At 57.1% G+C, this 124,478-nt stretch overlaps 4 protein-coding genes and 1 long non-coding RNA gene across 32 annotated transcripts; 4 read left to right on the forward strand and 1 right to left on the reverse strand.

Annotated features, from left to right (window-relative positions):
* Nucleotides 1-14,014: 14,014 nt before the first annotated feature.
* COL18A1 (collagen type XVIII alpha 1 chain) lies at nucleotides 14,015-30,380 on the forward strand. Its single transcript, XM_032190106.1, is given in 41 exon segments — nucleotides 14,015-14,624; nucleotides 18,829-19,373; nucleotides 21,251-21,328; nucleotides 21,414-21,473; nucleotides 21,551-21,689; nucleotides 21,771-21,868; nucleotides 21,966-21,992; nucleotides 22,108-22,287; nucleotides 22,398-22,424; nucleotides 22,504-22,566; nucleotides 22,657-22,743; nucleotides 22,861-22,914; nucleotides 22,987-23,136; nucleotides 23,245-23,307; nucleotides 23,460-23,504; nucleotides 23,794-23,934; nucleotides 24,013-24,084; nucleotides 24,180-24,251; nucleotides 24,344-24,406; nucleotides 24,498-24,533; nucleotides 24,602-24,691; nucleotides 24,863-24,892; nucleotides 24,987-25,013; nucleotides 25,350-25,412; nucleotides 25,493-25,567; nucleotides 25,650-25,685; nucleotides 25,791-25,844; nucleotides 25,998-26,072; nucleotides 26,286-26,357; nucleotides 26,507-26,549; nucleotides 26,651-26,713; nucleotides 26,791-26,834; nucleotides 26,922-27,035; nucleotides 27,173-27,317; nucleotides 27,394-27,467; nucleotides 27,557-27,685; nucleotides 27,776-27,811; nucleotides 27,898-28,167; nucleotides 28,252-28,449; nucleotides 28,585-28,700; nucleotides 28,955-30,380. Coding segments are annotated over 41 exon segments (4,563 nt in total). The 5' UTR covers nucleotides 14,015-14,029; the 3' UTR covers nucleotides 29,169-30,380.
* SLC19A1 (solute carrier family 19 member 1) lies at nucleotides 30,178-35,339 on the reverse strand. 4 transcript variants are annotated; one of them, XM_032190101.1, is made up of 6 exons: nucleotides 35,310-35,339; nucleotides 32,923-33,322; nucleotides 31,699-32,449; nucleotides 31,289-31,481; nucleotides 31,042-31,183; nucleotides 30,178-30,951 (listed from the first exon to the last, which is right to left on the reverse strand). In XM_032190101.1, the coding sequence occupies exons 2-6, from the start codon at nucleotides 33,145-33,147 to the stop codon at nucleotides 30,787-30,789; spliced, it is 1,476 nt and encodes a 491-aa protein (XP_032045992.1). In that variant the 5' UTR covers nucleotides 33,148-33,322; nucleotides 35,310-35,339; the 3' UTR covers nucleotides 30,178-30,786. The 4 variants fall into 4 exon arrangements, with proteins under 4 accessions (XP_032045992.1, XP_032045994.1, XP_032045995.1 ...); XM_032190103.1 differs by lacking the exon at nucleotides 35,310-35,339 and adding an exon at nucleotides 34,508-34,535; XM_032190104.1 differs by lacking the exon at nucleotides 35,310-35,339 and adding an exon at nucleotides 34,294-34,398.
* Nucleotides 35,340-37,035: 1,696 nt separating this feature from the next.
* Nucleotides 37,036-43,274, forward strand: LOC116490486. The gene is made up of 3 exons (XR_004253387.1): nucleotides 37,036-37,129; nucleotides 38,740-38,813; nucleotides 43,216-43,274. It is a non-coding gene; the product is annotated as an uncharacterized LOC116490486 (long non-coding RNA).
* Nucleotides 43,271-82,469, forward strand: PCBP3 (poly(rC) binding protein 3). 25 transcript variants are annotated; one of them, XM_032189650.1, is made up of 15 exons: nucleotides 43,272-43,295; nucleotides 43,970-44,074; nucleotides 58,533-58,604; nucleotides 58,710-58,733; nucleotides 59,486-59,518; nucleotides 60,202-60,318; nucleotides 60,653-60,784; nucleotides 61,093-61,242; nucleotides 63,824-63,967; nucleotides 66,299-66,340; nucleotides 68,972-69,050; nucleotides 69,728-69,787; nucleotides 72,370-72,422; nucleotides 74,906-75,075; nucleotides 82,275-82,394. In XM_032189650.1, exons 2-15 carry the CDS (start codon nucleotides 44,000-44,002, stop codon nucleotides 82,318-82,320), a joined length of 1,197 nt encoding a protein of 398 aa, XP_032045541.1. In that variant the 5' UTR covers nucleotides 43,272-43,295; nucleotides 43,970-43,999; the 3' UTR covers nucleotides 82,321-82,394. The 25 variants fall into 25 exon arrangements, with proteins under 25 accessions (XP_032045547.1, XP_032045544.1, XP_032045541.1 ...); XM_032189657.1 differs by having other exon boundaries at nucleotides 43,275-43,295; nucleotides 63,824-63,898; XM_032189658.1 differs by having other exon boundaries at nucleotides 43,275-43,295; nucleotides 63,824-63,898; nucleotides 68,975-69,050.
* A 5,681-nt stretch (nucleotides 82,470-88,150) lies between these two features.
* COL6A1 (collagen type VI alpha 1 chain) lies at nucleotides 88,151-108,182 on the forward strand. Its single transcript, XM_032189897.1, has 34 exons — nucleotides 88,151-88,366; nucleotides 89,048-89,177; nucleotides 89,984-90,184; nucleotides 90,429-90,588; nucleotides 90,772-90,894; nucleotides 90,986-91,006; nucleotides 91,155-91,175; nucleotides 91,267-91,311; nucleotides 91,557-91,610; nucleotides 92,558-92,602; nucleotides 92,701-92,727; nucleotides 93,064-93,090; nucleotides 93,195-93,239; nucleotides 93,440-93,493; nucleotides 93,790-93,852; nucleotides 94,394-94,456; nucleotides 94,577-94,666; nucleotides 94,787-94,849; nucleotides 96,008-96,070; nucleotides 98,391-98,453; nucleotides 98,663-98,725; nucleotides 99,215-99,265; nucleotides 99,350-99,385; nucleotides 99,807-99,869; nucleotides 100,366-100,431; nucleotides 100,802-100,837; nucleotides 101,452-101,488; nucleotides 101,952-101,960; nucleotides 102,797-102,930; nucleotides 103,833-103,942; nucleotides 104,225-104,408; nucleotides 104,610-104,784; nucleotides 105,319-105,348; nucleotides 106,122-108,182. Exons 1-34 carry the CDS (start codon nucleotides 88,261-88,263, stop codon nucleotides 106,730-106,732), a joined length of 3,069 nt encoding a protein of 1,022 aa, XP_032045788.1. The 5' UTR covers nucleotides 88,151-88,260; the 3' UTR covers nucleotides 106,733-108,182.
* Nucleotides 108,183-124,478: the final 16,296 nt, after the last annotated feature.

Below are 124,478 nucleotides of genomic sequence, written 5' to 3' on the forward strand. Positions count from 1 at the left end.
TTCGAAAGAGCTGCCTCCCTGGCAGCGGCCCCCCCACCCCACCCCCGGCAGGCAGCGTTTGTTTGCCTGGGAAAAGATGAGCCTCGTTAGCTGTCCGTCGCGGCTTTCAGACTTTAAAGCACAGCAGGAGGACGTTTTATGATGGGAAACTGCTTGGGTGTCAGGCCGGCTGCAGCGGGGTGCGTTGCGTGGGGGTCTGCCCGGGGGGAGATGTCCCCGTGGTGGTGGAGAGCGGGGACTGGGGGGCCTGCCGCCAGGAGAGGAGGGCAGGTGGTGTGCCTAAACCCCTCCTGTGTTTCGGGAGGATCATTTTCTTCCAAGCACCTTGCCCCCGGGACTCTCCTCTTGCTCGCTGCATGTCCCCCAGGCCCTCACGGTGACCCCTCCGAGCACCCTGCAGTGAGCGAAGCAGCAGCGCCGCGGCTCAGGGCTGCCACGTGTTGCCTTTTGTGCGGCTCAGGTGCTGGGGCAACGCCGAGCTGCCTCTACCTGGAAGAAAGGCAGCCAGCTGCAGGAGCAGGGAGCGGTAAATCACTCAGCATCCGAGCGGGAAAGCGTAAATGTAACAGCCCCGGCCGCCTGAAATCCTCCTGCTCCCAAACAAAAGGCAGCCGCGGTGCCTGCTCCTCGCCCCCACGCTGGGGTCACGCTGGCTGTGGGACAAGGCACGGCGACAGCGTGCACCCCTGGGTTTACCCTGCGAGATCCAAGCCGTGGTTTAGACTAAACACTGCCTCTGCCATCGGTGAATCACTGCTAGATCCCCTGGAAGTTTCCAGGGTTTGGATTTCAGAAGCCTGCAGCCGCGGGGCACCGAAATGCCGCGGAAGACAAAGCAAGGTGTGGCAGGCCGTTTTTTTTTTTTTTTTTTAATTTTATTTTTTAATTTTCCTGGGGATTACCCTGCCCTCCGCCCGGCTGGGGCTGCAGGGAGCAGAAAGCTGGGGCGAGGGCAGGAGGCGAAGCAGGAGGCGGCTGCAGGGAGGCGAGGCGCTGGGCAGCGGGGTGCCCTGCCGGGGGCTGCTGCTCCCCACGGCCAGGCGAAGGCAGAGCACCAGGGGAAGCCGGGGGGGACCCCCGAGCCCCCCACTCCCCGATGCAGCCGGGGGGCCGCTGGGGCAGCGCAGGGGGGCGCCAGGAAGGGGCTGGATGCGCGGGGTCGCGCTGCGGGGACCCTGCCCCGCACGCTGCGCCCCACGGGGGACGCTCCATCGCCGTGCCCCCCACGACCCACCAGCGGCCACCGGGGCCCGGTACCGGGGGCTGGGGGCGGGCTGAGCCCTCGGCAGCCCCAGCTCCGCCCCGCTCCGCCCCCGGGCCGAGCCGAGCCGAGCGGGGCCGCGCCGAGCCGCGCACAGGCGGCGGGCAGCGGGCACCATGCGCCCACGGTGAGCTCCGGGGAGGGGATGGGGGTGCCGGGGGGGGGTCCCGCGGAGGGGCCGTGGGTAACCCCTGGGTCACCCCTGGGTGTCTGCTTCCCCCGCAGGTGTCCCCCGCGGTGGCTGCCGCTGCTCGGGCTCTTTGTCCTGCTGCTCCCCGCCGCTTCCCAGGAGCCCGGTAACGTGTGCGGGGAGCGCGCCGGGGTGGTGGTGGTGGTGGTGGTGGTGGTGGTGGGGAGCTGGGGAGGGTGCCCGGAGCCCTCCCCGTGGGGCGCGCTCCCCGTCGGAGATGGAGAAGGGAATGGGGCGCCGAGGCAGCTCTCCAGCCCTGCTTTCCCCACGGGGCACCAGCCGGTCACGGTGAACTTTTCCTCCCCAGTGGGGCAGCTTCCCTCCTGCCTGCCCCCTCCTCCCGTTGCAGCCGGTCCCTGGAGCATGCGGCGGGTGGAGAGAGGCTGACAAAGGGAGCCCCTGACCCTGCCTGTGGCCCGGGGACCTCCCCGGTGCGGTGCAGGTGGCCTGGGTGCCCCCCAAGAACTCCCTGCTGTTGGGGATGTGTGAGCATCCCGATCCAGGGCTGCTGCTGCGTGGTTTTGCCTCCCCGCAGGGCTTTGTCCTGGGGGCAAAGCTGGCTCGTCCAGGTGAAGGCAGAGAGCTGGGGTGTTTCCTGGTTCGTTGGTGCTCAGCTGGGCTCCTGGAGCTGGTAAAACGCACCTGGGGGCGCTGGGCTTGCCCGCGTGCTGTTTGCAGAAGCAGCTGAATGGCTGTGAGCAGCGAGCCGAAACCGGGCAAAGGTGGCTCTTTGGGAAGGTTTGTGCCCCCTGTTGAGCGTTGCCACCCCTCCAGCAGGCTAAGCAGCGTTGCTGATGCCCTCCTCTTTCATCTCCCCGCCAGGCTGGGCGAGAGCCATTGGTAGGAGGCTGCCCAGGGACGAGCGGGCTGGAAGTCAGACAGGTACTGGGCTGTGAAATCGCTGGATTATTTGCTGGAGCACGGCCGTGTGCCATCTAGGAACTGCTGCCTCTGCTTCCAGCTGCGGCGAGCTCTGCCCTGCTCGGGTCGTGCTGCAGGAGCGCGGGGAGAGCCGGGGAGCCTGGCAGGGCAGCGGGGATGCCCAGCGCTCCCGGAGCCCGTCTGGGAGCACTTGGAGAAGTTCCTCAAGCGCCCCGGGCTGCGTTTCTGGTGCCGCTTTCTGGGGCGTGGGCGCCTGCCGTAGGCTCCCTGGGGACCCCGGGAACAAAAAGCTCCTCTTGGAGGTCTCCAGAGAGGCAGAATTATTCCGCCGTGAAATCAACTATTTTAAGTCCCTGGAGAACGTCCAACGTGGCCGGGCTGAGCCGGAGGGCCCAGGACTGTTTTAACAGTGGTTACTCAGAGCACAAACGGCTGCTCGCGCCCTGCCCACCCCTCGCCGGCGCCCTGGCTCCTGGCATGGGGCTGGCTGGGGCTGTGAGCGAGCCAAGGCCACGTCCCCCTCCCCGAGTCCCCCCCCAGTGGTGCTGCAGCTCAGCGGGTGCACGGCGGGGCTGGACACCCCCAGGCCTGTGTCCCGGCACCGGGCAGTGCCCGTTTCACCCAGCTGACTTGGCCACCTCCCAAGGAGGCTGCGGATCGGGTTTTAAAGAATTCGAAAGCAGCTTGGTCTGTTTTTTTTTTTTTTTTTCTCCCTTTTTTTTTTTTGTTCCCTTTGGTTCAATGTCCAAGGACTGCAGGGCCTGTTCTGCCAGCCCTCCTTTGTGATGGGCTCCTCGGGAATGTTTGCTCCGAAGGCCGTCCTGGCACGGAGATAACCTTTCTGTTTATCTGCCTTCCTTGCAAATTTGGGGGCTTAACTGCCTGGAGCTTGGCTTGGCTTTTATCAGCAGCTCTACCGCATCCCTCAGCGTGACACATGGCCCTGCAGGGGGCTGGGGTGGGGATGCCACCACCAGAATGGGTTGGGGCTGCCCGTGAGCGAACACGTGGCGAGGGCTGGCACTGGGTCAGACGCTGGGATGGGTCAGCAGGGTGAGAGAAACTCACGCTGGGTTTCTCTGCCTCAGTTCTACAGCTGGGATGAGCCAGGACATCCAGGTCTTGGGGTTGGTGGCAGCGAGAAGCCCTCGCTGCGACCGCAGACAGCACCTGGGAGGCTGAGCTGCCTCCTCGGCTGGCAGCACAGCAGGTGTCGGAGCTGCACTGCCAGCACAGAGCCTCGGTCTTGGTTTTATTTCCATTCCTCAGTGCCTCGTTGGTCTCCACGGCTCGGATGCCTCGCGAGCACGAGCCTTCAAAGATAAAGCAGGTGCTGCGCAAAGAGATTTATGGCCTGTGACATAACTGCTTTGGCATCAGCTCATGGGGATTTCTGACAGGTGGATCTGAGCTTTCGCAAACATTATTTTAGGAATTCCTTCCCCCGGGGGGAACGTGCCATGGGCAGCGCCCGCGGGCACTGATTTACCTTGGGGAGAAGTTGAGCACCTGAGGCAAGGTGCTGCAGTGAGCAGGGCTTTCTCCCTTCCTGGAGCTGATGGGGACGCCGGGGGTCTGGGACCTGCTGTGGGCAGCACCAAGGCCGCTGGGACGGGGCTGATCGGCGGGGGAGGATGCTGCTGTGCTCGGGGGATGCCGCGGGCTCTTCCCTCCGTATCAGCTGGCAGGGGTTTTGTTTGCCAAGCCTTATCTCTCCGCCGTGGGAGCCGGTGGGGGGGGAGGGAGGGAGAGAGGGAGAGCCTGCGGGCTGCAGCCAAGCCTGGGGACGTCTGTCCTGGGGGCTGTGTGTCTGTCCGGCCGCTGGAGCGGCACACTGTACTGGGTCTGGCGACCTGGTGTCCCTGTGCTGTCACCACCCGATTTCTTCCCCCCCCCTCTCTGCCCAGGCTGCTGGCAGGGCTGCAGAGAGCGGCTGCCAGACTGGACGGCCCCAGTGTCGTGGCTCAGTTTGTTTTGGGCTGGAAACTCAGTTTAAAAAGAGACGAGCATTTCCACAGAGTGGCTGCACTCCCAGGCAGATTTCTTTGCTTCCGTTGATGCAAGTGACCTTTTCAAGCCCCGATCCTAACTTTCTCTGTGGTTTTGCAGCTCCGTGGCTGGACCCGGTCCACCCGCAGCATCCTTTGCACTGCGCTCCAGCTGGCTTTCAGGTTTCTGCAGCAGGGGGAAGGAGCTGAGCCCTCGTGGCCCTGTAGGGCCGTGGGTGCACCTCCCTGGTGGGACGGAGAGCTGGGCTGATGTGCCCCACGGCTCCTGGAAGGCTCTGTGGTGCCCTCCGAGCCCTGCAGAAGTGGTGTTTGTGCCCTGAATAGCAGCCTCCTTGGCACCGCTTATTATTTATTTTGGTCTCGGCTGCAGTAACCTCTCCTTACAGTTTATTTCGATACCATTTGGGCGTTGTTTAAACAGCGAGTCCGAGCACTTAGAGGAGACAGGCGCGGAGGAGGAGGGATCCGGAGCTGCGCGATCCGTGAGCGCAGAGCCCTGGGAATGATGCTGGGCACCGCGAGGATGTTTGGGACAGCCCGGGAGGCAGGGAGCCATGCAGGGCAATTCCCTGCTTGCACAGCACGGGGCTGGTGGCAGAAGCTCCCGTGGTGCAGGCTCCTTTCCTGCGCTGCTCTGTGCTGTTCGGGAGGACGGTCTGAGCACTGACGTAGCAATCCCGGCGAGTGTGCTGCGCCTCGTCCAAGAGCTCCATAGTTTACCAAGAACAGAATTAATTCTGGCATCTCAGAGCAGAGTTCAAAGCGCTGAAGGAGACGTCTGGGATTAAGTATCGGATGTGTATCAGCAGCCCAGAGGTATGGGATTAATAAAGCATTTTAATGATCCTCCACCGTATCTGATGACATTTGAGGAAGCACTGGGAACGAGCCGCTTCCAAGAGCATCCCCTGCATCCCTTGGCTGCTCACACAGCCTGGGGTCTGCCTGGCACGGGGGAAACAGGGGAAAATCCCAGCTCCTGGCACTTTGGATGGAGGAAGGTGTGTGGTAGCAGCGCGTGTGTGTTTTTGGCGTTCAGCGGAGGGCTTGATTGACCCAGAGAGTCCCTTGCCAAAGACGTAATTGAAGCAAGGAGCTGAGCGGGATTAGGAACTGGTTTGGACGTCTGTGCAGTTCCTGGGGGGCTTCCAGAGCTTGCAGGGACAGGGGGGGCCGTCCCCAGGGACTCGTGGTGCTCCCAGCCCCGAGCAGCACGGCCGCTTGGCAGCAGCATCCCCAGCGCCGGGGCCGCCTCGGCGAGCAACATCTGGCCCGCAGCATCCCGCGTCTGCCGGCCTCCAGCTAACAAGGTTGCTCGTGTGGAATTTTTATTGCTGTTTTTGGCACCGCATCCCGGCTCTTTGCAGGCGGAAATTTGTCATTAGCGAGTTTTATTGTATTTCTGTTTTATTCCCAAGCTCGGCCGGCTGGTTTCTTCCTCCCGGGCCCAGGGGACTGAGGGATGCGGCTGTTCCCCTGACCCCGTCCCCGGGCTGTGGGAGGCTGCTCACACGCAGGAGCAGGCTGGGATGGGAACAGCAGCCAGGGCACCTGGAAACGCAGTCTGCTGGCATAAATCCCCAGTTATTGCTTGCCCCGTGAGCCCGAACGCCCTTGAAGCCATCCCCGATTTTATAATTCAGGAGCAAGCCGCGTGCCTCCCCCTCCGCCAAGCGCCGCAGTCAAACAGATTTTCCTCCCGCTTTCCTCGTTAGGCTGCGGGTTAATTGAGTCGGGGCTTGTTGACTTTGGGATAAACGGCACCTTTTTGATAACCCCAGATAAGCAGGCAAGGTACGGCCGACGGTGCCGTGTTCGGGGCCCTGTACCTGCTCTCTGGGCGAGAGGCCATAGCTCTTCTGTGGCCCTCATGCACCCAGGAGGAACCATCTCTCTGCTCCCGCCTGCTTGCTCCTCTTGTGGGGACCTGGTGGCCACCCAGCCAGACCTGGTGGCCACCACGGCAGCCAGCCAGGGCTGATGTTCGCGGCTCTGTCCCCTCTGAGGGCTCAGCCGAAAGAGTTAAGGCAAACATCCGAGAGGGGCCCCCAAAGGCAGCCCTGGAGGTAATAATCTGCTCTCAGCTCTTTTCTCCCCTCTTCCCCTGCTAATTGTGGCGGGGACGTGTCCCCTCTCATGAAAGGCTCTTTTGTCGACGCGTTGCTGGGCAAACCCCGGGCTTGGCACCCGGCTGCGGGGCCGTGTCCGAGCCTGCTGCAGGTAGCTCCGGGCACAGCACCATCCCTCCTGCCTCCAGCAGCACCTCCAGCAGCCTCCTTCCCCCGGGGCAGCTCCGGGGCCCCAGTTCTTGCCCCGATGCCGCCTGGGGAGCGGAGGGGAAGGTCAGCCGCCGGTCTGGATGCTAATCCCTTGGGAGCGGTATTTCGGGTGTCCTGGCAACAGGATTAGTGCAGCCCGGGAGGAAGGACACCCGCTGGCGGCTGGATGGGCTCTGGATATGTCTCGGCGGTGCTGTTCTGCCCGTGAGGCTCTGGCTGTGCTCTGCAGACCCCCATGCACCCCGTGCCGCGGCTCTGAGGGATGCTGAGGGTGGCTCTGGTGGGGTTTCCGAGTGTTTTATCTATCCACTCTGGCCATGGACACCTGTTTGTGTTTTTTTAAGGCAAAAAACGATAGGAAAAAGAACGTTGAAATGAGGAAAAAAAAAAATCAGTGAAGTATCGTGGTGACGCTGCAAGGGGGGGGGAAAAATGTAGCTGTGCTGATTTATGGCTTTTTTTTTTTTTCACAGGTCACTGCTAGCATTTGTGGAATTGGCCTTGCTGCAGGAAAAACTGGTTTTCAGCATTCCCGTTAGGAAGGAACTCGAGTGGTTGTATAATTAAAATGCAGGGGGAAAAAAATCCCGCAGCAGCTGCTCGTGGTGCTCAGGGCTTGTAGCCGCCTCCCGCGTTTGTCCTCTGCTCGCTCCGTTCTTGGCGGTGGTGCCCTCCCTCCAAAACCAACCCAACCGAGAAAAAATAATCCATTTTTCAACCAGGGCAATTTTAATGCTGGTTCCGAGGCATTTTCCAGGGGTTTTTATCACCTTGGGCAGGTCCCATCCCGAGGGCTGGCCCCGTTGAGGCTGGCACGGGGCACAAGGGGGCAGCTCCCCCAGACCCTAACCGGGTGCGGAGCGGGACCACGCTGCTCCCCGCGGCACCCTCGACCCTCCTGGCCCAAACTTGGGGGTTTTGGGGAGCTGAGCAGGAGGCAGTCCCCGAGAACCCGCGGTATGCAGGGCCGGCGGGGGGATAATTGCCAGTTGTCAGCCGGACAATGGTGGCATTGTGGGGCAGGAGCGGGGCGAAAGGGCCCCGGCTCCAGCGTAATGTTACTTTTCTATTTACGTTGCCATAGTCTGCGCCGAGAAATGGCCCTATTCTCTCTAATCCTCCTCTTCAGGCATGCCTGCTGGTTTGTGCTGTGGGTTTTTTTTTCTTTTTTTTGGTTTGGTTTTAACCCTTGCGGTCCTGGGAAGGCTCGCGGTGACCGCCGGTAGGCTGCAGGGAGGCTCTGCCTCTGCCCCAGTCCCTCCTCCACGGCCACGGCAGAGCAGCGAAGCGGCCACCAGCAAAACCAAGCAGCCTGGGGACCCCTCCTGTCCCAATTTGTGGGTTCGGCTGTGGCTGGCATCAATTTGTCATCGGACAAATTAACTCCAAGGTGTCCAGCCCTGAGATGCACGTAGGCAGCGGGGTGGGTTCAAGGGCCGGGTGGTGCTTTCCCCATCCCCTCACACGGATGCAGCGAAGGCTGCTCCCAGCATCGGAGCCCTTGTAGCTGCCCGAGTCCCGGCTCGCCAGCGGGGCCGTGCCAAGGCCCGGCGTGAAGCGCGGTGACCTTGCTCGGCCGGCAGCCCTGGATGGGACGGGGACACGCCGCCGAGGCGGGACGTCAGAGCTCGGCCGGCTCACGCAGCGGAAACTTTGGAAAGATCAGGAGAAGGATGCCAAAGTCAGCAGCACAGACCGGGTATTGTCTGAGGAGCGCGGAGAGGTGGAAGAGGAGCAGACAGGGAGCCTTGTTCTCCTCCTGGGCTTCGGGAGGCTCCAAGACAAACAAAGCCCCGGCGCTGCAGGGGTCAGTGCAGATACAAGAGGGCAGCCGGGCGATTGGAAGATGGTTGCTGAGGTGCAGAAAAGCCCTCCCCACTCCTTCCTTTTCTTCCCATTGCTTAGCAAAGCAGCGCTTCTCACCACCTGGCCTGGCAGTGGAACGGGGAGGCTTGCTGGCTGCCTGACGGGGCTTGGCTTTCCTTCCTGCGGGCCGAGCGGGGCAGCCAGCCCTGGGAAGCGTGGTTGGTTAGCTCTCGGGCAGGTTTTCCTCTCCGTGGGGCTGCAGCAGTTATTGCCTGGGGCTGCGTGGTCCAGCTGGCACCCGGCTGGTGTCGGAGGCAGGAGGATGCTGCGTGGCCCTGCGGTGTGCCGCTCTGTTGTAGCTCTGCGCGTGGCATCATTTGGCAGCTCCTGGTTTTTGCGTGTCCAACCCGCTTGTGTGCAAAAAAAAGGGTCTCAGCTGTGCTGCTGTTCTCCTCTGCACCGAAGCCCTGAAAACAGCTGGGGACGGGGAGCTTGAGGCTTTCGTTTGGCATCCTTTGGCGCTGCTCCCTCTGCGACATCGGAGACGGCATCTCGGCACGGTGCCCGGGGTGCCCTTGTGGGTGCCTTAGAGATGCGCTCTCAGGATTCATGTCCTGACACCTCAGGCTTCGTTTCCTTCATGTCTGCGTGATGCTGGAAGGCTTTGTCTGAGCTCCGGGGCACCCACGGGCACGCAGCTCCCACCTGCATGGCTCTTCCTCTGCGTCTCAGCTTTGCTTTCTGCGCACTGCAACGGCATCGAGTCAGCTCGCGAGCCCCTGCCCTCCTCTCCCCTCCGCAGAGGTCTCCCTGCTCTGTATTTCCAGGTAAAAACGTGCCTGGGAGCAGTGCTGGGTGGGAAATGAAACCCCCATCACCGAGACGCTTTCCTGGGGGGGGGTCATGAGCCCTGCCGACCGCTGGAGCCCCCCAGCTGCTGGTGCTGGGGCAGGAATGCCAGGAACGCGATCACGATTTGAGGCTTCCCGGGAGGTCGGGCGGAGGAGCTGTGACCTCCTGGCCGTGCCGTGGGGAGGGGGATGCTGCGTGCCCCCCGCCGGGGCATGGTGGAGTGGATGCCGGCCGCTGGTGGTGAAGTGGATGAGGGCAGTGCTGGGTTCGAGGCGGTTTGGGGCCCGGGTGGCTCCGCAGCTCCCCTCCTCCAGGGAGCAATTTGTCTGCAAGGTGATGTATTGCCACGGGGGAGCGGGGCACATTCCTTCCCTCGCCTCCTCTGCCTTATCTCCCGGCTGTCGGGCGGCCCGGGGTGATGGGAAGCAGAGCTGGTGCCCCCCCGTCCTGCACCCCGCTGGCTGGTGGATAAACCAGGGTGTGGGGGGGGAAAGGGAGCTGGCCCCGCATCACCGCCCACCCCTCGGACCAGGGCTCCTGCTCTTGGCTGGAGGGTAACAAGTTACAAGGCAAAAATGTGGTGGTTTCGGTGAGACCTGACCCATCCCGTGCTGCTCCCCGGGGGCTGGGACCCGCTGGGATTTTATTTTTAGGCTTGTCAAGAGGATGGCAGACAGATTGTTTGCTCTGCGGCGGCCCCGCCGTCGGAGCTCGCTGTGCCCGCTGCCACAGCCCGGGTATTTCCCACGAGGGCTGACAAATTAAAAATACTCCTTCCATGAGTGTCCCCGGTGCCCCCGTGAGCTGGCTGGGGTCACGGCAGGAGGCGCAGGATGCCAGGGCCAGGCTCGGGGCACTTTGGGTCCGCCTCATGTTGGAGGTGTGCGGGTGCCCTGCTTGGGGTGAGTCCCGGTGCCGCAGCGCGCCGGGGCTGCCGGCCTGCTGACACCGAGGAGTTTTGTTCTCCCCTGGATGATTTGATGGCTCCTTCAGGCAGTTGTGACATTTTAATGGTTTATCTTATCAAGGAATTCGCTGGGAGGAAGTTTCTGTCTCTCCATGAGTAAATGTTTAGGAACGCTGCGGTCCCGGGGGCTCGACGGTGTGGCGTGGCCGCGTGGGGAGGCCGCTCCTCCTGAAATGTGCCCCCGAAGCCACCCCCTGCGTCACCGCCACGGCACCCTGCTGGCTGCTGTCACGCAGGATGCCTTGGGGGCTGCACTTGCATCCGTGCAGCACCCCTTTCCGCCCCAAAAATCACCACTGCACCAAGTTTGTTGGGACGGGGTGGGAGAGAAGGATTCTGCCTGTGCGCGTCTCAGGGGGATTTGGGCATCACGGGGAGCCACGCGGTGATTCTGTGGGTTTTGGATGCTCCTTGAGTGGCTTTGTGCTTGGTTTCGTCCCAAAGCCAGCCCCAGGTCCCTAGCGGGGGATGCCGGGGGTGTGCGCGTCCCGGCCCCTGGCACAGCTGTGTCCTGCCGTCCGTCCGTCCGTCCGTCCCTCCGCATGGGAGGTCAGCGGGATGTGGCAATATCCTCGGGCCTCTCGCGCGTGTGTCCCCGTGAGTGCCTTTTAACTGCTGTTTGTGTTTGCGGATGAGGAAGAGATTAAACTGCCAAACATCGATAGGGTTTAAAGATACCATCTGCCTCTGACAGTTGCCGAATTTTTTCTGCTTGGTGCCTGAGTGCTCCCGCCCCCAGCGCTCCCCCTGGGCCGGCGCTGGGGTTTCGTCCCTTCCCCGGCAGGCAGACGGGGCAGCACCGCCGTGTGCCCCTATTTCCAGACCCTATCCGGGGTATTTAGGGCCGTGCAGGGTGCTTTGTCATGGTTAGCTGGCCCAACTGTTTGGCAGCCACAGTTTTTCCAGCCATCTCTGGCTCACCCCGCCGCGTTTTGTGCCCCCTGGAGCTGGGTGCTGGAGCTGGGTGCTTTCTCGTGCCTGGCGTTGGGAGCAGGCAGCGCTGCTGCTGTCGCCTCCCCGTGCTAACCGGGTGGGCTTTCTGCAGGCTAACAAAAGGAGCCCGCTGTAAATAGAGCGAGGGCAGGCTTTGGAAAGGTTGCAGGGCTGTGGTTTGTCGGCACGAGGCAGCTTTGGCATCCCGGGGCTGAGCTGTGCATGGGGTTGTGGAGGGGACGGAGCAGCCTCACGGCCCCATGGGTGCCCCAGCAGCAGGGTGCACACCCTGAAACCATCAAAACGTTTTGCCACTGCAGAAAGGGGGCTGGCGGGGGCTGTTATCCTAAGCCCCTGCACTTACGCATCCCTAGCACGAGCTTGGTGCGTGTGGCAGGGAGGAGGAAGGTAACTCCTCATCCTCCACCAGGAGTGACCCCAGGTGCCCTCCCTGCTGCTCCTGGTGGGGCACGGAGCCGTGCTGCTGCGGGGACAGCTGCTGGAGCATCCCGTAGAGCTTCTCTGGGGGTCCTGGGGGCATTTTCAGCAGGAGACAAAAGCCAGAGAAAGGCCCGGGGAGGGGAGGAAGGAAGCTGCGGGTAAGGGGGGGATCCGGTTGCCCCACCAGCTCCGCCCAGGCTTGCTCTGCTAGGAATGCCGATGGCCTTCAGTCCTTGGGGGGCTCGTCCTGCCCCAGCTGCGGGGTTGGAGCTGCAGCTGGAGGGCTGGGGGGAGCCTCCAAGCTCTGCTCGGACCTGGGGCTCCCTCTGCTGTCTGTCCATCCGCCTGTCCGTCCATCCATCCGTCCGTCTGCGCCGCTCGCCGCGCTCAGCTTGTGGTGGGGAGCGGCCGGTGCGATGCTGCGGGGACCTGCTGGGTGTCCCCATGTCCCCAGCAGCCACCCAGACCCGCAGGATGGGGGCTGCTGAGCTCCCCGTCCCGTCCCAAAACCCTCCAGGGCGAGAGCTCAAAGAGCGATGGCAGGAGGCACCAACAAGCCCCGTGTGCTGCAGCAAAAGCAAATATTTTCCCGGCTGGGTCCCCTGTCCCCTGCCACAACCCTGGGGCTCCCCTGGTGCCCTGTGGGTGCTGCAAACCCGCTGGCTCAGCCCCGAACGCGGTTACTGGTTAACCACGGGTGAGGAACTGCAGGATGGAAACCCGGGGGCCGGGCTCTCCGGCTTTTCTTCCCCTGTGCACGCTGCGTCCCTGCTCCCAGCCCCAGGATCCACGCTGCGGCTGCGCGCTCGGTGCACCCCGGCACGGGGCCGCCCCCCGCCAGCCCCAAAATGCCCCCGGCGGAGGCGAGGCAGCTTGCTGGGGCTTGTGGTGCTCCTGCCTGGCCTTCTGACGGCTGCACATCATCTCCAGAGAGTTGCTCCTGCCCCCTGCTTTGGGGGAGAGGCCGTGGGAAATGGAGCCCGCATCCCCCCTGCGCGGGGCGGCGTGCGCGGTGCATTCCTCGGCTGCGCCCGCGCCCTGTCAACAACCCCTTTGTGGCAAAACTGAATCCCTCCATTGTCGAGGAGCCTACAAGGGCTGTTTCTCTGATTCCGGGGCTTTTCCTCGCCGACCGCCTCTGCGTTGGGCCCTTGTGAAGCCGGGGCAGAAAGGCTGCTGAGCCTGGCGTTTCCACACGTCCCTCCCGCAAGGGTGGGCAGCGCCCGGCATCCCCCGGCCCTGAGTCACCAGCGTGAGAAAGGGATTTGGGCTGTGTCCAGGGCACAGCTCTGCTGTCCATCTGTCCATCTGGGCGGCCAGGAACGAGCCCGTCACGGCTGTCCCCCACCACAGTGCCCTCTCCCTGTGGGGGCGCATGGCCTCGTCCCGGGGTGGAGCGGCCCCGGGAGGCGCAGCGGGGCCCTGTCCTGTCGGGACACGACGAGGCAGGCAGAGCTGGCGGGAGCTGCAGGGAGCTCCCTCCCCACCCCCTGCAGGATGGGGGCACGCGGAAACCTGGGCGTAAAGGCAAAAAATGCAGGCAAAAAATGCGTGACATCGGTTGCAGGCTGCTCCGCAGCGGGGGAGAGCTGCTCCACAAAGCGCTCGTGGAACAACAGCAGCGCTGGGGGCAAGCGTGTTAGTGCGGCGTGGTTCCCCTGCCAGCTGGCACTTTCATGGGAAAACTCGCCCGTGTCGCCCCAAAATGTCGCGTGGGAAGCGTGACGTGGAGCTAACAGGCATCTGAGCCTCATCTGCAGGCTTTTTGCAGCACCTCCTGGTCGTGGAGGGCTCGGGGACGCGCGGGGCGGCCGTGTCCCCAGCTGGCTCCGACGCCGAGCTGCTCGGCGCAGGCTTTCGCAACCGGCTTCGGCAAAACCCCAGCACTGCAGGCTACAATTGCTCACACGTCCTGGCTTCGAGACGGGGCTGGCGCACAGTGCTGGGGGGGAGCTGCTCTCCCCCGGCGCCCTGCTCGCTCGCTGTCCCGCTGTAGCACCTGGGGGGTCCTGGCAGCGAAACCGATCCGGGAAAGCTGGTCTCGAAAGCACTTGCTGCTCCGGGGACTTGTTGCGTTTCCATCCAGTGGAAATGTGGATTTTTTTATTATTTTTTTTCCTCCTCCTTGCTTTGGGTGGGAAGGAGTTAACGGCGGGGAGCAGCAGCAGCTGGCTGATGCGGGGCAGGGAGCGCAAGGAGCTGGCACCCACTGCTGGCTGGGCTCCCGGCTCCCCGCCGTGTCCGGGGGCTCAGGTGGGTCCCCGGCCCGGCCTCGTGCCCCCGGGGGGGACGTGCCCACTGCCAGGGAGGCTGGCGTTTGGCAGAGGAGGGCTTGGCGTGGCCAGCAGCACGGCCACTCCTCCTCCTGCTCCGGTTTGAAGGCTCGGCAGCGCTGGGGAGGAGAGAGCGATGCGAGCACTGCGGGCGCCTCACCGGGGCTGAGCTCCTGCCTCTGCCCTCCTCTCCTTCCCCCAGCCCCTCTGTTTCTCTCCGGGAAGTGGCCGGGCTCCATTTCCCTTCCCCATGGCTCCACTCCGCCTGGGGCTGTTGCTGCTGCTGGCTTCCTGCTGCTTCTCCTCCTCCGAGGCGCAGCTCCTGGACTGGATCTGGGGCAGCTCAAAAACCACAGGAACCCCTGTGGCACCCAGCGCTGCACCCACCGCCTCCCGGCTGGCAGAGCCATCACCCACCCCGGGGACGGCAGCACAGAGGCAAGACCCTGCAGCGGGGGACCCTACGGCCACCACGCAGCAGCACCAGGAGCAGGACACCAGCACGGCAGCGCCCACGGGCCAGGAGAGTGCGGAGGGCACGGAGCAGTGGGACAGGAGCTCTGCGGGCACCGCGGCGCCGACGAGCGTGGCTTGGACGGCCGCTCCCCCCAGCAGCACGCCCCCCGCCCAGCTCCCCGCAGGGACGGGGCTCCCCGAAGCGACGCAGCCGCCCCGGCAGCAGCCCGAGGGGACGGGGGTGTCCCCGCAGAAGCCGGCGGCCGCCCGCCCAGGTAGTGCTCCTTTCCCTTTCCCACCAGGTGGCGGTGAGCCCAGGAGAGACGGAGCAGCGCCCACGCCACGTGCTGCGGACCGCGCCGGCACATGGGCACGCGGGGGACCCTCGGCGGCCCCCGGGCTGTCCTCTGCCGCTCCAAGTGCTTCCCTGCTGGGCAGCAGGGACCCCGAGCACGGCAGCAGCCAAGGCACTGGTAGCAGGGGGCTGGCACTGGCCGGTGCAGCCGGGAGCCGGAGCCCTTCTGCGCCCCACCAGAGGGCAGCTGGCGGCGTGGATTCTCGTCCTGCTGACGCCGCCGGCGCTCCCCGCTTTGATTTACTAACCTCCACCCTGCAGCTCGCTGGTGCTGGCGGCGAGGGTCTGGCTTCCACCTTTCCCGGACTGATGGCGGCGGCCGGGCGCTGCCTGCCCTTCCCGGCCAAGCTGCCCTTCTGCACCGTGCTGGGCACCGACCGCGTCAGATTGCCGAATTATCTCAGCCACGGCAGCGAGGCGGAAATTCGGGCTGCTTTGCATGAGTGGGAGGGGCTGCTTGAGTCTCGGTGCCACCGCTACTTGGAGTGGTTCCTCTGCTTGCTCCTGGTCCCCGGGTGTAGCGCCTCTGTCCCCGTAACCCCCCCGCCGTGCCAGGGCTTCTGCGAGGCCGTCAGAGACCTGTGCTGGATGCACTCTGCCGGCGGGCGCCTGCCTCTGCCTTGTGACTCTCTCCCCGAGGAGGACGGAGGCTTTTCTTGTGTCTTTATTAATGTGTCTGCAGGTAATGTGGCTGGGCGGTCTCTGTCTGTCTGTCTGTCCCCCCCAAGCCCCTCTGGGCCAGGCAGGGACGCAACTGCCTCGTCCCTGGGGAGGCTGCGCAGAGCCCTGGCCAAAACCTCCTTGCGCCCAGCCTCGGCTTTTCCAGCTCTTGGGTGGTGGCTCCTTTTGCAAAGCTGAGCATCCCTGCCCTGTCCCCGGGCTGGTCTCCACGCGGGGGGCTGCGGAGCTCACCGTGGGGGCTTCAAGGTGACCTGGAGAAGGGGGCACCAGGGCATTGCTCCCGGCATGGGGCCGGGGCTGTGACCCCGCGTGCACACCTTGGCGTGCGTGCCCCGCTCTCCTGCAGCTGCCCCAGCACCTTCGCTTTGGGGTTAATGATTTACCCACGGCTAATGTTTGATCCCCCCCTGCTCAGGAGGCACGAGAGGTGCTTTGCATCCCATTTTCACTACAGAGTGGTTTCGAGCTGTGTGTAACTTGGCCGCGAGCTCAGGCCTCCTCCTGCTGGGGGGAGAAGCCAAGGGTGGCAGCTTGGGGCTGCTCACGGGGGGCTCGGAAGCAGAAGGGGTCGGTCGGAGATGAAAGCCTCCCCTAACACCCCTCACAGCGCTGCTGAATGAGGCTGTGTTCCCAGCCAGACCCCCGTGCCCCGGGGTGATGTCCAGGGGCGGCCGAGGCGGAGGGGTCTGGGCACAAGGGGCGCCCACATGGCCGTGGTGGCTCCCCGGGCTGTCAAAGCGGCTCTGTCTGCGGGATGCCACGCGATGGGGGAGCAGGGATGGAGGCGGCGCAGGCGGAGAGCGGCTCAAAGCATCCCTGGGGCCCTTCCAAGGGCAACGGGAGCCAAAGCTTGGTCACCGTAGCCCGAGGCATCCCTGTGTGATCCCGTGCCAGCGCCACCACCAGCTGCAGCGGCGTCTGGCAGCCTTTGGCACCCAGCTGGGCCATGGGACAGGCATGTGGCCGGCTCCGCAGCCCGCCCTGGGTGCTGGCAGTCCTCCACGGGACGGAGGGAGCAGCGTTTGGGCTCTCCAGGAACCGCTCTGGAAAAGGCAGGCGGGTTTGGGGTTGAGGTGGAGCGGGGTCCCGAGGGCACCAGCCCGCGGGCAGGGTCACGGCGCCGTGTCTGGCTTCTGGCTGCAGCACTTCCCGCGGCCGGGGCGAGCACAATGTCTCATTGTGGGCAGCAGTGCCGGGGAGCCCCGTGCCGAGGCTGGGGGGCGAGTGCCATCCCGCTGTCCCCTCAGCCAAGTGGCACCTTTGGAGAGGAGGGGGGAATCCCAGAGATGGCTGAAATACCAAGGGGAACACGCTTGAAAGTTGCCTCGCTGACAAAAGCCTCTTTCAGCCTTTTCCCCCTCCACCCACCTCGAGCCCCAGGGCAGAGGCTGGGCTGTCTGCATGGCGAAATGGCAGCACCGGCTCCTACAGCCCTGCAGACCCCCGGGAGGAAGCTCTGATTTCCTCTTAGCTTAAAGCTCTTCCGAATTTGGCTTCCTCCAGCCCGCGATAAGCACAGTCCCTGCGTCCTGGCGGCATCTCTCGGCGCCGGGGCTGCTCTGTGTGCCCCCAGGGGTGGCCAGCGCCACGGGAGCAGCTTTCCTTGGGCCTGCTTGAGTAGACAAACTCGAGGGTGGCTGGGGTTGGCAGAGAGAAAACACCCCCCTGCCTCGAAAAGGGGGCGTTTCTCATCTCCCTCCAGCAGGGCCAGTCAGCCCTGGCGTCCTGGCTTGGCAGCCACGGGAGGCTGGGGATGCTCCGCTTGCACAGGTGCCCCCAGGCTTTGGAAGAGAAACCCAGGTATTCATCTCCTCCCACCATCCCAAAGGACACGTTTCCCTTCCAGGCTGGGCAGGGCTGGCTGATTTCTTTCCTTTCCTTTTTCTTTTTTTTTTTTTTTTTAGTATCTTTTTATTTTTTCAAAGAGCTCTGGAGGAAAATACTTGGCTCCGGAGTGGGGTGGGGGTTCCCAGCCTCCCATGCACATCTCTGACACAATATCCCCTGCCTGTGCTCAGCACAGGGAAGGAGAGGGGCACTGAGTTGCCTCAGCTTATTGCAGAGACCCCTCGTGTCCCTGGCTCGAGAAGGGGACAAAATCCCCGTCCTGGCTGGCAGCTTGGAGCCGGGTGCCGTGCCGCAGCCCTCGGCCATTTTGGAGCGCGGGTGGCCGCCGTGGTAGCGGCAAGCCCGAAACGGGGCCGTGCACCTGGGAGCAGCTGTCAGCTTTCTCTCCCTCCTGGGAAATCTGGAGTTAAACCTCACCGGAGCATCGAGTTGGCACCGGCCCGAGAGGTTGACATAGGAGGGGAGGAATCCAGCGCCCGTTGTGTGGGCGATGAGGATGTGCGCGCTGCCAAAACAACAGGAGAGCTCGCATCCCGAGGGCTGGCCCGCGCCGCCAGATGTTCAGCTGCGCCTGGTAGGAGAGACCGTCCTGACCAGAAGTCCCCAAAGTGCCTTGAGAAAACGAGCCGGGGCAGGAGGCGAGCTGGAAATTGAGATCAGCTGGGAAGCCGGCGGGGTGCGCGGCGGCCCGGCCGCTTTCCCAGGCGGTGCGAGGGGAGGGCCGGGAGCGTTCCCAGCCGCGGTGACCCTGCAGGGACGGGGCCGTGTGGGGGTGGCCGTGACCCTGGAGCAGGCACGGGCATGCGTGGGCACGGGCATGTGGCCGCACGTGCAGGGTCGCTTTGATTTTATCGGACCTGAGGGATGCCGTGCGGCCGGAGAGCCAGCAGCGGGGAATGGGGCACGTTTTGGGAGCTGCGCCCTGATGGTGCTGGGGGAGCAGCTTGAGGAGAGCTGCTGCATCCAGTTTGCAGCTCTGGGGTGCACAGGAAGATGCCAGCTCGCTCCCTGCTCCCCAGAACCCCCCCTGCTCTGTTACGATGCCAGTCCCGGTCCGTGGGTTGGTCCGTACGGATGTGCTGCCCATGCCCTGGCACCACCCCATCCAGGGATAAGGTTGTCCATCCGGACAACGATTCCTCTCCCTCCCTCGGGAAGATCCCTGCTTGCTCTGGGAAGCTGAATCCATCCAGAGAATGGGGCCAGGAGCCAGGGTTAGCTGCTGGGGAAAGCATCAAAACCTTCCTCTGGAGACAGCGAGTGTTGGGGTCATCTCCGCAAGGCAGAAGCGAAGTAGCAACTAATTGGAAAGGGCACGAAATATCCTGAAAGTTCACTGGCGAGTTTCCTTCTGGCCAGACGGGACTTTTAGGTTCAGCAGCTGCGATGCAAAGCGGAGCCTGCGTGTCCCTTTCCTCCCTCATCTCCATCGGGCTGCGGGGCAGCAGCCCCGTGGGAGCGCGCTGCCGCCGCGGGGAGGAGCGGGTGGCCCCGTGAGGTGTCCCCAAAGGCGCTGGGGACGGGGGGGGGGACCTGCTAAGGGTGCGTGTCCTCGCTGTGCTGGTTGTCACCGTGCCCTCTCCCTCCTCCCGCAGAGAACCTGAGCGCCGAGGTCAGCCTGCTGGAGCTGATCGGAGACCCCCCGCCGGAGGAGATCCTCAAAATCTACGGCCCCGACAACAACCCCGGCTATGTCTTCGGACCCAACGCCAACACGGGCCAGGTGGCTCGCTACCACCTGCCCAGCCCCTTCTACCGGGACTTCTCTCTCCTCTTCCACATCCAGCCCACCACCCCCCGGGCTGGCGTCCTCTTTGCCGTCACGGACTCCTCGCAGAGCATCATCTACGTGGGCGTCAAGCTCTCGGACCTGCAGGCGGGCAAGCAGCGGATCATCTTCTACTACACGGAGCCGGGCTCGCCGAGCTCCTACGCGGCCGCCACCTTCACCGTGCCCACGCTGCTCAACCAGTGGACCCGCTTCGCCATCAGCGTGGAGGAGGACGAGGTCGTCCTCTACCTGGACTGCGAGGAGTACGAGCGGGTGCGCTTCGAGCGCTCCCCGGATGAGATGGAGCTGGAGCAAGGCTCCGGGCTCTTCGTTGCTCAAGCTGGGGGGGCTGACCCCGATAAATACCAGGTAAGGAGGCCTTGGGTCACCCCAACCCGCAGCTGCCAGGGAGGAGGGTGGCTGGATGTGACGCCAGCCAACTGGATCCCAAGGCAGAAGGCGATGGGGCCGCGCCGTGGCATCCACCGCACCCCATGGCTTTTCCAGCAGCACGCAGAGTCTCTTTGAGCCTCCACTTGGCTAAAAATACCCGTCTGCTTCAGTGCCTGCTGTCTGGGCTGGTGAAATGGTCTCTCTGAGCTGGAAATGCCTGGGCTGGAGCATATCTTTGCTGGCCGGCTCTGGGCGGTATCTGCAGGAAGAGGTCTGAGAGCCAGGAGGGAAGGCGATAGCTCGGGCTGCGATTTGAGCACAGCTTGCGTGTGAGATAAGATTTGCAGAAAGTGTGGGGAAAATGCCTCTGACGTGGAAATCCCCCACTGCTCTTGGGGGGAGGAAAGCTGAGCACTGCGCTCCTGAGCTCAACCAGTGCCTTGGCCCACGACTGGCACCGCCAGGGCCTCGGAGCCATTAGACCGTGTCGGGCAGGGAGGCTGTGGAAAGGTCCCCGGGCAGGGCTTAATCATTGATGGGCTGGGGACCAGTGGCTCGAGACGGCCCCCGAGGGGTCTCTGGAGCAACCTCCTGCTCTTAAACCTGCCATGAGGGCCAAGCCATGGCCATGGAGGAAATCACCTCCGAGCTGGAGGAGGGTTTGGAGGATTTGGGAGGTGGCTGTGGAAGAAAAACCCAGAGCAGGGCGCACTCGTGCCTTCCTAGCAGGTGATGTCTCTGCCTCGGGGAGGAGGCAGCCTGCAGAGCAGCCCCCTGCCAGCCACGAGGAAGGGGAGGCTGAGACCTGCCAGCCCCCGGGGTGTCCGCGGGGCATCTGACTGCCTCATGACGCCCAGCCCACGCTCCTGCAGCCACCAGGGCCGAAAAAATCCTGCAGATGGAGGGCTTGGCCGCAGCGGGATGCCAGAGAAGAGGCCAGCCTGGAGCTTTTGGCATGGTGCAGGCTCAGTGCTGCTGCTGGGTGGGGAGGAAAGGCTTGGGACACAGCCGGGCAGCCCCGGGGAGAGCTCAGAGCCCAGACGGGCGGTGTTGGCTTGGGGGCTGGCTCTGGTTCCCTGTGTTTTTATTTATAGATAGATGCACCGCGACTGCCCTGTGGTTCTTGTTTTCTCCAACACCCCGTGCTTCCTGAGTGTGCCTCTGTCCCAGACACGGCACGCTGTGCTTGCCAGCGAGCCCCACTGTTATTTTAGGTGTCTCGCCCGGAGACGAGGCACTGCTCCTCTCCGACCTCGCCTCCCAGCACGGCCCCTGGCAGGGCGATTTCTTCCCTGCTGGGCTGGGAGCATCCCCACGTCCCGTCCCAGCAGCGGGGACCTGGGCTTAGCCCACGCGCCCTCCTGGCTCCAGATGGGGATGCTGCCCCTCTGGTGGCACGGGTAGCTCAGCTCTGGGGGCTTTTCTGGAGGTGACGTCTTTAGGGAGGGGTTTGTTGTATGAATAAGGGGTCTGAATGCACACAACTCTTCCAAAACCCAAATAAATGGGAAGGAAGTGGGGATTAGCCTAAGAAATACAAAATCAGACAGTGGCGGACAGGGGCTGGCCGTCATCCCTGGGGTGGAGAGTGCTCCGGCGATGGGGAAGCGAGGAGCACATCCAAAAAGCTCCCTGTAAAAGCCTCGCTGTCCAGCTGCCCGGAGCCCGGCCGTGACCTCCCGGTGCTGCAGCCTGCAGAGGGCTTTTTCCCATGGATCGGAGCCCACAGCAGGGAGCTGGGGCTGGGGTCAAGGTCCTACAGCCGGTGTGTCCCCCCCCAAGCTTTGGGGACACGATGCGGGGTGGTGGCAGGGCAGCAGGACCCCATGTCAGCCCGCACCGGTGTCTTGCAGGGTGTGATCGCTGACCTGAAGCTCCGAGGGGACCCGCGGGCGGCCGAGCACCAGTGCGAGGAGGAGGACGACGTTGAGGTGAGCCTTGGGTGGCCAAAACCCTCGGGGGACCCCACCCCATCCGTCAGGCTGAATCTCTCTGTCTCTCCCCGGGCACACGCAGGCATCTGGAGATTTTGGCAGCGGGGCAGAGGACAGGCGCCAGCCCTCGGGGAAGGACGGGGTGAGTTGGTGTTGCGCTCGGTGGCCGCGTGCTGGCTGGCAAGGCTCAAAGCTGGTGTCCCCTCGTCGCCGGCACAGGGTGTCCCGGGGCTGGTGGATGCTGTCCCCGTCACCTCCCCACCCGTGGCAGCGGACAGCGGGTCAGGAAGGAGTTCGGGCTCCCCACAGCAGGCGGAGAGGACCAGAGCGGAGGAGAGGCTGCGGGTGCCTGCGGGAGGTAACGCTGGGACACAGGAGGGTGGCTGTCCCCGGGGGTGTCAGCACCCAGAGCGTCCAGGTCCCTCTCCTGTGTCCGCAGGCCCCAAAGGAGAAAAAGGGGAGAAGGGCGAGCGTGGCCTGAAAGGGGACTCGGGGACCGGTGGCGTCTTGGGGACGGGCAGCACCAAGGGGGAGAAGGTGGGTGACAGAGGTGCCGCTGGGGGCTGCCTCTCCCGCTGGCTCGCAGCCGCCTGTCCACGTGTGACACCCACCCCTCTCCGTTTCTGTCCCACAGGGGCAAAAAGGTGAACTGGGCATCAAGGTGAGCAGCACCAGGGGAGCTGGGCAGTGCCGCAGGGCGAAGCTGTGCCCTGTGGGGGGGAGCAGAGGGGCCGTGCTGCTGGGCACGGGCGGACGCCTTTCCCTCTGCTCCCCAGGGCAGCGCTGGCTTTGGCTATCCCGGCTCCAAGGGCCAGAAAGGCGAGCCCGGAGAGCCCGGCCCCCCCTCGCGGCACGGCGACGGCGCAGTGCTGGAGCCGGTCACCGGCCCCCCCGGCCCCTCCGGCCCCCCGGGGCTGCCGGGGAAGGAAGGGGCCCCCGGCAGGGACGGCGAGCCCGTGAGTTGAGCCCCCAGCTCTGGCAGCCCCTCTCCTGGGGGCAGCGATGGGGCTGCTCCCCCTTTTTTCCCCTGCACACCCCGCTGACCTCTCCCCTTTGCCATCCCTAGGGTGATCCCGGCGAGGACGGCAAACCCGTAAGTAGGGGGGGCAGAGGGGTGCTGCAGGGGATGGCCGCCCCTGCACCTCGCCCACCCTCTGTGCCCCCCTTTGCAGGGCGTGATGGGGCCCCAGGGGTTCCCCGGGACCCCAGGAGAGCCCGGGATGAAGGGGGAGAAGGTGAGTGACCGTGTGGGTGCTGTGACCGTGCCCGTGGTGTAGCGGGTGGCCAGGCTGTGCTTGCAAACCACGCTCTCTCCTCCATCCCAGGGTGACCCCGGTGTGGGACCAAGGGGCCCCCCAGGACTGCCAGGTCCCCCCGGACCACCGGGACCCTCCTCCAAGCAGGACAGGCTGGTAGGTGCTTTGGGGACATGGGACGGCTATAGGGCACGGTGTGGGGATGCCTTGGGGCAGCAGCCCTGCTCTGCTGGGCACCCCGATCCCAGTGTTTCCCCGGCTCTTCTCCCCCAGACGTTCATCGACATGGAGGGCTCCGGGTTTGGCGGCGACCTGGAGACCGTGCGGGTGAGTGCGGGGCCCCTCCTCGGGGCAGGGGGCAAGGGACACCTTCAGCCATCGTCCCTCTTTCTCTTGCAGGGCCCACGAGGGCCACCCGGTCCTCCAGGGCCCCCTGGCGTGCCCGGCTTGCCAGGGGAGCCAGGACGGTTTGGGATGAACAGCACAGACCTGCCAGGACCACCGGGGCTGCCCGGCAGGGATGGGGTCCCGGGGACCCCGGGGCCGGAGGTAGGTGTGGGGTGGCCAAGGGGGAGCCGTGCCCGGTGGCCATAGCTCCGTGCCTGCCGGCACCACGGCGTTCCCCCACCCTGAAACCACCTCCTGGGCATCTTGCAGGGTCCTCAGGGTCCTCCTGGAAAAGACGGGATGCCAGGGCCACCGGGGCCCAAAGGAGAGCGGGTGAGTGTCCCCCACCCCGTGCACCCCGGGTGTCTCCGCTCCGTCCCCTGGCGCATCTCCGGAGGCCCCGGCTCCCTCCAGACCCAGCAAGCCCTGAGCTGGGGATCACCAACTCGCTCCCCTTCATCCCCTCTCCTCCTCCTCCTCCCCAGGGTGACGTGGGTGACCTCGGCCTCCCCGGAGCACCAGGACCCAAGGTACCGTGCCCGGGGCTGGCTCCTCTCGGGGGGGTCCCTTTGCAGGGGTGCCATGCTGGGGGCAGCCCCTGCGCAGACGGGGGGGGGCCGCGGGCACGTGGGGTCTTCTCGGAGCAGAACAGAGCAGGGGGGGGAAAAAAAGGCAAAAAAGCATTTCTGATTTTAGACGAGCCTCTGGTGGCCACCATGCACATTGCACGGGGACCTGGGCTGCCAGGCTGAGGGATGGCTGCGTGGGGAGGGCTCTGCGGGCTCCCACCCACACCCTCCTCTTCTTTCCCCTTCGCAGGGCAGCAAGGGGGACACGGGGCCAGCCGGCGCCCCAGGAGAGATGGGGTTAGCCGGCCTCCCCGGGCCCATCGGACCCCGAGGGCCGCCAGGCCCCCCTGGCCCACCGGGGCCACCGGGGCCGGCGTACGAGGCTGGATTCGTAAGTGCCAGCAGCGTTTTGGGGGAAAGGGGTGGGAGGAGGGGGACAGGCACGGCTCAGCCCCTTCTCCTGCCCCAGGCCGACATGGAGGGCTCGGGGCTGCCGCTCGCCGCCGGCTCCCCTGGGCCACGGGGACCTGATGGACCTCAGGTAATTTGGGGCCGTGGTGCCCCTTCCCTCCCCTCCGACCCCGCCGGGTGCTGTGCGCTCACGTCCCCTTGTCCCCTCGTCCGTGTGTCCTGCAGGGCGTGCCAGGACTGCCGGGGATCAAGGGGGAGGTCGGCAGCCCCGGGCAGCCCGGTGTGCCGGGACCCAAGGTAGGAGCGGGATGCCTTAGGGGGGGATATTTGGGGGCACCAGGGGGGAGCTGTGCCTGCATCTCGCCCTGTCCCCATGCTCCTCCTTCCAGGGGGACGCTGGCGTGCCCGGCGTGGACGGCCGCCCCGGCCTGGAGGGCTTCCCCGGACCGCAGGTAGCAGCGTGCCCACCGCACACAGGGGACACTGGTGCTGCTCCCAGCCCCGTCCCCATCACTGCTCACCCCCGCTCCCTTCCCCTTGCAGGGACCCAAAGGTGACAGAGGCAGCCCGGGTGAGAAGGTAGGTGCGGGTATGGTGCCGTGGGGCCGCCGGGGGGCAGCCGGCACGCTGACCCCGCTGTCTTCCAGGGCGAGCGAGGCCAAGATGCAGTGGGGCTGCCCGGCCCCCCCGGCCCGCCTGGGCCCCCCGGACAGGTCGTCTACGTCTCGGGTGAAGATGTAAGTCATTCCCACTCCTGGGGGGAGATAACACTATTAGGAAGGGGCTTACCCAGCATGAATTGTGCAGAAAAAAAACGGGGGGACCTCTGCTGCAGCTCAGCCCCTGCTGCAGGCTGGGCTGCAGAGCAAAGGTCTCATTAAAAACCTCATTTTAACTGTTTTTTCCAGAGGTCTTTGGCGGCTGTGCCGGGCCCAGAGGTAGGTAGCCCACCTCCCTGCTGCCCGTGGTGCTGGCAGGGCTGCGTGGCTGCAGAGCTGCTGCCTCTTCTCACCTCTGTCCGTCCCCCCGCAGGGCAGACCGGGGCACGCCGGCTTCCCGGTGAGTTGGGGGGACCCCGGAGCCAGCGGCGGGGCAGCCCCCGGGGGCCAGCTGGGGCTGGGGGCAGGCGTCCAGGGGAGAGGTTGGGGAAGCACCTGCCCAACTCGCCCCTCGGGGAATAGGGCAGATGGATGGGGAACCCTCAGTGAGGAGAGAAGCCGAGAGCCAAAATTCGTGCGAGCTCGAGGGCGCTGTGAGGGACTGATGGCTGGCAGCCTGCTGGCCAGCCCTCCTCGCCAGGGAGAGATGCTCCTTGTTCCCAAACTCTGGTTACTGATCCTGCCACGCGTTTTGGGGCTGCTGCTGGTGGCTGATGCCCCCTGCTTCTCCGTGCAGGGCCCGGTGGGACCAAAAGGGGACCAGGGCTCGCCTGGCTTGCAGGGCTCGCCGGGGCTGAAGGTAACGCTTTGCATTCCCCCACCCTTCCTGAGCCCTGGCGTCGGTGCCAGTGCATCCACCCCCAATTGTGCCTCCTGCAGGGAGAGAAGGGAGAGCCCGGCGTCATCATTAGCCCGGACGGGACCATCATTGCTGCGAACGTGAAGGGAGAAAAGGTGGGTGGGGAGAACAGGGGCCAGGCGCACGCGGTGCTGGGTGCCCCGGGTGCAGTGCTAATTCCCCGTCTGCTGTCCACAGGGGGAGCCCGGGCTGCGGGGACCGATGGGCCCGTCTGTAAGTCAGCACCACCATCCTCCTCCTCCTCCTCGTGCCCCGTGGGGAGGGAAGGGGCTGCTCCCGTGGCTCTGACCGCCCCTGTCCTCTCTCCTCTCGCTCCAGGGCCCCCACGGACGAGCAGGGCTGAAGGGAGAAATCGGCTTTCCGGGCAGACCCGTAAGACCCGCTCCTGGTTTCGGTTGTCCCCTGCTCCCCAGCACGTCTGCGGGGGGTGGTGGGCTCGGGAGGAAGCGCCTCAAGGGCAGGGGCACCAGTGACCCCGGGATGGGGACAGGGACAGGGACAGGGCTGACGTGTGCTCATCCACAGGGGCGTCCCGGCATGAACGGGCTGAAGGGTGAGAAGGGCGACCCGGCGGACATCAGCGGCGTGCTGGGCCTGCGGGTGAGCGCGCCTGGCCTGGCACAGGGGCTGTGGGGAGGGGACAGGGGACCAAAAAGAGGCTGGCTGGGGGGGGCTGCGTCCCTCCAGCTGTGGGCTCACGCATGGCAGAGCCTGCTGGGTGCCGCGGGGCACAGCCACAGCCCTGTGTGGGGACGTGTCGCACCGCCTGCTTTGCACTGGTGACACCCTGATGTGTCTTCTCTCCTCCCCCAGGGTCCCCCCGGCCCCCCAGGTCCCCCCGGCCCTCCCGGCCCTCCTGGCAGCATCGTGTACGACAGCAACAACGTGAGTAGTGCCACCGTGACCTGACGGCGGGGGCCGGCTCACCGTGCCGTGGGCTCGGCGCTCGCCACCCCCTTCCCGTTGTCCCACAGAGGGGACACGCTGGCGGGGAGGTGGCCGTCCCCGCAGCGTCTTGCTCTGCATCCCCGCAGGCTTTCAGCGACGCCAGCCGCCCTGCGCTGCCGGCCTTCCCGGGTAAGGGGGTGTCCTCACCCCAGCACCTCCCAGCGGGCTGGGGACCCCAGCAAGGCGTCCCGCTGGCCTCTGAGGCGGCATCGCCCTTCTGCTCTCCGCAGGTTTCCACCAGTTCCCAGGGCAAAAGGGAGAAAAAGGAGACGTGGGTGCCCCGGGGCCCCCAGGTGAGTGACACAGCCCCCCGGGCAGAGGGGTGGCGGGCAGCTCGTGCCCACACCGCCCCTGCTCTCTGTCTCCCCAGGCCAGTTCCCCTACGACCTGAGCCACTTCGGTGCCAGCCTGCGGGTAAGGCCTTCTCCCCGTGCCCACTGCTGGGGTCCCAACCATTTGGGGCTCCCCAGCCGCTCGTCCTAAGGACACTCTGTCCCGCAGGGTGACAAGGGGGAGGCAGGTCCCAAGGGCGAGAAGGGCGAGCCGGGTGGCACCGCTCTGTATGGCCCCAGCGTCATGGGGCCGCCAGGGCCACAGGGCTACCCGGGCCTGCCGGTGAGTACCCCACATCCCACCTGCACCGTGCTGGGAAGTGCCCCATGGTACAGGGCACAGCGAGGCTCTGGGCACTGCGCTGTGGGGGCGGCACCCCTGCCTGCTTTGCTTTAGGGACGCCCTCTCGCACCACCTAGGGTCCCAAGGGGGACAGCATCGTTGGGCCACCAGGGCCTCCTGGACCGCAGGGACCCCCCGGCATCGGATACGAGGGGCGGCAGGGCCCTCCTGGCCCTCCCGGCCCCCCCGGGCCGCCCTCCTTCCCAGGCCCCCACAGACCAGGTGAGCACCTGCCCCGTGCCCCTACCCACATGCTGGGATGGGGCATCCCATCCCCACCTCACCTTTTCCCCCCCAGCTATCAGCATCCCCGGCCCCCCCGGCCCACCGGGGCCCCCCGGCCCGCCGGGCAGCAGTGGGACATCCCTGGGGGTGAGTGTGGGCTCTTTTTGGGGCGGGTGGCGGCACGCAGGGGCTGAGCCCTCCGAGCCATCTGAGCGCCCGGCGCGCTGTGCCCGCAGCTGCGCGCCCTGCCCACCTACCAGGCCATGCTGAGCGCCGCGCACGAGCTGCCCGAGGGGGGGCTGGTTTTCCTGGCCGACCGGCAGGAGCTCTACGTCCGCCTGCGGGGGGGCTTCCGCAGGGTGCTGGTGAGTCAGGGGGGACCGGCTGGCACCGTGCTCGGGGGGGTGCCGCCGTGGCATGGGGCGGCTGCGCGCTCACGTGCCGTGTCCTTGCAGCTGGAGGAGCACACCCTGGTCCCCAGCTCGGCGCTGGTGAGTCCCCCGTCCCTGTCCCCACCACATCCCCGGTGCTGGGATCTGGGGGCAGCACAGCCCCTGAGCTCTCCTCCCTCCCCCAGGACAACGAGGTGTACGACAAGCCGCCCAGCATCCACTACGGGGGGTCCCCGCACCCTCTCCAGCCCCGCGGGCCCCTGCACCCCCTGCGCAACCACAGCCCGCCGCCCACCGCCCGGCCGTGGCGCGGGGACGAGGTGGTGGCCAACCAGCACCGCCTGCCCCAGCCGCCCCTGCTGCAGCAGCACGAGCTCCTCAACAGCTACTACGTCCAGCGCCGCCCGGAGCCGGCCCCCGTGGCCGCCCACGTGCACCAGGATTTCCAGCCTGCTGTGAGTGCCCCGGGTTGAGGCTGGGAGGGAGCTGAGGGGACTGGATGTGGTGTCCCTCATGCCGGTTTTGTCCCCCTTTGGCAGCTGCACCTCGTGGCCCTCAACACGCCGCTGAGCGGCGGCATGCGCGGCATCCGCGGCGCCGACTTCCAGTGCTTCCAGCAGGCCCGGCAGGTGGGGCTGGCCGGCACCTTCCGCGCCTTCCTCTCCTCCCGCCTGCAGGACCTCTACAGCATCGTGCGCAGGGCCGACCGTGCCACTGTGCCCATCGTTAACCTGCGGGTACGGCCCCCACCCCTTCCCCGAGCCCCTCGCCACACCCCCAGTGCCATGTCCACCCTGCCTGGCACCACGGAGAGTCCCAGCATGGGGCTGCGGGGGTCCCGGGATGGGCTGACCCCCATTTCTGCCCCCCAGGACGAGGTGCTCTTCAGTAACTGGGAGGCTCTCTTCACCGGCAGCGAGGCCCCGCTGCGGGCTGACGCCCGCATCCTCTCCTTCGATGGCCGGGACGTCCTGCGGGATTCGGCGTGGTGAGTGCAGGGACGGGGCTGCTGGTGGTATGGGATGCAGCCACGACCCACTGCAGGCAGGGAGGCAGAGAGGGGAATGGTTCAGAGCAGGCACTGGGTACCGCATGCTGCATCCCTCTGCGCCCACCCCTGGGCACTGGGCACCCTGGGCCACGTCCCACTGCGTCCACCTCCACGGGGACCGGCTGGGGACATGGCTCTGAGGCTGGGGAGCAGCTCCTGCTGCAGCAGCCTCACCCCTCTCTGCCTTCCAGGCCGCAGAAAAGCGTCTGGCACGGCTCGGACGCCAAGGGCCGGCGCTTGCCCGAGAGCTACTGCGAGGCGTGGCGGACGGAGGAGCGCGGCACCAGCGGGCAGGCCTCCTCGCTGAGCTCGGGCAAGCTCCTGGAGCAGGCGGCCAGCAGCTGCCAGCACGCCTTCATCGTCCTCTGCATCGAGAACAGCTTCATGACCGCTGCCAAAAAATGACCCCGCTCGCCGAGGGCTGCACGCCTGCCTCCCCGGGGAGGGGCTGCTCCCCGCCACGCTCCTGCCTTCGCCCCGCTGGGTTCCTTCTCCCCCCAGACCTAAAGCCAAAGAGACGCTCGCCTCCGTCCCTGCTGATCAGGGCAGCCGTGGGCTGGCAGCCTTCCTCCTCTTCCTCCTCTCGCAAACACCACTTCTCTTCTAACCCCGTGTGTTTAACCACTGCAGCTGTATCCTTGTGCCGCCCGCCCGCTGCCCCTCCCTGCTCAGATGCTCTTTTTGGGGAGGCTGGGTGCGGGGGGGACATGCTGTAGGGAGGTTTTTAGGAGATGCCGTGCTGTGTGCCTTGCTGGGAAGCCTGGCTCCGTCCTCCCCAGGAGCTGTGGCATCTCCTGCCAGCCCGAGGACCCCAGATGTCCCCTCCCCAGGTGAGTAGCTGTCCCCTGGCGGCGGTGCGGCTCCCCAGCGGCTCTTCTCCTGCAGTCTCCGTCCTCCCCCGGTAAGCTCCTTCCCAGGCAGCCCCGCACCTCATCATCCTCACCTCTGTCCCCCATTCCTCACTGAGCACGAGGTGAACCCTGGGGGTCTGGTCCCCGATATCTACCCCAAAGCTCCCCACCCTTACTGCCACCCCTGCACAGGGCCAGGGTCCCATCCCCTCCACGCGCCCTTGGGACCCCCGGCTGCGCCCGTGCCCCTGCCCTGGGTCCTTCCAGCTTTCGGCACAGGTCAGCAGGGACCGGGGGGGCTCACGGGGCAACGGGGCAGCCCCAAAGCCGGGGCAGGAGCGGGGCAGCCCGGCGTGCCCGTGGCATGTGTTTACATGCGTTTGCGTGTGTGTGCGTGTTGACCACATGTGGTACCGAGGCCAAACACCGCGAGCACCCGCCAGGCCACCGGCCTTGCACCCGGGGGGGCTGCGGCGGAGCAAAGCCAAGTTTGCATTGGTGTGGGCAAATCCAAGGTGCTAAAAAAAAAAAACAGAAAGAAAGGAAAAAAAAAAAAAAAAAGATAAATCTGTAACTAGCTTTTTATTATTGTATGGAAATTATTACCATAAAAGCTGTGCGAGTCACACGGCCTCTATTTCTTACAGTCTACTGTATTTTGTGTAATTAATGCAATTTAAAGCCTGTGGATCTTTATATTTTTGTCCGTTGTGTCCCATAAACCATTTTCTAAAGGCACTGAATAAAGAAATGTTATCCTCTTGTAGCCTGGCTCCACACAGCTCTGCAGGACGTTGGGGAGCTGGTGCCCGGGCCCCCCTGGACCCCCGCCGCTCCCCTCGCGTGGTACCTGGTGGTGCTGCCGCGGGCACCCTGCCTCCACTCTGGTCATGTTTGGGGCCACGTCAGCCTCCAAAAGGGGTGGGAAGAGCAAGCCTCGGGGCTGGCTGCTGGCTCTGCGCCATGCTAGCGTCCTCCTCCGCACCCCACGGAGCAGCTGGGGCAGAAGGTGGGTCCCTGCATCCTCAGGACCACCAGCACACGCTGCTGGTGGTGGTGGTGACCGAGCCCTGACCCGCTGCCAGGGCCAGGCGCCGTGCCAAGGGAGCCCGTCTGTCCGTCTGTCTGTCCATCCAGCTCTCCGTCCGTCCTGCCCGGCTGGGTGCCGACGCTCAGGCTTCCGTGGCGTCTGCCTCCGGGCTCTTCTCCCGCACCGCAGCCGTGGCGGGGACCGGCTCCGGTGGCTGCGTGCGGCGGCTGTGCCGGACACCCACGCCGATGGCCACCATCAGGTAGGCTGCTGCCAGCAGCATGAAGTAGCCGAAGTACACGTAGAACTGCAAGAGAGCGGCGCCTGCAGCGAGCCCTGCGCCTCCTGCGCCCCTCCTCCCCCCGCCACGGGACCCCTGCCCTCCTCGGCGCCTTACCTGGGGATGCACGGAGAGGCCCAGGCCCCTCTTGTCGGCCACGATGATGGTGATGATGGTCTTCAGCACGGTGCCAAAGAAGGTGTTGACCCCGAAGACGAGCGCGCAGAGCTCTTTGGAAAGGGAGGTAGCAATCTGGAAACTGGGAGATGGGGAGGGCGGTGAGCGCCGGCCCAGCCGCCGGTGGGGGGTGGCAGCCCCCCACGCACCCCAAAAGCCTCCCAGGAGGGGTCGGGGTAGCACACACATGGCGATGGGCACCAGGAACTGGTAGGAGCCACGGAAGAGGACGTAGGCGGCGTAGCACAGCCAGATGTTGCTGGTGGTGTTCATGAGCATCAGCAGCCCCGCCTGGACGGCCGTCACCAACCCGATCACCAGCGCCGACCACAGCGCCCAGCGGATCTTCACGTGGCCAGCCACGAAGGAGGCGATGGCCCCTGTTTTGGGGGGGGGACACGCACAGGGGACACCGTGAACTCCCACCCCACAGGGCGCTGCTCCTGCATCGTGCCCTCAAGCCTCCTCCCGGGTACTGCACCGCGTGAAGCAGCGTTACGACCGCCTTCCCCAGGGCGTGCAGCAGGATGGGGGGGCTCCCACCTCACCCCACCCCACCCCACCCCAAGCCGCAGTATCCCCGAGAGGACAGCCTACCCAGCAGCGTGGAGGCGGCGTCCACCCCGCCGTTGTACACCCGGCGGTTGTCCCTGGCCGGGTAGATCTCGTTCCAGAGGATCTGCACGTAGTACAGCACCAGGTAGTAGCCGGCCGAGTTGAAGACCCACCAGCAGGACCAGAGCTGGATCTGGGACTGCTTGGCCAGGGCGCACACCTCCCGCAGCATGCGGCACAGCACCATGTCCCTCCAGCCCCCCGCCGTCCCCTCGCTGTCCCCCCCAGCCATCTTATCCAGCTCGGTGGGCGCAGCAGCCCCGTTGCAAGCCCCCTCGGGCCGGTTGAAGAAGAGGCTGCGCTTGGGCCGCTCCAGGAAGAGGGTGAGGAGGAGGCCGAAGGTGACGAAGCCCAGCGAGACGTAGTTGAGGGTGAGGAAGGGGACGCTGCCCAGCGTGACGCAGAGCTGCCCCAGCACCGAGCTGGTGAAGACGCCCAGGAGGACGGCGGTGCGCGAGTAGCTGGCCATGCGCTGGTAGCGGGACGGGGCGACGAGGGAGAAGATGTAGGAGGAGTAGGCGATGCGGGCGGCCATGGTGACGCCGTAGAAGAACTCCATCAGCTGCATGGCCAGCACCGAGGTGCCCAGCACCAGCAGCAGCCAGATGGAGATGTGGCTCAGGCTCTGCAGCACCAGCACCGGCTTGTAGCGCAGGTAGTCGGTCAGCAGGAAGATGGGCACCAGCACCGCCACGTACGAGTAGCTCAGCACCGGCGTGATCTCGTTGGTCACCTGCGGCGCGCGGAGGGAGGCCGAGTGTGGGGCTGGGGCTCCTCCTCGGGAGGAATTTGGCCCCTGTGCGCTCGGCCAGGCCCCCTGCTGCAGCAGGAACACGGCGTTCCCACGGCAGCTGGGAGTGGGGCCAGCACTGCGAGGCGGGGGGGATCCCTGCCTAACCCCCTCGCTGCCAGAGACCCCGGAGCTGCCTCCTCCCTGCCCGTGCACCTCGGGGTCCCCCCCGCTCCCAGCTGGCACGGTGAGGGGACACCCAGCCCAGCAGTGCCTCGTCTCCTGCCCTGCCAAGCTCCTTGCACCCCAAAAGCGCTTTCCAGGTGTGCCGGGGGCAGAGCAGCCACCCAGCTCTGCTCCATCACGGGGCTGAGAGCTGCCGTGGGATGGCTTCAGCACCCCGCTCAGACGTGGGGATGCTCTGGCTGGCCCCTGGCCGAAAAGGGGTGCGACAGGGGGGGAGAAGCACAACCCACCTCCTCCCGCGTGAAGTTCTGGTCGGGCCCCAGCAGGTAGGGGGTGATGAAGCTCTCCCCAGGCCGGATCTGCGTCATGAAGCCGTAGAAGCAGAGGTAGAAGACCTGCAGCTTCCAGCGCTGGTCCGGCGCCGTCTCCGAGGGCGGCTTCTTGCCCTCATCCTGCTTGGGCATGGTGCTGGTGGCGCGGCGGTGGGACGGCAGCTCCGGCCCCGGCCCCGTCATCTAGGCGGGCGCTGCCGCTCCGGGCTGCTCCTCTGCGGCCACGGGCACCCCTCGGCACATGGAAGGACACACCGCTGCGGCGTCTGGGGAGAGAGCAGCCTTTGGCACGGGATGCAACCCCTCCGGAGCAGCAAGGCAAATAAATACCGCTACCTTCTCTCCCCGGGAGACGTTCCTGCAACAACAGGAGCCCGCAGAGATCAGAAAAAAGGCTTTATTATTGCAGAAGGAGGCCCCCCCCCGGTTCGGGCGGCGTTTTCAAAGCACACATAAAGATCTGACGGATGCACGCGCCGCGCTGCCCATCCTCCCCCACCCTCACCACCGCCCTTCCCTCCTGTTTTGAAGCCACGGGGGGGTTGCCCCCTCCCCACAGCAATGCTGCCCTTTGGGATGAGCTGCTCAGGATGTTTTCCCAGGGGCTGGGGAGGGCGAGACGGCCGAGCACCAGGCTCAGGGGCACAGAACAGGCAGTGCCAGCCCCAGCCCAGCACAAAATTAGGTGAGTTAACGTGTGCCCAGCGTGGGACTGGCTGTGCTGCTGGGGCTTTCGGGGCACCAGAGGCAGGCGATGCTCAGGCCACGCATGGCAGCGGCCAGGGCCAAGCGAGAAGTGCCCCGGGGCCATCACGAGGTTCACGGTCTGATGGAGGATTAAACGCTCAGATCCCTGAACCTGGCAGCGGGAAGGCAGGAGGCCCGATTAGCGGTCACGGGATGGGGCAGGGGGAGGCAGGGCCCTGGATCAGCGTTCAACCTGTTGGAGAGCACGTCCAGGAGCTGCCCCCAACGAGCCCACTCGTTCCACCCCATGCGGCCCCACAGCTCCCCACTCCCCTCCTCTAACACCCCTGACCCCAAAATGCCCTTTCCCTGCCTGCTTTTGTCTGCCTAGGCGGTGGGATTTTGCTACCTATTCATCCTCACCGAGAACACCCGTGGTTCCCTTCCTTCCGGCCTTTCAAACCCGAACGAGGGAGGGGATGCGCAAAACCCAAAGAGGAGAGGGGCCCGCAGGCTCCCAGCCCCTTCCTCGCCCCCGCAGCAGACGCCGTGCCCCACGCCCCGGTGCCCTCCCCGGCAGCACGCGGCGAGCAATAAAACCCACGGGCGTGAATCCACGCCGCCAGACCAAGGTCTACAAACCCGATGACCCATGGATTGTGGAACGACCCGTCGTGGTTGCTCAAACGCCCCGTCCCCAAATGCCTGTGGGTCCGCAGCACGTCCCAGCCCGTGCCAGCCCCGATGGGGAGGTCGGCACCGGGACTCGCCCGTCGGCCGCGTTCCCGTGGGGTTGCTGTGCCGGTGACTCAGCACCGTGCCCAGACCCCTCGCTGTGCCAGCAGCCCCCACCTACCTCTCACACAGGCGTATGCGGAGCCAGGGGGAGGGCGTGGATCCGAAGCAGGCGCAGAATTAGGAAAACTAAGCCGGCGGCACGACAAGCCCTCGCCTGCCCCGGCACGCCTGCCATTCCTCGAGGGATCAGCGCCGTTCCCTACGGCCCACCCGGCACCCCGAGCCCAGCGCTCCAGCACCCAGCAGCCAGCAGCCGTGCCACGCTGCGCACAGCAGGACGGGGACGGGCAGGGCAAGGGGCAAGCAGCGAACCCCCCGCAGCGCCCGCCCCGTGTCCCCAGCGCCCGGCCAGCCTGGACTCTGCCCCGGCTCGGGCTCGTCACGGCGCTGGGCTGCGGATGTGGCCAAACACGGTTTCCAGTTGGTGCCCACCCCGGGGGGCTGCTTCCCACCAGGAGCAGGTGCTCCTCGAGGGGGCTGAGCTCTGTCCGGGTGGATGCTGGTCCCCTGGCAGCCGTGTCACTGTCCCCGAGGGGGTGGCAGGACACACGGGGATCCCCAGCCCCGGCTCCATTCCTCCATCCCCCCATCCCCGCGGGATGCCCCCGGCAGCCCCCCGGAGCCCTCCCCAGAGCCAAGCGGTGCCAGGGCCAGCAGGATGCATCGCCTGGTGACCTTGGCCCGGGGACACCCCGGGGGGCACGGTGCGGGGGGACCTGCGCAAGGGGAGAGGGGAAAGCCCCCCAAAAAGCCCCCCGCCCAGGGAATCCCTTTGGGGCGCTCCCTCGGGGCAGGGGAGCTCCTTAGGACGCCGGGGGGGATTTGGGGTGCGCGAGGGCGATGGGGATGCCCGGCCCTACCTGTGGGGCAGCGGGCATGGGGGCGGCGGGGCCGGCCCGCTGCCGCCGGAGCGGGACACGAGGAGGAGGAGGAAGAGGAGGAGGAGGAGGAAAAAGATCTGGGGGTCCCTCGGGAAATGTAGTCGCGCCCCATGTGCGCGGGGGCTCTGGAACTACAAGCCCCAGGGCGCAGAGGGCAGGAGGAAGGGGAGGAGGAGACGAGAGGAAGAGGAGGAGGAAGCAGGAGGGGAGGGCTGCGCATGGCGTGCCGGTAACCCTGCAAACGGGGCTATGCGCAAACCCCAGCCCTGGCAGCATCACCCGGAGGAAGCCAGAAACGGGGCATTTCCCAAATGTTGCCCCGCGCTTTGCCAGCCTGCGGGACAGCTCTGCCTGCCCCCAGGGGCATCACCGGGGTGGGACCCGGCTGTCAGCACAGCAGGGACCGAAACATGTCCCTACACCGGGCCCGGAGGAGAGAACACGCTTAGAAGCGAAGGAGGAGGAGGTGGAGACCCCCAGGAGCAGGACCCGGGGCTGGTGCCCCCCTGTGCCCCCTCTGCGGGGACGCGACGCAGGAGAGAGCCGGGGAGCATCCTCCCGCCCCCTTCCCTCGCAGTTATTCTGCCAGAAGCAAATGCGACCTGACAGGCCTCGGCTGCTCCGCTGAAATATTTATGATGCCCCCGCACCCGCCTGGCAGCACGGAACTGGGCTCCCAGTCTGGGCACTGCTGGTGCTACCCAGCCTGGGGGGCGTGGGGGGGACAGACCCCCTTGTACCCAGGGGCTTCCCATGAGGACGTCCCAGTAACCCCTGCAAAATTCAATTGTCTACTTTTTTTCCCCTTCTTTTCTCAGCCAAACAGAGCCGGGATGTGTTGTTTGGACGGGGACGTGCCGGGTGGGTGCACACCCTACTGGGCAGCCCCCATCCCCTGCCCGTCCTGCAGGCAGGGCTCCGGCTTTGCCACGCTGCTGGGTGGTGGCTTGAAAAGCAGCCCGGGAGAAATTGGGGTGTGCACAGGCTTCACCGGGGAGTTCTTGTTTTACCTCGTCCCTTTGAAAGCGATCAGAGAGGCCTGCTGGGACTGTTGGTTATTTGTAGGGGCCGTTGGTTATCTGTAAGGGCCAGGTCCCTCCCTTGGGTGGCATCCCTGCCCGTGGCAGGGGGTTGGAGTTAGCTGACCTCTAAGGTCCCATCCTACCCGAGCCCTTCCATGATTCTCCTGTGCTGCAGGACCCGGGATCAGGAGCCCCCAGGAGCGCACCCCCTGCACCAGGGGACACACCAGCACCCTGGGGACCCTGGTGGGACCCCCTGCAGCATCGCCCGCGCCCCCCAGCCCCCCAGCCCGGCAGCCAGCTCTCAGCAGCATCCCTCCACCACCCCCAGCTCCCAGGGGAGCGGGGGCACCCCCGGCTCCACCAGCACGGGGCAGCACCCCAGGGAGCGCAGGGCTGGCATCCCCCGCTGCCCTGCCGGGCTGCCGGTGGCGGTCCCCGGGTGGCAGGGAGGGGAGGGCCGGGCATGCAGCGGGCAGGCAGAGCGGCAGGACGGGGGGGGCTCAGCTCGCCGGGGTGGGCAGGGCCTGCGGGGCCGGGCAGGGCGCACCCAGCTCCCGCAGCCGCCGCGCTCGGAGCCAGCCCCGCCGCGCCCGGCGGCCTCCCCCCCCCCCGGCCCCTTCCCCAGCCTCCCTCCCCGCTTCCCCCTGCCCCTCTCCTCCCTTCCCGGCCCCCTCCTGTACCCTGCCCCCGGCAGCCCCCAGCCCTCCCCATCCTCTCCAGAGCCCGCCCGGCCGTCGCTCCATCCGTCTGTCCGTGCGTCCGTCCGGGGGGCAGGTAGGAATTCCTCCCCTTCCCCGGGACTTTGCTCCCCCGGGGGTGCCGGGGCTGGGGGCGGCGGGGTTCCCCGTGGGCAAGGTGCGGGGGCAGCCCCCTGCTTTCTGCCGGGGCGAGGATGCTCTCCCCGGGCAGCAGCGCTCCGGGAAGGTGTCCCCGACCCCCGGCGGGGCCGTGCTACCTCCCGCTCCGCTCGGAGTTTGCTCCCATCCCGTCACGCCACTTGCCTGGGCGAGGGCAGCTCCCAACAAGCCCCAAAGTTCGCTGTCCCCACGCGGGTGCAGGGGGAAGCACGCGTGGGCCCTGCGGGGTGGCGGCGGGGATGCTGTGCTGCTGCTTTTCGGGTGCGCAGCAAAGGCACGTCGGGCCCCCCGCTCTGCATCTCCAAGTGCCTGCCGAGCAAACTCCTTGCCGTACCCACAGCTGGGGGAGAAAGAGGGCCTGGACCCCATTTTTTTTGGAGCACACATCTCTGAGCACCCTAAATCATCGGGCATCCCACCTCCTCCAGTGGCCGCAGCGCTGCGGAGCGTCCCCACCCCGGCACGGATGCTGCATGGCCCCCCGGGAATGGCGCAGAGCCCCGCGGCCCGGGGTCACAGCTCTGGTTGGGGAGAGCCCCGTGGGAGGTGAGGGAGGCACCCCAAATCCCTGTGAGCTAGCCTGGGCTTTCTAGGAGGATGTATTTCCACCTGGGAGGATGCGATGGGGAAACCCCTGCCCGAACTTGTGTCTAAACTGCGGAGGCGCAGCTCTGCCACGCAGTCCCAGGCAGGTGCCAAAAGCAGTGCCAGCATCCTCGGGGTGGGTCAGAAGATGCTCGGCCCTTGCGCTCCGGGTGCAGCCAGGACCCCGTCTTGTTCCCCTGGGCTGTGCAGAGGCCCCAGGTGAGCGTGGGCTCATTTCAGGGCTGAAGCCCACTCCCACCCACCCGCGGCTGAATTAAGACAGCACTTGGAAGTGATTGAGTCAAACGTTTTCCTTAGAAAACAGCAAAACAAAGCACTGCAAAGTGTCTGCCTTATTTTTGGGGTTGTTTCATCCTCGGTCCTAACCTGAAGCCCCCAAGCCAGCCAGACCAGGCTGGGGTTCCTGCACCGCTCTGCTGGGGTCGGGATGCTCAACGCCTCTGTGTGGCTCTGCCCTCTGATTTACCCATCTCTGGCAGTTTCTGGGGGTTTGTCACTGCTCTGCCGGGGCTCCCTGCCACCCGTGGCTGCACGTGTCCCCTCCCCAGGAGGGCGGCCTCGTCCCTGGGGTGCAGACAGCCCTCGTGGTGGTGACCGAGGGTCCTGGAGCCAGCGTCTCACCAGAAGGGGTTAACCCCGGCGCTTGTCTCGGGTGTCCTGCTGCTGGCTGCTTTGCATCAGGGTGCGGTAAAAGCTTTTACGCCTTGGCTGGCTTTCAAGGGCAGAGGCTGGAGGATGACTCACGCTCCCCTGCCGCCAGCCACCACCGAGGAGCAGCAAACCTGTTGTGCTGGCGGGCGCAAGGTGACGGCTCCCTGAAAATGCAGACGCGCCTGGAGGGCCCCCGGGGTGCAAGCAGGGGGCTGTCCCCGGGGGTTTGGGGTGCAGCATCCCTTCAACTCCCCTCCCTGTCGTCCGCAGGGCACGAGGTGCTGCAGACCCAACGCTGCCAGATGCGTCTCCGCGCCGCGCCGTGCTGGGGACCGTCCCCGGGGGTAAGAGGGGAGCAGAGGCACGGGGGAGGCTGGAGTGGAGGCCAGGGCCAGGCCACTCCGTGCCACGAGGCCGGCAGGCATGCCCCTGCCATGGGGACACGGGAAGCGGGGTGATTTATGGCGAGGTCCCTGCTGGTTTCGAGCCCAGGCTCAGCCCGTTGTGCTCCCAAAATGAGGCGAGAGTTTTGGGAAGTGGCCGTGCACGAGGGCGCACGGGCTGAGATCCTAGGCAGGGGGGAAGGACTGAGCTGCTGCTGTCTCCCTGAATGCTGGAAAAGGGATGAATACGCTTGGAAAAGGGATGAATAAACTCGGAAAAGGGATGAATAAGCTCCGGCCAAGGCACAGCCGGGCTGCTCGGTGGTGCTGGGTTGCCATCTAGTGCTGCCACTGAGCCCTACGGAGCAGGGCTGACGTCTGCCTCGGGGATGGTGTCAGAGGAACAGCAGCAGGTCCACGTCGGGGTTGCGCCTCTCTGCGTCTCTCTGGCTTGAAGGGATGTGTCCCAAACCAAAACTCACCTCCCTTTTATGCGTTTTGGGGGAACTGCTCTTGCTCGGCTTTGTGCCAGCATCTGTGCTCAGGAATTCACACAAATTTTTGAGCTTTCAGGGTGAAATAATCCCAGCCGGACACAGCTTCAGTCAGCCTGGTGTTGTCCTGCTCAGGGCGTGAGCTGGACCAGAGACCTCCGGAGATGCTCCCAGCCCAAAGCACCCCACGAGTCCGTCCTTTGTTCAAACACCAAAACAATTCACTGTGTAAAGGCTTTTACATGACAGATAACACAAAGGCAATGTTTTGGGGAGCTGTAGGAAGCAGACCCCGGGGTGTCCCTGAGAAAAGACCCTTCCCTGGGAAGGTGCCGCTGGCTGCTCCGTGGGGCCGTGGTGGCCTTGGCTGCTGCGTGCAATGCACCTGGAGGCAGGCAGGCAGCTTGGGGAGCTGCAGTGCCAAAAGGCAGCAGGCACAATCCTGACATTTATGACATCTGTCAGCTTTGGGGACGATGCTCCTGCTGCAGCTGCTCGGCGTGCTCTGTGGCTCCGGGGGCTGGCTGCCCCTCCAGGGGAGGGCAGCGGGAGGAGGAGGATGCCTTGGGGACGCCCAGCATCAGGAGAGAGATCTTGCAGGACGTGTGGGGCTGTGATGGGAAGGGTGGTGAGCGTGTGGCGAGGTGCAGAGAAACAGCCCCAGAGTCCCTGTTAGCCCAGCCTCAGTCCCCATCTCCCCCAGGACATTTTATTGCAGGTGGGCTCTGCGCTGGGGGTCCCCAAATACGATCCCCCTGTGGATGACCCCAAACAGCCCTGTTTAATGGACCTAACCCCCATCCTCCCACAAAAGAAAGGAAGGATTCTGGATTCCACTGGCTTTGGCCTGAGGAGGGAGGGAAAGGCAAAAAGCTGAGCCTCCCCCTCGTCCACCCGTTTGTCCTCTAAAAGATTAGTTCCCCTGCCCTGGCTTACGGGGATTTGCAGCCGCTCCATCTGCTCAGCCCGGCGGGGCCGCGGGTGCCAGGAGGAGCCTGGTGGCTGTCCCCGCTCTGGGGTTTGCTCCTGGGGTTTTGCAGCACCGCTGCCAATGCAGGGGCTGCAAGCAGCTGCCCTACAAGTGGGGTGGGATGTGGGGCAACGTCCAGGCACCGGGGACAGCACGGCTGCTGGGATGTGGCTGCCAGCCCGACCTCCGCACAGCTCCCTGCAGTCTGTGGGTGCCCCGCGGCTTTTTTTGCCGGTTAGCAGAGAGGGAGGAGAGGCAGAGCCTGGGAGTGAGCCCCCAGAGCTGCTCTTGTGAGCATGTAGAAGGCCACGGGGGTGCTCAAGGGGTGGGGGGCAGCTTCAGGGAGGTGGGTGCCCGCTAAAACCCCCGTGGCCAAGGGGGAAGCAGGTAGGTGGGGGGCAGGCTGTTGGAAAAGCATCATCTGCAGGGGGAGAGAAACGGGCTTTGCAGGCAGACCTGCGGTGCCTGATAGGGCTTTGGGGATAAACTGGGGGGGTTCTGGCTCACGAGTATTTTAGGGACGTGTTTTCTGGAGGTGAAGAGCGAGAGGAGCGACGAGGGGCTCTCCTCTCTCCCGCTCCATCGCTCCCATCTCGTCAGCAGGCACTGGGGAAGGTGGCGGGTAGCAAAGAGGCTGGAGGTAAGCTAGAGGAGAGCTGGTGACAAGCGGGCTGGCTGGATTTATAGGGACTGACTGAACTGGGTTTGTGGAAGCACCGGGGGGCTGGCGGGTGGTGCCGGGGCTTCACCAAGCGCCATCCCGCACCCGAGCTGCTGCGGCACCGCTGCGGTGTGGAGAGCACGGGGGGATGCAGGACGCTGGAGCCTCTGCCCGTGCCCTGACTGCGAGGTGTCAGCCGGGAAGTCTTTTACCTTCACCTCGCCTCCCCAAATGGACAATGTCTCCGCTCATTAGGCACCCACCCAGGGGGCAGATGTCAGCTCGGCTCATGTAGCTCTCGGCTTTTCTCAGCTCGCCGCTGCCGCAGCTCTGACGGCCTCGGAGCGCTCAGCTCCCATCACGTCAGGTGGCGGCCACATCCTGTATCCTCTGCCCACCCTGCCTGCCCCCAGCGGCTCCTCCGCAGGAGCTGCTCACCTTCCTCCCCTCCTAAGGAACGCGGCCTCTGAGGATGCTTCATTAAAAGGCCGGGAAATAATGGGCACCGGCGGCACGCGTGCGCGCGCGGCGCTCGCTTGGTTTTTCCTTGCCGGGCAGCGCCTGGGAGGAGAAGCCATCACTGCAGCCTGCCTGCTGAGGCTGATGCGTCCCGACAGCTTGTTCACTGGGACATTAAAATCATTGCCTCTGTCTGTGTAAAACGCACGGCGAGCCGGGTGATGGGAACACAGGTCAGGGGAGGATTGTTCTCTCCCCTTTGCACCAAGCAGGTCCCACCCGGGCAGGAGCATGGCACAGGTCCCCTCTGACACCAAGTGGGACGTTCCCTTTCTGGGGTGTGTTTCTGGGGAGAGCACCCCAATCCCACCAGTGCATCCCCCCAGTCTTTAACCAGGGGCTTTGGTTTCCCTGGGGGGCTTCAGCAAAGCGAGGGGATGCCTTGGAGCCCCTCTCTGAACCCATGACCCAAAGGCAGGCCAAGTAAAGTGGCACTACAGGCGCAGAGTGCTCACAGGTGAGGACATCAGGCTGATTTTATTCAAGGCATCTGTGCAGGCAGCTTGCACCAGTCATTAAATAGTGGTGCACTGCCCCCTCTTAGGGGTTTGCAGTCTGCAGAAGAGGCAGGCTGGGTGCTGGAACAAGCATCACGGTCACGGTCAGCACAAAAATGTGCCTTGGGCTGGGCAAGGCAGGTGACAGCACACAGCAGTACTTCCCCTCTGCCTCCTTTCCGTACCACAAGGTCAAACCATCTTCAGAGAGTGTTTGGCCACATCTCTGTGATTGCACCGTTCAAGCCCAAGTCTTGCAGGATTTTTGAGCACAGGAATGCGATGGCTGAGGCCTTCAGCACACACAGGTGGCATCAAGCAAGGAAACGGTGCTGCCAAGCTGGTATTGATGGTATCCCAAGGTACTTTCATTTATTTATATTTTTTTCCGGGAGCAATAGGTGTAATTTTGCTGGGATCTGGATGCCTTTGCTGGGCATTTTGCAGAGCCATCCCGGAGAGAGGCTCTGGGAGGTGATGGCGAGGATGGCAGTCAGCAAGCAGAACAAAATGTCACTTGGCTGTGAGCTTGTGATGCTGCCTCCTAATGCAGCCGCTGACTTGCACTGGCCACATCCTGCCGTGGTCAGGGGCTTGCCCTGCCTGGCAGCTGGTGAGCATTTGGGCAGAAGGGCTGTGATGCACGTAACGAGAAGCAGAGCTGCTGGAAAATGGACTGATATTTGATTAGGAAAACTGCTGACAAGCTCCTTAATGAAGCGTTTCCTGGATGCTTAGACTTATCTTGGGCTAAGCTGGGAATCGGGGCCTGGAAGACAAATAAACAGTGCTTTCCTCATGAATTCTCAATAGCCTTTCCCCCAAAATGCCTAAAAGAGATTTCAAGCTTAGGCCATGAATTCTCACTGGGGAAACACCCAACCAAGACCCAAGCAGCAATGATTTTGGGAACGGGCCCCTCTCCATGCACCTAAGCACATGGTGCTGTGGCTGTGGTGTGGGGCTGATAAAAGGGACCAGGTTTGTAACCTCGAGTGAGCATATGAGAGCTGGGGATTTGACCTACATGGCAGCTCAGCCTACAGCAGCAGCCGAGCTTCATTTTTTTCTTCCTTTTCTCAACAGAGGAGCTGGTCACCAGCAAAAAAAAAAATAAATAAAAATCCCGAGGATTCCCCTTTTTGGGGCTGTTTTCCTTCCCCGTGTCGGTGGGGTGTCCTCAGGGGTGCGCGGGGTCCTGAGGTGTCACGCTCTCTTCCAGGTGCTCCCCTGCTGCCCGTGCTGCTGACCCCCAGCCCTCTGCCCCACGGCCCCCTGCCAGCTGCTGCTGCTCCTCCAACGGTGAGTTGCACCCCGACACTGCTGCTGGGAGGGCTTTGCTGGGGGCTTGCACCCGCTGGGAACGCCCAGGCACTGGAGCAGTTTCCATCTGCAAAGCTGTCGGCGCCCTGGTGCGTTCAGAGCAGCCCCGAGCTCCAGAGACAAATAGGGGGCTGCAGCTCGCCTGTCCTGCTGCTCAAAGAGCATTTTGGGCAGTGGAGAGGTTTTCCTGCCCTCTGGCACTCAGCTTATTAACTGCTCGGGCTGCTCGATTGATCGTATTGACGGGTAATGCATGCCCCAGTTAACTTATTGGGAGCAGCAGCGAAAATGAAGCAATAAAAATAACCCTGCGCCCACGTCGCCGGAACGTGTGGGAATGCTTCCCCTGCCTTCGTGGCTTGATTTCTGGATGCAGCAGAGCCCCGACCCCCACAGGGGCACCTGCTGGGGTCCTGCTCCTCCACCCAGCTCTTCTGGTGCCTTCAGGTTGGGGGCTGCTGGGGCAGGAGCTGCCCAAGCAGGCTCTGGGGGCTTTGCTGCCTGCCCCACAAACAACCCCAAGGTGGTGCTCCCAGTGGCAAGAGAAGCCCCCAGCTGGCCCCATGGGGCTGTGTTTTAGCCTGATACCAATTCCCCTTCTCGTTGGGCTGGGGCTGCACCATGCCTGACCTCTCCTGTGCCCGGCCCCACAGGCTCCTGCCGCGGCCCCTGGCTCCTGCTCCATGCTCAGCATGCCCCTGTCTGGCGGACCCGGACCCGCTGAGGAATCGCTCTGGAGCTTGAGGCCAGCCTGCAGGGTAAGGTAAGGCACACTCAGCCCCTTTCTTCACCTCTGTATCATCAGCACATGGAGCCCCTGCCCGGTCCTGTGGCCACAGAGGCTCCCGTCCTGCTGCCTCTACCCCTGCTGCACTTGGCTGCTCGCTTTCTGACACATTGGTCACGCAGCTGAAGGGCTAAGCTGGGAAGAGCAGAGATGGAGTCGTGTTCATCAGCCACTCTGCTTTTGTTACTAAAATAGATCTGCTGTGGCCTGAGGCCGTCATGTTGTCCCAGGCATTGACTATTGCAAATGGATGGCAGGGCAACATTTTCCATTAGTAAAGAGGAGGTCGTGCGTCTCTTGGGGAGAAGATAGCCCCATAAAGCAGAAATCCTCTAGCATCTGACAAACCCACCTCTCTCCTCTCCTTTTCCTGATAAACGTGCCCAGGTCACTAACAGGGATTAGCACACACGCTGCTTTCTGCACGCAAAACCCCGGGAGACATCTGCCAGAACAGCACTGCATATCTGCAAAAAGATGTCAAGTTTGGAATAAGCAGACAAAATGTTAGGAAGATTTCTCAGGGGAGCTGCAGGGGTCCTGCTAAGATGCAGCTGGGGCAGAATTTGCCCAAAAAGGGCTGTCTCTTCTCCACTTGCAGGCATCCCCTGAGCACAGGGAAGGGCTCCCCGCAGTCAACTCCAGGGAAAACCAGGGCACGTCCTCACTGGGCTGCGTGTCCAGCCTGGGACCGAGCCCCCAGACTGTCCTCCCACAAGCTCTCATGGCCCCAGTCTGTCTGGCATGTGCGGTTACCCTCTGGCCTCAGTGAAGACATTTTTCTGCAATAAGTGGCTGTTAAGGCATCATTTGGATGAACATTGTGGCATCCCGCAGCTCCCACCTCCTGCAGGAAGGTCTCCAGCCTTGATTTTCTGCCTTCCCACGCTCCCTGCCAGAAATCCCATCCCCTCTCCCAGGACTGCCACAGCCCCAACCTGGCATCCATGGGCAGGAGAGGAGCCTGGTGCAAGCCAGGAACTGTGGCTTGTTGTTGTTTTTGTTTGTTTGTTTGTTTGTTTGAAGTGTAGCTGCTGAAAAGCACAAAAAGGTGGAACAGTGTTTCATCCTTTAAATTCGGAGGTGCTACCTAATTTCTGGCAACACTGTAGATACTGGGGAAGCCTAAAAGAGGGCTCCTTCCCGGGGGGACCAGTTGGCACTGGGAATTGGCTGCTGTTCCATCCAGCACCTGGGCAGTGTTGGTGCTGGGGCAGAGCTGCCTGGGGGCTGGCAAGGTGCTCCCATGGAGGTGTCCGTGCTGGCAAAGGGAAGAGCTGGCCATGGTGTGGCGTGAGGCTGGCTGATGGCAAATGATTTCCCAGTTTGACCCTTCTGCTCAATCTGAACGTGAAGGTGAATCGGCAGAGCTGACGGCATCGATCCGGGCCGCAGGCGACCAGCGCCATGCCCCATGGAGGGCTCGGCCACCGTCGCGTGGTCCCTCTCGCTTTTTCCCTGCCCTCCCCTTCACGCCTTTCCAAAGCCATCCGTCAGAGCTCGGCACCGTGCTGCTGACCTTGCTGGGAGCCAGGGGCACGGTGTCTGCCATGTCCTGCCCGGCTGCCGTGGATGCAGGAGCCGAGTGGCCACGCCGGGTGCCGGGGAGCAGGTCTCTCGTAGGTGGGGGGAATTTTCTGCTGGGCTGGTGGCCATGTGGCACCTGAGGGTCTGGGTGTTGTAACAAGCAAGCGAGGAATTCATGGTGTTTGGTTTGGTTGCAGAGCAAAATGTGGCTGGAAGCATCTTCACGCTGCTCTTGGAGGAGTCTTCAGATAAAATGCCATATGGACCAGAAAAGTGTGTGCCTTTGACATGCTGGGAAATAAAATGTGAGCATAGCTTGGAAACCCAGAGCTTGCGTTTTCTAATACATAGAAAGCACTTTTCTGGGGGAAGGAAAGATGATGCATCTTCCCTCAGCATCTTCCTTGCTTTAGCCGGGGATTTCCTGCAGCTGAAAACAACAAACCATTTTAATCTAAGTATTGCTTGTTCTGATCTTTTAATCCAGCTTGCTTTCTATCAGCAGAGCAGCCTAAAATCATTTCTCTGCCTGCCTGCCTATTATATAATTATCCAGCAGATTACCCAGGGCCAGATGTGGCTGGGCACTGCTGAGGAGGGTGAGGGGGCCGTGAAGGAGCACTGCGGGGCTAGGTGGGAGGCGAGCTGGCTGCTTTGGGCCCAGGGGTCTGCGTCTCAGTATGCAATAGCAAGGAAGGTTATTCCTTGACTCATGTTGGAGTAAGAGGTCCTGTTGTCTGGCTGGAGAAGTGTGACCCTCTGACCTGGGCAGGATTTCACTCAAAACCCTACTGATCTGATGCCTCAGTCCTCGTGCAGAGCATCGTTCTGGGGAACAGCCATGGCCAAGAACCAGCAGCTGGGTGGGACATGGTGGTGACACCAGGATGGGTTGGAGGTGGTCAGAGCTGTGCTTCCTCACCAGAGCCTGATCTCAGGTGGTTCCTTGAGGAACCTTAGGTCTTATCCGCAGACAATAAGGCCTTGAGCCCCTGGGCAAGAGGGTGATTGGCTTCAGCTACTTTGCAGAAGCAACATGGCTAAAATTCAAGAGTTGATGCCAGAAGTGGGTTCACTCAGGGCCTTCCATTTGTGGTGGTGGTGGACAGTTGTATCATTGGCATAAGAGCATAGATAAAAGGATTTGTCAGGTGGGACTCAGATGCAATCAAATGCAGCTTCTGACTGACCCACACTGTGGGCTTGAGCCAGTAGGAGAAACAACAGTATGTCTTAGGCTCCAGAAATTCCTTTTCTCCTCAAAATGAGTGTCCTGACTCCAGTGGGGTGGTGCAGAAGAACAGCATCTAATTTAAACGTGTGAACCCGAAAACCTAGAGGCAAAAGGAACTCAACATTTCCTGTTCTCCAGTCACCCAGAAGAAAGGAGCAAGCTCCAGTGCTGCTCCATCAGCTCCCAGACAATTTGTGGGGGAGACTTTGAAGTGTTCTTTGAGCCTGGCGTGGCCATGTGGTGGGGGGAGCAGAAGGAGCCCCACCAGGAGCGTGCAGTACTCCATCTACCAGGCACTGAGCCTCTTGGTCCTTCTTCCAAGGCAGCTGTTAGAGCTGACCCTCTGCTTCTGAGGCAGGAGGTGCACTGGCTCTTGGAGTGGGTTGAGGCCACCACGGGTTAGCTGGGAGGGCAGTCGTCAGCCTAGGAAGGGTCAGAAGCAGTGCAGGGGCACGTGGTGGTCTTTTTTTGGCTATGAAATGGTTCTCACACATCCCTTTCCTTGGAGGCTCAGGGAGTGGATGTGCCAGCTGAGATCTGGGGTCTGCAGTCAGGGTTTTGACCTGGTCCTTCCATCACAGCTGGTTGTTTTAATTGCCAGCTGCCAAATGTGTGCAGCTGAACATGCTCCTCCCTCCCACAGGCACCATCCCTGGCCCATACCCTGCCCAAATGGCTCCAAATTTCCTCATTATTCACAGGCAGAGCCCCAGCACCCATCTCGTACCGGAGCTCCTTTCCCCTTCATGTTGAAAGCGCTGCCTGGCTTGTTCTCATCGCCTCGAGGCAACCTGATTTGCTCAGTGGCCTTTAAAAAAAAAAATAAAAGAAAATCAAAGCCCACTGAAACGACAAAAGCATCGGTGGTGGGTGCATCCCCCTCTCCAGCAATCCAAGGGATTTGGGAGAAAATAGGTCACGTGCTCCCCATCCCGTGCCACGTGGTTGCCATCCCAGGGCCAATGAGGTTTGGAGCCCTCTGCGCTGTACAGCAAAAGATCACTGGGATTTTTTTCCCCGTAGCATTTTTCATCCTTTCCAAACGTGAAAAGAGTGGCCATCTGTGCGGACCCGTCACGCGAAATCAGCGCTAAAGCGGCTCTTTGGAGAAGGTAAGAAGATTTAAGAGATTGTGTTGGTGGAAGTCCACCTGCCGTGTGCAACTTTTCCCACAGATGAAAATTAGCGAAGAATCATGAAATGAGGCAGGTACGGAGCTCCAGTATGGCTTAAAAGAGCCTTGAACCCTTAAGAAGGCTCTTAAGCGAATCTCGTAAGCGAATCTCTTGAGTAGAGAAAATTAAACTCCGTGTTGGATGGAGGTGGGACCATGGGAGAAAGGTAGTTAGATTAAGTTAATGACTGCTCCTCCAGTCTCCTCTAAAATATTTGGTTTTGCAGAATTGTCGTTCTTTGTTGCAGAGTGCTCTTTATTTTCGTGAAATTGAATTTCACCTTCATCTTGTGGCTAATGCTAGAAGATGGTATCGCAGGGTAGGGAAGTGCCTGTCTCTGCGCTAACTGGAACCTCCAGCCATCCCTCGCCTGTGTGATTAGCAGTGCGTGCCTTGGGCAGCGTTGGTTATGGGTGTGCGCAGGGTGGGAAAAGCAGAAATCAAATTGGCTTAAAGAAATTGATGCTGGAGTAACATAGATGTTGACTGCGTCTTGGTTTGTCAATGTCATAGCACCTCCAAATCTATTTGATTAAATTTTTACATTTTGGTTCTATTTCCATGATTATTTTTTTCTCCTGAACTGAGGAAATGCACTGAAATTGGATTTGGGAATAGGAACGCCTTTTATAATGAGGCTCGCTCTTTTTCTTTAAATTTTTGTCTTCGGATAACCATTTTACTTATGGTAGCTACGTTTTTGATACCATTGCATTTTTCCTGTTGCATTTTATTTGCTTAAAATATTTCTTTATAAGCATTAAAGTGAGCTATTAGTTTCAAAGGTTATGGAGGACTTAAATGCCGTTGAAATAAATCCCAAAATATCACATCCTTATTATAAAGGGAAAATGTTCTCAAGATGTATTTGTCTTGTAATCTGAGTTTTCTGGGATAATGTAGTTTTAATGTGAACCATATTAGAAAATCTCATTTTATTACTCGGAAGTCACGTCTGGCTTAAAAATAAACCAGAAACAGTGGATGAAGGGCATTGTGCTTAAGTTTCCATACAGTGATTGACCTTTGTTTTGACAGATGCAATGGCAGATGCTAGCCTGCATTTTGATACAGAAACCCAACCCTGGAAAACTGCAGTTTTACATAATATTTGGGGTTTCATTTTTAAGTCCAAAATAATTCAGTAACATTTCTGGAGCTCTTAATCTCAGACTTTTTCCCCCTCTCTTATGGATTAATTTGTATAAACATTTTTATTATTCCCAGATATAAAGGCAAAATTTAAGGTCTTTCTTCCGGAGTAACAAATCTCAGAGATGTTCCCTTAATCCGGCTGAATTAAAGGACATCTCTTTCTGAAGAAAACAATGCTTTTGGAGAAAAAACTTTGCTGATAAAGAACAAGGTTATTTTTTAAGTTGATTTAAGATTATTTTATTATCTGTATCTGCCCTTCAATATGTCTTAAAGAGTTCGCGGGATTTTGGTGAGGAGGACCAGAAAATGTGAACACTGCCGCTATCAGCAGTGCTCTTTGTGTGGATCAGACCTAGCAGACCCTGTCCTCTGCTGCGTGCGGAGATTTGGGGTGGAAGCGGAGGGGTTCTGGGTGCCTGTACAGATAAACAGCACTGACACCTTACAGGAAGCTCCGCCAGGTGGTCACCACCAACAGTTCTCGTCCTGGTGGTCCTCATCTGTCCCATGGTGGAGATGTGGGACCACTATTGAGGCAATGAGATAATTTTTTCCTCCCTTTTGCTTTTTTGCCTCTCACTGAATGCACCCGTCCTAGTGCTTGTAATCATGCACGCGCTCACTTCTGTCTTAATTTATTATTCAGGCTTTGCTAAATGAGTAAATGGTAAGGTGCAGGGCACCAGCCCTGCCACGCCAGGGTCAGGGAGGGACACTTTGGGGACAGGGTGGTCGTGGCCCCCTCCCCAGCAGCCCTGCTCCCCAGCCCAGCCAATGCACCGGCTTCCTCAATGTTTGGACCCGAGGTTACAGAGGACCTAGCACAGGGAGAAGGAGAGAGGAAAACACGGCTCTCCTTGATCGTAATCGAGGCTGAGGTTTAGCTGAAGTGAAAACAGATCGGGAGTGACAGTTTTGGAGCCTGCTGTCAGGGTCTGAGCACGGCGCGGCAGCGATCCACCCCCGGCTGCCCAGGGCCACCCTCCTCCCTTTCCTCCTCCTCCTCCTCCTCACCGGCGAGCGCAGGATGGAGCCGTGCTGCCGGGCTGCATCCACCACAGTCACGGGCACATCTCATGCCCAGGGCTGGTGGCACGGCTGCCGGCTTTGTCGCATGCCAGGGCAGTGCTGGGTGGGCCCCACACTGAGCACAGCCACGTTCTGCAGCCCCGTGCAAATTGGTGCGGGGGAAAGGATGGGTTCGGGTCTGTGCTGCTTCACCAAGGGCAAGGAGAGAGACTGAGGGCTCTCTGCCCACTCCCAAAGAGCATCTCCTTTGGCCACAAGTCCAGTTCCTTGCCCGGAGGCCAGAGCATCTCTGGCCACCATGGAGGACGTGTGTTTGGGTTTGCTGAGAGCCAGCACCATGGAGGAATTGAAGCTCTGGATTCAGCCCTGACCGTGGTCAGTATGGTCAACATAACCAGCTCCCTGCCTGTGTTGAGCTGCTGCCTCCTGCCACCCCGTGTATTGCAGGTCAGTCTGACTGTCCATCCGTCAGCGCCTGGACAGACAGACCCCTTCAGGGCAGCCCTCGCGCTGCAAGCCCTGTCCCTATTTCCAGGGATTAGGGAGAGAAATGGAGCTGGGATGAGATGAGGCAGTAGATTGCTGTGCTTGCAGGATGAAGAGATTTGTGGGCTGCCCCCAGATCAGTAGATTGAAAACGGAGAGAAATTATTGGGATGATGCTGCCAGTGGGATTAAAGCCAGCACGGCCAGCAGGCTGTGGCAGAGGGGAGTGAGGGGGGGCACGGATCAGGGTTGCAGGATGCCTGCTGCTCTGTATGCAGCTGGGAGCTGCGGGGAGATGCTGCATCATCATCTCTCAGAGGATGCACGGGAAGCAGATGCACCCCATCCCCAATTTTCTGGGATTTTCAGCCCAGCACAGTGGGCTGAGATGGAGAGAGGGGGACAGGAGGTCCCCCTCCTTCTTGGTGGCTAGATCCAGAGAAACGCGTGATGGGCTTTACTGCGGCTCTGCAGCAGCGGTGTAGAGAAGGTTTTGTGCTGGTTGAGTCCCTTCATCCCATCCAGCTTCGGACTCAGCTATCCCCTTGAGGCTACGTGCACAGCAGTGGGATGAATGTGCCTCTTGCTTTCTGCCGGTGGCTCCAGAGGTGGTCTCCTCTCAGCTGCCCCCATTTGCCTGGCTGCTGGAGGACAAGCTGTGTGTCCTCCGAGCTCTGCGCAGCACCACGTGTCCTCTCCTGATTTGCAATCACCCATCATAGGCCTACGGCCATGAGTGTCCTCTTTTGAGTGTCCCTTGGCCTTCTCCTGAAAAAAAGGCATGTAGAAGATGGCACACAGGGGACTGCAATTTAATAACCTTGCCCTGCAGTCTTTGGATGGTTGCATTTCCAATGTTGGCTGCTCTGGCATCCTTTGTTGAGGAAGGGGCCCTCCCAGAGCATCGCTGTGGTGTCTGCACTGGGCAGCTCTCCTGCATGGAGAAGGAGTGTGCTTGACTGAAGTGAAGTGTGTCCAAAAGCATTGCCATGAATGCCTGCTTCCTAGCATCGCACTGAACATAACCACTAAAATATGCTGTTCTGGGCTGATTTCTGCTTGATGGAGCATAGGCACGAGACAACTCATTCTCCTTGATTGTGAATGTTGACCATATCATCTGTGGGGCAGTGGGGTCCGGTGCAAGGCCCCTGTGGGATGTGTGTGTTGGAGGGACCCTCCAGGATGGGTCAGGTGGATCAAATTGTGTGGCCACTCTCCACAGACCACTATGTAGCCTGGTAATAGCATCTCCCAGCGTGAGGTGGCATCTCCTTGCTTCCTTTCCTTAGCTGGGGCCAAAAAATAGGCTAAATAAGATGCATTTCTGCAGCATGACTCCCTTCCCAGTGGCTCCATCCATGCACCAGTGCAGACGGCTACCTTCCTTATCGCAGGAGATGTTATTTTCTCAGTGTGTGGGGTCTCAAGCCCACCCAGCACCCAGAAGTCTCACAGGATGCTCTTGGTCACTGGGCAGTAATAAAGCCAGCTGGGTAGTGCAAAGAGCCCTGGCTCATCTCCCCATGGGCTGAAATCTCTGGTGTACTTAACAGTTTAACCTTCACCAGAAGTACTTTTTTTTTTTTTTTTTCCTTCTGGCAAATCATTCCAAAAGCAACTACCAGGGGGAATTAGAAGTGACAGAACTAAAGTGCGTTACTCCCACCCACCCACTTCCCCCAGGCTGACAGAGGGCTTTCATTTTGGTCCAAATGAAATGAATTCATCAAAGACCCATTATCATATCATCTCCCAGCTTGTTGAGATGGTGGTTTCACAGGTTCAAGTCTAGCATTTTGCACAGGGCCGCACTATCAATGAGCCCTGAAACCACTGGGGCGTTCTGTGCTGCACGGACACCTCTGGTAGCCTGCTCCCACTACACTGAATTCCCTTCACTGGTGTGTGTCTGGCCTCTGCTTGCAATGCAGGAGCAGCTCACGTGAGTGAATGGAGCTCCTTTATCTTATAGGTGTCTCTGGATAGATTTAAGTTGCTGTACCTGAGTTATTTTCCCTAAAACTGGTAATTCACTTAAACCTGTAAGTTTTATGTCTTCTGTGGATGCATCCAGGCAAAAAGCAGGTGCTACAGTCCTTCTGGCCTGTCGCATGGGATGAAATTATTGTTTCCTCATTTCATGCACGATTTTCATCCTGGGGTGACTGGCAGGGAAAAGCTGATGCTTCCTTCACTGTCCTTCACACCAAAGGTTACTGTAATGGCATAGGCATTGCAGCCAAACCAGTACTTCTCTTTGGATCAGGCTTGCATCAGAGACCATGGATATTAACTCCAACTAGCATGAGGGGGGCCAGTTCTGCTTTTATGTGTGACTTCACATCCACGCACCACCCGTGCCAGGGTTACACTTCTGTGGGAAGCTGCTGCTGGTGTGTGTTAACTGCTGAGGTCTGGTGGGGCAGGATGAAGCAGATGGTGTCCAGCAGATAAGCAAGGAGTCCTCCTGGATGTCCCTGCCCAGGTTTCCACTGCCCAATGGCAGGAGCTAGGGCTTGGTGCTGCTCTTAGTGGCAGAGACTCACCAGCTTTCCTCACCTGGGACAGGTCTCTGCTGGGATGTGTGTGGTGCTGCATTCATCTTCCTCTTGGTTTACCAATCAGGTCAGAAATCACTCTGAAATGCATGAAATTTAGAGTAAGAATCATTACAAAAGAGAGGTGATGTGAGCATCCCTGGGGCGGGTTTGCACGTTGTACAGACCGTCTCTTCTATTTCCTTCCCAAAAAATGGAGGAGGCAGTTTTCAAGAGTCAAGCTCTGCCACAGGAGCAGGCTCAGCAACACCACCAAAAACATACAGTTTAATGTGGGTTCAGCAGGAGGGAACGCACACGCAGTATAAACAGCCTTGGGGCTGGTCTGAGAGCAGAGAAGTGCCTTTGGTTGGGATGCAGCTGAGCCCACAGCGGGACGGCGGGGCTGGGGCCATGGCCATCACCCAGGGGTGTCTGCACCAGATGGTTCTGGGCTTTGGCTAATGCCAATGTCTAGAGGCAATATCTATCCCTGGAGGGTCACCCGGTGCGAACAGCCAGCCCTGCTCTCTAGAGGGTGAAGGATATGGGGAGCAAGCTGTGCTGGCTTGAAGGGAGGTAGGGAGTGGTTAGGAAATGGAGAGGAGCTCCACAGAGCTACAGCTAGCAAAGAATTCGGCAGCAGGAGCAGGAGTTAGAAAGCAACCAGAGGCACTGAGGCTGCAGGAGAAGCTGTTTGCAGTGATGGTGTGGCACCAAATTGACGGGCAGAGGAGCCAGAAGAGGGCAGGGAGCAGTGGTTGCAGAGGAAGGAACATTTGCTTCACTGCAGTAGCAATTGAGGTAATCGACGTAGAGGTGAGTAAGGCTGGAAGAACCCCGTGGTGCACATGTGCAGGGAGGGGAAGGCAGGTTGTAATTGCTCATCAGCAGCCAACGAGTAACACCGTGGGCTGTGAGAAGGCACACATCGCCTGGAGCAGAGCAGGGGAATGAGAACAGGTGACCAAGAATGAAGTGTCCAGAAATGCCTGCTGTGAGCAGGGAGATTCATCTCCTGTAATGCTTGGTAAGACCAAGGGCAGGTGAGAAGCTGGGAAACTATGGCTGATGTACCAAGCCACAGTGGCAGCATCTTTTTTTTTTCTTCTTTTTTTGGTTAAAATTTTCTAACATAATTTCACTGGAGCTGGTGAGTGGAAGAAACATTAATCAAAATGACTCCTGTTTGTGGAAACTGGCAGCAGCAGTGAATGCAGCTGTACTGCAAACCAATGCCAGTAGCTGATGCATTTCCCTTTGGAGCCTGGGTTCAACTGAGTACTAGACTTTGGTTTTCTCCCACATCAATTTTTATCCTTGCTCCTTCCATCCCCAGTCTGATCCGGCCAGACTGTATTGTCGTCATAATCCCAAATTCGCTGCATCGCGCTGCCCCCAGCTGCTAAAACGCAATGCTGAAAATCACCGGATTAGGTCTTAATGGGAGGATCAAGCTGCAGGGAGATGAGTGGGGAGAAAGCTCCTGCTTAAGCAAGTGGACGAAGTGGACAAGCAGATCTCAGGAAAGCAAGCTAGAAAGCATAAAATGTCAGAAAAACAGCGTATTTCCTGGGCTCCCTTCTGCCTGCTTTTCTCTACAAGTAGGGCTTGGCTTTCAGTTCTCAGGTGTCAGAAAATGCTGCGCTGAGTTTTAGGAAACAGGTATTGAGAATTCAGAGGTTTTTTTAAACATTTCCTCTCTCATGCTGGAAAATGTATTTGAGTTACAGACTTTCTGGCCAAGATGTTAATTCCCAACGTGAAATTTGGCCAGTGCATTGGAAATACGGGCTTTGATGTAGATTATGGTGGTGCGCTGAAGGGCCCTGGGTCTTTAATGCTTGGCGTCCTGTTAGTGGGACTCTTGAAGCACCAAGAGACTGTGAAACACGCTGTATGTTCTTCAGGTTGGCATTGCCTTTGAGCAACCACCAAGATGCTCCAGAGCAGGATCTCCGTGTGGTCCCTGGGCAGGTGGCATCTCCTCCACGTGCAGACCAGTGCCGTGGCCACCCCGTGCTTCGCCTGCATGCATCTGCAAAGGCTCTTGGTCAACGGGGCTCCAAGGCTTTGGAGTTTGGGTGGCAGCCAGGACTGAACAAACCCGTCAGGAAGGGGTGGTTTTCTGGAAGCCATGCAATGGGTGACGGGGATGATAGAGATTTTTTGAGTTTTACTTGGCAGTGCCTGTGAACTTTCCATCCAGACCTTTCATGGAGGGGTTGGGTTGTGCCTGTGGGATGTTTTTGCACCGAATTGTCCTCTCTGTTTGTTTTCAGACAGCTTGAGCAAAACATTGCTCTCCCTCAGAATAAACACCTAGATAAAGCTGGGAAATTTGATCTCTGTAACACTGGTGAGAATATTCCATGATGGACTCTGGAAAAGAAACTCTACCTTATGAATCTGACTTCTGGCAGGACCTGGTCCCAGAGGCACAGAAGTGACTTCAGTGCAGATTACCCGAGCATATTTTCTGTTTGTTCTGTAGTTTTCTCATCTAGCTTGTAAGATGGGTTTGAGAACAGACTTGAAAAAAAGGTGTCTGCTTAGGGCAAGGGTAGTTTTACTTCTTCATAGATCCCTAGAAAAAAAAAAAAAAGAAAAAAGAAAAAAAAGAAACACTGCATCAGGGGGTTTGCAGGTGTTTTCTTTTCCCTGCTCCCTCTTTGCAGTGGTACAAAGAGGGTTACTGCTGGGGAGCACAGGCCATAGCCAGAGCAAGGACCCCTTGACCTGAAAGGCTGGGAGGAGAGCCCCCCACCCCAGCCTTGGCCCTGGGCAGCAGTGCCAGTGGCAGGTCTCCATGGTGGGCCCAGTTTGTGAGAGCCAAATCCACCCCCTCCAACAGGCCGGCTGCTGCTCCTGCACCCCAGGAACAGGGTGCTGCCAGGGGGAGCTGCCCCAGCGCCGGCAGCAGGGGCCAGCTCCCTCTTGGAAGCAGGCTGGAGAATAAATAAAGCCCAGCCCAGGGCTCAACCACCCCCCCATTCTGCTTCACATGCTGTGTCTGTCCTGCAAGGAGGGCTGGGACGTGAAGCAACCATGAAAAAGGTCGTGGTTCTTAATTAATTAAATTAAATAATTACATTAATACACAGCGTTCAGACTTTTCATAATAATTAGATTTTGCTCGATCTTGAAGAACATCTCTATATTTGCTAGGTATATCAGCAAGCATGAAGGCAAGAACACTAAATTAGGCAATTGATCTGACCTCCAAAAAAACTAGCACGGAGAAAAGTGAGATTGTATCAGGGGGGTGGGCAGGAGGCTTCCTGCTGCTTTAGGCTTCCATTTTCATCCTTTTCTTGCTTGGTCACTGGTGCATGGGCTGTTTTTCAGCCAATGAGAATTCCTGATAGGTTAATAAAAATGCCTGGAATTTAGTAGATTTATTTTCAAAACCAAAGGAGGGGCGAAGGATGAGGTTGTTCCGAGTGTCGATGATGTCTTCTCCAAGCCCTCTTCCAAAACGCAGATGGATTTAAAAACCCTTATTTCATTCTGCAATAGGGTCATCCTTTAGAAAAATGTTCAGGGACAGATCAGCGTTGGGTATGTCTTCCATTTTGGGGCCAAACTCTGCTCTTTGGTCTCATGGTGCCATGTCCTTGACCCCCACAGGACTGCACCTACTATGCGCAGGGCTGGGGCTGGGCTCTTTGTCTGCTTCATCCACCAGGCTGCATGTAATGGTGTCCTCGGGGCTTTTGGGTGGAAGGACAAAGAAACAATTTTGAAGAAATTCTGCCATGAACTAGGCAGAGCTTGTTGGCCCTGTGAAGAGGAAGGGTCCTAGGAGATGAGTCTCTTTGGGCTGAGAATACTCTGAAATGCTCAAAATGGCGTTAGGGGGAGATTTTTTTCTCAGCACTTTGTCCATGAAGAATGAATAACGTTGTGGGGACAAGAAGGGGGGACACACGTACACAATAAATGCCTCTGCTTTATTGTTCCCATCATTTCTACTGCGTTTATGAACTCACATATAAAAGACTTACCTTTCACTAGTATGATTAAGAAAAGGCCAATGTAGCTTTCCTGCTCGCTGGAGCATGAAGCGTGTTTAATTTAATAATGCTGATAAATCTTAAAGCCAGGAGCATTTGGCTAACACATGACCCACTTTTTCAATCAATTGGAAACATTTACATAACAGCCAGCTTCGGGGTCCCTCATGTGAGCAAAGGATGGGGAGCAAGGGGCGGCAGACGCAGCAGCAGTAAGTGGCTATGCTGCAGGGCATTTGGTGAAGGCAAAGGGACACGTAAGGGACACTTTTTTGGCCAAATAAGTCCCTGCATGAGCAAAGGAAAATGCCAGATGCTTGTGACAGGGATGAAAAATCTCCCATCTGACATGTACTAAGGGATTAAATAACATGGAGGAGAATTGCTATGAATCTCACAGCATTGCACGTAGGAGGATGCTGGCACTTTCCTCTGACACAGGACCAGTCTCCCCATGCAGTAGGCTGAGGAGACATTTCATGTGCCTGGTCCTTGTGCAGGGATGCCACTGAGGAGCTGTCAGGAAAGGAGAGGGAGGATTTGTTGCCATGCTGTGATTTATTGTCCCCTGCCTCCAAAATTCCAGTGGCATTTTTCCCTCTAGAGGGCAGAGGAGGAAAAGGAGAGAATGTAAAGGGAAAGGAACCTGCCAGTGCCTGGGAAACTGGCAGAGGTTTTGTTAGATACATGAAAGGCATGTGTGGCTGGAAATGACACGTATTCCTCAGACACAGTGCCACCCCACAGACCTGGATGTTAAAAGAGAATTTTGGTAATCAAGGCACCATCGTGGTCCTTTCTTCTCCATGCTCTTGGGATCTGATGGGCGTTTCCCAGTAACTGAAGAGCTGACTTTTACAAAACCCACTGGTCCAGATTTTCTGAGTGTCCATTCATGCTTGGAATGGCGAATTTTGTTTTGCTGGGTTGGTGTCCTGGGTCTTTTAAAGTCCCAAATCTGCAGTCGGTCTTTGGCCAGGCTGCTCCATCGTGGGCCGGGCTGCAGGAGCTACCTGCTCCTGCATCCACAGGCTCAGCTGGGCACAGCTTCATTTTAGGCATCTGGCAATGCCACTTCAGTCACTTGGGTCTTTGATCCTGCCATGGCTTTTGTGTGAAGGTGGTGGCGAAGCTGTGAGGAAGGACAGGCCTGTCTGAGCCATACCCATCCTTCCCCCTCTGCCCCCAGGTGATACGGCTGTGCTGCTGCCTCCTCCTGCGCCGGGGCTCCCCTCCCGCTAACGCCGTCTCCTGTCCCCGGTAGGAAATGGAGTCAAAGGTCTCCGAAGGCGGCCTGAACGTCACCCTCACCATCCGGCTGCTGATGCACGGCAAGGTAACAGCTCCCAGGAGGGGTGGCATCCTGCCTTCCTCTCCTGCCCGGGTTATCTTTACAGCTTGCAGCGTCATTTATGCTGTGTTTGTTGTTTTTCTTTTGTAGGAAGTCGGAAGCATCATTGGAAAGGTAAGGACACGTTTTAAACATGTATTTAGACACTCTCTGAATTACCTGCAGCATTCACTGCCTCTGATGGGGTATATGCCAGTCGCCTCATCCTCTAATGTCCCTTAAACGTTGGGTCAGTGTGAAATGCATTTGTGTGACAGCAACAGCGAGATACCCACAGAGAGGCCAAAGACTGCTCCCCAAAAAAAGCAGCTTGTCTAGTACAACTCCTGGCTGCTTCACTCTGGTGACGAATAGGTGCTTGTCATCATGTTGCTTGGAAATGTAAATGAAATAGATTCATTAAGGAAGGTTAAGAAATTTGATGCAGTTAAATTTTTTTCCTCTGAGGCTTCAAGGCACAATTTATCCTGTGCAGAAAGCTTCATGAGGTGCTCTGCATCGTGGTGCTTGACATGGTGGTTTGTAATGTCCTGGCTATGTGGGATGTCTTTTTGGCCAGTTCCTGAGCTTTTCCTTGCAGTTTTCCTCCTAGAAGGAAACTCAGAAAGGAAAGTGGAAGTTGCAGTTATGCTATTTTGTCTGATTCGTGCTGTACAGACATGGGAGCAGGGCTACGAAGGGGCAGAAGTGCCTGGAGCATCAGCTCTTCAGCCCATCCATCACATGGGGATGGAGGGCCCAGCACCACAGAGCTGCCCAAATATTTGTGCTGCTGTGTATTAGAGAGATGCATGTTCAGAAAGGTTGCTTTGAAGGTGAAAGTCTTGAGTTGCCATGATGACCTGTGTCTCTGCTTCTTGTTTCAGAAAGGAGAGACCGTGAAGAAGATGCGTGAGGAGGTGAGCAGCACGGACCATAAAGTAATTTGTAATGGAGGGATGAGGAGTGGGGAGGGCCAGAGCTGTCCCGAAGGCTCATTGCCCTGTGAGAGACGTGTGGCTGTGACTCCACTTTCAGCCTTCTTGCAAGGACACCCAAGCTGGCTGTCCCCTGAGCTCTTTTGTCCAGCTTTATCCTTCCATACTCAAGCTCCCATCACATTTAATGGAAATTTTCCAGAGCCTGGAGCTTGCTGTCCATGAAACAGTGAAATATAGTCTCTTGTGAGATGCAGTTTGTCCAAGGTCTTTGTGCCTTTAGCTGCCAAAGAGTCACCAGGTCTGTAAGCAGCACTCATCTTTTTACAAGCAGTGATGCCACGAGCCAGGCTTGCCTTGATGGTATGGGTTTGTGTTGCTGTAAAAGACCCAAGGTGGGTGCTCAGAAGCCCTTTCTGAAGGTCAGGGAGAGGCAGGGCTGGAAGCACTGTGTCAGGGGGAGGACTTTCTAAGGTTAGACGGGATGTCTTCAGGTGGTGACCAGGGACCAAGTGAGTCATTACTCCTGGGGCTCTCTGAGTTCCTACGGTTGTGTGCTGAGCAGTGCAGGCAGGGTACAACCCAAAGAAAGGGCCGTGCCTCCAGCACATCCCCCCCAATTTTCCTGGCTGTGGCTGCTCCAGGGCTGCCCTTCTTTTTTGCAGAGCGGGGCAAGAATCAACATCTCGGAGGGAAACTGCCCTGAGCGAATTGTGACCATCACCGGCCCCACCGATGCCATCTTCAAGGCTTTCGCCATGATCGCCTACAAATTCGAGGAGGTGAGAAATGTGAGCCCCTTGCCTCGGGAGGGCAGAGAACAAGGTCCTGCATCCAGCCGTGGTGACCCACTGGGCAAGCAGAGCTCAGGCGTGCCCACTGCTGGGGCCAGCGGTGCAGCTGGGTACCTCCAACCCACGCTGGACTTGCTCAGCTGGTGCACAGCCTGGTCCCAAAGCCTTTCGGCTGGTCCAGGCAGCTCTAAATGGGCAAGAACTGGGATCAGCCTGGGTCTGGGGGACGTGACCCCTCTGGCTCAGAGCGTTTGGGTTGGGCTGGATGGCAGGCATCTGGTTGGGGAACAAGGGCTGATGCGTTGTGCTCTTCCTTCCCAAGGACATAACCAACTCAATGAGCAACAGCACTGCTACCAGTAAACCTCCAGTGACGCTGCGACTGGTCGTGCCAGCTAGTCAGTGCGGCTCGCTGATTGGCAAAGGAGGCTCCAAGATCAAGGAAATCAGGGAGGTAAATCAGACCTGCCTTAGTTCCTGCATGTAACCGCAGCTCCTCGGCGCCCATCTGCAGCCAAGGGGGAATGGGAGCAGCCTTGGAAAAAGGGATCCTCATGCTGGCATCGTGTGCCAGGCACTTCCCAGGATGGTCCAGCTGGCACAGGAGCAGCAGCATGGCTTTTGTCCCTCGGGACTTGCCACATCCCCGCTTGCACAGGGCAGCTGCAGCTCTCTGGGGGCGCGTGGCATCGGAGCTGGAGCTGGCTGCAGGGAGAGGGGTTCAGCATCGGGATTGCTCCTTCTCTCTCTTTCTGTCTCCAGTCCACAGGTGCTCAGGTTCAAGTGGCGGGGGACATGCTGCCCAACTCCACGGAGCGGGCAGTGACAATCTCGGGGACACCCGACGCAATTATCCAGTGTGTCAAACAGATCTGTGTGGTGATGCTGGAGGTACAGTCTGTAACAAAGGGGGTAAAGTATATAGGATAAAACCCGACCAGCACCACAACAGCGCTGCCAGCTGTGGAGCGTGTCCTTGTCACTGTTCACCACGCATTAGCAGACCACTCTCATCTCCTGGTACCTTCGTCTGAAACCCACCCAGTGTGTTTTCCCCACCGTGTTCACATGTTATTTCTAGAGTGCCAAGCTGGAAACCAGTTGGGTGCTCGAAGGAGATGGTTTGTGCCACAGCACCAGCTGGTTTCAGGAGAGAGGGCTGCTGGAGGATACCAGGCAGGCTGGGAGGAGGTGGCCAGCGCATCTCCCACACTGGGCAGCTGAGGGGGTGCAGAGGGAAGGGAGCTGTGGGCACGCCTGCCAGCCTGAGCTCCAGTGAGGCAGAGGGGAGGAGGTAGTGAGGAAGGCTGGTGGAGAGCAGGGACCACAGAGCACATGGCCATGTGGTCAGGGTGCAGTTTTCTGGCAGAAATTCTCCTCAAATACTTTCTGCTGTGGAGCTATGCTGCCATACAGATGGCTTACCGGTGGGACTGACTGCAGCCACGTGCCCCACATCCACGCCTGCAGCCTTGGAGAAGCTCCAGGAGGAGCCCACCGCAGCCACAGCACCGTGACAGCCCCGCTCCCGGTGCCTCCGAGCAGCAGACAGGCACAGGCCATCAGCTTTGCTGGGCATCTCACAGACCCATCATAGCAAGGAGGAGCCTGTTTCAAAGAATGCCAGACTGGTTGAGATGAGGAGGGACCACACCCGCCCCAGCCCTGCTCCAGCAGGGCCACCCCGAGCAGGGTGCCCAGCCCCAGGTCCCGGCGCCTCCTGAAGCTCCCCAAGGAGGAGCCCCCCCAGGCTCTGGGCAGCCTGTGCCAGGGCTGCGGCACCCGCCCAGCACAGCAGTGCTGCCTGGTGCTCAGAGGGAGCCTCCTGGGCTCCAGGCTGTGCCCAGGGCCTCTCAGCCTGGCTCTGGGTCGTGTTTGCTGCTGCAGGAGTTTCACACGAAGACACCAAGGTCTGGCGGAGACAAGGCAATGCCAAACACAGGCAGCTTCAGTTCAAGAGCAGCAATGGCCATGAGCATGTTACCAACCACTGCTGGTACTGATGCTCTCACGGACACGCTGTGCTGTTAGGGGAGCGTGGGTTTAGCTATGCAGTGGCTACAGGTTATTGTGGTAGAGGTGGGCTCAAGGTGATGCTCTCGGAGTGTGTTGTATGGTCTTGGGTGGCTGCTGTTTTCACCAACCAAAAACAAGGGTTGCAGCTCCTCTACCTGGCTCAGCAATGTGAAAGAGAAAAAAAGCATTTTTTTTTTCTTGCAGTCCAAAGTCTGGCAAGTCCCCCAGCTTTAACAGTTTGCAGATATGCTCCTTGTAATGTTTATGTCTTAAGTTATCTTACCACAAGAAATTCTTGCTCATCCCCTCCAAGATTTGTAGTGCGGTAAAAGAAAAAGCAGGTCTGTGGTTATACATGCTGTGCTTTGATCATGCAGCTTTCCTGCAGAATAGGACTGAGTGTGAAGATTTAAATATGATGCTTGGCTACAGATAGATGTACAGAAGAATGTAGAGGAAAATGATAAATTTTCTGCAAGATAGTGTAATTTATATTGCCTTTCCTTACCTATTAGTAGCAACTGAGCCATTTCACATGTGGTAGAATCAGAAAGCTTTGATCTGAAATCTCTCATGATCCCCAGAAATCTCCCAAGGTCTCCTCTGTGGACTGTTAGCTGTGTTTAAGAGTAAACCAACGTCGAGAGAACCGTGGTCAGGAGATTCCACGTGTCGTGCCGAGGTCAGCGTGTGGGCTTCACCTGCTGCCCATACTGATGGGGCACAGGTCTTGATCACGATGACAGCGCTCTGCAGTGCCTGCTGCACAGCCAGCCCGGGCAGTGAGAAACCAAAGCAAGCCCTGAAGCAAGAAACACAAGAGGGGTCGGACAGCATCATCTGGGTGGGATGCTCGGTCCCAGCATGCTCACGAGCCATGCTCACGGTGGCACGCAGCAGCTCCAGGTGTCTCGTGGGGCTGGTCAGGCTGCTGATACAAGCATGGAGTTGGACTCAACAGCCCTCCTGGGTCCCTTCAACTTGAGATGTTCTCACCTGTTCAGACTCAAAGCATGGAGGAGGCTCGTGGCATCCGGAGACAGAAAGCCCAGCCCTCGTGCGCCTGGCATTGCAGTGACACGCCGTGTTTCTCCCCATCTCCCTGCATCTTGAGGGTCGTGGTGGGGGATCTGAGGAGGATGTCGCAGACTGGTGTCAGCCTAGACCAGGAGGCTCGGTCTGTGGAGAGCAGAGCAAAGGCGGGGGACGCAGCAGAGGTCCAGGAAGTGTTTGAGAGTGCTGTGCATCAGCAGGGAACTCCCCAGGGTGTCCTCCTCCTCCCATTTAAATGCCCATTTCCCCCATGTCTTCCTGTACAGAAATGCTGTTTGCCTGGTGCGGGTGTTGCTGGCCGTGGCCCCGGAGGCACGGGGCGGAGGCCCGTGCTCCGTCGGGTGCTTTCTAACTCTCTTTTTGCCGCTGTTTCAGGAAAAGCTGTTCTAATGTTCTCTCTCCCTCTCCTTGTCCCTTTTCCTAGTCCCCACCAAAAGGTGCCACCATTCCCTACCGCCCAAAGCCCGCCTCCACCCCTGTCATTTTTGCAGGTGGTCAGGTAAGAGCCGACCCGCTTGCAGCCTCCACTGCCAACCTCAGCCTTTTACTGCAGCACCAGCCGCTGCCCGTTAGTGCACTCAGGTTTCTTGCCTTCTGACTTGCATGGTGTCATCCCATCCGTGTCACGCCACGGCAGCTGGACCAAAAGCTTTCTGCAGGCATGCTGGGGATGGGGATGGGCCAGAGCATTCTGGCCTCTCCAGTCAAATTAAAGTTTGCAAATCACTCCCAGGTGGGCTGGGCTCCTCCCAGCCTCTCCAGGGCAGCCTCCAGGGAGGGTCATCCCCATTGCTGCCACACGGCTGATCTGGTGCCACCAGCAGGGAACCCACACTGCAAGGACAGGGCTCATCAATGTCCACTGGAGAGTCTGTATTGTGTTGCCTTTGGAGATGTCATGCCATGGTAAACCTGGCTAAATCAGGGCTTGTGGTGGAGATGTGATATTTCTAGCAACCCTTGGAGGTGACAGCAGGTTTCAGTTTGCTCAGTAGCCATCAGCTCCTACGGCACATGTGTGCAATATGTGCCGTAAGTCTACATGCAGCACGTCTTCCTGGTTGCTGATGCATTTCTCAGTTAAGGTAACGAGCATTTAACTTCCTTAAAATGAGTCAGGAATGAGCTTAAATCCTGAAGAGCACCCTCAGGTTGGCCCGTTATCTGACCTGTGTCACCTGGTGCCAGCCATGGTCATCTCCTCCACCTGGCGGCCACCCTTAGTCCAGGAGAGGACTCGAGATGTGCTCGGTGCCTCCAGCCTGCACCCCCTAGCAAGAGAAGTGTGCAAACTGTGTGTGTGTGGCAGCACCAACACATTGTTCACTGATCTCCCTATCTCCAGGCACATCTGGCTCCAGCTCTTTCTGCCTGGCTTGGGACCCCCCAAATTTGCTCCCTCTCCCCCATGCCCAAGTACTCTGAGTGCAGACATTGCAGCACTTTTCTCTGCATGAGCTACAGCTGGTGTGCTCTGAGCAGTGCCATGCAAGCTATTTCATGTCCTCCCCATCTGCAATAAGTAGCAGGAGGGCAAGCCCAAAGCAGCGTGCTGAATTAGCATCTCGTAGTCACTGGGACGGGTCTCGTGTGGCCTGAGCAGCCACCCTGGGAAAGAGCTTTGGGTCCAGCTGCCTGTGAGTGGTATCCTCTGAAAAGGGAGAGTAAGGGGGCAGCGCCTCTCCTGCTGCTGGGGCCTGGTGTCTCACACAGAGGCGATGCTGCAAGAGGCAGCGAGTGCCTCAGGAAGCAGAGCTCTTCCCTGCCCACCCTGGGCGAGCCCCATGCGTCCTCTGAGCCCTGGCAGCTCCTCATGGTTGGGGCTGGAGTGAGACGCTTGAGATGCATCTGCCGAAGATACCTCCCTGCCTTTTAATTCACTGCTTCTAATCAAGTTTTCTAATCAAAACCCAAAGGCCTAAATGAACTGCCAGGAAGCGCTGGGCTTCCCAGAGCCCCTCTGCCCATCACCATGGGAGTGCCGGTGCCATCCCACAGGGAAGCTGGCTCTGCGCACAGGGCTCTGCCTCCCTCCTCCTCTGGGCTTTTGGGGCTCTTCCTGGCACTAAACACTTCATTTTTTGCAAAACAATGCGGATAATTTTCATGAGGTGCAGGGATTATTTTTTTCTTTTTGTCTTTTTCCTGGCTGTCTTTACTCTCCCTTTATAAAGTGCTGTCCATCTCTTACACCATTTCTTTCAGAATTGTATGAATAATGGGTCAACTAGTGGGATGCACCTTGCTAGCTGGTTAAGTCCTAAACATTGGGTGCTCTCGTGGCTCTTACCCACAGCGGTGCTTACTTTCAGGTTGCTTACAAAAGAGGAGGGATTGCTACAAGCAGTGGTAAAACCAGTGAGCAGTCAGCCTAGCCAGCACCCGCGTGGATCTGCGCATTGCCTTCAGCAGAGTGCTGGAGGAGGTGGGGAGATGGAGAACCCGCTGGGAGCAGTGCACCTTGAAATAGGGCGAGGCTCCCTTCACCGGCCTGCTTATTAGGATGCCAAAGTCACGTTTAGGTGCAAAGGGCAGTGGTGAAGCTATTGTGCACCCCTCGCACAGACAGCTCCGACTGATGAGCAGCTTTTGCACAGCGAAGCCTGCCAGAGCCTTGGCTTCCTCCTTGACGCAGACCTGGGACCTTTGAAGATTTGTTTGCTTCTTGTGGAAGAGCCAGACCTCTTCCTCAGGGCTGGCCAGGGGAAGGGGGAACGCTCTTTCCTCCCCCCCTCCAGCCCCAGATCCAGCCTGCATTGCTGGTGGCTGCTGACAGCAGCGTGTGCTCTGCGTGCAAGCAGCATTTGCCCCCCGTCAGACAAGGAGCAAAGCCCAGGGCGGGCAGGGCTTCGCCACCACCTCCTTCCAGCTCTACTAACGTCTTGTTTTTCTCTTGCAGGCCTACACAATTCAGGGACAATACGCTATTCCACACCCGGATGTGAGTTTTACCCTCATTTTTCTTACACCCTTTTATGTCACCTGCATGCTACTGTTAATTCACATAATATTAATATTAGACAATAATATTAATAGCATATTCTCGAAGTAACTGGCAGTGTGTAGTATCTGTAATACCTTCAGGAGCCTTTTAACCTGTTAGCACTAAACTTTATCAATTCTGAGGACTTGGCCTGATGCTAAATTGTTTGCAACGTTCAGTGCTATCCCTTTGTTATGAGACAAAACGCACTCTATGCATTTTGTGCCTCAAAATGATCAAAACTAGCAAGGAAAGGAAAAAAAAAAACAAAAACAAAAACAAACAAACAAAACATTAAGAGTTTCCCTTCCATTCCCTCCTTGTCCTTAAAACATTGGTCATCCAATGGCTTACGGAGGTGTCTCGGTGGGATGGGGAAAAAGTGAGAGCTCTGTCAGTGCATGGTGGGCAGGGACGTGTGCTTTTTGGGGGGAGTCTTCACTTGGGTGACTCAGTGCCAGGGTTGGGTTTTGCTCGTGCCAAAACCCCCTGCTTACAGCCTGCTCTGGTGCCCTGCGTTTGCTGGGGCACGCGTAGGGAAGGGTTGCTGGCACCTCCGCGCGTACAGATAGAAGGTGCAGGTTGGCTGGGCTGGGTCTGACATGGCTCAGTGTTCCTCCAGCTGGCAGCAGAGTTGGGTCTCGAGTTGGTGCAGTGCTTCTGGCACAGCTGGGCAAGAGGCAAGGCAGGCAGGCTCCGTGCACGCGCGCTCCCCTTGGTGTCGGGGAGTGACTTGGCGCTGCTTTTGCTCTGCAGGCTGGGTTTTGTTCACAGGAACGAGGGTTGCACCTGCTCCTAGTGGAGGAGCATGGGTCTTGTCTGGTTTTGATGGAGGGCAGGTTGGCTTTCCACGTGATGCCAGAATACGCATACTTTGAATATCCCCTTGTAACTGTTGCTCAGAAATCCTCTCAATCATGTGCATTTCACTTTATCTTCCAAGCGCAGAAGATAAATACAGATGCATATTGCAAGGGTAGCTCACTATATTCCTTGTCCCAGTTTTCCTTTGCAAACAGCAAGCATTTTCCTTGTTATTATACCCCTCTGTTTGACAGGATTAGAAAACCTAATAGTGAACATAGTGCTTTGAAAATATTTAGGCTTTAATCAGCACTGGAAAAACAGTGTCTGTGCTTTGCTGACTGTTCTCTGCCCTGCTCCCGGCAGATTTGCTGAGACTTGGAAAAAGTCGTGCGTGCAAGGGCCGTGCTCACCATCCTTCCTCTTGTAGCCCTCTCGCGAGGATCTGTCATTTTAAATACTTGCTCTGCAAAGAAACTGCTCTTGACTGTGGTTCCAGGGCATTGCCTTTGCTCTCACAGGTCTCTGTGTTTAGTGGCCCCCTTTTGCAGACCCGTGACAGCATTTCAAATGCCAAAGCTAAAATGTGAGCTCCTGCCTCAATCTTCTCCCTCTGGCAAAACCCACCTGGGTCAGTGGGAGTTTTGCCTCCTGAAGGGCTTCAGCACTGCCCGGGGTACTCACTTGCTAAGCACCACTATCAGCACTTAGAAACATGCTGCTTCGTTTATAGGAAGGATTTGTGTGTCTCTGTCCCAGTAAGGGGAGACGTGACAGGCTCTCCCAGAGCTCCGTGGCACACTCCTCCTCACCCAGTATCAGGAGGGTGGCAAAGATGCAGGAGGTTCCCTGTGGTGTCCTGCCAAGTGGACTCGTTGCAATGAGGAGCTCCACCTGGGTTTAATTTTGCAGAGAATGTGATATTTCTCTAATTAAACAGCAGCAAGTGTGGAAGTGAAACCAGCAAGTGGGAGGTGATGAAGGCTGCTCCCCACTAAAATTGACCTGTTCACCTCCACCTCCTTAGTTTTATTTTGTTTTAAGTTTTGGAGCAGCGAAGCAGAGCACAAAATGTATTCCAGCCAAAATCCCCTATGCAGCCGCTTCCTGGTGGGGCTCAAAAAGATAACCAGCACAACAAGGGATGCAGGGATCTGAAATACCTACTGGCCATGGCTGAAGCCCGCATTTCCCTGTGCTGCTAAGGGCTCGTGCTCGCAGGGCACATCTCCCAGCCAGCATGGAGCCAGATGGTTTGTCCATCTCCTGCGGATGTTCCCCACCAGTAGGGCAGCACCAGAGCGCTGGCTGCTGGGGAGGTGTTCACGGTGCGGCACTGCCAGCGGGGCTCCGTGCTGCTGGCACACGGGCAGTGCCTCCAAGGTGCCCCCTCTGCTCCAAAGCCACGCAGCGGTGAGCAGCAGCTGGCAAAAGCCAGCACGGGAAGGTGGAGGCTGGAAATGCTTTGCACAAAAGCCCCGCCGCTGCTTTAGCAGCTCGTCATGCGGCAAGGGAACCAAAATGTCTGATGAGCTAAGAATGGGCTTCCTGCTGGTATTGTACTTCAGACCCTGACCAAGCACTTCTGCAAAAGATTTGGGCTCTATTGCGTTTTACCCAGGCCAAGTCCTTCTGTTAGTGTTGTTTTTGCCATGTCTCAACATGGCTTCCTGGTTTCTTTTTTTTTTTTTTTTTCCGTTATAATTTTGTTCTTGATTTTTGGTGTGACTTGTTGTACTCTATGACAATAACCTTCTTAGCTCTAATGTCCCTCCTACCCCTCAGCAGTTGACCAAGCTCCACCAGTTGGCTATGCAGCAAACCCCCTTTACTCCCCTTGGACAGACCACCCCCGCTTTCCCTGGTACGTACCCACATGCCCTTTCTAGATATCCTTCTCTTCTTACCTGTAGAGTTTCTCTCTCTTTCTGAACTCATTGTATCTAATGGAAACAAATAGGACCAGTAAAACTGCAATGTCCACAGGGATAGGTTAGCAGGGAGACTAGGTGGAAGTGCAGGGCTTGCAGTCCTCACGGGCACGCTGAGCGCGTAACTGTGCACACCAGCTCTGCTTCCAGCCTTGCTGGCTTTCTGAGCAGCAGGACAAGTGCCAGCACCGCCCTTCCCCACCCGGAGGAGGCAGCATCCCTCGCCGTGTGCCTGTCCGGACCCCTGGGACATCCCCACGGTGCCGGCGGGGGATGCTGCCCTCGTGCCCACGGGATGGAGCAGGGCAGGACGGCACTGGGGAGAGCAGTGGGAAGGCGATGCAGTGACAGGAGGACAGTCAGAGCTGGCGTGGCTCACCAGCCTGGCCTGCAAATCCTGCGCTGTGTCCCGTGGTCAGCTAGGAAGCGGATAGAGCACAGGGGATGGCGATGCTGAAAGCGCCTTCGTTTGCTCAGTGGTCAAGGTGCCGAATGGAAATGCCTTTTTTGACAGTAAATGTTCATCATATTTTGAGCTTCCTAGATGAAGTGACATTGCTTATCTCCTCGAAGGCAAAAGCATTAAATCTGTTTCTTCTTTGCTCTTCAGGAGAAAAGCTGCCCTTACATTCCTCCGAAGAAGCTCAAAATCTGATGGGCCAATCATCAGGTAAAACACAAAGCTACAGGGAAATCAGTAGGCGGCTGTTGAAAAGTACTTCTGAAGTAGGACTGTGCCATTGTTGTGATCCTGGATAAATCGTCTTGTTTGTGGAGAAGTGAGCATGCTTTCTGGTGGGCAGGTAGAGACCAGGCAGCACCGTGCCTGCCATCTCCCTCCGTGCAGCACGCCCGAAGAAAAGCACCTCTAGTTCCTTACCTGGTTTTTGATGTTTGTCTATGGCTGCCATCTCCGTAATGGAAAGACATCAGGGTCCCCGCCCTTATTCTTCCATTTAATTTTGCATAAACCTCGCCCAAAAACAGTAGAAAAAATGCTTGTGGGAATGGAAATAGCATTTTAGCTGTCTCTCAGCCGTTCAAGGAGAGCTGCATTTTTAGTGGAACAGGACCCCAAGGAGACGAAGCGTGGCCATAATCTTGGAAAAATTTCCATTTCAAATGTCCCTGGCAGCTGCACATTCATCCGTATGTGCTGAACATGCTTTTATACCCCGCTGTTGCTCAGGGGGATGATCCAGAGACCTGCAGGCTCGTGAGCGAGGGGAGCCAGACCTCCTGAACATGCCGGGGTGCGCTTCCTGCCTGCCTCGAAAGCATCTGGGGGCATCGCCCAACCGTGAAAGCAAGCATAGGCCATGGAAATAGACCCCACCAGGTGGTAGCAAAAACAGATTTCTTGTTGTCTCTGCGCAGCCTTGTTCTCTGTGTGCCCTACTTTACCCCTTGCAATCACCCATGGCATTAATCCTGACCTGGCCGAACACGGTGATTCCCCATGTTGCATCCAGAGGGGTTAGATGTGCATGTCAGAGGGGAGTATCCCAGTATCCCAAAAGGAGCAATCCCCCAGTAACGGAGAAGGATGTTACGGCTGTGGTGACGCAGGGGTTGATGTGATGCCCCAAAATGCAGCTGGGAGAGGCAGTGGGGGGCTGGGGTGGGAAATAGGTGTGGAGGTGACAGCACATGCGTGGAGGACTCTGAACATCCGTGGAGGGCTCCAGGGAGCAGGCGGAAGGAGTTTTTCCAGGCTGTGGCTTGGGAACTGCTTCTGCAGGAGCACGTGGAAAGGCTTGGCCCTTTCTGCTCGCTCTGTGCATGAGCACTGCAGAGGGAGGATGAGGCACTGGTGAAGTGCCCCTTCCTGTGCTCTGCAGCCAGCGCTGAGCACTGCCTGCTGCGTGAAATGCAGGCAGGAGCTATTTTGTGCAGGCTTTGGCGCCAGCACGGCAGGTAGGGCTGGGCTTGTGTCCCCATCCCCTGCTTTTCCTTGTGTTCCTGACAAGAAATAGGTCCAAGAGACCTCCTGCGAGGGGTCTGGTGTGCAGCCTGCATGCCAAGGCGCAGTGCTCGGGAACGCGCGGCCGCCAGCAGACACCTTCTGGGGCAGGTCCAGTACGCAGGCAGGCATCGGTTCGCACCCACTGGGTGTCAAACCCAAGGCTGTTGTTGCTCTCAGAACTGATCGGAGCCCCTCTTGTGTAGTGCAGAGGGAAGCACAGACTGCAAAACCCGGCAGTGGCTTGCAGTAGATGCTTGGTGCTCCCAGGGGTTCACAAGCCCCTTGGGGCTTTTGTGAGCAGGGACTTAGTGCAGCTGAGTTATTCCACAGCAGCACAGCAGTTCCAGTCTCCTGCTGCTTTTTTTTTTCTCTGCACCCCCTTTATTCCTCCTCTCTTTGCTCAAACACACATTGCAGTCTTTTGGACTCCAGCGCACATTGCTCTTAAAAGTTTATGTTACACAGATAAGGTTTTTCTTGGTAGTTTATGTTATACAGATAAGGTTTTTCTGCTGAGGCTGCAAATTCCTATTAGCTACCAGACAGCTTCTGTCCTACAGATTTGGAATAGGATGTCCCTACTTGAGCAATGAGGTGATTTAATATGGAAACCAGTGGGAAAAGCAGGCTTAAACCCGGCTAGGAGTGCTGTGCCATGCTCTCACGTGGAGCTGCATGTGCGTGATGGTCTGCAGCCTTTCCCACCATGAAGGAGGGAGAAGCTGGGAAGAAACACCCTGCTGCATTCACTCCTTGCTGCTGGCAGTGTGCTTCCACGTGGTTTTGTAGGGAAGCAGGCTCTCCACCGGCATGTTGTTTGCCTTGCACTAAGAGGGACCGTCGGTCCCAAGTCCAGTCAGCATGCGTGTCTTAGCAAGATCTGGCTTAAGCTCAGCATTTCAGCTGCTGGGCTGCTTTCCTAAGAATGATGTGCTCAGGGAGGGCTGGAGGGTGTGTGGAAACCCTGCCTCCAGGGTTTCTTCCTTCTCCCACCCCCGCCAGCCCTCCGGGGGAGGCTGCAGCCTTGTGCTGCGCAGACCTCCCCAGAGCCAGTCTCACATGGGGACCGAGGGTTGAGGGGCACAGGGGAAGGTGGCAGCCCACTCCAGATGAGGCAGGTAGCAACCGTCTCCCTCCTCCTTGTACCAGAGTGTGTGATCCCCTTCCCCTCCCGGCCCCGGAGCAGGATGCAGCCTTTGCAATGTCGACTGCTGCGGGGAAGTGCCAGCAACCCGCTGCTGCGCTGCTGCTGCAAGCTGTAACCATTTTCCCTTGCATATGCCCAGGTCTGGATGCCAGTCCCCCGGCCAGTACTCATGAACTCACCATTCCCAATGATGTAAGTACAGTGGCGATTCCTCTGCCTGTGTGTCTATGTGTATGCACATATATATACATACACGTATATATATGTACTCTACAAATGTATGAGCTCGTTAAATACATTTAGAGATACCCCTTCACCGGGTTCACTCATGCCTTTTGTGCAGCTCCTCAGTCTGGTTGTCTGGGGTCACGAAGCACCTGCTGGTCTCTACCCTCTTGGTGGCTTTCCTAGGGGGAATCCTCCTCAGTGCTCCGTTTTCCTTCCCAAGTGAACTTAGTGCTCACGAAAGATGCCCACTTGACAGCGATCAGCAGCGGAGGGAGCTCCCAAGCCAGCCCCAGTATAACGGCCTGATACACCACTGGCAGGTCTGAGATGTTTCGGATCTGTCCTTTTGAAAGGCAGCGCGTGGCGTTTGGGTTCTGGTGGCAGTCAGCAGTTGGGTCCTGCAAGCGGAGGCATTGCGGTGAGGTGGATATCGGACTCAGACTTTTGTCAGAAGGAGGCTGGAGGTGTCATGGTCACAGAGAGGGGCAAGGAGAGAGGCTGCTCAGGGTGCTTAGATGGGAGGAGGTGGGATGCAGAGCCCTGGCAGACAGCACCCAGACCCAAGGTCTCACTTCTGGAGTGGCCTTGTGGTCTCCATGGGTTGATAGCCAGCCTGTGCCCGAACCAGGAGCAGGGCGAGTGGAGAAACGGCTCCCAGGCTCCATCTCCACTACCGGCACCCTCAGCCCACCCTTCTCGGGGGGTTCTGGATTGGGTCTGGTGCCTGTTTCCTCTTCTTCCTCCTGTTTACCCAGCTTTTGTTGGCCCAGTGAGGAAGCCCCCCTGGGAGACCACCGGGAGTCCTGCAGGTGCTTCTCAGCTTGCAATGGCCATGGCTGGCCAGCCTGGGGGACCTGGCAGCAATGAGGGCATCTTTGGGAGTGTTGGGGGACCCCTCGAAAGGGGTCTCTCCTGCCTTTTAGCGTGTTGAATGACCTGCCACAGGACACAGGAGTACTGGGAGCATTCACTCGCCAAAAACCTGGCTCACATCAGACCTGCGCTATATTAAATGTCACTGCTTGCGTCTTTTTTTCTGCCTGCTGAAAATACCTCCTGTTGTTTTGAAGGCTCTGAAATTTCCACTGTCACCTTCCCTGGAAAGAGAGCACAGGCTTGGGTGTCTTAAAGGAGGTTTTAGCAGTGCAGAGCAGACCGTGGTTGCACTGCAGAGAAAGGAGAGTTCAAGGAAACCCGGTGGTGAAATCCAGCTTGTCACTTCTGTGACTGTCGGGAGAAACTTGAATGCCGTGCAGAGACACTCAGAAGCCTCCGAATAGGTTTGGCTCCTCTTCTTCCCCAAGCAGGCTCCCAGATGTATGTATTTTTGTTCGCTGAAGCACCTCCAGCCTCTTCAAGCCATTTCTGCTCTGCAAGAACCAGGATGGGTGGCTGTTGGGCTGCACGTCGTGCTGCAGCCCCAAAGATAGTTGATACCTTCCCAGTGCTGCAGCGGATGCACATTCGGGTCCTTCAGCCTGCGCTCCAGGCAGGTGAAGGATAAGGTGATGAGATGGACATGGCTGGGACTGGCTCTGGCTTTGTGGAACCAAGAAACCTTCACCGGGGGCTGTCAGTGAAGCTTCCCTTAAGGCTTACAGAGGCACAGCATTGTGCACAACAGCATCGTCATTCCTCTGCTCTTCCTAACCCTCTGCTTTGTTGGGAGCTCTGGTGGCCTAGCAGAGAGAGTTGCAATGAAGAAGTCTACCCAGAAACACGTTGCCATCTGACGTTACGATCTAAGCACCACGTGGGACACAGCACTAAGGCAGCTGTGATCTGACAGCAGGAGGAGTGGCCGTTGGGAGCGGTCTGCACCTCGATGGATAGCGGCAGAAGCCCAGCAGCTGACGAGATGAATGAATATCCTGGGTACAAAATTCTCAGTTGTGACCTTGGAAAGGCGCTCAAATGGCCAAGCAGGACATGCAGAAAGACCTCGTACCTGTGCTGGAAATGTTGCTCACCTTCCTGTGCCTCACCCAGCTGTAGTGGTGTGTAAGGGAACTGTAGTCTGATGTACGAATGGGTGACAGCAAAGATCAAGACACCCTCAGGGACCACTGAGGAAATTCATGCCTCTAAGGAAAACTAATTTTTTCAAGAGGGCAAAAGGCGTTTTTCAGTAAAATTCTCCTTTCCTGCCACAGCCTGGACCCTCCTCCCAGGGCAGTGAGGGAGACGCTGGGGGGCAGCAGGGCAGGACGGGGCGAGCGATGTGAAGCTGTTAGCGGTGAGTGTCTGCAGCTGCTGGGGGGCACCTGGGGCCAGGCTGACCCCAGGGAGCCCCGGGCCGTGTTCAGGCGGGATCTCCTGGTTTCGTGAGCACTGAGGTCACGGTCACTCCAGGGCAGGGCGAGGAAGGCTCCGGCCTCGCGGTCGTGCTCGTGTCCCTGAGCCGCGCTTTACGCCGTCCCCCCCCCCTCCCCGCGCTTTCTTTCTAGCTAATAGGCTGCATAATCGGACGCCAAGGGACCAAAATCAATGAAATTCGGCAGATGTCTGGAGCACAGATCAAAATCGCCAACGCCACGGAAGGGTCATCAGAGCGCCAAATCACCATCACGGGAACCCCTGCCAACATCAGCCTCGCTCAGTACCTCATCAACGCCAGGTGAGACCCGGCGGCGGGGCCGCCCGCCGCCCTCACTTCAGGAGGGTTTTGCTTGTAGCCGGGCAAAATCGCTGTCTTCCCCCCGCCGAGGAGGTTGCACTGGGGCAGGGCATGGAGACGGATCTGGTCTGGTGGCAGGAAGGCGTAACTTGGGACCTTGCCGTGCAACCGGCCCTCTCTCGCTGCCTCCTCAGAGCCTCTCCCGCGTGCTTCCAGGCCTCCAAAAATCCTTCCCTCCCACCGAATGAAGTCAACCAAGCAGTCCAATAAACAGCAGACATGGGAACGGCCTGATCGCGTCCTTTTCGTCTCCCGGCGGCGCGTGCCGGGCTCAGGGATGCTGCAAGCCGGGCCGCGCAGCGCCGGCACCACCATGGGGCCATGGGTGCAGGCGGGTGGGCGAGCGGGCAAGCAGCCCAGGGGGAAGGAGGGGAGGGTGGGGGGTCGTCTCACTGGCTTCACGCTGCAAGGCCGTCCGTCTGTCCGTCCGTCCATCCGTCCGTCCGTCCATCCATCCGTGCCAGCGCTGGCAAGAAGGAAGGGGTGAGGGAGCAGCGGCAAGGTGTGCGCGGTCTCTCCCCCCCTAACCCCCCTGCCTTGCACCCGACCCCCTTCTGCCCCAACCTGCAGCCGTCTCTGCCACCCTGCCCTCCCCACTGCCTGGCCCCACGGCACCTCCCCACCACCTCCCGAGGAAGGAGAGAAAAGAAAACTGAGCGGCTCTGTTACCAGGAAGGGCTGGCCGAGCCACAGGCAGAGATGGAGGGTGGCCCAGCACCGGGGTGGATGGGGCACGGCTCAGCCTCTCCCTTGCTTTGGAAAGGCAGAGCAGGACGGGGGAGCTGGGGCAGCTTGCAGGTGACAGGGCAACGGGGCTGGTGGCAAGGACACTGGGAATGCAGCTTGCCCCCCGTAGGAGGGATGCTGGTAGGGGTGAGACCATGTGCTGGGACATCACCCCTTGTGTGTGGCATCTCTGCCAGGAGCAGGCACTAGCTGGCATCATTGAGGGTCTTCAGGTCCACACTTTAGCCCCCTGCACCCTCTACGGGGACCCCCAAGCCCCATGTGCTCAAGCAACCAGGCATCAGGCTGGTGACCCTCTGCCATAAGCTGTGCCCTACCCGAACCTCCTGAGCACCCCTAGTGGGCCAGATGCAGGTGCTGGAGGAACCCGGTGAGACATCGAGATCTGGGGAAAGAAAACGAGCACATTCCCCCAGTTCAGGATAGATCAGGATAGGTTCAGGACACGGGGAGAGGGGGGATCCATCTGCACAACACCGAGCCTGCAGGTGCATCCTGTGGGACGTAGGCAGGAGGAGCAGCGCTGCCCTGGAGGATCTGCGTTTTCTTTTCTTCTCCGTTTATTAAGCGCTTGTTTTTGTCTTCCCCCCCCCTCTCTCTGCCCCTGTCTATTCTAGGCTGACGTCTGAGGTCACTGGAATGGGCGCACTCTAATTTCCACCCACCATCCTCCACTCCGCACCACCCGACCCTCTCCAGCCAAGGGCACTCCACCCAGCCTGTACAACCTGTACATTTACCGTCTTCCCCTTACCTCCACAGATACTCTTTTCTTTACTAACAGATATATATATATATATATAAATACACACACATATGCACCCACCAGGACGTTTCTTTATGACCTCCTTACTGTGCTCCTGAGACCGCTCCCGAACTCTTTGGTTATGGTCCTTGTTTTCAGCGTACGGTGTTATTACTTCTTCTGCTTTTGGGGATGGGGGGGAGGGGGGTTTCCACTTGTGAGACTCGAGACGACGAGGACGGGTCTCTAGTGTCAGCCTAGCGTAGCTACCTAAGGGTTTGCGTTGAGCCCGGCGGCTCTCGCTGTAACCTATGGCATGGTGACACCACCCAGAGCTGTGCTCACTTTTCCTCCCCGCAGTCCTCCCCCCTCCCCAGTGCTCCCACTCTGCTCGCTTCGCCCCTCCTGGCTCCCCTCTGCCCCCTCTCCCCCCTGCCCTGAGGATAAGGCGTAGTTTTTTACCCCTGTGTTATTTTGGAAGCAGAACGTGCAGGAGCCAAGCCTACGTGCATGCATGGGTTCACGCACAGACGTCTCTCTTTGCAACATGGCAGGGTCCAGACAAGCCATTTTTAATACTCAAGGAAGGGAATCTCCCTCTCTCTCTCTCACACACACACACACACACACACACAACCCCCCCTTTTTTAACTAACGAGCAACTGGAAGCGGGAAGAATTCAGCTGTATGGGATTCACACCCCCAGGGGCCCATGAGAGCACTCTGACAATCCCCACGAGCAACCTTTGGACAATAGCTCAGGAAGCTCTGCGAGCCGGCTGTGTTCGTCAGTGTTTGTGTTCAATAAATGTCTGTGCAGCTCTGCTACCACCGGGCTCCGACTGTTCTTCTTCTGGGCCACCCCACTGCCTCCTCCACACCCTTCTCCATCCTAGCAGCTTGGAGGGAAGGTGGGGTGTATGTGCCAAACCTTTCCTTTATTATAGTTTTATTTTAGGAAAGGTACCGGTTGGCGACAATGCACTTCCTGAGTGATTCTAGGCTTTCTTTTTTTGCCAGGGAGTGTACTTGGCTTGCACGAGGTGTGGTTTTCCCAAATATTAGTATACAGCCTATGGTAGGACAACAAATAGCTCTCACAACCCCCTTGTCTGGACAGATCTGCCATGTCTGTGCCCCAAGCCCTTCCCCTGCCTTCTGCTTCCAGGCTTTGCATCTCTCTCCTGCCTCTCAAGAGAGGAAACAAATATATTTTCCCTCAGCTAACCTATTCCGTACAAAATGTCTGGCACTCATTTTCCCTGTACTCCAACCACTGCAAGACATTTCTGCACCCTAAAACATGGGAAATATATTGCTTTTCCCAGTGAGCCCCAGGACTGGATGCCGTTTCCCTCTGTCCCTCCTGCAGAGCTTCCCCCAGCGCAGGGGCGGTCGTGGCGGGTGCATGTCCCAGTCCCAGCAGTGGCCTGGGGGTAGAGGCAGAAGGAGATGTCCTTGGAGAGGGATGCTTCTCCCTGCCCAGACCTTCCCTGTCAGAAGCCCTGATCCGCCAAAAGTCTGCTCTTTGCTCTGCTACAGGCTGCTTTTTTGTTTTAGCCATCGAGAGAGCAGTAACAATGGAAAAAGCCACCTGAGCAACTCCAGCTGGGAAATGCCAGCCGTCCTGCAAACGAAGCCAAGGGGGGTGTTCTCAAGCCGGGCATGCAGAAAGTGATAAACCCAAGCTGGGGCTCTGCAAAGCAAGGGCTTGTCTGCCAGGGACCTGTCCGTGCTGGAGAGGGGCACAGCCCCATCCACTGCCCCCTGCACATGCAGGCAAGAGAGAGAAAGTGGGAAGGGGGCTGAGCCCTTCCGAGGTTAGTGTGCAAAGAAAACAAAACAAAACAAAACAAAAAACACCACCACAGTAGAAAAAAAAAATTCAAACCAAAAATCCAGTGGTATGTGGGAATCTACCAACTTATCCATCACTGTCTGGGATTGAACGAGGCCTGGAGGGAGAGCTGATTAAGCAATCACTGTAGTACCTGCTGGGAACATGCTGATGACAGCAATGATAGCAACAAAATCACAAGGAACGTGCCAAATTCAGCTTTGACTTCCCTGGTGCAACTCAGAAGGAGATGGCAAGAAGACTGGCAGCTTTCTTTGGAAGAAGCCGCAATGTTTTGCTTTTACTCGTGGTATGTCTTGGTTTTGCATTTAATGTGAGCTAAAAATGCTCCAGCAATGCATCCACAGCCATGTCCCTGGGAGAAATACAAGTACATCTTTAACACAGCAGAGAGTAGTCAAGACAACACGGATGTCACAGTTAATCAACAGAAGAGCTTCAATACGTTGCTTTTCTGTATCAAAGCGATGAATTTTATCCAGAGTGATTCAACATTTTTGGACGTCACTGACTGAGTATTACTCAAACTCTTTGGGAATGGGTTATTTTGTGGGAAAATGGGGTTTTGGCAAGAATTAGTTGGTGCAAAGCCTCAGTCTGCCCCTGTTTGTGGGGTGTGGTGGGGCTGAGGACCACTCTTTGCCCCTTGCACCTCCACTGAAGGTCTCCACTCCCCTCATATCTGTCCCAGGTCACGCTGCCGAAACTGAGTGCTGGGATTATCGCTACGTGCATTTTTTCCTAGGCTGTGTTTAGAGAAAAAAAAAAAAAAAAAAAAAAGGCTTTTTAGCAAAAGTGCTACGTAAGTGGTGTTGAAAAAAAATAGGTTGTTTCCCCTACGGGAAAGTGACTTTCACCGGAGAGACTTTAAATTTAAATGCTCTCATTTAGTTGTAATTCAGGGTGGTTTTTTTTTTTGTTTTGTTTTTGTTTTTGTTTTTTTCTTCTGCTGTTTTGGCTTTTTTCGTTTGTTTGTTTTAAATATGTAATGTGCTCATGCTAGTCACTTTTAATTATGCTAATTTCAGGCTCACGGCCCATCAGAAAGGCTAATTCCCCGCTCGGGGCCGCAGAGGCAGGGTCCCCCGGGGCAGGGCGAGCCCCCGGCCCCCTGTCGCTCCCTCCGCAGTCACTAGATGTCCCCATCGCCCTTCGCAACCCCCTCCCGTCCCCAGCTCCCTCCAAACCCAGCGCCTTGTCCCGCCCTGTGCTGGCCCCGTCCGTCTGTCCATCCCTCCATCCGTCCGTCCGTCCGTCCATGCATTCGATGGGCTGTGCTCGGGGAGTTTTGGGGTACCCTAAACCGGCGAGGAGAGGGTACCCCAAAACCCGAGGCGCGGGCAATGTTTGGGTGTTTCAAGGGGCAATGGTTTTAGACTAAAAAGGGTAGATTCAGGTTACAAATCAGGAAGAAATGATACATTATGTGGGTGGTGAAGCCCTGTCCCAGGCTGCCCCGAGGAGCTGTGGGTGCCCCATCCCTGGCAGTGCCCAAGGCCAGGCTGGGTGGCACTTTGAGTCTGCAGATGCCTTGCAGGAGCCCAGCACCGCGTCCCACTGCAGGGTTGGGTTGTCCCACCAGCATCAAGACCTTCTCGGAGACACCCTGGCCCATTTGGGCACTCGTGCATGGCCAGGCTGGCTACCAGCCCCTGGACCCCTGCCCTCGGTCACACCACACGCTCTGGTTATGCTGCTTGCACCTGGGAAGGAGGGTCCCAGCACAGCCCAGGCTCAGGCTGCAGCTGGCCTGACCCAGCACATTCGATCGTGCTGGGCTGGCGTTTCGCAACAGGAGGATGTTTTCCAGGGAAAGTCCCCGGTGGCCTCAGACCTCTCCAGTGGCAGCTGGCGCCCGTGCAGAGCTTGGGGTGGAAGGATTTGCAGGAAGGTCAGGGTCTGGGTGCAATTCCCCTGCTCCCTTGTTCAACAGCAGAGCTCTGCTGAGAGGGTTATTTTTGCTTCCACTTCAAAAAGAAAAAAAAAAAAAAGAAAAAAAAAAAAAAAAAAAAAAAGGAAAGGAAAGGAAAGAAAAGAAAAGAAGAAGAAAAAAAAAAAAAAAGCAGCTGTGGATCTTAATTCACTGTGCTATGCATCAAGCCTGAGGCCTCCATCTGAAGGGTAACGTGGCAGTGACTTTTAGGAAGTACTGAATGTACCAGATGTGCAACTCCTCCAGATCCAGATGTGCGCCCTCCCCCCCACCTCAGCCCCGCGCAGAGGAACAAGCGGCACCGAATCACTCCGAAAGCATCCCGCAGACTAAACCTAGCCAAGTGCGAAACCCGGATGGCTCAGGATTCCCACACCAGTGTTTACGCAGCACAGCCACAGGGATGTCTCTTCCCAGAAAAAGCCCTGGCGTCGGCTCCCCGCGCGGCGAGCGGACCCAGCTGGGTGAAGCGGGACGGGCCTGGTGCTGGCTCCGTGGCTGCGCTGAGAGCTGATCCCCATGCTGAACCTCGGGCTGTTGCTGATTTAAAACCCACATGCTGTTTCTATAAGGAGCTGCTTTGATCCCGAAAGGGAAAGCCGGGCTGCATATGAGGGCTGGAGCACTTGAAACCCTCCCCGCGTGCTGCGCTGCGTCTCCCTGCAGGCAGCGTCTCAGCGGCGTTGTTTGTTCCTGGAGGACAGCCTGTGTCTGAGAGCATTTGTGTCTGCACCAACAAGCCAGATAGCTGTGGGGGCAGGGATTTGTGCCACTCAGCTCTGAAGCCCCTGTGGGTTTCAGCCCTCCAGATGAGACCTGGGGTGCAGGATGCTCCGGGGGAATGCAGACATCGTGCCCCAAAGGAGTGGGCTGGAGTGCTGGAGCAGCCATCCCTTGCAGCGGTGCCCAAATCCAGGGCTGCGCCAACTGCTGTGGGTCAAAGCGAGATGGAAATCCAACAGGATTTCCAGGGCGAAGGGGAGCAGGGCAGCTTTCACGATGTGCTCACCCAAAATTTTTCGTTCAGTGGGCTGCTGTTTTTTTTGGGGGGATGGGGTGGAGGGGTCCTTCGTGGAAGAGCTCGCAGCCAGATGCTGCTGTGCTCTTGGAGGCTGCCCCGAGCAGTGCCCTGACACAACCCAGGGCTGCTGCAGCAGGAGGTGCTGTGTCCGCCTGGGGACATCTGTGTGGAGCCGTGCACCTGAGCCCCCCGTGGGAGTGCTGCAGGGGAGCACTGCGCTGTCCAAAGCCAGTTAAAATGGCAAACCTTACACCGCTCAAAAAAAATTACAATCCCTGTTTAAAAAAAGAGATTTAGTTGCATGCAAATGCTGCTACTTCTGTCTGAAATAGCTTTATATTCCAGACTGAAATGCCGTGATTTCAAGACATGCAGGACAGCACAGGGCACCTCTAAATGCAGCAATGCACCCGGGCAGCTGGAGGCCACGTGCACGTGGCTCCTTGCGGTGGGGTGTGCGACACTGAGCACAGAACTGATTCTCCTGTGTCCCTGCTTGAGCTCACGGTTTGGCAGCGCCAGCAACGAGCATCAAATGATGTGAAAGATGCGATTGCTGCCTCTTGGGCCGTGGAGAGAGGGGAGATGCTCTGCACGGCGCGTGGCCGGGGAGCGGGGATTTGTGGCAGTGGGGAGAGGTGCGTGTTGGTGCTGCAGCCCCGTGGTGCTGAGCACAGCCCTAGGGGTGCGGGTGTTTTGGCAGGGAGCTGGAGCTGCTCAGGGCGTTGTGTGGAGCTGTGCGTCCATGTAGTGTGGCTGGGGAGGGTCTGGGTGGAGGAGATGGCAGCTTGGGACCTTAGCTGAGCTCTGACCATTTCCTTTGGTTGACCCCCAGCTCTCCAGACCCAGAGACCCACGGGAGGAGCACCTTCCCTGCATGACCGGACACAGCAGCTCGCAGCCAGCACCCACGGCACCCCAGCGGTACCTGCTTCTGCAGACCAGCCTTCCTCCTCCACCCTTCGGGCTCCTGCTGCTTTACAACGCATTTCGTGGCTTTTCTGTGTAAACGCAATAAAAGCTCTTGCTGTCAGACCACAGCGAGCGGGTCCCTCCCGGCCGCCTGGCACGGCTGTGGCATTTTGGCAGGAGGATGCCGTGGGGGCAGTGGGGTTCTGTGGGAGGACCTGCAGCCCCTGGAAGGGTTAAGGTGGAAAGTCATCCCACGCAGCCCGCCAGTCAGCCTCAGCCTGCTGGAAAAAGCAGCTCAGCGCCCTGGCTGCGCTCGGCATCAGGAAACAATCACGCGCAGGAGCCGGGCTGCCAGGAGGGGAAGGGGAGTGGGATGAGGAGAAGGGGGGGGGGGAGTGCCGCGAAGAAAATCCAGAGCCCTCCCAAAAGGCAGCAAAGGCCGGGATTCATTACCCGCCGGGAGATGTGTTTATAGCAAATGTGAGTCAGTGCCCGGGGACGGGCGATTGAGACGGGTGCGTGCTGCCCATCCGGCCCCGCACAATGGCAGCTCTCAAACCCGCCGCCCCGCGCCACGCGCCAGCCCCGGACCTTGGAGCAGCCCCAGCGCTATTTTGGGGCATGCCTCTGCTCCAGGGCGTTCCATTTCTCCACCGAGGGGCCGTGCCAGAGCGCTGCCGCTCCCTGCCTTGCTGGCTGCTGGCCCCAGGGGCCAACCGTGCCCCTTTGGGAAGAGGACACTGCCCATGGGGCGGCTGGCCGGGTCCCCCATGCATTGCCCCAATGCAGTCGGGGTCTCGGCTCCAGCAGGTCCCTGAAACGTGGCCAGCAGAGTCAGCACTGGGGATGGGGAGATGAGGCCAAAATGCCTATTCCGACCTTTTCTTGTGCTTGTGGGTGGGAAGCATTCACCCCTTTTGCTGGGGTCCAGCCCCACAGCACATCCCGCCAGCCCCAGAGATTGCCGCCAGCCTGCAGGTCAGCCCAGGGGTCTCAGTCACTTGCAGCCAGCAGCATGGGGTGCCTGTTCCCAACCCTCCTGCCATCTGAACCCCACAGCATCCCCCTGCCCGGGCTGCCCACCACCAGCGCAGCACCATGCCACCTCCCCGGCCCTCCCAGCCCAAAATGGGTGATCCGGCTGTGGCAAAGCTCCCGGCCCATGGCCACCCTGGGAGGAAAAGCCACCCATGCCAACTTGCAGAAAACCAGGGAACTTCTGTGGTAAGGAGTCAGCTGGTGCCATCCTTAAAACCACATTTATCTGGCCCAAGGTGGGCATTTGCCTAGAAAAACATCACTCTGCACCTGCTCTCCTCCACAGCCCTCTTTATTTTGGATGAGGTGAGACGGGAAAGCCAACACTCGCCAGGGGCTGGTGATGCACACTGCTTGCTCTGCCCGGGGCATCTCTGTGCCTCCTGCTTTGAGCCAGGTTTTGGGGCTCCTGTGGGGGGTGATGGCCCAGCAGGAGGGCAGCAACTGAAGCACGAGGCCCCCAGAGGCACCCCCAGCCCCGTGCTGAGGGCTTGCTCCCTCCAGAGCAGGCTGACAGGAGGGTGAGTGTTTGGGGATTGGAAACAGCCTGCTTAAATTCTGCTGTTCCTCTTAAAAATAATAATTAAAAAAAGGCAGTGAAGATGCTTATCTTTATGACCCGCTGGGATTTCCCTGGCTGCAGTGTGTGCTGGTGGCCTCTGGTCTGCTGTCTGCTCCGTAACCCTCTCCGCTCTGGGCTGGAGCTGCTCAGCCTCCCCCAGAGGCTGCTGCCTTCTTGCCTCGCGTTCGGCATCACTGCAGCCACGGCTGAACAGGGAGCAGGGGAAGCAGGAGTGAGGACAGCAAAATGGTTGGATGTTGCACATTCGCTCTTCGTTGTCTGCGTGAGAGCCAAGGACGATGCTTGGCACCTCGCTGGGATCCAGCCCTGCCAGGAAGGGTAGCTGCCTTGTTTCGCACTTCTAGGAAAAGGCTGCAGGCTGGATGCTGCTCCGCGGTACGGAGAGCTCAGCTGCAAACCCTGCTGCAAGCAAGGCTTGCTCCCAAAGGGCCCAGCCACCCAGTGGGCTGGGGTGAATAAACACCCCAGGAATTCCCAGGAACAGCCTGGGAATGGGCGTGCAGGGACACAGGAGTCGGACAAGGATCCCTGCGGCAGTACGGCATGGGTCAGGCCGGCTCCAAGGGGTGCTGCAATGCGAACCCAGCCCAGGGAGATCACGGGGGGGTCTGGGTGTGTAAGCAAGGGAGAGCTCCGTGCCCCTCAGGGCTGGCTGCCCACGCAGAGGGAAAATGAAACCATGCTTGGGAGCGTGGGGCCACTCAAAAGCAGGCAGCAAGGAAAGCAGGGGTGAGCTGCTGGCTCCCTGGGAGAGGTGAGACGTGAGGCAGGGGGCTCGCACAGCCTCGGTGAGGGCAGGCTCGGTAGCTCTGTGCCTCAGAGGATGGATCCAGCCCTGTGGAAGTGCCCTTGAGGGACAGCAGTCCCTGGGATGGCCCCTGCGGGGACCGCGTGCGGCTGTGCCCGGGGCACGTGGGTGGCTGAGGGGGCCGGAGGCGCGATCCCCTCTCCTCCAGCTCCCACGCTGCGTCCAGCGCCTCCCCTCTTGCTCTTCTCTCTGAAGAAACCCAGCCAAGCTTTCCCGCAGGCTCAGACAGCTATGAGAGAAATATGATTACCAGATGGTTTGTTTTTCCATAGGACCAGAGGCCAGCGTGAGGTAACAGGGAAAAAGTTAACCCGCCCCAAGCCAGCTCGGACGCGGGGCCGTGGCTTTGCTGACGGGGCCGTGCCGTGTTGGCACACCAGGGGTCTGCACAGCGTGGCGATGGGGGGCACTCACACCCCGTGCTGGAATCCCCCCGCTGCCAGCCCCCAGCCCCACGAGATGGCCTGGAAAGCCCGCGGTGGGGATGCTCGCCAACAGGCGTGGGCAGTGGAGGACCTCGGAGAATTCAGGGAAAGGGGAAGGATTCTCAGAGCTGCGTGCCCAAAGGTTGCTGTGCGTGCTGGGTGCCACCGTCCCTGCTGGAAGGGGAGGTCCCAATCCCTGTGCTGGAAGGGAGGGCAGGGTCCCCCAGGCTGGCTCCAGACCATGCTGCGAGGAGCAAAGCCCAGCTGGCAAACGGCACGTGGAGGAGTTCGCCTCGGGTCAGGGGAGGCAGTGGCTCAGGCGGAGGGGGAGCACTGTGCTTGGGCTGTCCCATCCTGTACAGCAAGGAGAAGCTGTAAGGGGTGCTCAGGAGGTGCCACACAGCAGGGGCTGGCTCTTCCCTGACCCTCTCTGCACAGCAGGAGTGTGAGACCCTTCCCGGTGTCACCGTGTGGCTCTGTGCCTGCCAGGAGATGCTGGCAGGGTGGCTTCGCCCTCCAAGGGCTCTGTCACTGCTGGAACCACCGCTGCCACCCTGCTCCCAGGGCTTCTCCTCCTGCAGAGATCCTCTGTGGGAAGCTAAATCACCACGTGTGGAAACACCACAGACCACACGCTTTTCGTCGGGGTTTGTGGTTGGCACCGTGCTCAGCTTGGACCGCAGCTGAGCATAGAGGTGGGACATCGGCACGGGCACAGCTGACCCCTGGGCACGCTGGCTCCTGCAGCCCTGCACCTCCAGGGGCTGGGGTCTTACAGCCACCCGGGGGAGATGCAGCCTGCGACCACCCCATGGTGACCAGAGCAGAGGAAAATCTCTCCCAGCAGACACCACCACCCAAACCCTTAGCACATCCTTTGGGCATTAATGTCCCCATTAGCCAGGGGAAGGTGCCACAGCCAGCTGGGTATCAGTGTGCTTCATGTGGTTGCAGGAGGGGCAATTTCAGCCAATTCTGGCCTCTCCCAGAACTGTGCAAATGGGCAAAGCAGCCCCAGCTGAGGCACATGGAGCTGGTACTCAGCTGTTCCCCACTTTCCAAATGAACCCTTTGGCTATAAGAGCACCAGTGGGGGTGCTGCTAGCTTTTCCTAGGGGGAATTCATGTGAGTCTGCTTTCATATCTCTTTTGGAAAGGGTATTTTACATTTGTTAGCGGGCTTGATTAATGGGAAGAAAAGGTTGTGTGAAGGAAGTATTAGCAGGAAAAAAAAAATAGAGCAGCCTGATTATTTTCTCAGAAGAAGAAGAAAAAAATCCAATTATATTCATTTTTCGCACCCTATTTTGGTCTGGAATGGGACCAAGAGTTTGTGATTTGCTTGCTGTGCTCTCACTGGGCTCTGGCAGCCTGAAACCCAGTTGGGTGGCTTGTCCTATGGACAGGAGTGCTGCTCCATGTGGAGGGGGCATTTTGGAGGGGGCTGCACCACGGGCATGGGTGAGAAGGGTCCCTTTCCTGGGTGGAGAGAGCTGAAGGGCACAGCTCCCCAGCCTCATCTGGAGAAGGGAGCAAAGAGAAACTAGATGTCTTTCACTGGCACGTGTCTGTAGTTTTGGGACGTGACAGCATACTCTTAGGCTCAATGATTGCAACACGCCTTGGGTCAGCTTGCAAGCTGCTGCTCAGCCATCAGCTGGATTCCTGAAAAATTAGCCTGAAGTTTTCCAAGGAAACAGCCGCTCGATGCCCCGGGGACCCCCCTGGCCACTATCCCTGCTTTAGGACTGCGGACCTAGAAAAGGAAAGGGGTTAAAATGCTTCTGAAGTTGGATGCAGATCCAAGCCCATGGCTGGGTCAGGCAGCAGGGGGGTGCATTTGGGACTTTGGGCAGGGCCCCCCCCCCCCGTATCCCCTGGCAGGGTGTGATGGGCTGCAGCTGTGCAGAGCCTTGTGGAGAGGAAAGGGGCTGGGTGGTGCTGGAGGAGGACAGATGAGGTGATGCTGAGGGGAAGGACATGGTCCCAGAGTGGGTCTCCATGTGGTGGGGCAAGAGGAAGAGGATGGCCCTGAACACACGGGCAAAGGGTCCTGGGGAGTGACCTCCAGCACATGCAGGAGCTCCTCTGGAAAGGCTGCCTGGGGGGAGAAGCACACCCCAGATGTGTAAGCAGGAGCGCAAACAGTGCTTTTTGAAAGTCCTTTGTGCACAGATCAGTGGTGCAGGCTGGGTTTGTGCTGGTGACCCTTTGGTGGAGCCTTCCTGTTCCTGAGTGCTTCCACAGGGTGCTCTGGCCCAGATTATGCCCCTCTCTCTGGGTTTCTGTCCACCTTCCAAAGGCAAGGAGCTCCCTTAGCCTGCATAACCTCTTAATTTGCTATTTAATGACAGCTTTTGGTCCCCTCCCGTACCATGGCAGGGTGCAAGTGCCCTGTGGGAGCAGGTTACAGCCAGAGCCAGATATGCCCTACAGCGTTTCACCTGTCTCTCCCCTGTGGCAATTAACACTGCTCTGTGATGAGGTTTTGGCAACAGCAGCTCCTGCAGCAGTGCTGAGAGCAATGCCATCACCCGGGGGGCAGTGTGGGAGGGCACCCATCACCAGGCACCCCGAAGGGCTTCAGCCCCCATCAGCAGAGTACACCTTGGGGGGGTCTCACCTCACCCCTTGGGGTCCTGACTGGGATGAGCTGAAAGCCCTGACAGCCACAGAAGAAAGTGTTTTTTCCCAAACCAAGCCTGGTGCCCCACGGTGGGTCCCCTCCTTAGCAGGGGGATGCTGGTGGGCACCAAGGACCCCCAGCTCCGGCAGCTGGGGAGCGCTCTGAGGAGGACAGAGCACTCTGCAGAGCCCAAAGAGGGGCCAGGAGAAATGTCTGCTCGCTTCTGAGTCACACTGCTGGCAGCTGCTGGTCCCTCCTCCAGCTGCAGAAGTCTCCTCCTCGCACTTGCCCTCCCTCCTGCTCTTCCTTCGCTGGGACCCAAGCGCTGAAACCACCTCTGGAGCCCGGCCTCTCCCGGCTGCCGGTGGCTCCTTGCCTTTCTCTGCCTCCCCCTTGCCCCCAGCTCGATGGGAATCTGAACCCAGCAAGATGAGGCTGCACGACTTGCTCCTCGCGCTGCTGCTGCTGCACGCCTGCCTCCTCCGGGGGGGCTCCTGGGCTCAAGACATCTCCTCCCGGCTCCACAGGGCTCAAGGTAAGCGGGAGCCAAAGTCCCTGGTGCTCCCCCTGGGGTAGTGGAGATGTTTGGGGGCCTCCAGCTTCCCCACAGCCAGCAGATTTTGGAAAGAGTCACGCTCACGGAGCAGGGCAGCCTGTGCCAGGAGAGCACCCACCAGGCGTGCCCACTTGTAGTGTTCACTTTGGGCTGTTTCTCCTCGGCCAGGTGCCATCGGGGAGGGGGGCTTGGGGCAGCTTTGTGCAGGATGTGGGGCTGGGCACTGGCTGCTGAGGCTCGGTTTTAGTTTTGCTCTCCTCCGCGATGATATTTGTGCCGGGACGTGTTGGAAAAGCATTCATTTCTTGTTGTGGTAGTTGCTGTGAGGTCTTGTTTGTTTGCTTGTTTGTTTTGAAATACTTGGTGCAGCCGCTGGTTGTTTTAAACAATAACTAATCCTGGTATTGCATGTTTGAATGCAAATGGGGGGGGGGAAGAATGCACAAACTGACGTTTTCCGGATACGTGCTCATTTGCAGTCCAGCTCAGCATTAATGCCAAAGCAGAAATGCTGAGGAAAAATGACCGTACCCATACATGCATGCTCATGTGTCTCGTGTGGGGTTAGCACAGCTACACCGTGCTCCCAGGGCACGTCCTGCGGGTGTGCTGGGGGGTAGGGAGGGCAATGCCAAACCACACCGCTCTGCCTGCCCCCAGACTGCCCCGTGGACCTGTTCTTCGTCCTGGACACCTCTGAGAGCGTTGCCCTAAGGGTGAAGCCCTTCGGGGACCTCGTGGCCCAAGTGAAAGATTTCACCAACCGCTTCATCGACAAGCTGACCGAGAGGTACCCAGCAGCTGTGGGCTCTCAGGGCTGTGCCAAGCAGAGGGGGCTGGGGATGCTGCAAGTGCTGCAGAGGCAGCAGGGCTGCAGGGGGGGGACGGGGACACCCCAGGGCAGGGGGCTCAGCCCCAGCCCTAGCCCCACCATCAGGTTATTTTGCAGGGCCAGAGCAATTCTCAGAGCCAGGACAATGTGGTCATAGGGCACCCACTGTGCTAAACCTGGCACCCACAGAGCTCACCCCCTTGCAGCCTCTTTGCATCCCCCAGGTGTTGAACACAGTTTTGGGGGCTCCCTGTGGGGTGCCCCATCTCCACCCCTCTGCCCAGCCCTTTGCCTGGCTCCTCACCCACCAGGCTGCTCTCAGCCCACACCCTCGCAGCCACCAGCCCTTGATCTAACCCTGATTTCCCCAGGGTGAGGGCACCTGGGGGTGCACCAAACCCAGAGCAGCAGGGGGCCAGGAAGGGCCTCCCCACATCAGCACCACATGAACAGGAGCCTTGTGCTTGTGCACATCCTATCGATGCAGCCTGGCTCCTAAACGAGGCTTTGTCCTGAGACCCCCTTCAAGCACACAGATGGATGGATGGGGCTTCCCATGCCCCCCAGCATCTCTGTGCCTACCTTGCTGCTCCCTGCAGGGGCAACCCCCTGTGAGCCACCAACCTGCCCATGGTGCCACCAGGCGGTGTGGTGGGCTGGGATGGAGGGGACAGAGATGTTCAGGAGTCCTGGGGAGAGGCCCTCATGGGCAGGGAGAAGATGTCTGAAGGCATGTGTCCCAGTGTCCCCATGTCCCCACGCAGGTACTTTCGCTGCGACCGCTTCCTGGTGTGGAATGCCGGGGCGCTGCACTACAGCGACTCCGTGGTGCTCATCAAGGACCTGACGGCCATGCCCAGCGGCAGGGCCGAGCTGAAGGACAGCGTGTCGGCCATCAGCTACATCGGGAAGGGCACCCACACCGACTGCGCCATAAAGCAGGGCATCGAGCGCCTGCTCATCGGGTACGGCGGCGGGGCTGAGGGTGGTGGCACCGTGGTGGGTGGTGGCTGGGGACGTCCCCGTGCATCCTGTGGAGCTGTCCCCAGCATGGGGGAGGAGGTCACCCGGGCACAAAGCAGGTGCTGGGGTGGCAGGTTGCTATCGGCCTGGCTGTGCTGGGGTGAGGCTCCACCAAATCTGTGGTGGAGGGTGCTCCAGCCCAATCTGTGCAACCCTGCACTGATCCCGGTGTTTAAACCTTTGCAGTGGCTCCCATCTCAAGGAGAATAAATACCTGATCGTGGTGACAGATGGACACCCCTTGGAGGGGTACAAGGAGCCCTGTGGTGGCCTGGATGATGCTGCCAATGAAGCCAAACATTTGGGGATCAAAGTGTTCTCCGTCGCCATCTCTCCCAACCACCTGGTAGGGACCACACAGCAGGGATGCTCCCTGCAGCTGCCCTGGGGATGGGGTCTGGGACAGACAGCGGGCTGGAGGGCTGATGCAGGTCCCCAGGGTGGCCAGTGGACACCTGTCCCCATCATGTACCCTGGGCACATCCTACAGGAGTACCCACAGGTCTTGCTCTGCCCCCCCAACCCCTAGGACCAGCGGCTCAACATCATCGCCACGGACCATGCCTACCGCCGCAACTTCACCGCCACCAGCCTGAAGCCGACCCGGGACCTCGACGTGGAAGAGACCATCAACACCATCATCGACATGATTGTGAGCACCGCCTGTCCCCCCGTCCAGCCTGCCCCCACCGTGGGCCCTCTCCTCCCTCACAACCCCCATTTCTCCACTTTTTGTCTTGCAGAAAGCCAACATGGAGCAGTCGGTGAGTGTTCCCCCGTGTCCCGTGCCCATCCCCATGCAGCCACCCCCAGCCACATGGGGGCTTGGTGGCACTGCTCTGCCCAGCCTTGGGGCTCCCCCTGAGCCCAGCACAGCGCTGCCACTGACTGTTTTCTCCTTCCCTTGGGCAGTGCTGCTCCTTCGAGTGCCAGGTGAGTTTTCTTTTCAGGCCTCCACCCCTTCCCCCTGTGTCCCCACGCTGTGCCTCAGTGGCTCGGTCTAACCCGTGAATCTCTCCCGCAGCCTCCCCGAGGGCTCCCTGGACCTCCCGGCGATCCAGGCCATGAGGTGAGGGGTCAGCCCCCAGACACAGGGGGACGGGCTCCGTGGGGATGCTCGGGGACCAGCGGGACACTTGCCTGCTGGGCAAGGGGGTGCAAACCGCTGTCCCACGCAGCCTCTGCCCTCTGCTCCCTGCACCCATGGGGAACTGCTGCTACTGCCTTCCTGCTCTCCTTGCAGTCCTGCTTCACTCCTGGGGGGGGGATCAGATCACTTTGATCCACTAACTGTATTTCTGTCCTGTATTTCAGGGAGAAAGAGGCAAGCCAGGTCTTCCCGGTCCAAAAGGAGATGCTGGAGAGCCCGTAAGTAAAGGACCGGACTTGGTGGCTCCAGTCAGGGGCTTTTTATTGACTTTCAGGCAGAGCTCTCAGGCACATCCTCACTGGCAGGGTAATGGGGACCTGTACCCGATGCCAGCCCCCAGCTTTGCACTCCCCATCCCCACACCATCCCCAATGCCACACTGGGGTCCCGGCCAGCTGTCCCCGGGGAGATGGTGACACAGGGCCATCCCCTTGCATCGGCCAGGGCTCCCAGTGGGCGGTGTCATGGGCAGCACGGGGCAGCCCCTTCTCCTCTGGCACTACAAGGCCTCCTTGTTCCTCGCCCAAAGCAGCTGCCCCTCCTTCAGGACACCTCTCTGACTCACGGGGTGTACCCCGGGCTCCCTCCTGTGTCCAACAACACAAGCACCGCAGTGTTACGGGGAAACCTCCAGTAAATAAGAAGCTAATAGCATAAGGAAACTATTTTCCTCCTCCTCCTCCCTTTTTTACTAGGTACGTTTATTTTGGGAGATGTTTCTCCCACACACATGAGTGTGCAGTTACTCAGCATGTGCATGCCTGGTTTGGAAACCTCATGGCATGCACGTGTTTTTTCCTTTCCCAAGGATTTTCTGCCCTTCACCTTCATCCCAAATGACGTGGCCCCAAGCACATCGGGAAGGGCTGGGGATGCTGGAGGTGCCAGCAGTTCCCCTCCACCCCTGCAGGCATCCCATGCCACCAGACCAGGCAAAGGAGGAGGAGGTCGGGGGTGAGGGCTGGAGGAGGGGGCAGCATGGCCTCTGGGGCTGAGAAGCCCGTCCCATAAGGGGGTCTTGCCAAGAGGTCTTACAAAATCTTGTTTTAAGTGTTGGTGAGTGTGTATGGGACAAGGTGGGTCTGGCCCTGGGTGGAGAGCCCAGGGGAACTGGCCCCCTTGCTGATGTCTCGTGCCTCCATAACTCCATGTTTCTGTCCTCCAGGGCAGGCCAGGGGACATGGGACCTGTTGGCTACCAAGGAATGAAGGTATGTGGGGCTGCAGGGTGGTGGGCATGGCTTCTGGATGGGCCACGTGCTGTCAGCATCTTCATCCTCTGTTTTTTTCTCTCTTCTTTCATCGCTAGGGTGACAAAGGAAGTCGAGGAGAAAAGGTGAGTGCAGCAAGGACATGGGGGGGCTCAGTGCCCCCCTCCTCATCTGGCTGTGCACTGGGGCTGCCTGGCATTGGGGCTGAGTGTGCACCCATGTCCATGCATCCATGCATCCCCCCTGGAAGCGCCAGTATCCAGCCAAGACAACCGGTTTGAGGCTGATATGACTGTGGGGGGCAGGCAAGCACCATGCCTGTTGGGCACAACGGGGGCACCGGTGGAGTGCGGGGCTGTAGGAACACCCACACCTGGGGCCGAGCCAGCGTGGGGGTGGAAGCGTGGTGAGGGGACAGGTGTGCTCCACGTGGGGTCTGACCTCTCTCCTTCCTTTTGCAGGGATCAAGAGGAGCCAAAGGAGCCAAGGTCAGATTTTGCACTGCTTATTCTTCCCCGTTAATGCTTGCTGTGTTGGGGGGAGGAAGGGTCTTTGCAAATCGCTTCTTCACAGTTTCCTATCTGCATTTTAGGGTGAGAAGGGCAAGCGTGGGATCGATGGCATCGATGGCATGAAGGTAAACGTCCCCTCAGGGCCCCTTGCTCAGCCTGAGGACCCTGGGTTTTGCCCAGACACCTCGAAAACCACTGTGGGGCCCAGGAATGAAGGCAGCTCCCCATATGGGGCTCATCCCCTGCAGCGGTGTCCCTGCCTGGGATGCTCAGGGGCATCCTGCAAGAACCACTGACAGCAGCACTTGTTTTGTCTGTCCCACAGGGAGAAGCTGGATACCCCGGGCTACCTGGCTGCAAAGGCTCTCCTGGATTCGATGTATGTACCCTGCGGGTGCCCCTTGCTTGGAAATACTCGGAAATGCACCTCTGCATGTGCAGCCATCCCTGTGCTCTGCTGTGGTCCAGCAACCACCTTTTCTGCCTTTTTCCTCAGTTCTGCAGCATTTCCCCAAAGCAGCCACTGTCTGACGCAGCCATCCCCCTGTCACGGCGAGCACCTGTACCCCCCATGCTCCCCACCGAGGGGCTGGGGGCCAGGCTCTCTCTGTGCCATTTCCTGCAGGTAGTGCTGCTGGATTCGTTTTCAGTGACGCTGTTCTTTGCTTTCAACAGGGAATTCAAGGCCCACCTGGACCAAAGGGTGATCCTGGTGCTTACGGACCCAAGGGAGGAAAGGTGAGCCCGTGGCACCTAGCCGGGAGGGCCATGGGGCTGCCCTTGCTGTGCCCAGCCGGGTGCGGGAGGAGCGGTGCTGGGCAGGCTCCCACCTTCAAGAAGAAGAAAAATTCCCTTTCTGGAGATAGGGAAAAACCCGTGGGTTTGTCCAGAAGAGGCAGATGCCCAGGTTTAGCCAAGAGAGGCAGTGACGGACCCATTGCTGACCTCCTCATGCTGCTTGGGGGCGAGGCCCTGCTGGAGGATGCTGCCCCTCGCCCTCGGTGAGGCCAGGCTGGCAAGATGTGAGCTGTGCATGGCATACTCTGGGCTGCTCCTGCGGGTGCCTGCGAGCCTGCCACAAGCAGCCTGGAAGTGCTGGGGGGCTGCTCTGAAATGGTGGCTCACACCTGGAGGGGGGCACAGAGGCACCTGCTGGGCTTGGGGCCCTCCGTGAGCTGTGGAGGATAGGGGTGCTCAAGCTTCCTCAGCATGGGGCTGAAACCCACCTGCTGGTACTGATGTGTCCTTGTTCACCCTGTCTTGTTGTGTCCTTGTGAAGGGGGAGCCTGGGGAAGATGGAAAGCCCGGCCGGCAGGGGATCCCCGGCAGCCCTGGAGAGAAGGTCGGTGCAAGGTCCCCACTCCACTCTTGGCCCCAGAGCTGAGCTTGCTCCTGGCCCCGCTGGCACAGGGGGCTTTGCTCCAAAACCCACTGATTTGCCTTGTCTTGCTCGCTCTTGCAGGGTGCTCCTGGCAACAGGGGTGAGCCTGGACCCACAGGGGAGATGGGGGATGAGGGCTCCCCAGGCCAGGACGGTCCTCCTGGAGAGCGGGTGAGCACGGGAAGGGGCTGGGACCTGCCGAGGAGGAGGAGGGCTGGGGCAGGTGATGAAGGTGGGGTTTGCAGGACCAGGAGTGGGTCCTGAACCTGTGTTTCCACCATCTCCTTGCAGGGCAGCAATGGAGAAAGAGGCCCCCCAGGCTCGCCAGGAGACCGCGGTCCACGAGGAGATCCCGTAAGTGCTGCCGGGGGGTGGCTGTGGATGTCTGTGTGAAGAGGGGGGAACCAGGGCAGCCAGGGCTGAAATAGGTGGCCAGTGGCTGCCTGGGCCAGCCTGTGGGCCAGTGGGCAAGCTTGGTGCATGCACCTGCCAGCCTGGTGGGGACCTGATGCCATCCCCAGCAGTTGTCCCTTCATGCTGGTGGCTGAGCAGCAAACAGCCAAAATCCAGAGCGTGCCCAGAGAGCCAAGAGCAGGTGTGGAGCAGCTGATGGAGAGCAAAGCAGCAAGGTGTCCTCAGGGGGTGTGCAGGCACCGGGGACTCAGCAAGGGGGGCACAGGGTACCTGGGTGAGGACAGGACACCCCTGCCAAGGGTGAGCACTGTTGTAGCCGGGGGGGAGTCACTGGGAAAATATTTGTTGTGCCTGCCGGGGCTGAGTCACCCACTGTGAGTGTGGGAAGGATGAGCAGGAGCCCTGAGTGGGACAGGACAGATGGAAAAAAAACATGTGGCAAATGTCAGAGGTGCCACCACTGCGTGGGGCAGCAGGGCCGGGGCTGGCGGCCAGCCCTGCCCTAGCATTGCTGGGAGAAAGGGGACGGGGCTGCTTGGGGTGGGGATGTATGAAGCCAAAGGAGCCAGGAATTGGGAGCCTCCCCTTCCCTGCTTCTGCTCAGGGAACCACGGCAGCATCACTGTGCAGGGCAGATGTGCGTGGGAGATGAAGGCACGCCAGTGTCCTGGAGTTAAATGGTTCAGCAGACGGTGGGCTGCTTCAGTCCAAGTCTTAACTCAAGCACGAGGTTCAGCAACCTAGCCAGAAACGTCTCCACCAGCATCCAGGGCCCTTTGGAAGTTATTTTGTATTTACCGTTTGGCTTAGGCAGATGGGAGCTTCTAGCTTGCAAAGGAGAGCTTTGGGTTGCCGAGATTTCTGCCTCTTTCCTCAGTGTTTTAAGTCAGGTGCGACCTTCCCAGGAAGTTTCTGAACACCTCCCTTCCCAGCGGGGCTGCAGGCAGAGCAGTGCCTTGCACCAAGATGCTTGTCTTGCAGCTCATGCTGCAGAAACACCCACGGCCAGGTTTTCCACTGCTGCCCACCGTGTGCAGGTCCCATCACACCCTACACGTGCCCCTCTCTGTTTCTCATGCCCTCTGTGTGTGTTTTCAGGGAGAGCCTGGGCCACCTGGCGACCAAGGTCGGGAAGGACCCCTCGGACCACCCGGTGACCAGGTAAGGCTCTGCATTAGCCTTCTGGATCCCCTGTGGGAGTGCAGACTGGGCTTAACTGGTGCCGCAGCATCCTGGGGCAAGGTCTCGGCACCTTCCAGGCCAGGCAGCAAAGCCAGCGCAGAGGGGCCGGGATCTCTAAGAGAACGTGAACAGAGCTAGAAAATGGAGACTTGGTTGCTAGGCTGGGGACAGAGAAACCTCTAGGTCATTTCCCAGTTCTGTGGAAACAGATGTCAACACATCTGACAGGCAGATTTGGAAGCTGGCAAGTGTGAGCTGCGGCAGCGCACCAAGTATTCAGGTCTGGGGCCAGATGCTGCTGGCCTTGGCCATGCGAGTTGATAAGGTATCACATGTGAGCAGGGACAGCCCAGCAGGGCCTTCACAGTGTCACCAGCACCCTTCATATCTGCAAACGATCTGTTCCAAAGCCGCTTGCTCCCCAGGTCTGCTCACCTTGAGGTCTAGCCCTCCTGCTCTGGGGTCCGCTTGTCCTTGTGCACCCCAAGAACCCGCTGGCTTTCTGCAGAGCAGAGCTGGCTACCTCCAGCCTAAGAAGGGTGGAAAAAGGTTTTTGACCAACTGTTGAAGAGCCCTGAAGTAGATCTGTAGCATGGGGCTGCTGTTGGGTTCATGCTGTCCCCAGCACGGCAGAGCTGCCTTCGAGCCTGCCTTGTGCTCGTGAAGAGCACTGAACTCACCCAGAATTGCCCAGATCCTTCTGTCCTTAGCCCAACTAAGTTCTTCCACAACCAAAGAGTGCAAGGCAGCACTCAGCTCGGGTGCTGAGGCAGGAGATGGTGCTGGCTGGAAGGCAGCTGCTGGGTGTGTGCATGCCATGGGCTGGCACCAGTGGAGGAGGGAGGCTCATCCCCAGTTTGAGGCAGAAGAAACCAGAGTTCAGGTGAAGATTTTACACAAGCCTGGGTGCCAAAGCGATGTGAGCGTGCTGGGGCACCAGGCTGGGCAAAATCCTGCCTCCAGCCCACTGTCACTGCCAGGGAGGAGGGGAAGGAGGCTGCTACCCGGCCTCCGTGGCAGCAGAGCGGGTGCCTTCCCTAGAACTGAGGCTGCCCCAGCACCCCTCTCACTCCAGGGAGATTGCAAGATTTCAAAAGCAGTTGCAAAGCAAATATGTTGTTTTCCCGTAAACCAAGGAAAAAATATTTTTGCTTGGCCAAATTAAAAATGAATGTGTAATTGGACTTGGGCAAGGGAAGGACTTTGGCAAATGTGAGTGTTTTTCATGCCATGTTATCTGCAAGCTCTGGCTCTCTATAAGGAAATCATTTCACTTGGCAAGGATAAAGGGCTCCCACTAACCTGTGGCCCTGTTTCACCCCCCTTCTGTCTGTGAGAGAAGCTAAAGGTCTGTGCTCTCATCCCTGACCTTCTGGGTGGGTTTGGTGGTCCACCTCCTCCTGGTTGTGGTGCCCATTCCTGCTGCAGTTCTTGTTGCACCCACAAGGAAAGCGATCAGGGAGCTGTTAAAGACTTTCCAACCCTAAGTCCTCTGTCTTCACAAACCCCTACAGGGCTGCAAGGGGTTTGGACTTGTTTGCTACACAGGCCACCTACAGCCAATGCGAGCCAAGTTTGTCTGGGATCCAGCTTTGGCTGGTGTGAATGGTCATGAGCTCCCACCCCTCCTTCCTAGCTTTCCCCCTTTGGGGCTTTTGTGCAGATAAAAGGGTCACATGCCTTTAGGCAGCCTCGTGTTCTGCACTGCACTACGTAATTTTGAAGTCCTCTGCGTGCTGTTCCTTGGAAGAGCAGCGTGAAGAGGAGCAGGAGGGGCAGCTGGATGGGACTTGTGCTTCTTCAGCTTCTGGGTGGTGAGAGACAGTGGCTGCAAAGCTGGGCTGCACTGAATAACGTGCAAAGACAGCATCCTGCTCCCCAAAAACCTCAGCAGTAAGGAACATCTCTTCTGCCTCCACCAGCTGTGGACTGGCCACACACCAGCTCCACATGGGGCTGCTCGGGCACTTGGAGCTGCATGGCTACCCAGCCGTGCCTTGCCATCACTGCCAATCTCCTGGCAAGTAAACCATGCAGAGCACTGAGGACACTGGGCAAAAAATGAGGGGCCTCCCCTGGGCATCTTTTGGCAAAAAAAAAAAAAAAAAAAAATTCTCTCCCTGCCTTCTTTCCTCACACCTCTTGTCTCTGCATGTCTCTGGCCAGCCCTGCAGCTGGTGGACAGGAAGGGGGTGGCAGCTCTCACCCACCACGCTTGGAAATGAGAAGTCCAGCCCTTCCCAGCATGGGCAATGCCAAGGGCAAAGCCCTGTGGTGAGAGCTCTCTGTGTTCTCCTAGGGTGAACCTGGACCACCAGGACCGAAGGGTTACAGGGGAGACGACGGCCCCCGCGGCAATGAGGTCAGTGTTGCTTCATCATCTCATCTTCTCGGGAGGAGGGAATTAAGGGGAAAGCAGGAGATGCTGCCCGTTAGGGCTATCCCCAGCTCTCCCAGGCCTTAGGAACCCTTTGTGGTTACAAAGCTAGGTGCTAGCTTCCTGACAGACACCTCAAGGGATTGCCCAAGGGATGGTGGGCAATGCTTGACTGCTCCTTTTGCTCCTTCCAGGGCCCAAAGGGATTGCCTGGAGCACCTGGGTTGCCTGGAGATCCTGGCCTGATGGGAGAAAGGGTGAGTGGAGTTTGTTTGGGGTGACTGCACGCAGCATGGAAAAGGTCTACAACTGGCTGGTTGCACATAGAATGGTCCTGGTCAGAGAGGAAAGAAATAGCACTCCAACACAGCTAAGATGTGTTCAGAAAAGTTGCAGGCAACTTCCTTTGAACACATGTGGTGCACATCTACAAGTTCAAAGAGCTGTGACTTGGATGTACTTTCCAGCAGTGGCCCTCGTCCTGCCCAGTGTTCCCAGCCTGTGATCATATCCTGTTCTCTGAGAGGCACCGTGTCACCCCCAGAGCTTCTGGGGCTTCCCTTTCTCCCTGCCCCAGCTCGCTCTTCTCCTTTTTCCTTTAAAATAAAGAACAAGACTTAGTCTTCAGGAGATATACTGGCAGTTTGTGTCCCAGTTCCCCCTTCTGCTGTGCTATCCAAGGGGTCTGCTTGTGTGGTGGTTTTACCACTTCACGTTGTCTCAGCTATTTCTCTCTTCCTTCACAGGGGGAGGATGGCCCTCCTGGTAATGGCACGATTGGATTCCCAGGCGCCCCTGTGAGTTTCATGTGCTGCTTTGAAACCACAATACCATTATTTCTGCCTCCCTGACCTAACATACATCCTTTTCTTCATTCCCAGGGGCAGCAAGGAGACAGAGGGGACCCTGGCATTAACGTAAGTGTGATGCTTCCTCCTGCACCTAACAGAGATCATCCTGGCCAGTGTCCTCTGGTGGTTGGCTTGTAGAGCCTCTCCGCCTGCTGCATGGTGAAATGGGCTCCCTGAAACAGCCTGCTCACCCAGAACCTTGTTTATCTTATGTCCATCTATCCCTGCAGTGGATGCTTCCCATGGAAATGTCCTGCCTTGGTGCGCTGGTCATAACACCCAAGGACAGCAGCTGGGGCTGGAAGTAGCTATGACAGTAGATATGACAGTGAATGCCACCTAAGGAGGCCTCTCATTTGATAACACTGAAATTTGATGCTAGAGAGCCTACAGATAGCTCTCTGCCTCCTCCCCAAGCCAGCTCTCACAAGGTCCCTGCACCAATCTGACTGCTTTCCATACAGGAGCTTCTTCTGTTATTTTTCAGGGAACAAAAGGCTACGTTGGCCCTAAAGGTGATGAAGGAGAAGCTGGAGACCCTGGCAACGATGTGAGTAATCTTTATAAAGCTGTATGACTTTTCTATGTGAGCACAGTGTAGGAGTTTGGGGCTGGATCTAGAGCTACCTTGCCTGTGGGTAAGAGCCCATCAGATTTTGTAAGACCGCAAGTGCCCTTTGCTGCTGCGCAGTGTCTGATGGCAAGTGGGGCTCTCTCTAGATGTTCGGTTTGCATCCTACAGCTTATTGCCAGTGAACCTACAGGTCTGTTAGGCTGAGGTGGGTGTCATCTGCACTTGGTGTTGCATGCTTCCAGATAGCGCTGATGTTTGCTTTCTGCTGCACCATTGTCCCATGGAGAGAGATTTTCCTAGTGCCTATCCCAGCCCTCTCAAGTCTTAACTTGCTTGCTTGGGCACAGCATTCTCAGCTAACTTTTCCATGGTAATATTGCTAAGTAGGGTTCAGCAGGCATCTGGAAGGGGAAGGTTCTGGACCTCACCCTGAGACATGAATTTGTGAATTTTGTTTCTGTTTTAAATCCAGAACCTAACCCCTGGCCCCAGGGGCAGCAAAGGAGCGAAAGGCCACAGGGGTCCTGAAGGCCTCCCGGTAAGTAAGCATCCTGGAAGGGCTTGCACTGACTAGCACAGCATATATATGTGGCTGAAGGAGAGTGACTTGCTGTCTCCTCATCACCCATCAGCTGGGTACCCAGGTGCTGGGTACCAGGCACCCATCAGCTGGGTGCTGTGGGGGCAATGCATAGCTGAGCAGACACACCGGGTGTGTGTGCACTGCCCGCAGTGAGGCAGATTGCCTTCTCTGTGAGCAAGCAGACGTACCTGCCCAAAGTTCAGGATTTGGGAAGCCAAGCAATGTTTCCAGCCTCTGCATTGCTTGGCAAGATATTGTTACCTCTCGCTGAAGATAGGACTGCCTGCTCTTGTAAATGCTCTAACTCAATGCTTCTGTTTGACAGGGGCCACCCGGACCTATGGGACCTCCAGGACCAGATGTAAGTAGGACAAGGTTGGGGTACTGCTTGTTTTCTGGGTCAGTGCTTCTGGAGACCACTGCTGGGGAGCCTTGTGCTCCCAGGCAGGGTGGTGGCTGCCCCTGTCACTGTCCTAGTGAGGCTCCCTGGCCAGATTTCCTCCTTTCTGTCACCATTGAGTCCCCTCTGCAGTGCGAAAACTTCCACTCTGACAGGAGTGGGAAGACTGGTATTATTCCCAGTTTGGCCGTTCCTCTTTGCTTTGAGTGCCGTGACATTTGCCCACCAAGCAAGGACATGCTCTGACCATGGTGTCACCAGGACTCAGGTCTCCCCACCTTGTGGTAAGCTCATAACGAGAGCAACCACTACGGATGGAGGAAAGGTCCAGCAAGCTGGGTGGTGAACCAGGACTTTCCATGCAGCTTCTTCTGCATGGGCAGTGTAATGGGTGCACTTCACTGCTGGCAAAGCCTAGCCCTTGTCTGCTCCAAGGGGACTACATCACTAGTTCCCAGACCAGGATCTATTTTGAAGCAACACACAGCAACAGCAGGGGCAGTGGGCAGCAGCACTTGTGGGGCAGGCAGCTGCCCCTGCCAATACACTAAGAGTTTCTTCATCTCTGTTTTCAGGAATGTGAAATCTTGGACATCATCATGAAGATGTGCTGTGAGTATCCCTGTGCTGCTCCCCCTGCCCTGCTTGGCTCCTTGCTGGGTGAGGGGTGGCACCCAAGCACCCCGAGGTCCCCGTGTCCTGCCATGGGGGAGCTGCAGCAGGTCCCAGCCCTCAGCCAGTCATGAAGTGCTGGAACAGCACAGGGTGCTTAGGGGACTGGATGTGAGCTCTACATGCAAACAATTTACTCAGTCCCTCCAGGATTTCTTTAAGTAAGAATACAGCTGTGTGTGTGCAGAAACAGCTCTGCCTTGTGCAGTGGTTTGGGTCAGGCATCATGATCTGGAACAGGAGACAGATCTGGGCATGCCAAACAGGAGGGAAACCTCCACAAACGAGTAGGAGCCTGGATAATCTGTGTTGCAGAAACACAGACCTGCAGTCTGCATTAGTCTATGAAAAATCTTCATCTGCAATGTTTTAATGGTCTCTCTTTCTCTCCCTTCTCCTCTAGCTTGCTGTGGTGAGTGTTACTTGGCAAAGTTGTTCTGCAAATGTTTGCTTGCGCTTCTCCTTGCTTCCTCCTCTCCATTTCCCTTGCCTTTTCCCCTTTCCTTGCCTCGCGCTGTGGAGGGATGGTGGAAGCCCAGGAGGACTGAGCAGGAGGGAGGCAGGGGAAAGCAGTAAGTCCCCCTCCAAAATCAGCTGTGGCTGGTCCTACAGTCATGGAAAATGGCGGTGGAGGTGTCCTGTGCCAGCAAGGCTGCAGGCCGATGCTCTCCACCCTTTCTGCAATGGGGAGGAAAGTCAGTTCAGGGCATGGTGTGCATCCAGCTCTGTTGCTTTCTCCCAAATCCCACGCTGGTCTGCAGAGAAATGTGCCTTTTTTTTTCCATGATACTGTCTGCATGGGTAGGGTTTGCAAGCCAAAAACTTGAAGCAAGGTTCCAGGGTGCGTGATGTCCTTCAGCCACAGGCAAGAGGGGAGAGCAAGCTGAGTCAGCCTCCTCCAGCCCACCAGTGTCACCTCTGTCCTCCTGGGCTGGGCAAGTGGAAGGAGTGAGGAGGCTTCTGAGGAAACGGGTTTTGGAAATAGTTACTGGGCGGTTTATGGGTACTCACAGCTTGGCAGTGTTACGTGTCTTACAACCGGTACTGAGAAAAAGTAAATGGAAAAACTACTAAACTGGCTCTCATCGCTCCTATGCAGCTATTTTGCCACTTGATTTTGCACTGGGTTTTGGTGGGTCCACTCAGGACTAACAGCAGGCATCAGTTTCTTGCTTGGGCGTGCCTCCTTGCTCTGAGAGCAGCTCAGAGAGGAACCACAAGCCCTCCCATGCCTGTGCTTTGCTGCAGAGTGCACATGTGGTCCCGTCGACCTCCTCTTTGTGTTGGATAGCTCAGAGAGCATTGGCCTGCAGAATTTCCAGATTGCCAAGGACTTCATCATCAAAGTCATTGACCGCCTAAGCAAGGATGAGCGCGTGAAGGTGAGGTTTCCTCCGAGCGCTAGGATGCATTTATTTTTCACTGTATTTGGAAAAACAGGGAGATGCCTCCACTCCACAAGAGCCTCCACAAGGCTCAGCTTCAAGCACATAACCAGGGTGGGTCTCAATTCCTCCCAGATTTGTAGGAGGAGTTTGCAGAATTTGTTGTCCCAAAATACATGTGTGTCACCCTCTCCGGGCAGCAAGACTCTGTGGTAGTTATGAATTATTCCTCTGTGCCCTGGAACAGACAGCTCGCTGTTTGCCTAATCAATCAGTTTCTTGGTCTCTTCCTTGTCCTGATGAGCGTTTCAGGTGTCTGGAGTGGATCACACACGAGGTGTTGTAGCCCCCAGGCAGCCTTGCCTGCCCCCAGGGTTTCAATTAAGGTTTCCAGTTAAGTACATTAGTAAAAGGTATCTTTGTAGCCCAGAAGAGTGATCCATAGCACAAGGGCTGTAAATATATGATGACCTGCTCTCGGAGGCTGCTCCCCTATACGTTGTCTTTGGGTGCACGCAGGTCTCTGGCTGGTAAAGAACTAATAAAAAGCCTGAAAGATTAGTGCTGGGCAGAAAAACTACTATTGAAGAAGAAAAACATGTTTGCTTGTTTTTGTTTGCTTGTTGTTTTTGTTTAAGAAAAAATTAAATTCCTAGCCAGCCAGCATAGCCAATGGCTTGTGTTGAGACCACTGAGATGGGAAACCTCTTTTTGGGTCTTGTTTCACTGGGCTGCATCTGCTCCTGTAGGGGCTCCTGTCTGGAATAAGTAGTGCCCCTGAGGAGCAGCAGCAGTGCCCACCGTGAGGACATTGAGCATGAAACTCTCAGAATGTTTCTGATCCCTCCAGGGCCCCTGGAGGTACCTGGCCCTAAATGGCTTCTGTTTCTCTCCAACAGTTTGAGCCCGGGGAGTCCCGAGTGGGCGTTGTGCAGTACAGCCACAACAACACGCAGGAGCTGGTGGCCATGGGGGATGCCAACATAGACAACATCGGGGCACTCAAACAGTGAGTCTGTAGGGTCTTGGCACACCGTGCTCACATCCCATCCTCCATCTTCAGGCCAGCACTGCCTGCAAATGCAAAGATGCTGAATGTTCCAGTGGATGGTGGCTTTGTAGGTTGTGCTGAGGCTAAGGAGCTTGCCAGTTACCTGCCCAAAGCCCTGTGCAGGCAGGATTTTGCCCTGCCTTGCAAGCACATTGGTGTGTCAGCGAGATGCGTGTTCCTAGCTGTCCCCATGATATCCACAGGGTGTGATGGCAGGCTCACTGGTGTCTCTGCTTGCAGGGCAGTCAAGAACCTGAAATGGATAGCTGGGGGCACCCACACGGGAGAAGCCCTGCAGTTCAGCAAGGACAACCTGCTGCGGAGGTTCACCTCCAACAACAATGTGGCCATCGTCATCACGGACGGACGCTCAGACACGCTGCGGGACCGTACCCCACTGACCTCCCTGTGCGAGGTCACCCCGGTAAGGGCACGGTGGCACGGGGGGCTGGCAGGGAACAGGCCGTGCATCAGAGTAGTGCAGGTTCCCTGGGGGTCTCCATGCCTCTGCTACCTAAGGCAGGGCAGGGAGGTCACGTGTCACTAGAAGCTGTCTCGTGCAGTGACAGGCACTCAGGATTATGGATGCATTAGGTGCCAGTGATAGACTCTAACTTTCCTGCAGGTGGTTTCCCTTGGGATAGGCGACATTTTCCGGAACAACCCGAACCCAGATCAGCTGAACGACATCGCTTGTTTAGGCATGCCTACAAGACAAGGACTGTCCATTCAGAGGGACAACTACGCTGAGCTCCTGGATGACTCCTTCTTGCAGAACATCACCTCATACGTCTGTCGAGGTGAGTGAAAACCTCGTGCGGGGGCAGCTGGGTGTGTGGGATGCCATGGCCCCAGGCTGTTGTCTTGCTCCTCAGCCCTAGAAAGCTGCAGAAGCAGTAGGCCTCCGGCTGGGGACATTAAGGACCATAGTGAGGGTTGTGGAAGCCAAAGAGTGAGGGATGAAAGCTGATTTCCCTGCTTTCCCCTGGTCATGCTCTCAAATTGTACTCATGTATTGAGGGAAGAGAGTGATATTCAAGGTTTAGTTAATGAGCAGCAAGGATGATGTCTCATGTCTCAGAACACTTCACAGCCACATCCAAGTCCTCACCTGCTGCAGGACATCTCTGTCCACAGCATCTTTCAAGCACGCACTCTCTGGTGCACGCAACCTTTGCACAATACCTTGCACAATGTGACCACAACCGAGACGAGCATTTTTCCCTACTGAGACGAGCATTTTTCCCTACGAGCTCTGTGGGAAGCTGAGCTACAGAAGAAGCAATTTTCCTAGGTGAGCTGCTAACATTACTCTTTTTAATTTTTCTTAACAGAGAAGAAATGTCCGGACTACACCTGCCCAAGTGAGTACCTGCTCTTCATGCCATAAAGCACACAAAGGGATCGTGGGTGCTGTGGTGTGGGGATTGGCAGCTGGTGTGTGTAGGAACACAGGGTCTGGGCTCTGCTGCAGGAGCACACATTGCCAGGCACACAGAGGGTCTCTTGTGGACACCCCAGCCCAAACACCTGAGGGACAGGGGTGAAAAAAGCTTGGATAATGGCTTCTCTGCTGCCTCAGGCCTGGACAGGAGCCCATGCCAGATTTAGACCTTGCAAGCTTTAGATGAGGCAAGTAGTGAGATCTGTTGCAATACAGCGGGAGGAGCACACAGGAAAATCAGCACTGTGGCAGGATATTTGGGAAAGGTGGTTGAAAAGGGAGGAATGTAGACAGATACATCTCAAAGTCAGAAGCATATACAATCCTTAGACTCATCATGGAAACAGGCCAGCCTTGATAGAGGATATGGTTCTCCAAGAAGGGACAGTGTAAGTCAAGGAAAACATCCGCTGAATTAAATAACAAGAGTCACCAGATTGTCTAAGCCAGATAAGTACCTGGGAATGTAGCCTGCCATAAACCAAATAAAAGAAAGAATGAAGGGGTAAAAGGACAAGAGAGGGACAGCATTGGGGTAGGGGAAACCAAGGCAGCAAATCCCCACAGGCTGGGGATTTCCTAAGTCTAGCAAAGCAGGAAGCGTGCGAGACAGCTGGTGACCACACCGGCTTCCCACGGGAAGAGGTAGGAGGAGAAGAGCAGTGTAATGAGCCCTGGTCTGTCCCTATGCAGTCACCTTCACCAACCAGGCGGACATCATGCTGCTGGTGGACAGCTCCACCAGCGTGGGGAGCAAGAACTTCGAGACCACCAAGAGTTTCGTGAAGCGGCTGGCGGAGCGGTTCCTGGAGGCCAGCAAGCCGTCCGAAGACTCCGTGCGTGTCGCGGTGGTCCAGTACAGCGGGAAAAACCAGCAGAAGGTCGAAGTCCTGTTTCAGCGTAACTACACGGTCATCGCCAAAGCCATCGACAACATGGAGTTCATGAACGACGCCACAGATGTCAACGCTGCTCTGGAGTACATCATGAGCGTGTACCAGCGCTCCTCCCGTCCTGGGGCAAAGAAGAAGGTGCTGGTGTTTTCTGATGGCAACTCGCAGGGGATCACCGCGAAGGCCATCGAGAGGACTGTGCAGGGGGTTCAGCGGGCCGGTATCGAGATCTACGTGCTGGCCGTGGGCAGCCAAGTCAACGAGCCCAATGTCCGTGTCCTGGTCACAGGGAAGAGCGCAGACTACGACGTTGTCTACGGGGAGCGCCACCTGTTCCGCGTGCCCGACTACACCTCCCTGCTGCGTGGCGTCTTCTACCAAACTGTCTCCAGGAAGATCGCTGTTAACTGAGCAGCCGCACGGGTTTCTACCAGGGCCGTGCCTGCTTCTCTCTCACCTAAACATGAAAAACAACAAAAGCAAAAAGATTAACAGTATTCTTGACCCACCTGAGGAACTCATGTCTATACAGATAGCTGTTGTGCCGCAGTCTGTCTGTGCAGTCCCCTTCCTTCTTCACCTGCTTCTTCATCTGCACTTCTTCCTCTTAGCCTCAAGCTGCCTCCCTGCCCTGTGACTGCCTGTGCCTTGCTCCCTGCAGCCGGCAAACACCAGTACACCTAGCAATAAGCCCCACCAAAAGCAACCTCATCCCACTGTTGTTTTTTTTTTTTTTTGCCAAGAAAGAACCAGGATGAGGGATGTTGCACCACTAAGGACTTGCTTGGTCTTGCAAGGTTGATTATGCCCTTTTTAGATATTTTTTTTCTTCATTTGCCTCTTTCATCCATATGTAAGCTGAGCGCTTGCCCAGCTCACAATGGTCCTAACCAAGGCCGTGCTTCAGCACTTCAGCAGGCTTTGAGAGAGGATCATTGTCCCAGCTGGCCAGTGTGATTCACATCTCCCCTGTGGGTGGGAAGGGCTGGACTTCATTACCTGAGCCACCCACGCACTAGGTGGTGTTGGAAGCATCTCCAAGCACCTCCTGTGCCATGGGATGGGACACAGACCCCCAGGGATGAGCTGGAGAGGAGTGGTGGAGCCCACCTCAGCCCTGACAGTCCTACCCAGAGCAGGGGCCTGGGCACCGGCTGAGAGAAAGGTGCTCAGCAGCCACTGGGGAGGGGGAACCCACGAAGAAGCTACAGAACCGCGCTCCTTCACTAACCAGTTTCATGGTCCTACAGTGAAACCAGGAACCTCATAAGTAACCTGATGACTTGCCTTATGGTCCAAACTCCATGCTGGAAAATCTCTCTGAGCCCAGTTAGTGGGATTTTTATTTTTATTTTTCAAAAGTGCCAAGCTGTCTAATTCCCAGCGAGCTCCCTGGGGGAAGGTTTTTGCAGGACCATCTAGGAGTTAGACACCTAGGCCCTAGGGAAACCCACTAGCTGCACTATATATTGAATTAGGGCCTATTCCACAGCCCAGCTGAGTCAAAGGAAAGGCTGCCATTATCTGCCAGGGGCTTTGAATCACACCCTACAGATATACTGACAAAGGTGCTATCACTACATGGGTGATGTGGGCCCTTGGTGTTTACACAGTTGTTTCCACGACCGCACTGAAGATGTGGTTTGGCTGGGTGAGATTTTTGTTCAGTGCTTCTGTTGGTGCTCTTGCTACAAATTCATGCGCTTCTGAGAAAGCAACAGTGATTGCCAGGTACTGACATCCCAAACTCTTTATTTTGTATCCGGAAATCCATTGTACAAGTTACCTTTATTTTATGCCTGTGTTTTACTAAAATTGTCCACTTCAGAAATTTGTCAAATAAATTGTTTTCCATAGTCTTGTTGGAAGCTTGTCTGTCTTGAATTTCAGAAGCTCTTGAATGGTTTTAAAGCCACTCAGTGAAATAGGGGCTGCTGCGATCTGGGAGGACTTCAGCAGAATTTCTCATATGAAGTTATACAGGACAAAAGAGAAAAGATGTATTGCTTTTACTTCACAAATCTGGGTATTATTGAATGCTGTGGATTTGGGAGATCCTGTCGATTATTTTAATCTATGACTTAATACATTTGAAAATGGCATAGAAAAGTACTGAGCTCTGAAAAGAAGGGAAGTGCTAGTTTTTTTTTTCTGGTTGCAATGCGTTCTGTGATATCTCACAGCCTGTTCCTAAACTGCACAGTTTGGTACCATTTTCCAGCAGACCATTCCTCACTGGTGCAGAGATGGAGGCCATCAGGTGAAGAAGTAATCCGTGTTTGCTTTCTCCTTATGTTTGGGGTCTATCCTTAGTGCCTCATTTTCCAGGCAGGTGGGGACTCTGCTCAATAGACATGGCTTGTGGTGAGGGTATTGAACATCTCATCCAGCTTTACCAGGCTTGGTGCTCCCTAGACATTTGTTTTACAGCCAAAAACAGGCGCATTTTAGAGCTGTCTTGGGGAGAGCTGCATGTCCTGGGGGCTCATTGCAATTCTTTTTGCATGCACCCAAAGCCACTTGCTCCCCAGTCACTGGGCTACATTCCCATCGTGTTTCTGCAGCAGAGAGGCGCTGCCTTGCTCCCTCCCTCGTCTCACTTTCTCCTCTCACCCATGCCCTCTTTTGGCCAAGCACCTCAGCTGGCAGCACTGGGCACACCTTGGTTGCAGCTGGAAACTCTGAGGAGCACCTCTGGGGAGGCTCCAAGCATGGTTGCACTTTGCGTGGTGCCCTCTCTCTGGAGGCATTTGTATCAGATGTCCTGCTGTCCCTCCCCTGGATGTTAGGAAAAAAGCCTTCACGTCTGCACTAATAAAGGCTGCTATTGTAGCAGAAGCATTCCTTGAGGCCTGCTGCCATCCTCTGTGTGATTCACTGGCGAAGGAGGGGAGCAGGGTACAGAGACTGCATCACCTACCCACCCATGCCTGTGGAGCTTCCTGGGGGGTGGTCAGAGCCAGCACCAGTGACAGCAAGGAGCAGAGCTGGGGGCTGGGAAAGGCCTGAACCCCCCCTCAGGCTCCCTCCCTGCACTAATAGGAACCACACGCTCAGCTGTAGCCACAGGAGCAGGTGGTGGGGAAGGGGACGAGGCTGCCCCTCATCCTGAGGGATGCTCAGCCTCTCTCCAGGGACTCAGAGAGGCTTTGTGCCACCCTGTCCCCCAGGCTACACGAAATGGAGGAATGTAAGAGACACCTAGGAAAAGCTGGGGAAAACTCGCTCTTCTCTTGGGCTGGTTGCAGCACGTTGTCTCTGCTTTAAGCTGAAAAAATAAAGGGTGTCAGGAGGGATTTTTCCTGCTCCCGTGAGCTTCTTTCCACCCTTAACCATGCCCTTGCTTCTTCACTTTTATGAAACGTGGAAGAACATCCCAAACCAGCAAACACTTTTGGTTTCCAAGTCTCAGTTTTGAAGTGTTTGTCAGTTTTCCCATGAGAAAAACTGAGCATTTCCTTTAAGCTGCCATTTTCCCAGAAAAAGCTCCATTTTAAACAGGGCCTGCCGGGAAGCTGGCTTCCCCAGAAAACAGGGACCAGCAAGGATTTTCCAGCAGCACCCAATGTGTGGCATTTACAGCCGTTGCCTTCTCTCTCCCCACGCTTGTGTGCTGTCCAGGCAGGATCGCAGGAGCCCTTGTCAAGTGTTTGAGCCAGAGTTGGCCCCTGTATGCTGGGCCCATTTTGTCTTCCATTTCTGGTTATATTTACTCCCATTCTTTCATTCTCATTTTTTATGCTTCCATTACAGGGAAGGCCAAAAATGCCTCTGCCTGCAGGCCTGCTTTGTTAAACTTCAGATGTTCTCCAGATGTTCAGCAAGGGGGTTTATGTAACAACAACAGAATTTGGGCCATATTTGTGTTTTCCTCTGACTAAACACTCCTCATTTGAGGCAATGCTGATTCACAGCCCTTTGTGGGAAGGTGATGGCTTGAGGAGGAGGGCATCTCCGAGGCTGCTGTATCAGTCTGATGGGACTCCTGAAACACATACCCTAAAAAATACACATGAAAAAGTCCCAGCAGCACAGCAGGCTGGGACAGCACAGGGCTGCAATCCTAAAGGACAAAGCAGAAAATTGAAGGGGGGGAGATTGCAAACAGGCCTTGAGGCTTGCGCAGTCAGCTGCAGAAGAGTTTTATCACTCCTGAGAACAGTCCTTGCAAAAGATTCCTCTTCTCTGTGGGCTTCTCTGCTCCTTCCTTGCTGCTGGTGGTTTGAGACCACTTCACAAGTGCGTCAGGGCAACTCTTCCCCCAGCCTGCAGCCCTGTATCTCAGCCAAATTGCTGTTAATGATGCTGGTGCAAGACCTCAAGCTGTATGACAATAAATATCTGCTCTAGGATGATTTTGAACTGCGTATTCAAAATTATTTAATAGCTATTTCAGTGCCTACAATTAATCTAGGGAGCAGAGGACCATTGTCTAGCCTCTAGCAAAATAACTGAATGTTCAAATGCCTCTTGCTTATCCTGTGTTTCGGGACTTGTTTTAACTATATTATTCTCAAATGTGTTTTAGTTTGAGTTTTGTTCTGTGTTTGTCCAATTGCATGGCCCTCCACCATGTAAGCTTGTAGGCAAAGAGCAGAGGAAAGGCTGGAACCCATTAAGAAATACAGGATTGACACACAAAAGAGATTCTGAGTGGACTCAAGACCACGGAGGAAGACGTGCCCCAGCACATGGTATCATCACCATCCTTCTCCAGGTAAAGGACTCGAGAAGCTGATGGCCTCCCCTAGCAATGCACGGGATGCAGGAACATCACTCTGGGAGACTTGCCCATTGCAGCTTCAGCTACTGCTAATTCCCATTGAGAATTAAGTCATTTGGATTATAAGGATCTGTAACTGGATTAAATTAGATGCTTGTAGTGTTCTGGTTAGGCTGAGAAGATGTTAGGTAAACAATGAATCTTGGGTTGGCTCTTCACAGTGTCTTCCTTGCTTGCCTGTAGCCAAGCTCACAGGCAAGAAGCAAGCAATAAGCATGCTCTGCCAGGGTCTTTCTCCTCAAATTACGTCCTCACTGTTTGTCAGGAGATCAGGCTGGCTGTACAGTGTATGCTTTCCCTGCTTTTTTTGCAGAAATAATATGTCGCATCAGCCTAATACCTGCATCACCCACAGCAAGCTGGAGAAGAGCTCTTGGGACTCATGGCAATGAAAGGCTCTGGAAGGCATACGGCAGGAGGGAAGCCACAGCCAGCTGGCCCAGCAGTTGCCTCTCTGCCTCTCCAAGAAGCAAAGAGAGGACTCCAGAGGACTGTAGATATACCTCTGAAATGAGTAATTTTTGCTGTTTAATTAATTAATTAATTATTTTTTTTCTGTCTTCCTGCTTCATTTAGTTTCTCACACTTGTGGATCTTTGGGGGTGAGGAAAATCAGTTCACAAACAGAAGCTTGGCAAAAGGAGCTATTAAAACAGCTCATTCTGCAGAAGCTAGAGCTGCTGTTAGCAAACTTCTCATTCTGCTTAGTAATTGCATGCCGCTTGGTATGCAAGTGCTCATTTTCAGCTACCTGCTAACCCTGCCATAAGGCAAACCCACTCAAAGTGCTCCACTCTGCTGAGAGGTGCTGTGGACCCCGGGCGTTGCAGGCACACGGGAGCAGCTGAGAGAAGTCCTGGAGACCTGAGGGCCTTAAAACCTCCCGTGAAGCATGGTGAGACAGCCACACAGCCTTTCCAGCAGGGAACAAAATGCTCGGCACCACTTATCCCATGACACATGGCTGCGGCCACTCCATTAGCCTGTCTCAGCAAAGCATCAGTCCCCATCCCACCCATTGCTGCAGGCACCCGCAGGAAACACTGCTTGTCTTTGTCGTTCATCCCACTGGAAATGCTGGTGTTTAACATGCAAGCTGCTGAACCAAGCACAAAACACAGCTGGGGAATCTCTTCTTGATAGTAATATATTAAAAGGGAAAAAGAATGATAAAACAGAAGCTGGAGGCAATGCAGACACATCCTACCCCTGCTATGCTTCTGGAGAGATTTCTGATTCCTTTCTGGCCAAGGACAATTTTTGGTTATAGTACTTTTTTTTTCTGGGAAAAAAAAAAAAAAAAAAAAAAAGGAGATTAATTATTTATTGAAATAAGATGAGTTAGTGTTTCGGGTAAAAAAAAAAAAAAAAAAAAAAAAAAAGGAGATTAATTATTTCTTGAAATAAGATGTTTCGTGTTACAGTCCTTCTTTGCCTGTAACACAGGCACAGACTGTGCTGCCCTCTGACTGTGTCCTGGAGCCAAGAAATCTGCTTTGGACACTCCTTTGGATTAGTGTCAAAATGGCAACGAAGCTGAGCCTCTGTTTGCTACAGCAGAAATGGTGCCTGGCTGCTGTACTGTTTTACAGCTCCTCTGCCCTCATGGAGCACAACTTCTTGGTCACCTCTGTGCACCCCACTGATCTCTTTTCCGGATATCCTGAAAATCACGACACCTGTAAGCTTGCTAATTTCTCCATCTCTCTGAAACATGACATGAGGCTGTCTCCTTATGTCAGACACCAGCCGCAGAGATTCCTTCCTGCTCAGCCAAGTTGCACAGCGTGTTTTCTGTCTGTCTTGCTGCTGGGATGCTGCACAGTGACAGTCAGGTTGGTGAGGTGATGCCAAGAAGAGCTGAAGGAGAAAAAAAAATCAGAATTTCCAACCCACGGGAAATTCCAATGTGTTGATGAGTATTTTTCGTCTTGGGCTGGCACAAAGAGTCAAAGTCCTAACCTGGTCCTGTACAACAAAATGGTCAAAAAAAAAAAAAAAAAAAAAAAAAAAAGGTACAAAGATACTGATGCATTTTACCTCAAATCCTTCCATTATTAGGAGGCACCTCCTGGCAGGTGTTTTCACATCCCCCAACAACAGACCTGCCGAGAGTTTGAACAACACAAATGTTAGCTCCTGTGAGAAGAGGTGCGACTGGCTGCGATGACTGTTTGAATGGAGTATTTGGAACAAGCAGAAAATGAAAGTCCTTCAGCTCTCCAGACACATCAGGGATACACAATGCCTCCCGGCAATTGCAAGAAACCAGAGTAAGTTTTCCATCGGGAAAATAAATAAATAAATAAATAACACCTTGGGAAGCCATGTTCCTGACACCATCATCTGAATTGGCTTCATAAAGCACACATTTTAGCAGTCCTCGTATAGCCATGAGCTTAAGACCTTGTTTCTTTATTCTGTTTTTCAGAGTCTGCAAGCCAAATAGCAGCTAGTGCCTCACCAAATTTAGATTTCTTTAGTCACAGAAGCACCTAGAAATAAACCATGAAGAGATTTCAAGAGGTCGTTTAGCCCATTTTCTCACTTAAAGGTATGGTTTGCCACACAGACCACATATTTGTTCCCCTGTCAGGTTCAGCAAACACGTCCTAATGTCCAACCTAAATATCTCTTGTCTAATTTTGAGACCTCTACCCAAAAAGATGAGTCCATGGTTGTCTGTCAGTCGGTTCCCCCATGTCCCTGGCTGCCTCCATGGTCTTGCAGGGACAGGACAAAGCTTTTCCAAGCCCCTGTGTAATGACTTAATAACCAAAACTCGGCTTCTGGCAAGGAAAAGTGAGATCCTCGAGACTGTTTTGCACGGTTGTCCTAGAGACTGGAAAGGCATTAAGGCACAAGCTGTCTGTATACAGGCAGCTTTGAAGCAATTAACTGGCCCAAGCAAGCTGTGGAAGGCAACCTCTGTTTTACATGTGGATCAATAGGCTATGCTCAGTTAGCCATCTTCAATAGCACGCTATTCACAGCCAGCAACAAGTCATTTTCTAAGCTGAAGGTTGAAATCCGAGCTGGCATCCCAGAAAATACATGCCTAATACTGCTTGCAGTCGCAGAGGCAAGGCCAGGAGGTGCTTGACAAGAGCAAATAAATTGCATCCTTCCACAGAAAGGAGCTGAAGAGAGCTGGAGCTGCCAGACCACGCAGCTGCATGCACAGGAATGCACCCGCAGACATGCACGGCAAGGCGCAGCTGTGAAATGAAATACAGCGAGCAGGGAGACCCAAAGCAGGCACACACCTGGGACAGGCAAAGCCCCCGTCCTGCCCAAGCTCCCTCCCTGGGAGAGCCTGTCCTTTCTCTGGGTGATCTCAGCACCTTCCCTGCTGCCCTGCTTTTTGGAAACAAGCTTTTCCTGTGGCAGGGCAGGGGGATTGACTCCTCCTGGTGCCTCAAACCCCAGGCACTGCTGTAAACCACGAAGGGCTTTCTGCAACAGCACAAATGCATCTCTTGCAGTCAGACTCAGATCATTTTTCATGGCATAGGACAAAGCAAACAGTGCAGGAGTAAGTGTGCCAGGTTAGCACCTAGAACCCAGCTCCTCACTGCTCCATAAGCCTGGAGAAAAGGCATCTCTGTCAGGTCCTGGCTGGGGTTTCTCTCCTGGCTCTGTTCTAGGCAGCAGTTCAGACCTTCATACTCATGGATATTAGCTCAAAGTGCTTGTCAATAGCTCCTGAAATCCCCACAAATCCCTCTCTTACCCTAAAGAATCCAGGCCCTAAGCAGCCTCAAAGCATTTGCTGCTTCGAGTCACATGTATTTCTGCATAAATGGGAAATTAAGCCCAGAGTGCTCCTGAGGATTCTGGGTTTCTGATAGTACCTCTGGCAATAAAGTTATCCCTGCATAGAATATTATGTCTTGCCTAATGTGAGAACGAAACACAGCTACATATGGTGTTTTCCACGGGACCTGAAGTACATGAGATTTTTCAAAGGCAGCTTGTAAAAACAGCGTGTTGCTTTTCTGATTTTCTAGGGCAAGCCAGTCCTGGATAAAGATCAGGCCGTCAGCTTTTCTGGCTGGCGTGGAAGCGCCGGGCACGCACGTAGCCGCGGGCGGCTGGACGCCTCCCATCTGGATCCCCGCAGCTCCTTTGAAAAGTGTGTCAAAAGGGGTCGGGGTGGGGGGGGGAACACGAGCATGTGGCGGGTTGCTGAGCCGAAACCCGCTGTAGCAGCGTGCTGAGCCAGCCCAGCACTGCCCCTGAGTCCTGCTGGATGTGTCATTCATGGTGCACAGCTGGCAAAGCCCCCATGGGCTTGACCGAACACTTTGTACCCAACGCATAGCACATGTCCAAGGCCCCTTTTCCTTCCCCCTGCCCTGTTAATGCAGCGTTGAATGTTACTTCCCGTAATGAAGCAGCCAGCTCCTCCCTCGAGCCACTCAACTGAGATTTAACACCAGGATGATTTGTGGAGGAAATTGGTGTTGGTTTTACTGGCTGTGGCAGCAAGGAGGGAGACGACCATGTGGGGCAAGGTGGGAGCAGGCTAAGCTGGTGTAATTTCCCTGTGCAACGCCCGTGGGTCTCACAGGCCCCTTCCTGCAGCTCCTCGCAGTGCAGGAGGAGAGCTGCACGCAGCGATAGCAATACTGCTCTGAGGCCAAGTGTGCTCTGAGCTTGTGAGAGCCATGCAACCTGGCCTAGAGTCTCTGAGTCTCCCAGGGGTTTCCAGTTTCAGTTGGTGTCTCACGATTCTGCCCACGCTGTCCCTTTGCTGTGCAAGCTGTCAGTTTGTCCAACTCATCTGCAAGCAGGCAGGCCCTGGGAATGCGGTGCTGTCCAACCCAAATGGAGCCGCTCCTTTTGCATAATCACAAGGGATTTGGGATTTCCTGCGCTTTCGGGTTCCCTGGGGCCCAAAACATTATGTATGTAGGGTCTGGGAAGCCCCTCATACAAATGGCAAGACATAGACAAAAAGAGCACTGTGATGGTAAGCGCTTCACAAGCAAGCAGTGAGTCAGTTATGGCATTGCCACATCTCTGGAGCTGTGTCACCCAGCAGACACCGTCTGGCTGGCAAACAGGGACCACTCAAGCACTGAAGGCAAAAAGTGTGCTGGCTAGGCAGCTTTCCTGTACCCCCTTTACTGTAGGGAGGGGAATTCACACGAGGAGACAATGTGCCATGAGAAACTATAATACAGAAGGGCCTGGCCTGCACAGTAAGGACAGAAATGACCGTGTCAGGATCCTCGGAATTATTGGGGTGCTTGTTGCCCAGGAGGTGTTGCACAATTCAATCTCTTCTGTTTTGAAATCAGAGCAGTTTCTGGTTGTCTTGTGCCTGGTCTCCAGGTAATGCCGGAAGATAACAAAAACCAACTTAGTAAATAAATGTGTTTGTATAATATTTGTTGACTGTGATGTCTGATGACTTTATTAGGTAAAGAAAAGAAAGATAAACACTTTATAGGAGCTATCATGCTGGTGAGGAATTGCAAAACACAGACATTACGAGTTTGCCCAAGACCATGACTTAAGGCTGTAGGAGAATTAGGAACTGAATGCCTCCCCCTGTTTTCCCTGGGGAAAACAGCCTGGATGCATGGGGGACACAAGCCAAAGGCAGTGATGTGTCATGAAGCCAAGCTTCTGTTCAGACACACTTCTGGCTTAATGTTGTCTGTTCTTCCTTCATTGTGCAGGAGCAAAGGAGAACTCTGCTGGGTCACCTATACTAGCTGAATGCTGTGCATCACTGCCAGGATAGGTGCCTTTGTCTATAAGTCATTTGGAGATTATTTATTTCCTATAGCTTGAGCTATCTTTGTTGAAGTCTCCATCTAATCTAATCAGTCTGGATCTTTCCATAAAAGGGACAATAAGCATGTCTGGAGTAAAATCAACTGGAGCCCTGTCAGACATGCCAGAAGGTGACAAACTGGCCCATACAAGCCCCATTTCACTGCACTGGCTACGAAGGACATCGTGGTGCCTGTTTCAGAAGTGTATGGATACTTGTGATCGTAAGAGCAGACGCTACCATTCAGCCCTGGTAAACTGTTATCATATATTTCTGTGAGCTCAGATAGCTCAATCAAGCCTACATTGATCAATTTTTTACACTCAATTGATTTTGAGAGCCCGATTTGAAGCACATGTTCACTGTGCAGTTGTGAAGTTGGAACCGAAGTGCTCACAGCTGAAGTTGACCCACAAACACAGTTTTTTATTGCTCTTTAACTAGTGATTGCTTGTTATCCACAGGAAAGGACATATGTGTCACATTAGTAAAAATAGATGTATTACTTTGGACATCTTTTCCAGAAAATTTGCACTGGAAGAGTCAAAAAAGCCTTTATTGTGGTAAAACATTTGAAATGTAAGTCCTATATGTAAAAAATTGTTTCAGTGAATAAAGGCCTGATAGTTTTCACTGCTGTGTTAGAAGAAATTTAGTAAGCAAGTGATTTTAGTACAGTGTTGCAAGGAACTCTTTGCCGAATTAAAAAATAATTTTCTTATCTGAATATTTTTGTTCATTTTCTTTCCAAACCTGAATGGTCTCTGCCAGAGCTATGCCTATCACCATGCTTTGTCTGGGGGTGGAGAGAGGAGCAGGGGCAAGCTGCGTGTTTTTTGTCTGTGTGAAAGAGCAGCAGCTTACAGAAAGTCCAGTATCTTGCACTGATTTTGCTGCTTAGTCATACTGCAGTAAGTAACTTGGCAGCTGATCTTACCCCGTTCCTCGCAAATGTTTCCATTTAAGGCAGGGGATTTTTATTTCCCTTTGCCTCCAGTCTCCACACAAATGGAAAGCCTCCAAAGAGGGAGGCCATAGATTTACATTAGAAGAAACCAGATCTGTGTGCTCATAGTGCATGTTTCAAGCATCTCTTTATGGGAGCGCACCCCCCAGGAGGCCCAAGGGACTGATTAGGAATCATTTTGGCCAGAAGTGGGTGCTGTGCCCACCTGGTGACAGGAGCACGGATGTCATTGCTGTTATCAATATTTTCCCTGCCTGGGGCTCCGAGATGCTGTGAAGGAGAAAGCCGCAGCCGTTTGCCCTGCTGGTCCCCGCTGGCCACCAGGAGCAGCTGGGTGCTGTGCCCAGCCCTGCAGGCAGAGCTGGTGACCTCCGAGGCTGAGCACACCAGCAGCCGAGAGGGGAACGGGAGGAAAGCCTACGTGCTCCCTGCTGGCCCCTGGGAAGAGAGGCTGTGGTTGCTCATGTAGCAGTGGGCTGAGAACAACTGAGCAAAATAATATCTATCTTTTCCTAACCCGTAGCACTGGGTTGGAAAAATCACTGATCTTTCGCTTAAGCGAGACTTCAGCTAGGCACTGAAATCCCTGTGCTTTTTGCTCCCGCTCCATCGACTTTTGTGGAAATGAAGTAAGTGAAACCTGGGCTGAGATGCCATACATAGCTTGTTGAAGGGTGGGACTCCCTTCCCAGTCCTGGCAAGGTAGAAAGGGTGCAGAGACTGCAGCACTAGACTGGCAGCTCCCACTCTTCAGCAGGTTATGGATAACCTCTCCATGTCTGAAATGTTTCCTTTCAAATGTTTGGCTCAGTTCTAGGTATTCTGTAGAAATATGTGATTTCTGGAGAAATCTTTTGAATACAGAACATTGATTTTTCCAGCCAAAGAGCCTAATCTTTGCCAGAGCCAATTCCTCTACAATCAAAGCATTCAGCTCCTCTGTCCAGAAGAGTCCTGGTTGTGATTAGAGCCACTGTGGGAAGAACAAATGTGTTATTACTGCCCGGATCTGTTGATGAACTCCTGTCTATAGCTCTTGGCTTTCAGGCCTGTGTTATGATAACGCTTGAAGAGAAGATGGGAGCCATTTAAAATCATCATGCTGTAATGTAGCATCCTTCACCCCAAGTCTTGGGAGGCAGAGTCAGTGTGCATTATTCCTTTCTCAGGAGCTTGAGTGAAGGAAAAGAAAAGAGGAATGCCTACAGCTGCTGCCCCAAGGAGATGCTCCAACAGTAGCACTGGAACACCAGAGCTGGAACCATGCAGCAGGGTCCTGGGGCCCGCAATGTCCTGTGCAGGGGAGAAAAGCTTGGGGAGGGACCAGCGGAGGGATATGTGGAGCAGCGGGCTGACACTGCTGCTCCAGCTACTGGGGTGTCTTCCAACGGAGGGACAACACAATGAGCGTGCTGTGGGTGCACGTTCAGATGGCTGTCATGTTCTGGGATGCTGTTCTGCACAGGCAAGGGATGGAGGTTATTACCCCATAAGCTCTCTATCCTGCTCCGGGGGGACGAGGGATGGAAATTGCCATGTGTCTGTGTTCAGACTTGTAGCCCTCTTAGTTCCAGTGTTTTCTAGGGTGAAGGCTGTTGTTTTACAGAGCGTGTGCACATGTTGTTATCCTGTCTGGCCAAACTGTCTGGAAGGAAGCATAGAGCATAGCAGGTATAAGTTAAAGCTGTGATGATGTTGGAGGAGTTTATAGTGACTCTATGTTCAAATGATGGCTCTGAAATATGTGTTCCCATGGAACGTGGGCTTCAGGCTGTGTGAAAGCAGCTGCTGGCTCTGGAAACAAGTTCTCCCTGAGAGCAAGACTCTTAATTTGGGGTGACACTACTGCAGCAGGGGCCGGTGCTGCGCACTGACCTCAGCAGCTCGGATGTAGCAAACCCAAGCTCTAACCATGATTGGCATTTTTGGTTCGGTTCCTCTCTGGTGTGCTCCACAACCTCTGTTGCTCATCCCTGCTCTCACTGCCGGTGGGCAAGGAGTGCACAGGGGTTCCTGCGGTGGCTGCAGCACCTACACCAAGGCTGCAGAGCAGCAAACACAGACCTGGTGCTGCTCATATCTCTTATCAAGGGTTTCAACAGCAAAACCCCAGACCAGAGGTGAGCTTGATATTTGCTCGCAGAGATGAAACATGGCAGAGGCTTTGTAAAAAAAAAACTGCTCCCTGCTGTCTCCTGCTATCAGATGCAGGCAAGCCCCAGTCCTCCCCCCGAGGAGACTTCTGCTCACTGCCGGCCAAAGCAGCGGTCTCTTGATGGGATCCATGTGTTGCTGATGAGAGGTCTGGAGAACTTAATCACCCCTGGTCTGGGGTTTTCTGTAAAGCATTCCCACAGCCTTCAATTATCTGGATTCTCCAGAAGAAACGTGGGAGGCTGATTTCCCCACAGGGTTTCCAGTGACTTCCACAAATCCTTCCTTCCCCATTTCCCTTTTCTAGACCCTTTCATCCTTCTCATTGTGCTTGTCCTTTTGCCTCTATGCGTGTGGACTATGCTATATCTTGATCACAGAAGTGCCTTTTAGTTTTATGTATCCTACAGAAATGACATTGAATCTGCCCTCATGAGGTGGGGAAGAGTGCAAGTATGAGCAGGCTGCTTTGATGGATGTTCGTGTTTGCCTGACCTAACACACTGTTTAACTGCTAAACCTTTAAACTCGTCCTGAATGCAGACTGTTGAGCCTGACACGATCACTGCCGCGTTTTTAGGATAGGCACAACCTATTTACGTTGTGACTTCCTTAGGCCTTGGACCAGGGCTGGAGAAATGGCACGTTTTTAATGCAGTTACACTAGTTGTGCTGCTGCACACCGAGACACTCAGGGAGGTAAGGCCAACCATTTCAGGACCCTGAGCTGTATGTCAAAGAAAGTGAGTGAGTGCATGCCTGCACTTTCACCTCTCCAGTGTTAATTTTGTTTATCACACACTAGAGCTGGAAAATCTCAAGCCTGTTTGGGCTGGAGATGTTCCACTGGCAGTCTTAAGGAGAAGTAGTTTAAACACAAGGTGCTACTTATCACTAGCAGGTGATCAAAATTACTTCGTTTGATGTTGCAAGTTGGGTTCAAATTAATGCTCAAATGAAGGACGTGGGCATTCAGTTAAACAGGTAACAGGATATGTCAAATCCCCAGAGAAAAATCTTTTAATTTTCTTGTGACCCTGATCTCTTGGGCTGGTTTGAGGTATTGTCAAAAAAGAATCAAGGGAATAGTGGCAATACTGCCGTCCTTCTGTACCTCTCTATTGCTGACTTGCTCTGCGGGGTATTTGCTTATTTTGTCTCAGTAACACATTAATAATGCGACCCATTAGGTTTGCTTTGCAGGAGGACCTTGGAACCAGGTCACAGAAGAGTTTTTTATTTTATTTTTATTTTTATTTTTTTAACACTGACGGATCTAATGGTATTATATTTTTTGTGTGCATAAATCTTCTGCTTGAATTTTTACGACACTTGGTGGAAATGTCATTTCCTTGTCAGTCATAGCAGGTTCACTGATGATAGACTTTTATTGCAGTGTTGTCTTTGGCTGAGAGGAATCTTCATTATACAGCTATACATTTCTTGATCATCAGACTATAGCTACAAATGAGACGAGGTCCTCTGATGTTTTACGCTAGAGCAAAAATTGGAGTATTGTAAGGGAAGAGGAGGTGTTACATGTTGTGCCAAGAGCACACGCACCCTGCTCTGCTGTACGTGACCTGAAGAGCTGGGCTGGGAAGTTGGGAGCTCTGGAGGGTTCCCTGGAATCACATCAAATACGTGGAAAGCAGCAGCGTTGAACAGTGGAAAAGCTTCACAGCTGAGGAACAGTTCGTTCCCTGTGCTCCAGCTGGAGGCACATCTCCTGACATACCCTCTCAAGAAGACACAAATTAGCTGCAAATTGTCTTTATTAGTAGTTTTTCCTGTGGCAAATTTGGCCTTGCATTCAGGTCATGAATGAGGTCTTGATGGAAACCCTTGCTCCAGGACTTCACTCATCTTCCAGAGGGTTTGGGTGGCAATGTTGTCAGTAAGTAGCTAGAAATAGTTGTCACCACTGCAGAAACACCAGGGAGATTAATGTTCAGTCTTACTTGTTGTTGTAGTTCACCTGTGCAGTGTCTTCTGTCCCTCTAGTGACATAGCTACAGTGGGTTATCTCAGAGCTTGTTGTCAGGCTTAGGCAAGACAACAGATCCATGGATTTCTGTTTCACTCCCTGTTTTCTGTTTTAAAGTGTCAGTTTCTGTCAATGCAAGAGAAACAGCAATAGCAGTCCTCAAAAGGAGACATGCAAACCTTCACACCTGCTTTACCTGCTAGAGAAGAAAAGTGCCCCTCATTGGCTACACTTCTTGCTTCCATTGTGACAGCAGTAGTGAATCCCAGTGAAAGTCAGGGTTTTTTTTTCTGTTTTTTTTTTTTGTTTGTTTGTTTGTTTGTTTGTTTTCTGTGAATTTTAAGAGAATACAGTACAAAGTATAAAAAGGAGGAATACAGTAAATTCTATGACTCTGTGACTCCAAATTCATTTAGTTTCAGTCAGTACATCTGTCTCCAGCTGGGATCCATCAGCTAATGTGTGCATTAATCAGCTCCTCTTCTCAACCCTTGTTGGCCTCCTTTCTACCTGCATCCAAAAGCTCCTGTGTTTTTGGAAGGAGGGGGATTATATTTTCCTTTAACCTCTTTCAGATAAAAATTAGAAGCTTAATGTATAGGTGGGGAGAGAATCAAGGGAAGGGTTTTCAGAGGTTTTGTGCTCCTGGGAGGCAAGGCTCTCTTGGGAGGAGCTGACAAACCTTACCTTCTGCCTTCAGTACTGAGCTGGGCTCAGCCTGACATCTGTGCTAGGGCACTGTGTGCTGAAGCATCCCAAACAAGGGCAGCCACGCTCAGTTCTCTGGGAGGTTGTTAGGATTCAAGTTTCCCAAGAAGCCAAACATAATACCTTCTTTTGGTAAGTGTCTTTAATTACAAGTTGCATCCTTGAAGTCCAAATTTTCTCTTAGGAAGACTCAGAGTTTCCTAAAGCCAGAAAAAAAAAAAAAAAAAAAAAAAAAAAAAAAAAAAAAAAAAGTCCCCTTTGTGGCTTCAAGGATTTTTGCATATTTCCTTTCTAATTCCTTTTTACTGGTCTCCTTGAAATGGGAATTACACATAATCTGTCCCAAGGATTCATCTGTATAGAAGTGTTGATACTGGAAGCATTCACTGAAGACCCGAGGGCAGCAGAACAGTGTGGTTACAGAGAAACAAAGCTGGGATTAAAGACAAGATTAGCATTTCAAATAAATCAGCTCAATTGTTGAGCCCTAATGTGTCCTTGCCAGGCCACCAGACTCCTGAGGGAAGTCACTCCAACCAGGGCCAGCCTACTCCCAGCCCTGTTGTACCCCCACATTAAGGGGAAAGCCTTTTTATTTTATTATTTTTTCCTATCTGAACCCTTTCAGCCCCCTCTTTTCCCAGGCAAAGGCACTAATTAATTCCTTTCCTTTCTATTTATACCTATTACTCACTGCAGAACAGTGTCCCCCAGTAGATTTATGGTTCAATATAATGAGTATGTCTTGAGGGAATATTATTCATACAGTTAGCTGAAATCTAACAGAGAAAGTCTATATTTTATTTGTAACCTTAGCCAGAGTAGTCATTTCATAGGGAGGCAGTACCTCCAGGCTCCAGCAGTGAAAAAAGCAAATGTTTAGATAGAAGTTCATCGGCAGAAAAAGGAAACTGAAATCTCTTTCTTGTACATGGAGCTAAGGACCTTGGGTGCGGCGGGATGTGACTAAGTTCAAAAATGTACATTTTTTGAACCATCACTGGTAAGAGACTGTGGAGGGGAGTGAGGTTTCCTCTATAAACTATGTGGCTTTTTTTCTCCTAATTTCATGGAAACACCACTGTAAATTTTTCCTTCTTGTTTCTCTGGTGACAAGAAAATAAAACAAATGCAGCTGGGTCATTTTGCTCTTGCTGTATTTCATCATGAAGACCCAAAAATGTGCATTTTTAACTCTTTCGCTACCGTGGGCTATGCAACTAAAGCTCATCTGAAAGCCACGTAAAGATAGTTAAGGATTACCCAGTGTGTACTGCAGGTCACAGTGGCATTAGTTGCTCTCAGGGTCCTGCCTCACCAGGAAGCTGGAATGCAATTGCCTCACTGTGCAGAGGCTCTTCCCACTGATTTGGCAAGCCTTGGGACTCAAAGGTCTTGCCTGGCTTAATGGAAAAATGCTCTGCAAGAGATGTCAAAAAGCACGGGTTGTGAAAGTGGTAAAAGGGAAAATGTTCTGGGAGAAAGGGCTTCAGTCTTGCTCTCTGCCCACACACCCCTTGGACGGCTGGACTCACCTATGCGTGTTGCTGCTGTGCAGCATCTCTGGGAGAGCTGCGTCCACCTGCACTTAAGCTGGTACTGAAATGGCTGAGCTCAACGCCACACAACAGAGAGGAAGGCTGAATGGGAATATTTCTGTAGTCCCTAGGTGCCTTTGCACAGGGGTATTCCCAAACTGCCTGCCTTTTCCATCTATTGCACAGTTGCAAGGAGAGACAGGTTTTCAGAAATACGAAGTCGGAAGCTCTG

Source organism: Aythya fuligula, chromosome 6 (assembly GCF_009819795.1).
Source record: "Aythya fuligula isolate bAytFul2 chromosome 6, bAytFul2.pri, whole genome shotgun sequence".
NCBI classification, from domain to species: Eukaryota; Metazoa; Chordata; class Aves; order Anseriformes; family Anatidae; genus Aythya; species Aythya fuligula.

Excerpts from the sequence above, each read along its gene's own strand:
- SLC19A1 (XM_032190101.1), bottom strand. The coding sequence starts at position 33,147 with ATGACGGGGCCGGGGCCGGAGCTGCCGTCCCACCGCCGCGCCACCAGC. Across the intron at positions 32,450-32,922 it reads AGAACTTCACGCGGGAGGAG|GTGACCAACGAGATCACGCC; the intron begins GTGGGTTGTGCT and ends CGCGCGCCGCAG. Across the intron at positions 30,952-31,041 it reads GCCTCTCCGTGCATCCCCAG|TTCTACGTGTACTTCGGCTA; the intron begins GTAAGGCGCCGA and ends GCTCTCTTGCAG.
- PCBP3 (XM_032189650.1), top strand. The coding sequence starts at position 44,000 with ATGCTCAGCATGCCCCTGTCTGGCGGACCCGGACCCGCTGAGGAATCG. Across the intron at positions 61,243-63,823 it reads TACAGTCTGTAACAAAGGGG|TCCCCACCAAAAGGTGCCAC; the intron begins GTAAAGTATATA and ends CCCTTTTCCTAG. Across the intron at positions 66,341-68,971 it reads ACGCTATTCCACACCCGGAT|CAGTTGACCAAGCTCCACCA; the intron begins GTGAGTTTTACC and ends CCTACCCCTCAG.
- COL6A1 (XM_032189897.1), top strand. The coding sequence starts at position 88,261 with ATGAGGCTGCACGACTTGCTCCTCGCGCTGCTGCTGCTGCACGCCTGC. Across the intron at positions 89,178-89,983 it reads ATCGACAAGCTGACCGAGAG|GTACTTTCGCTGCGACCGCT; the intron begins GTACCCAGCAGC and ends GTCCCCACGCAG. Across the intron at positions 90,589-90,771 it reads CCATCTCTCCCAACCACCTG|GACCAGCGGCTCAACATCAT; the intron begins GTAGGGACCACA and ends CCCAACCCCTAG.